The 144,179-nt window shown below is 43.8% G+C and overlaps 2 protein-coding genes across 5 annotated transcripts; both read left to right on the forward strand.

The window, feature by feature from the left end:
• Positions 1-14,895: 14,895 nt before the first annotated feature.
• On the forward strand, positions 14,896-48,382 carry LOC120044354 (homeobox protein PKNOX2-like). 4 transcript variants are annotated; one of them, XM_038988975.1, is made up of 10 exons: positions 14,896-14,976; positions 18,609-18,745; positions 36,090-36,261; positions 38,047-38,232; positions 38,618-38,753; positions 40,424-40,521; positions 45,090-45,209; positions 45,744-45,820; positions 46,158-46,333; positions 46,755-48,382. In XM_038988975.1, the coding sequence occupies exons 1-10, from the start codon at positions 14,896-14,898 to the stop codon at positions 47,006-47,008; spliced, it is 1,437 nt and encodes a 478-aa protein (XP_038844903.1). In that variant the 3' UTR covers positions 47,009-48,382. The 4 variants fall into 4 exon arrangements, with proteins under 4 accessions (XP_038844903.1, XP_038844904.1, XP_038844905.1 ...); XM_038988976.1 differs by having other exon boundaries at positions 38,630-38,753; XM_038988977.1 differs by lacking the exons at positions 38,618-38,753; positions 40,424-40,521.
• A 2,726-nt stretch (positions 48,383-51,108) lies between these two features.
• On the forward strand, positions 51,109-57,655 carry LOC120043872 (pannexin-3-like). The gene is made up of 5 exons (XM_038988476.1): positions 51,109-51,300; positions 53,179-53,313; positions 55,242-55,456; positions 56,294-57,042; positions 57,597-57,655. Exons 1-5 carry the CDS (start codon positions 51,109-51,111, stop codon positions 57,653-57,655), a joined length of 1,350 nt encoding a protein of 449 aa, XP_038844404.1.
• The last annotated feature ends 86,524 nt before the right edge of the window (positions 57,656-144,179 follow it).

Below are 144,179 nucleotides of genomic sequence, written 5' to 3' on the forward strand. Positions count from 1 at the left end.
GGGGCCTCAAACCCTCTCCACCAGGAATCTGCTGACAATCAAAGCTGCGCATCCCAACCATTCTACCTCCTCCACATCCCCCCACACACCTGATAACCCCCCCACTCATTAGCCCCCTGCCGCTCTCCTCAAATATTCCCCGTCACTTGTCCTTTGTAGGGGGAGGGATAGAGGGATGGAAGGAGGATAGAGAGATGGAATCCTCTGCATGCAGATGACTAGGTGCTCTTAATGTTCCCCTCCACATGCCTGCCAATACCTCTGCACAATGTGCCCTCACCCTCCGGTGGCACCAAGCAGGGCATGGCATGGCACTGGCTGTTCATTTAACTCATGTCAACCTTGCAAACTCTTGATTTAACCTCGTGTCAATGTTAGGTGTTGTATACCTAATATTCACTCTAAAAGCTGTTGTCTAAAGGTGTTTGAAGTTGAACTAAAGGCACCGGACACAGAGTCATGCTCCCCTTAAAGTAATGCTCCAGAGATTTTGTGTAATTTCCGCCAGGAGTTTTGAAAGTAATGCTCAAGGCAAAACGGGTCCCAGAAAATTGTGCACAATTGTGTACTACATCATCCATTTTGTACAATATGTTACTGCAAAAATATATATATTTTATGATAAGTTACAAATTCCAATTCGTACCGTACAATATGTTATGAATTTGTAAGTGCTTAAGATCCCGACTGATTTTTTTAAGCCAGTGGATAAGCCGGGGTGTTGGGAAAATAGCAATTTTTATCGTGAATAAAAAAGTTAAACAAGTGAAACATTAAAAAACCTAGGAGACCCCTTCCATAAACTTACACAGTAGTTATGACAACTTCCAGAGGACTTCCTCCAAACTATCAGAGCTCTTGCAGCTTGAACTGACACGTTGTCCACCCAATCAAAAGGTCAGAAAATTAATCTTGTACTGAAAGCATAAGCTACAGCTAGCACTGCAGTGCATAACATGTGGTGAGTAGTTGACAGAAAAACGAATTAAAGACAGAGAGAGATAACTATATTTCATAGCATATATATCTTTTACTTTCACTTTCACTTACTTAACTAACTAGTTTAGCCTACTCAAATACCCAGTTAAAACAGAGAGGGATGCTATCCAACGCTAGCTGTCTAATGCTATCCAACACTGGAACTCTTCCAAGTCAAGGTAAGCTTTTGGCTTTATTCATTTATTGCCACCGAGGCCCGCCGGTGTAACTGCTAAACTGCTTGCTGTATACTGTACTGCATGATTGTATCGGGTTTACTAGCGCGTTAGTTCTAGTAGCTACTATATGTTGACTATGACCTTAATATGGTGACAACGATGTAGGCTGTGGTTAGCGGTTATGGTATGAAAGTTTGGCTTGGAAAGTTTTTTTTGCCTGGTCACAGACAGCTGTTGTATTGTGCACTGAAGTCCACAAGTGAAGGGAAAAGGTGAGAGGAGGAGAGAGCGTAGATGCGAGAAGGAATTATATATACAATGAGCAAAGTGATTATGCGGTTTATATTTGGCTGCTAGTTCTGTGTTTGCGTGTGATCAGGAGTGTTTTGATTCTGTTGAAAAACGTTTCTTAAACAGAAGCAAACGGAACGAAACGGGGATAAACATACCTGCATTTGTCCAATAGAAACTTGTTTGCAACTGTTGGACTAATGATTACACCCTAGATCAGCTAGATTCAGGCCAGAGTGTACAAGGCGGTATTGAATGTGTCACTGTCTGTCACCTTAATTACTCTAATTTCTCTCGACCTGTGCACCTACGTTGTAAACTTTTATTTGTAGGCTAGATTGTAGCAACCTCATGATGGGTAAAGGGAACATTTGAGTATCATCTAGTGGGCTAAACCTATGGATGTTAATTTGAGCTGGGTGAATGGAATATGAATGACAGTCATCTAATATGATGTAATAGAAATAAGGCCCATATTTTTTTTTTTTTATATCTTAATAAATGACACCGACCGCCACTGATTGAATCACATTCAATGTTAAAAATGTATATGATGGATATTTTTTTAATTCAATTATTAAGCTTGAACAGCAGGACAGGCTTGTACATGATTCATCTGAGGTAGGGCCCACGTGTATTACACCATCCATGTCACTTAGTTACAGTATTTGTCATGTACCACAACCATCACCTAAAGTTGTGGCCTCGCTCACTCACACGTCCACCGATAAGGAGGTATCCATTTTAAAACGGCCTTGCAGATGCAATAGCAGATAAGCCACACAATGTTACAACCGACGTATCGCCTGTGAACATGAGAGTAGAAGAAGAAGAGAGAGAGGGCCATGGAAACGATTTGAAGACAGCAAACTTTTGAAGATTACGCTCCTCTCGCCGAGCTCAGGAGTTCCAATTTCAGGCAGAATTTTCAGCCTTAAATATTCCGATTTTTATCAGCTTAGGGAGGAAATGCGACTGCTGTGTGTCAACCGCGGGACACGCTGCCTGCTCGGCCCTGCATCGGGCTAATAACATCAAGATGCTGGTACATTCAGAGCCGGCTTAGCACAACTCACAGAATGAAAGCTATGTGGTGTGTAGGAGGATGCACTGAAGATCTCCAAATGGAAGTCCCTCAAAGTGTTGTTTGACTGGATTTGAAAGTCTATAAGGGAGGAAGGGAGAGAGGAAAAAACATGCCTAAATGTTTCAAAACAGAAAGGAACATATAGGTTGAATGTTTTCCAATTCACCTGGAAAATAATGTCAATACACAAAGAACACCATCTAGATGGTCTTTATTAGGCTGGCTAATGCATTAATGTATTTCGGTGCACAGTAAGTTTGATTGAAAATGGCAATCTACTCTGAAATAATCTGCCTATTTTGATTGGTGTCATCAACAGAGCTCTGGAATTAAATTACTCTTATACCGTAGTTCACCTGCTAGATATTCCAATATTATATTATATTTTCCCTATAAGCTTTGCCACTGAAGTAACAAATAGACCTTTGATCTACTGTATCTGTCAAATAACAGTGGCAAACCTTTTTAGGTTAACCCTGCAACCTACTGCTGGCTTGCCTCTGTAGTTAAGCAGAGTCGATCCTGGATGGGAGACCAGATGCTGCTGGAAGTGGTGTTCAAATAAAATAATCTAACTTTATTTGTCACATGCTCCGAATACAACAGGTGTAGACCTTACCGTGAAATGCTTACTTACAAGCCCTTAACCAACAGTGCAGTTCAAAAAAGAGTTCAGAAAATATTTACCAAAATAAACTAAAGTAAAAAAGAATAAAAAGTAACACAATAAAATTACAATAACAAGGCTATATACAGGGGGTACCGGTACCGAGTCAATGTGCGGTGGTACAGATTAGTCGATGTAATTTGTACATGTAGGTAGGGGTGAAGTGGCAATGCATAGATAATAAACAGTGAGAAGCAGCAGTGTACAAAACAAATAGATGGGGGGGGGGGTGTCAATGTAAATAGTCCGATGGCCATTTGATTAATTGTTCAGCAGTCTTATGGTTTGGGGGTAGAAGCTGTTAAGGAGCCTTTTGGTCCTAGACTTGGTGCTCCGGTATCGCTTGCCGTGCGGTAGCAGAGAAAACCGTCTATGACTTGGGTGACTGGAGTCTCTGACAATTTTTTGGTCTTTCCTCTGACACTGCCTAGTATATAGGTCCTGGATGACAGGAAGCTTGGCCCCAGTGATGTACTGGGCTGTACGAACTACCCTCTGTAGCGCCTTTCGGTCAGATGCTGAGCAGTTGCCATACCAGGCGGTGATGCAACCGGTCAGGATTCTCTCGATGGTGCAGCTGTAGAACTTTTTTGAGGATCTGGGGACCTATGGCAAATCTATTCAGTCTCCTTTGTCGTGCCCTCTTCACGACTGTCTTGGTGTGTTTAGACCATGATAGTTTGTTGGTGATGTGGACACCAAGGAACTTGAAACTCTTGACCCGCTCCACTACAGTCCCGTCGATGTTAATGGGGGCTTGTTCGGCCAGCCTTTTCCTGTAGTCCATGATCAGCTCCTTTGTCTTGCTCACATTGAGGGAGAGGTTGTTGTCCTGGCACCACACTGTCTCATCGTTGTTGGTGATCAGGCCTTCCACTGTTGTGTCGTCAGCAAACTTAATGATGGTGTTGGAGTCCTGTTTGGCCACGTAGTCGTGGGTGAACAGGGAGTACAGGAGGGAACTAAGTACACACCCCTGAGGGGCCCCAGTGTTGAGGATCAGCGTGGCAGACGTGTTGTTGCCAGTAGGGGGACCTCATCCCTCTGGTCTAAGGAGATCCCAATGCCCCAGGGCAGTGAAGGGGAAATTGCCCTGCATAGGGTGCCTTCTTTCGGATGGGATGTTAAATGGGTGTCCTGACTCTCTGTGGTCATACAAAATCCCATGGCACTTATTGTAAGAGTATGGGTGTTAACCCCGGTGTCATTGCTAAATTTCAAACCTGGCCCCATTCCATCATGGCCACCTAATCACCCCCTCATTCTTAATAAACATATATAACTCCACCATGATAGCTGGTGTGTGGTGAGCTTTTTGGCACAAAAAATGGCTGTCGTGCATCACCCAAGTGAGTGCTACATATTGGTGTTGGAAGAGGTGAGTGTTTCACCTCAGACTATGTAAAGCACTTTGAGCACCTACTGTAGGTGGAAAGGCGCTATATAAATCCGATAAATTATTATTATTAATGTTAGCTAACGTTCGTGAATTATTTCCCCTGTTGAACGCGCGTCTGCACTTTATCCAGATTTTATACAGTTTATACAGTTTTTAGGTTTTGCAATTTTCTGTGAAACATGTATATTCCTCTCTTTTTCATCCCAGGGTAACGTGTTCCCTATTTAGAAAAAAAACAACCTAATTATAATAAGAGCTTTTAGATATGCTAATAAGGTTATTTGCATGCGAACCATTCGCCTTTAGGGAATTACACAAATTTCACCACACTGTAGTAGTCTCATCAACATCCATAGTCAAATCTTTAATCTAATTTTAAAAAGCAGGACAGAATGCAATCACATCTGAATCTGTAATATCCAAACAATCATTTGCATAAATACAAAGAAAACAAGAATGGGAGTCAGATTGGGCGACTGATGCTGTTGTATATGGACGGAAAATACTCCTGGGAAATGGTAGGGTGTTTTTTATGTTTATGTGGCACATTTAAATGCATGAAGGACATTATCACAAAATCTACTAAAGAACTATGTCACTAGGAAGTAGCATTTATCATTCAAGGTCATTTTGTCTGGTTTGTATGAAAGGGTGGGAAGTGAACATTCAGAAACACTTTCTGTGAGTCACCTGACTTATAACTGCATTATATGCACTCATGCATTCATATAGGGTCTTATAAGGAACTATTGGTCTTTATAATTTATAATGCATTATGCTTTTTGTTTGATGCATGAATGAATCTATAGCCTTAATGCATTCATAAAAGGTGTTCAAATGAGCTGTGAGCTATTATGAATGCTTATAAGAAGCCTTCTATTGCACTATGTGGCATTATAAACAGGTGGTTCATAGATAGTGTTACCCAAAATTCAATGGACATTATTGCACTGTGCAAACTTGTCAGACATGAGTTAATTAACTTCTACAGTTCTTTGCTGGATTCATCGATACAATTTCACCATCGAGGGTGAAGACAAAACAAATCAATCTGCAACAAAGTCTCTCCCTCAGCAGTATCTGTGCAGTGACCTCTGCTGAACTTATGTCTTTAACAATGTCTATGATCGTCCTTCACCAAGCGACAGCATCAAAACCATCCACATTGGGCTTCTGAGGTATTACCCCCACATTTTGTGTGTGTGTGCGTGTGTATGAGTGTGTGCGTGTGTGTGAATGTCGATGTGTGTGTGTCTTTCGAATGGTAATAGGATGAATGCTAAGTAAGGAGACTGGGAGAGATTGAAGAAGGCTTGGCCCCGTGATGTGAGCCTCTTCCTAGCCCGGGGGCTATGAGGCCGGAGGACCGCTGTTGGGCCCACCCGCCTCGGGCTGTACGGTGTGGGGTATGTGTGTGTGGTGCCCACTTATATGTCATGACGTTGGTTATACCAAAGGGATGTGTGTTTGTGTGCGTGTGTGTGTGTGTGTGCAAAAGTGTGTGTGGTGCCCCCTTCCCCAACCTCATTACCTCCTGCCAAGCCCTTCTCTCTCACATGGTGAATACCCACCAAGGCCTCCTCTCCTCTTACCTTTTGCATTGCAAATCTACCTCTAAGAATGAGCAGTAATTGGATACCCATATTCATCTGTGTTATTGCTATGACTTAGGACATTAAGATGCATGATATTTGGGCTACGTGTCACCTCCGAAGCAAATGTTATTCATTGCATTTCCAGGTCATGTCCGTAACCAGGAAACTCGGTAACGGGATGGAGAAAATGGAAAGGGGGGGAAGGCAGCCCTTTGGCTCAAGCAAATGTTGTGGTTGTAGTCTCTCAGTGGTTTTCTCCTTCATGATCCTCAATGCGCAATTGAAATCAGAACTACAAAATCAATATTAAACTGCCACATTCCGACATGTTCTTAACATCGGACGCTGAGAAAACCAACGGCGGTCAGTCTCTAAGTCAGGCATTATGCAGCATGAAGCAATCATATGTGGCATCGATCTTGAAGTCAACCTGTGTTATGCTGTTGATAGTTTATCAGTATGTGTGTGATTAGAAAGGATCGTGCAACATCCTCCAACACATGGTTTCCTTACCCGATTTTTGTGTAAAGCCACTCGTGAGAGTATTTGGATGAAGTGTGTGTGCTGTAAACACTCATCTGACCACATTCCCTTGACTGCAGGCATCACCTGTTTGCTGGGAAACCTAGCAGAGCTGTGTTCGAGAGTGCCCAATCGCTGTGTGTCAGACATGTCACTGGAGAGGTCTTTGCACTTCAAAGATTCTGGCTAATTTCTTACTAACACTTCTTATTTAACTGTTTGTTTTTGGTGGGGGAGTTCATTGTTTAAATACCGTGGCTGACATTTGGTAGAAAGCTGACTCAGTCTTATCAAAAGAGGAACAGGAATGTGTGTGTGTATGTGTGTGTATTTTGTGTGTGGTGGTGTGTGTATGTGTGTGTACGTGTTTGGGCGCAAGTGTTCGAGAAAACGAGATAGCGAGAGAGTGACAATATTTTCTTTTTGCAGAAACTGAGAAATTCAGAGCCAGCCAGCTACATGAGCAGCTTTGACACTGTAATGCTTTCCCCCTCCCCAGCTAGCCTCATCAATAGCCTGGACCCAGGAGCTAACGATTGTTGTCCGAGGTCATGTCAAGAATTATCGATGACATCTTTTACCTTTCCTCAGCCAAGGCTCTCAAGGAGCAGTAGGCCTCCTGTTAAGGCTCATCGATCGAACGTAACGTTCGTGCCACACAGTTAGACATGGGCCCTGTTCGAATACCTCAGAAATGCACCCTTCTTTCGTTCCTTCCTACCTTCTTTTAAGTAATCACAGATCTGAACGGGTTGGATTGGAGAAGGTGTGGATGGTATACAGTAAGATGTGATGTGATTCAGTCAAGTGTGGATGGTATAGGACTTAATCACATCAAATGTGACCGGATATGGATTTTCTATCAATACTAAGGGTAATGGTGTCGAACTGTGGTTAGGCCACTGACAGGCTTTGTGTCAATATGATGTAGGCCAATTGTACGCTTTAGAATGGACATATTTGTGGTGTGCTCTTTGTTAAACACATAACATTTCCTACATTGGGTCCTCAAACAACTGGCACGTACTTAGTGGTTTATGGTGTAGCCATATTTCTCATAGTTGGTCCAGTGAGGGTCTTAAAGTGGAATTACTTACTGGTACTGACCAGTGGTGCTTTGGGAAAGGGGAAAATGTGTCCCTACCATTCTACAAGGAATGTTTTGTTGTCCATTTGGGTGTTATATTTGACCTGATAAAAATACAGGTCTTGTTAATTGGCCACTTGGTTGTCCCCCAGAGTGTGTGTGTTTGTGCGTACATGTACGTGTGTGTGTGTATTTACGGGTGCATGTAATGTGGTTGTGTTAGGTAGCCTACTGCATTCCTTGAGGAATGGGAGACTTGATAGACCACTTAAAAACCTGTGCAATAATTGGAATTGATTTATCTTTTAGTCTTTAAATGTTTTTTTATTTTTTTTATTTAAACCTTTATTTAACTAGGCAAGTCCGTTAAGAACAAATTATTATTTTACAATGACGGCCTACCGGGAAACAGTGGGTTAATTGCCTTGTTCAGGGAGAGAACGACAGATTTTTACCTTGTCAGCTTAGGGATTCGATCCAGCAACCTTTCGGTTACTGGCCCAATGCTCTAACCCAGGGGTCGGGAACCTTTTTGACTAAGAGAGCCATGAAAGCAAAAAATTTGGAAATGTATTTCAGTGAGAGCCATATAATATATTTTAAAAGTGAATTCAACTAAATGTCAGTATAATAAGCCTCTGAATTTATTCTTAAATAATGTTGTTATAATACTCACCATTAATGCGACTTCTGGTGCTGCATGGATTTGCTGATGTCTTTGTAGTCTGGTTGGTACTTGGTAAGGTTAAGCTTCATGCAAGCGTTGAGGCTTTCATCCGTTAAACGCGATCGTAGGTTGGACTTGATGTTTTTAAGATGTGAGAATGACTGCTCACATGCATACGTAGATCCAAACATGGTCAATACAGCAATACTCACACGCTGCAGTGTGTGGTATGTGACAGGAAGCGCGTTCCAAGTTTTGAGAATCAGCTGGTCTTCGGGTTGAAGTTTTTTCATTTCTGTCCACATGTGCTTGCTCGCCAACTCCGCTTTCTGTCGTGTGATTCTTTCCAAATCTTCATTCAGTGACTTGAACTTATTCACCCACATGTCTGAGGCCTTCAGGTCAGCCACTTCTGCTTCAAAATCTCTGACGGAGACACCAGGAATGTAACTCAGGTCGGCTGTGTTCAGTGAACACTCGTTTGGAAGGGTGATGAACTTAAAAAGACGAGTGTGCTCACAAAATTCTCCAAAGCGTGCTTTGAAGGACTGTAGGAGACTGGATGTGCAGCGAGCTAGCTGGTGGAGATCAAAGTTTTGAATAGGCTCACTTGCTGTGCATGCATCTTTAAATTGGCTCAGTTTTTCAAAATGTAGTAAACGACCTGTTTCAAGATCCATGATGAAAAGTTCTAGCTTGTTTTCAAAAGCAAACAGCTTGTTGAAGGGATAACACTGTATTTCCAATGCCTTGCATTTTCACGTTGAGCTGGTTCAGATGTTCAGTCATATCTACGAGATAGTAAAACTTGAGGAGCCACTCAGTTTCGGCTAGCTCAGGATGCTCGATGCCTTTCATTTCAAGGAAAGTCCGGATTTCTTTCAGGCAAGCCGCAAAACGGCTAAGCACCTTCCCTCTTGACAACCAACGCACATTGCTGTGCAAAAGCAGACCAGGATAGTTATTTCCAACTTCATCCAGCAGTGTTTTAAACTGGCGATCATTTAAGGCTCGAGCAACAATAAAGTTGATCACACGAATGACCAGCGACATCACTTCCCCAAACTGCCTGTCACACATCTGAGCACAAAGTGCCTCCTGGTGTAGAATGCAATGGAAACTTAGGATGGGTCTATTTTCATGTTCACGGAGAAGCGCCACAAATCCTTTTTTATTCCCCACCATACACGGAGCACCATCAGTACACACTGAGAGAAGTTTATCCATAGGTAGATTTTTTTCTTGAGCAAACTCCATGAAAGACTTAAATAAATCCTCACCTCTTGTGGACCCTTTTAATGGCAGAACTGCAAGACTTTCTTTGCGCAGTGTGTCACCAACAGCATATCTTGCAATCACGCTGAACTGCGACAAATGGCTCACGTCTGTTGACTCATCCAAAGCCAGGGAAAAGAACGGCGCTGCATTTATGTCCTTCACTTGCGTTTCCTCCACTTTGTTTGCCATCACGATGGTACGATCATGAACAGTTCTTGCCGACAGAGGCATGTCTTGTATCCGTTTAATTATCTTGTCTTTGTTCGGAAGATCATCAAAAAGTTCATTGGCTACATCCAGCATGAACGTTTTAGCATACTCGCCATCTGTGAATGGTTTTCCGTTCCTCACTATTGCTAAAGATCCAGCAAAGCTAGCGGAATTATAGTCACCTTGCCGGGTCCATACGCGGAGTTGCTGCTGGCTAGCTTGCACCCTGCTCAGTAGCTCTTGGCACGCTTTCTTTCTGCTGTCTCCCGCAGGGTATTTTGATGCAAAGGTAGCATGGTGCGTGTCGAAGTGCCGCTTTACATTCGACCGTTTCATCGATGTAATTTTGTCATTGCAAATTAGACACACCGCAGAACCTGCTCTCTCCACAAAGGCGAATTCTTCGGTCCATTCGTACTGAAATGTACGATACTCGTCATCTTTTTTTCTTTTCGCCATCTTCTTCGTCGAAGGGTTAGCTTTGAGCTAATGACCGAGCAGACTGATTCAAAAGGAGGCGTTTACCTGTTTTACCTAGCAATGGCCAACGTAGGCCAGTATCATTTAATTAAAATAATGGACAATTGCTCCTGCAGCCCTGAACAGGACATGAGCAGTGAAAAATCGATGGATGGATTAAAACAAGTGAGAATATTTTGTTTTATCTGCGAGCCAGATGCAATCATCAAAAGAGCCACACCTGGCTCGGGAGCCATAGGTTCCCGACCCCTGCTCTAACCACTAGGTAACCCTCATTATAATCCACATAATAATTCACATTTCCTGCTGCTGCGAGATTATGTTCCTACTGTGTCATTTTCCGTTTAATTACCAACCCTGCATTTGCAATTAAAATGAGGACCAATAAAAGGGGACATACCTTTCAGGTGACACCACTTGGAACGAGAACATAAGCCAGGAAGAGAAATCAGTATAATCACACTCACACACACCCATCATCCTCAATTTGTATGATTTGGACCAGAGCTCGTCAGATTAACTAAAATGTGCAATTTCAGAGCCAGGATCCATTCTGGGGGTGGTTGTACAAAAATGCCTTAGAAGATGTGAGGTGAGATGCGAACCATTTGGAGGACATAGGTGTCGATAGTGGGTTAATAATATCATTAGCAAGATGTTGTGTTGAGTTATGTGGGGGGCTGGCTGAGTTGACGGGTGGTTGTGTTTTAGAGCCTCCCGGGGCACTTTTCCACACACGTTGGTGCCAGGCCGGGTCCTAGGATAGGATGGGATGAGCTCACTGGTGGAGCACGCCCGTCATCTGTGTCTCCTTGTCTGTGTATGGGGGAGAGATGAGAAGCCGTTCGCACCACTTCCTCTCTTGTCTGGCTGTCTGGGTCCTTGTGCTGTCTTGTGCACTTGTGTCCCCTCAAACTCAAAGACACTGTTCCTATTCAGAGTAGAGCAGGGGAATTCTTTATGGAAATGGTGACTGGGTATAATATACAGATGTAGGATCTAAATTTGACCACCCTGTTGCAGAATATCTTTCCTGTAATGCAGGACATTTTAAACTTGTAGTGTATTTGAGGTTTAAAAATGCTTCTGAAGTTTGTAATTTATTTGATTTTCCCTTAGGAAACATGTATCAACCCCTACAAAAATGTCCATTAGGCGTAATTATAATCCACATAATAATTCACATTTCCTGCTGCTGCAAGATTATGTTCCTACTGTGGCAAACTGGCTCAAATTGAGATCCTACATCTGATATTTTACAATGTCTCAGTTATTTGCATGGAAGCATGGGTATTTGTGCCCTGTTTTTGCCCTTTCTGCCTGTAAAATAGAGTTGAAATGGTTCAGTCCAATGCGACTCCCTGTGTCTAGCCTTGTTTTGGTATGACTCACAATCTCAATCTGATTTAACTCCTAGACCTCTCTGGCTGTTAACAATTATACCTGCCAAGTTCAGACTTCTTAGTAAGCATGACAGATACTGTATCATCTATTCCACAGTACCGCTCCCAATCTTCCTGTAACCACACCAGCAATTAATGTGATTCATACCCTACCATCCAAAGGGACCTTCATGCTCATGACTATACATGCTGTTCCACTGATGCTGTGCCATACATGGGAATAGTTTCTGTGTGTGTGGTGTGTGTGTGTGTGTGTGTGTGTGTGTGTGTGTGTGTGTGTGTGTGTGTGTGTGTGTGTGTGTGTGTGTGTGTGTGTGTGTGTGTGTGTGTGTGTGTGTGTGTGTGTGTGTGCGCGTGTATGTGTTTTCTTGCATGTGCATGTGTGTGTGTTAACTCTAGAGACCCTATAACTCCACCAGGTACAGTACACAACCCTGCGGGACTCCTCCAGGTCTGGACAATAGCAATTAGTCCACTGACTGGAGCTTTAATTGGACACTGGTTGGCTTGGTTTCATAACTACAACCTACCATCCACTACATGAGGAAAACAAGGGCACTGATCCCTTATTGTGTGTTATCTTGTTAAGTGTTACTATAATGTCACCTATTTTGTAATGTTGCATCTGTTGTAGGTCCATTTTTGCATTGCTTTTGCACTTTGTGAGGTGCTTTGTAGTTTAGCATTTTACGAGAGAGAGAGAGAGAGAGAGAGAGAGAGAGAGAGAGAGAGAGAGAGAGAGAGAGAGAGAGAGAGAGAGATATCATAGCAGCACCTGGCGGTTGTCTGGTGCAGTAACAAACCAGACAACTGCTGCGCACTCATTCTCAACACAAGATGCATTTTACATACTGTACAGCAAGTTAATCATTTTCTGGATCAACTGTATGCGAAGGAGATGTGTCATGCTGCACGAGGCAAATGGTTGTCATACCAGATACTGGTTTTCTGATCCACGCACTCTCCCTCAACCTGATCAAGACAAAGGAGATGATTGTGGACTACAGGAAAAGGATGACTGAGCACGCCCCCATTCTCATCGACGGGGCCGTAGTGGAGCAGGTTGAGAGCTTCAAGTTCCTTGGTGTCCACATCACAAACAAACTAACATGGTCCAAGCACACCAAGACAGTCGTGAAGAGGGCACGACAAAACCTATTCCCCCTCAGGAGACTGAATAGATTTGCCATAGGTCCTCAGATCCTCAAAAGGTTCTACAGCTGCACCATTGAGATCATCCTGACTGGTTGTATCACTGCCTGGTATGGCAACTGCTCGGCCTCTGACCACAAAGCACTACAGAGGGTAGTGCGAATGGCCCAGTACATCACTGGGGCCAAGCTTCCTGCCATCCAGGACCTCTATACCAGGTGGTGTCAGAGGAAGGCCCTAAAAATTGTCAAGGACTCCAGCCACCCAAGTCATAGACTGTTCTCTCTGCTACCGCACGGCAAGTAGTACCGGAGTGCCAGTCTATGTCCAAGAGGCTTCTAAACAGCTTCTACCCCCAAGCCGTAAGACTCCAGAACATCTAATCAAATGGCTACCCAGACTATTTGCATTACCCCCCCCCCCCCCACCCCCTCTTTTACGCTGCTGCTACTCTCTGTTATTATCTATGCATAGTCACTTTAATAACTCTACCTACATGTACATATTACCTCAATTACCTCGACACCGGTGCCCCTGCACATTGACTCTGTACCGGTACCCCCTGTATATTGTTATTTTACTGCTGCTCTTTAATTACTTGTTCCTTTTATTTCTTATTCTTTTTCATATTTTTTAAACTACATTGTTGGTTAGGGGCTTGTAATTAAGTATTTCACTGTAAGGTATTGTTGTATTCGGCACATGTGACTAATAACATTTGATTTGATTTGATGGATTTTTAAAGTATCTGTGACCAACAGATGCATATCTGTATTCTCAGTCATGTGAAATCCATAGATTAGGGCCTAATTTATTTATTTCAATTGACTGATTTCCTTACATGAACTGTACCTCAGTAAAATCTTAGAAATTGTTGCATGTTGCATTTATATTTTTGTTCAGTGTACATAGAAACGCACCAAGCATGGTAAAAGTGAAAGTAGCACGGATAAACCACCCACTAAAGCTGATTAGGTAAATACCTGGGTGTTCATAACACTTCCCAGAGTAGGAGTGTTGATCTAGGATCATGTCCCCCCCTGTCAATGTAGTCTTATTCATCATGGTCTAAAAAGCACAACTGTAGCTCTCCTACTCTGAGATGCTTTATGAATACAGGGCCTGACCCTGGACCAGCAATTAGCCACTTCTTATATATATATATATTTGAACTAGGCAAGTCAGTTAAGAGCAAATTCTTATTTACAATGTCAGCCTACCCCAGCCAAACCCGGACGACACTGGGCCAATTGTGCGCCACCCTATGGGACTCCCAATCACAGCCGGATGTGATACAGCCTGGATTCAAACCAGGGACTGTAGTGACACCTCTTGCACTCAGAGTGCCTTAGACCGCTGCGCCACTCAGGAGACAAACACCTGATGTTTAAATGATAATGTACTCATTTATTTATTATACATTTATTTACCTCTTTCACCCCAATTTCATGGTATCCAATTGGTAGTTACAGTCTTGTCTCATCGATGAGGTCAAGAGCCATCTGTCCTCCGAAACACAACCCAACCAAGCCGCACTGCTTCTTGACACAGTGCCCACTTAACCCAGACGCCAGCCGCATCAATGTGTCGGAGGAAACACCGTACACCTGGCGACTGTATCAGCATGCACTGCGCCTGGCCCGCCACAGGAGTCACTAGCGTGCGATGGGACAAGGACATCCCTGCCGGCCAAACCCTCCCCTAACCCGGACGACGCTGGGCCAATTGTATGCCGCCCCATGGGTTTCCCGGTCGCGGCCAACTGCGACAGAGTCTGGACTCGAACCCTGAATCTTTAGTGGCACAGCCTTAGACCACTGCGCTACTCGTGAGGCGATAATGTACTCTTAACACTATGTGTGTTTGTGTCCCCCTGCAGGTCTCCATGTGAATCTGTCCCATGATGCAACATGTGTCCCCAGCACTAACAATGATGGCCACTCAGAGCGTTCCTCCACCATCGTACCAGGAGAGCCAACAGGTCAGTACACCACTAGTAGTCAGCTCAGGGTTGGGGTCAAAGCAGTTTTTATTTCAGCCAATTAAGGAAATGGATTAGAATGTAAATAATCAATTGAAAATTTCTTGCAGAAAACATTCTAGAGTATTTTATTTGTCTTTAGTCAAATGCACTTCCAAACAAACATTGTTATAAGAGCCTAACTCTTATAAACATTGTTATAAGAGTTAGACCAGACCTAACTGCAGATATAGGAGCAGTTTACCCTACCTCAATGTCAACCTGAGACCAACAGGGCAAATCCACCACTTTTCAACTTCATTGTCATTATCTCCAACACAATAACAGTGTGAAAACTCTGCTTTTTTGAGTTTTGTAGAAAAAATATGTAAAGTAAATAATTATACCTGTCACGTTCCTGACCTGTTTTTCCTTTGTTTAGCTTTGTTTAGTTGGTCAGGACGTGAGCTGGGTGGGCAGTCTATGTTATTTGTTTCTTGTTTAGGTTCATTGGTTAATTAGCCTTATATGGTTCTCAATCAGGGGCAGGTGTTTGACGTTTCCTCTGATTGAGAACCATATTAAGGTAGGCTGTTCACACCGTTTGTTTGTGGGTGATTGTCTTCCGTGTCTGTGTATGTACCACACGGGACTGTTTCGTTTGTTTAGTCTGTTCCTGTTCGTGCGTTCTTCGTGTTATGTAAGTTCTCATGTCCAGGTCGGTCTACGTCTTTTTTTGTTATTTTGTAATTTATCAAGTGTGCTTCGTGTTCGTCTTGTTTAAATAAATTCATCATGTATTCCACACAAGCTGCGTTTTGGTCCGATCCAGGCTCCTCCTCAGACGAGGAGGAGAACAATCGTTACAATACCCGATGACATCACCCGAAGTTAAAACATTTCAAAAACAAATGCTATGAGATTTTTGTATTTATTAGGGATCCCTTTTAGCTGCTGCCAAGGCATTTTTTAAAAACTTTTCCTTGTATCTTTTTAATCACAGTTCATAGCAACGCGCCATTTTCACATACACTACCGTTCAAAAGTTTGGGGTCACTTAGAAATGTCCTTGTTTTTGAAAGAAATGCAAAAAAAAAATGTCCATTAAAATAACATCACATTGATCAGAAATACAGTGTAGACATTGTTAATGTTGTAAATGACTATTGTAGCTGGAAACGGCAGAATTGTTATGGAATATCTACATTATCAGCAACCATCACTCCTGTATTCCAATGGCACGTTGTGTTAGCTAATCCAGGTTTATAATTTTAAAAGGCTAATTGATCATTAGAAAACCCTTTTGCAATTATGTTAGCACAGCTGACAACTGTTGTTATGATTAAAGAAGCAACAAAATGACCAGAAACAAATAACTTTCTTCTGAAACTCGTCAGTCTATTCTTGTTCTGAGAAATGAAGGCTATTCCATGCGAGAAATTGTCAAGTGTTATATAGTGTTATACCAGACACAGTGTTATACCAGATCTTCAGTTTCTTGGCAAGAACAAGAATAGACTGACACATTTCAGAATAAAGTTATTTTTTTCTGGCCATTTTGAGCCTGTAATCTAACCCACAAATGCTGATGCTCCAGATACTCAACTAGTCTAAAGAAGGCCAGTTTTATTGCTTCTTTAATCAGGACAACAGTTTAACTGTGCTAACATAATTGCAAAAGTGTTTTCTAATGATCAACTAGTCTTTTAATACAGACAGGTTCTACAGACTGTTGACATCTAGTGGAAGCCATAGGAAGTGCAAACTCATCCATATCTCGCTGTGATTTCAATAGGATCTTGGTTGAAAATCGACCAGCCTCAGAATTTCCACTTCCTGTTTGGATTTTTTCTCAGGTTTTTGTCTGCCATATGAGTTCTGTTATACTCACAGACATACTTAAAACAGTTTTGGAAACTTCAGAGTGTTTTCTATCCAATACTACTAATAATATGCATATATTAGCAACTATGACTGAGGAGCAGGCCGTTTACTCTGGGCACCTCTGTGCACCTTTCATCCAAGCTACTCAATACTGCCCCTGCAGCCATAAGAAGTTAAGCCATGTAGCTAGCTAGCTAGGTAAACAATGAACCATTATCCCAAATCATGACGTTACTACCCTGCATGAATCTGAAGGTAGCTAACCAACCAGGGTCAATGTTAGCTAGCTAACATTAGGCTATAACTAGCAACACAAATGTATCTGAGATATGAATAATAAGATCATACACGTAACGTTAGCTAGCGAGCCAGCCAGCTAACTTTAGCTAGCTAGCTAACAGTACACTTTAACTTGAAAGGAAAAAGGCTTTCTGTTAAATTAGAAATGTGTCATATCTGAAAATGTAGCTAGCTAGACATCAAGAATGGACGCTTCTCCCTGTCAGAGATGCCATGGTTGCCCTTAGTTTGAAGGTGTAATCCGGAGACAGATGTTTTCTCCATCTCCTTAGCTATTATCCTCTAATTCCACTGATTTCTAAACTTGATCCTCTAGAAAGTGGAGAGCAACACTTATGCAGTTCTACTACGTGATATATTTTCAAAATAGACGCATTAGGCAGGGATACCTAAACATACTGACCAGCTCAAATAGACAGAAGCGTGCTATATGGCTGACCAATCCGAATTGATCTCTCGGCATGTCCAGCCCACTTATTATCTCAGCCAATCATAGCTAGCTGGAAGGTTGCTCACTTTTTCTGTTGCTTAACAAATGGCATACAAGTTTGTTATTAAGGCACATGAAAGTTCACATGTTCTAGAGGGCATTTCTGCCAGAAAACACATTTTGATAATAATAAAAAGTTTACTTTCAAATGGCTTTCCTGTGAAGTAGTGACCCGCGACATACGCCTAGTTTCCTGACACGAGCCACATATGAGGTTGAAAAGTGGCAGAATTGCCCTTTAACCTTATCCTAGCTAAGCAGTATCCTAGAGAAGGAAGTAGAGTAGGTTCAATCAGAGCCTCACCATCCCCCTCCCTGTCTCCACTCTACCACTGTCTCCTTCCGCCCAGAGGATTAGTGACAGGGGAGAGCTCCCAAGCCACAGTCAGTGCAGGCAACAAAATGCAAATGAGAGCTAGTTAAGTGTGAAGAAGCTAATTTATTTCCCATTTGGAGCCGAGATTAAGATGCTTCCTCCCCAAACCAACACAGGGGGGATGGAGGACCCATTTCCTTCTCTCCAAAGACTGAGGGGGAAAAGGAGACGAGAGGAGGGGGTGGGAGAAAGAGAAAGAGGTGGAGGATCGACACGATTGAAGAGATGCATTGTACACATCCAGACCATCACATCAAAATAACACGCCCATCTTTCATAGGCCATGCGGAAAGATCAAGCTGGTTGTCTATCCACTCATGTAGTTCACAGAATCTGATAATGTGTGTGTGTGTGCCTGCTAGAGATGAGATAGTGGAACACAAAACCAGCCAGAAGAGGGCTAATGCACATACAGATCTGGGACCAGGCTACCGGTGTATGTAGTTGACTGTGGTTCTGAATGCATGAACAGATCTGGGACCAGGCTACCAGTCTATGCAGTTAACTGTGGTTCTGAGTTAGCTAATGCACAGACAGATCTGGGACCAGGGCTACCGTTCTATGTATTGAAGTTCACTGTGGTTCTGTTTGCTCTGCCCTCAGATGACGGGCACCACCCAACAGAACTCCAAGGCCCAACAGGTCCACATCTCAGCATCCTCGGAGGCTGGGAATAACCCCATCAGTGTGACCCTTGACCCCCAGGCCCAGCTGGAGTCAGATAAGCGGGCCGTTTACAGGTAAGACGTGGTCTCAAAGCATACATTTGTGCAATATACTGTACATTTTCTGTGCTATATACTGTAAATTCTCTCTGTTAGTTCATTCACACTAAGCACTCCAAAAAGTGGTAAGGCAAAACTCCCTTGAGGAGATTTTGAGAACCATCAGGCATTTAAAGGACACCTGTAAACAGACGCACGCACCCACTCCTGCATGGACGCACACACACACACACACACACACACACACACACACACACACACACACACACACACACACACACACACACACACACACACACACACACACACACACACACACACACACACACACACACACACACAAACAAACACACACACACACACACATTCAGTACACACTCCCAATGCTAAGGTAAGATTGAGCACGATGATGGTTGGTTTTCTCTATTTTCTCCAGGGTACTGGGTTTTGTGTAACCTATTGTGTGGTACATAACGTGTAAGGAATTATCTTTTCAAGTGCAGTATCACAATTAGGAAATCCTTGTAAGAGTAATTAAGTGAATAGACAGTTGAAAACTGAAAACTAAACATACATTTTGAAAAACATCCTCCTCTCCCAACTCATCACTTGAATATTAATGTACTTTCATAATGGGCTTTTATTATCTGTTAATGAAGAAAATGATTCACAGAACACAGAAATGTGTAATATGTTCAGCAATCTCCCAATGAGAAATCATGCTCCAGCAACAAACCGCTATTTTTGTGCTTCCAAGAAAAATACATCTTCTCCCCAATATCGTCTTCAGCAAACTCTATGATGACACTGCATGCTCTTTGTTCGGCTCACTGCACTGGCTCCTTGGCTCTCCCCTAGTGTGGTTATCCACTGCTCTTGTCTGAGTGTGCTCTTGGACCCATGGTTGGCTGGCTCAGGCCCCTTAGGCGAGTGCTGTGAAGGCCTCGCCAAGCCTGGGGCAGAATTTCTAAGCTCCTCTGAGATACAAGGCTTCTCTTTGATGGGAGCAGCCAGCCTGAGAGGGGCTGTGGGCGCTGGAAAAGACACTCAGCCCCAGGCCCACGCTGCCTGTTCACTCATTATCGTCCCTCCTGAAAACACACTCACAGGCGGGCTTGCAGCCATGCTCACACACACATGAACTCACACACAAATGAACACACACACACACACACAAACGTATGTACAGTATATTCATGCACACATACACACACAAGCACACAGACCGCTAACCCTACCACTTGAAGGGTATGAAACTGAAAGCAAAAAAGGGGCTTCAAAACGTTGCCTTTTCTTCCTCTTTGACACTTCCAAATGTCCTTAAAACATTCTAAACATCCACAGGCAGAGGAGACAGCTTCCTGTCTCCCACTTTATTGATCATCTCCTGTAGTGTGCTCACACCATGCAGCAGCACAACACACAACACATGCTGCTGCAATGCCAAAAGCTAACTCGACAGATATATTGTGGGTCAAATCAAATCAGAAATTAACATATTCTGTTTGTGCCAATTGATGAACACATTTTGGAAACCTTCTTGGATTAAAGACAGAATGCTTGTTTTTATATTTGGATGGCCTTGATGACAAAATGCTGTGTTATAATTAATAAAAGACTGATACGCAACTTTAAAGCATGCGTTCAATGAGTCAAATGTAGCCTCCAAAGCCATTGTCTCGACTCCCTCCCACTACTGTCAATGATGCAAGGGAAAGTTATACTGTACATTCTCAATCCCAAAAAAGCTGCTCCTCCCCTGTTCCGCACTGTTCCAATTCTCCGCCGCCATTTGGGGGTTGGAACGTTTTCAAAGTGATACCAGAGTTTGAATTAGCATCCCTGTAATTTATCCAGGAAGTTTGCAGCATCTCTCCCTTATTAATGTTTGTGCACACGTCAGTTCTTTCGCTAATGGCCTGGATAGTGAGTTTGTTGTGCACGGAGGACCTGTCTAGCTCCTCTATTCTCTTTGACGAGTCGTCACTTAATTATTACAGGCGGAATCAACTTGTGATAGCTGTAATTAGCCTAACGAGTTACGAAGCTCCCGATGAAGAAGCGCTAGATTGGGCTTGTCTTATTAGCGAGCTAGCAGGCGGTATGTTTTCCAGAGGTCGCTCCACTATGCCCAACTGATGGAGGCTGAACGAGAGATATTTATTTATTTATTGTGTACGTCTTTGTAAGTGAAATGTTGGTTGGGGAGATTTTAGCTACTTTGTTTTGATATGAAAAACAGTAGTAAAACTTAGATGAACTGTTTGTTTGCTTGTTTCACAAGGAAAACAGGAACACACAGTATCTCACAGAATCAATGTGCCAACTATTTCCGCCTTCATGGGTGGGTATATTGAGAAAAAGTTCTGTACATTAAGAAGTTAAAATACATGCAGTGAACTTGAAATCTACAGTGCTTTTCCACATTTTGTTGTGTTAGAGCCTGAATTTAAAATATATTTATGTTGCTTGCCTACACACAAGACCCCATAATGTCAAAGTGGAATTATGTTTTTAGAAAATCTTACAAATTAATAAAAAATGAAAAGCTGAAATTTCTTGAGTCAATAAGTATTATGGTGTTATGGCAAGTCTGAAAGTTCAGGAGTAATAATGTGCTTCACAAGTCATATAATAAGTTGCATGGACTTGCATGTGCAATAATAGTGTTTAACAAGATTTTTGACTGACTACCTCATCTCTGTACCCCACACATACAATTATCTTTAAGGTCCCTCAGTCGAGCAGTGAATTTCAAATACAGATTCAACCACAAAGACCAGGGAGGTTTTCCAATGCCTCGCAAAGAAGTCCACCTATTGATAGATGGGTAAAATTTTAAAAAAAGCAGACATTGAATATCCCTTTGAGCATGGTGAAGTTATTAATTACCCTTAAAATACACCCAGTCACTACAAAGATATGGGCGTCCTTCCTAACTCAGTTGTTGGAGAGGAAGGAAACTGCTCAGGGATTTCACCATGAGGCTGTCATGGAAATTCTTACACAGGGATACTCGAAGTCAATCTTAAATTAATCATCCTTTATTTGTCAGTGCGCTGGAGAGGTTCCAACCAACTCAATGCACCCCCTGGGAAGTACCAGCAGTTGTCTTATATATGCCTATACACAGACAAGTTATATTTGCATGATTTAGCATAATTAATTAATCATTACCATTTTGTTTCATTCATGTGACTGACCAATACTGGTTCATAACATGTCACAGACCAATACCTCACGAGGCTTCTTCTCTCTAATGCTGAGACCTTGAAACTGAGATATCTTTCATTCGTTCTCAAAACAAGGTCTGGGCGTACTTCCAAATTGTAGATACTGATAAGTGATGATTCGTTAAGTCAGTCACTTGCATGAACACAGAAATTGGTTATTAGAACAGCACACGGATAGAACACAGAAATTAGTTATAAGAAAAGCACAAACATTACAATTCCCATTACAAGACCAATGGTGACTTTAAAACAGTTACAGTTTAATGGCTGTGATAGGAAAAACTGAGGATGGATCAACAACATTGTAGCTACTCCACAATATTAACCTAAATGACAGAGTGAAAAGAAGGAAGCCTGTACAGAATAAAAACAGAGTGAAAAGAAGCAAGCCTGTACAAAATACCTGTTTGCAATAAGGCAATAAAGTAAAACTGCAAACAAATTGGCAAACAAATTAACTTTATGTCCTGAATACAAAGTGTTATGTTTGGGGCAAATCCAACACAACACATCAATGAGCACCACTCTCAATATTTTTATAAGGATGGTGGTGGCTGTTAATCAGTTAATGGATACGCTTGTCATCGGCAAGGACTATGGAGTTTTTTTTAGGATAAAAAGAAACAGAATAGAGCTAATCACAGGCAAAATCCTACAGGAAAACCTGGTTCAGTCTGCTTTCCAAAAGACATTGGGAGACAAATTAATATTTCAGCAGGAAGGTAATATATAACACAAGGCCAAATATACACCAGAATTGCTTACCAAGACGACAGACTTAAGTCAGCATGAAAATTGATGGCAAAACTTGAAAATGTCTGTATAGCAATGATCAACAATCATCTTGAAAGAGCTTGAAGAATTTAAAAAATAATAATGTGCAAATATTGTACAATCCAGGTGTACAAAGCTCTTAGAGACTTACCCCAAAGGTGATTCTAAGATGTATTGACTCAGGGGTGTGAATACTTATGTAAATAACATATTTCTGGATTTCATTTTCAATACATTTGCAAAAAGTTGTAAAAAAATATTTTCACTTTATCATTATGGGGTATTTGTTTGTAGATGGGTGACAAAAAAACAACATTTTAATCCATTTTAATTCAGGCTATAACACAACAAAATGTAGAATAAGTCAAGGGGGATGAATACTTTCTGAAGGCACAGTACAGAATGGTTGACAAAATGAACCACAACTCTGTTTCACACAAAAGTCCCATATTTGTCATACATCCTCAATCTCAAAATGGAAAGCAAACAGCGTTACATGCTATAACACTTTTATTTTCAACCTTTGACATTGGTGCCATCCTTTTTCTAATGGGCCCAAATTGCAGTCCAAAGCCCTGTATGTGGTGTGTCACTCTACACCGTAGTGGGTCTTGGCTGAAACCTTCTAATGCTGATCTGCCCGAGACATAGCCTCGTTATTGTTATTTATTGTGTTACTATTCTTCTATTTTTGTTTGTTCATTTTCTTAATTTTTAACTATGTGTTGTAGGGACAGGGCTAGTAAGTAAGCATTTCATGGCAAAGACTACACCATGTGACAAATGCAATTTGAAGTGTGTGTTTGCTGCCACTTATTGAACTCCAGTGGATGGACGGATTCACAGGGAAGCGAGGAATGAGAGAGTATGTGTGTGTGTGTGTGTGTTAGCGAGCACACACGTGTGTGCACCCATAGAGCAAAGAGGTGCAGCGGCGAGGCAAAGACATCCCGTATCATACACTATGGGAACACTTTTAATTTGACAGTGCCCTGGAATGGGGGGCGCCATGCAGGATGTCTGCTCACAGACTTCAGTAATGCACCATAAAGTCTGTTTACCTTCACCGCTGTGAAGCTCTCGCCGCTATTTTGTCTCCCATCTGACCGCTCCCACATTCCTTAACGACCAGCGCTGTTTGATGGCGCAAAGCTAGCCACCCGTGTTCCTTAAAAAAGGCTTCCCTTCGAGAGTTCAGCGGGCTGGCTGAAAGGTGTTTGTGTCAGAGCCCAATGGTTTATTGGCATGGTCAGTCTGATCTCTGGTTGGTTCCTCACCGTTTGACTTGACTGAGAAGGTTGAGAGAGGAAGGGCTGCAGGATATTCGTGGGAGAGTTTGTCAAGCGATTTTAACTTTGATATTGTTACGGATACAGAGAACTGGGTGCTTGTGGAAGTAAGCATCTTTCGATAATGTTAGTCACAGGAACATTAACAACCACAGCTGATATGACTGAATAGATTTAAACGGCCTGGACAGTTTGAATGGTGAATACAAACTATAACTTGAAATGAGTAACATGAAAAGATTACACTGGCTTAACTGGATCAATGAAAGTGTCACGCTCTGATGATAGGAAGGTGACACACCAGCCCATCTGCCTCCGTCTCCCATGGGCCCACTTGCGCTCTACAACTGGACTGTGACAGAGACAGAGAATACAAGCACGCAGGCAGATATGTGCACACGCACGCACACACACTTCAGATCTCACATACCGCAGACACTACACCCGGTGCCGGCTTTGCCCATCTATCCCGCATTGCAGGTGATGGAGGGAGGATGGACCAACAATGACTGTGTATATGAATGGATAAATCAAATCAAATCAAATTGGTCACATACAGATGGTTAGCAGATGTTATTGTGAAATGCTTATGCTTCTAGATCCGACAGTGCAGCAGTATCTAACAGGTCATATCTAACAATTCCACAACAAAACCTAATATCTAACAAATTCCACAGCAAAACCTAATATCTAACAAATTCCACAGCAAAACCTAATATCTAACAAATTCCACAGCAAAACCTAATATCTAACAAATTCCACAGAAAAACCTAATACACACTAGTAAAGGAATGGGATGAGAATATATAAGTATAAAATATATGTGTGAGCAGTGACAGAGCGGCTAAGATAAAATAAATATTAAAGAATAGATAGGGAAGGATACAGTACACATTATATACATATGAGATGAGTAATGCGTGATATGTAAACATTCTTAAAGTGGCATTATTAAAGTGACTAGTGTTCCATTTATTAAAGTGGCCAACGATATCAAGTCTGTAGGTAGGCAGCCACCTCTCTGTGCTAGTGGTGGCTATTTAACAATCTGATGGCCTTGAGATAGAAGCTGTTTTTTAATCTCTCTGTCCCAGCTTTGATGCACCTGTACTGACCTCGCCTTCTGTATGGAAGCGGGTTGAACAGGCAGTGGCTCGGGTGGTTATTGTCCTTGATTATCTTTTTTACCTTCCTGTGACATCGGGTGTTGTAGGTGGCCTGGAGGGCAGGTAGTTTGCCCGCGGTGATGCGTTGTGCAGACCGCTCCACACTCTGAAGAGCCTTGCGGTTGTGGGCGGTGCAGTTGCCTTACCAGGCGGTGATACAGCCCGACACGATGCTCTCAATTGTGCACCTGTAAAAGTTAGTGAGTGTTTTCGGTGACAAACCAAATTTTTTCAGCCTTCTGAGGTTTTTCAGCCTTCACCACACTGTCTGTGTGCATGAACCATTTCAGTTTGTCGGTGATATGTACACCAAGGAACTTAAAACGTCCCACCTTCTCCACTGCTGTCCCGTCGATGTGGATAGGGGGGTGCTCCCTTTGCTGTTTCCTGAAGTCCACGATCATCTCTTTTGTTTTGCTGACATTAAGTGAGAGGTTATTTTCCTGACACCACACTCCCAGGGCCCTCACCTCCTCCCTGTAGGCTGTCTCATCGTTGTTGGTAATCAAGCCTTCCACTGTTGTGTCGTCTGCAAACTTGATGGTTGAGTTGGAGGCGTGCATGGCCACGCAGTCGCGGGTGAACAGGGAGTACAGGAGGGGGCTGAGAACGCACCCTTGTGGGGCCCCAGTGTTGAGGATCAGCGGAGTGGAGATATTGTTTCCTACCTCCACCACCTGGGGGCGGCGCGTCAGGAAGTCCAGGACCCAGTTGCACAGGGCGGGGTCGAGACCCAGGGTCTCAAGCTTAATGATGAGTTTGGAGGGTACTATGGTGTTGAATGCTGAGCTGTAGTTAATGAACAGCATTCTTACATAGGTATTCCTCTTGTCCACATGGGATAGGGCAGTGTGATAGCGATTGTATCGTCTGTGGACCTATTGGGGAGGTAAGCAAATTGAAGTGGGTCTAGGGTGACAGGTAGGGTGGAGGTGATATGATCCTTGACTAGTCTCTCAAAGCACTTCATGATGACAGAAATGAGTGCTACGGGGCGATAGTAATTTGTTCAGTTACCTTAGCTTTCTTGGGAACAGAAACAATGGTGGCCATCTTGAAGCATGTGGGGACAGCAGACTGGGATAGGGATTGATTGAATATGTCCGTAAACACACCTGCCAGCTGGTCTGCGCATGCTCTGAGGACGCGGCTATGGATGCCGTCTGGGCCGGCAGCCTTGTGAGGGTTAACACGTGTAAAATGTTTTACTCACGTCGGCCACGGAGAAGGAGAGCCCACAGTCTTTGGTACCGGGCAGCGTCAGTGGCACTGTATTGTCCTCAAAGCGCGCAAAGAAGTTGTTTAATTTGTCTGGAAGCAAGATGTCGATGTCCTTCGACAGGGCTGGTTTTCTTTTTGTAATTCGTGATTGTCTGTAGACCCTGCCACATACGTCTCGTGTTTGAGCCTTTGAATTGCGACTCCACTTTGTCTCTATACTGACACTTTGCTTGTTTGATTGCCTTACATGATTAAATACTGTGGTACGTGCTTTCAGTTTTGCTCTAATTGTAACGGCTTTCGTCTGGTGAAGGAGAAGACGACCAAGGTGCAGCGTGGTAAGTATTCATTTTAATATAAAAAATAAACTGAACACTGAAATGACAAAAATAATAAAGAGCGAGAACAAAAACGAAACAGTTCTGTAAGGAATACGCACAAAACAGAAAACAATCACCCACCACCAAAATGGGGAAAACAGCTTACCTAAGTATGATTCTCAATCAGAGACAACGATCGACAGCTGCCTCTGATTGTGAACCATACCAGGCCAAACACAGAAATGGAAAACATAGAAAAACAACATAGAATGCAAACCCCAACTCACGCCCTGACCAAACCAAAATAAAGACATAAAAAAGGAACTAAGGTCAGAATGTGAGACGAATACTGCCATCAATCCATGGTTTCTGGTTAGGCAGGTTTTTAATGGTCACAGTGGGTACAACATCTCCTATACACTTCCTTATAAACTTGCTCACCGAGTCAGCATATACGTCAATATTATTATCTGAGGCTACCCGGAACATATCCCAGTCCACGTGATCGAAGCAATCTTGAAGCGTGGGATCCAATTGGTCAGACCAGCGTTGGATAGACCTAAGCCCGGGCGCTTCCTTTTTAGTTTCTGCCTATATGAGGGGAGCAACAAGATGGAGTCATTGTCAGATTTTCTAAAAGGAGGGCAGGGGAGGGCCTTGTAGGATTGTGGAAGTTAGAGTCGCAATGGTCAAGCGTGTTACTCGCTTGTGTACAGCAATCGATATTCTGATAGAATTTAGGTAGCCTTGTTCTCAAATTATCTTTGTTAAAATCCCCAGCTACATTAACTGCAGCCTCAAGATATATGGTTTCCAGTTTGCATAAAGTCCAGTGAAGTTCCTTGATGGCTGTCTTGGTATCCGCTTGCGGGGGGATATACACGGCTGTGACCGAGGAGAGTTCTCTTGGGAGATAATTTGGTTGGTATTTGATTGTGAGGCATTCTAGGTCAGGTGAACAAAAGGAGTTGAGTTCCTGTATGTTGTTACAATTACACCATGAGTCGTTAATGTCAGGGTTTGTGTGCAGAGATGTAGCGGAGTCAAGTGCAGGACACAGGTGTTGAGCAAAACAACGGCGTTTACTCAAAATACAAGCAAAAATTCCTCATAGGGAATATAACAAACACACATGCACCAACAACAACCACTAACGAAAACAAACAATCACGGACAGAACAGAAATGTATGCCAGAGGGTTAAATAGGGAACATGATAGGGGAATTGAAACCAGGTGTGTGTAATACAGACTAAACAAAACGAAACTGAAAAATGGATCGGTGGTGACTAGAAAGCTGGTGACGTCGACCGCCGAACACCACCCGAACAAGGAGAAGGGCCGACTTCGGCGGAAGTCGTTACAGTTAATCATGAAACGTACACCCCCGCCCTTCTTCTTACCGGAGAGATGTTTATTCCTGTCGGCGCGATGCACTGAAAATCCCGTTGGCTGTATGGACTCCGACAGCATGTCCCCAGCTAGCCATGTTTCTGTGAAACAGAGCATGTTACAATCCTGGATATCTCTTTGGAATGCAACTCTTGCCCTGATTTCGTCGACTTTGTTAAATAGGGACTGGACTTTAGCGAGTAATATACTCGGAAGCGGTGGGTGGTGTACGCGCATCCGAAGCCTCACTAGAAGACCGCTCTGGCACCTTCTCCTCCAGTGGTGTTTTGGGTCGGCCTCTGGAATCAGTTCAAATGTCCTGGGAGGCGCAGACAAAGGATCCGCTTTGGGACAGTCATATTCCTGATCGTAGTGCTGGTTGTGCTGGTAAGTTGACGTCTCTCTGATATCCAATAGTTCTTCTCGGTTGTATGTAATAACACTTAAATAACACATCGATCACGTGACACCATTCATTCTTATGTGAAGACTCAATAGGACATTGAAGCCAAATGAAGTTGGTTTTAAGAAGGCGTCTCATGGAGACATAACATGTGTAGTTGGGGCTACTCCAGGAAGTGACGTTACAGGCTAGCTCAGTGCTGCTCCCTCTCATTGAGTATCTCAAGTTGAAGGTCAACCGGGATACTGCAGGCTGCCATTAGCAACTAAATTATCCTTATATCCTCTGTGTGCGATCTGAAAATAATCAGTTATAGAACATGCATCGGTGTATTTGAAGCAATTATTGGTACCATGATTGTCTTTGAATTTTTTATTTATTTACACAAAGGTTAACCACGAAGATCGACATTTTTCCATTCACTATGGAAAATTAGGAGATCCTGTTTTCTGCTAACAATGCCTGCAGTACCGCGGCCGGCCTTGAACTTCCAGTCGTTCTCCCCTGGGATGGACAAGGGAAGAAAGAGAGCGAAAGAGAGAATAGGAGAGACCGAGAAATAAATAGGGGGAAGAAATACAGAAGGGAGGTGGGAGGACAAGACAGAAGGAAGGAAGTAAAAGAGAAAAAGGAGGAGGCAGAGAGATGGGCTGCCGTTAAACTCACTGTGTGTGTGTGTGCATGCTTGCGTGTGTGTGCGTTTCCTTGTGCGTGTGCATGCTCGCTTGCGTACATGTATGTGCATGTGTGTGTGTGTGTGCACGTGTATGTGTGCCCCCTGCACAGGGTGTGCTTCAGACATGTAGCCTGGGGGAGAGGGCCTTGTCGAGAGCACACACAGCGTGGTTCCTGCCACAAACTGGGTCCTAATAAAGCGCCCGGCATATGGCAGGACTGATTAGAATGGCAAACACGGTGAACACACAGATAGAGCCCCCCCCACCCCCCCTCCCCCTCCTCTAACGTTCTTCACCCCCTGGGTGGGTTGCCAAAAGCTTCCCAACAAAAACAGTGGCAGAGAAAAAATTGGAATAGCAAAACATGGTTGCTCTTGAGGTTCGGCACCTTTTGTCCAATTACGGAAATACTTACATTTTACATGTTTTTTCTGAACAAGTGTTTTTTTTCTACCACAGGTACTACAGGTATTTATGCTTACAGATTTACTCCCATTGTATATGGAGAAAGAACTGAAAAATGACCTTATGAATAAATAAGTCCCCACAATTATAGGTACAGATCGATAAGCCAAGGTATATAAACTCAGAATGCACACACCCTTGCTAGTGATAGCAAGGCCACAAACCTGTACGCAATTAGTATCACATCATGGTTGCGTTCGATACGGCACCCTATTTCCTATGTGCACCACTTTGGACCAAAACATAGTGAATAGGGTGCCAATATAGTCAATTGAGTGCCATTTCAGATGCACCCCATGCCTTTGATTCACGTATGATACTGCAGAAAAAGGGTAGGTTTTTCATAACCATTCCCCAACCTTAATGTTTAAGTGAACACGTATCGTGCGAGTGTGATTCATGGAGGACCGTTTCGGTGGGGTGTTTTGTCGTGGCTCAGTTGGTGCAGGAGGAGAGACTTTGTGCTGACTGACTCCACGCTCACTCCCTCCGTCCTGTAAATGGCTCTTTTATGGCCCGGGTAACGATCCCCCCGTCGGTCGTCTCCATTCCGTCGCACTGCAGATAGAGACTGGCTGTTTTTTTGGTGCCCGATGTGGGGCTAAATGGTGTCCATATTAGGACAGCCTTAGTATCAGAAAGACTTATACAGGTAAGGTGTGCATTCACCTCAGTCTGATCCACTCCCTGATCTACCACTGTCTGTTCCCTAAGCATGAAACCGTGTAGCCTCCATTCAAGCTATGAGTATAAGAAATAAAATGCTCACAATTTGCACAGCTTGGGTTAAGGCATACAGCAGTACCAAGATAGTGACCATTAAATCAAGGGAAACAAAATGTGACACATTATTCAATAGAACTGAGAAAATACTTTCATGTTTATTACTTGGTAGGCCTACATTTATTTGCACCGACCTGAGCAGCTGATTGAACGTAGAACCATGTAAATGTCCAAAACCAGGAAAAATATCCTAAACCAGGCAAAGGTCCATGAATGTTATGTGCCTGGAGCCTTACCGTTTAATAAATACATATAAAATAAGGATTACATTGTGTAATTACTGCTATTGTTTATTTGCCTGACAACTCACCTTGAATTTAATTCCGCTGCTCTATCAATCACTACATACATTCAGTCTGAAACTGCCATCCTAGAAGTCGTTTGTGTGACTTCAAAATGAGGGGTGTCTTACAAAACAAATTAATCAGCGATTGGATCGTCTCTAACAAGTCTAACCAATCAGAGTATCAAAGTTGATCATGTAGGCCAGCTCTGGCCCAACCCATCAGATTCTGGGACCAATCAGAATGGTCAGAATATGTTCGCATTCTATGGATTGTCGGCAAGGGATGCAAATCCAGACTCATTGTGGAGAAGAAACGTTTTTCTCTTACTGTGGTGTTGTAGGTGTGGGCCAGTTGGCCAATAAAACCTATTGTGTACCCATAATGCCCCGGGGTTATGAGAAGAAGCCCCGCGGCATCATATCTCCATTTCATCAGTTGTGTGTGTGTGCGTGTGCGTGTGCGCCTGTCTGTGTGTTTACAGAAAGCACTACTGAGGAAGGGGGAACAAACATTTCACTCCAGAGCTGGAAACCATCACCAGTGAGAATGGCTATTGGAATCAATAACATGATAAATTCCTATATTTATCTGGGTTTTCATTTGAGATTAGTTCAATACGTGGACCTATTTTTACTCTCATAAGACAATAACTGTCTATAACACTTAGATATCTTAGCCCTAGTTCACCGCTCCATCGCCTCACCGAACTAAAAAATACGTCACTTTCTCTTTGGAATAGCGTGGATAGAGTGCTGTCTGAAACCATGCAGGGGTAGTTCGCCTCGTCAGACCTTTGACAATAGTTCGGCAGGCTCTGCCGCTCTTTGGGCGTGGTATGGGTTAAGCACGCCTCTGTTTCATACAGCGCGCCAGAGCAGTTCTTCCAGTGTCGGTTGAAATGGTAATGCATATTAATATATGTTAATTGCATGCAAATAAAGGTTGCTTCGCTACAACACCCACAACGGAAGCACAATCATGGCCTCGGATTGGGACAAACTCTTTTCACTCTGTGGGCGGTGGTATACATTACAGTGGCCGTGGTTTTTAAAGTGCAAGGACTGTCCGATGCACATGCACTTTCAACTGGAAACCCTCCGCCTGGGACCTCATTCATAACTTAAACTATGGTGGGTTACTACGTATAGTTTACAATTGCACTTTCATATTAGTACATACTTTTGCTTAATTTCCTCTTCATCTATTGGTTAATATTATCCACTCCCCTTTCATTTCTGGTCATTCATTTCACCTGTCACTGCTGTGCACCCTGAAGAAGGCCTGTGAGCCGCACTGTGTTGGTGTATTTTCTTTACATTTTTACTATTCAATAGCCACTAAAATAAAGGCTTTTAACTTTTCCACAAGAGTGCCTTGGTTTTTTGAAGTAGGATGTTTTTACCCAGCTACAACTTACTTTGGTCACTATAAATTATACCCCATTCTCCGATTACATGTTTTATTTAACTAGGCAAGTCAGAACAAATTCTTATTTACAATGACAGCCTACCCCGGCTCAACCTGGACTATGCTGGGCCAATTGTGCGCCACCCTATGGGACTCCCAATCCAAATCGGATGTGATACAGCCTGGATTCAAACCAAGGACTGAAATGACACCTCTTGCACTGAGATGCAGTGCCTTAGACTGCTGCACCACTCTGAATCACCTCTCTTTCTATCTTCATTTGATGCCAAAACAGCGGTCCCTATTTTTTTGCATTTTTCATTGCCAAAATGAAAGATGTGTAATGAAAAGCTTTGATTGCTAGCCAACAAACAATGTCAATCTACTAAATTTACCTGAATGAAATATCAGAAACTGATCGCACGTGTGTGTGTGGCTATAAAAGACAGATAGTAACAATGTAGGTGAGATTTAATCAAATTTCACTGCGATTGGTTAGTCAACATGCAATAATACCTGTCAATCGCTGAGATGAATTATTTGTATTGCTGGCTTCATTAAAAACTGTTAATCGGATGGATTTTTTTTTGTCTTATTTATTTTTTGGGGTCCTATACATGAGACCAACTTTACCATGCTATCCTGGAGGCATACTTACCCAACCAGTCTCGTTACTTTGCGTGAATGATATCTCTCAATTTCAAACAATGCGAAATTTGAAAACAAATTCATTTGTTTAGCTTCTTTCTGTTCTGTGACTGCATGAAATAGCAAACATAATGTGAATTCAGCGATTTACATTTGTTTACTTCATCTTTGGGGCTCCCTGATGAAACTGTAACATCCATTACTGTAGTTAAGTTTAGCCAAACTGTACTTTATGGCTTAGCAGTGCGTTAAAAAGATTCCACGATCCGAACATGAGCGAATTATTGGCTTGTTCTCGATACTGTGTGGATTCCACTGAAATCTACACCCACCGTTATGTATAGCACCGCCCACCGACCAGAAGGGCGTGAAAAGAGTATCCCCCCTTCGATTCACATGTGGACGCGTTAGAACAGACCCAGGGTCTGTTTCTGTGGCGGCAGAAATGCTAAAAGGCTTATTCATGGTTAGTATAGTTTTTGGTGCTCTTTGAACCAGCAATAAAAACATGACTTCTCAACACAGAGGTTGAAGCATTCATAACGGATGGACACTACATCAACATATGAATTACTTTGCCATCTCGGGAGAAAATAGAACGTGTACGCTGCACAGTAATATCGCTATCGCTAACATACCTCATGGTTTATTTTAGGGAGGAGAAGACGCTTTGTGATTCCTTAGTTAAAGGGAGTTATGAAATCTGAAGACACGTTACGTTAACCGAGACACAGTAAACCGATCATATTCACTGTTTCAAACATTAACTTCTGTGCTGCACAGAAATGTGATTGGTCTTTGCCTTTTTAGTGCAATAAACTTTGTAGTTTCTTTAGCACAGAAGAGGTCGCTCTTATGCCTGAATTCGACCCGAAACCAACTGTAGTGTTGAGATCGGTTGTATGAAACCAATCAGTATGTCATGAAAAGCTCTCAACCGTGCCAGCCCGCTCTTCATTTCTATTCACTTCCACTCACCAAAAGTTCGGCATCTGAACTGTGCGTTAGATCACCAGCAAGTTAAATAATTGAACACCTGCCATAGCATAGGACCTGAAAAACAAGCCATGATGAACATATTACTCCTTTGCAGTCAGCCCCTCTCCCTTGCCCCCCCCTCCACTCCTATCCTCTATCTTCTCTTTCGTTCATCCCCTTCCTCTGTGTGCGGTTTCAGAGGGAGGAAGTAGTTGGCACTTATAGTGAACCCCTCTCTCTCTCTCTCTCTCTCTCTCTCTCTCTCTCTCTCTCTCTCGCACGCCCCGTGAATGAGGCCGGGAGGACTGCAGCTCAGCGCTCTGCGCATGGCCGCCTGTTTAGTATTCGTCTCACGTCTGGCCGAGGGAGCCGCATTAAATTGGGATCAGGCAGATTAGAGTCTAATATAGTGGGCTATTAAAGGCTGCGAGCCATGGGTTAGAGCCAGAGCAGGGGCCCACTCTCCCAGCATCCTAGAGTAGCCCTGTGTGCTACATGCCCACTTCCCCCCTACCTACCTACTCTCTCACGCCACATATACACACACACACGCGTGCACGTTCGCAGATGGATGTATGCTTACACGTAGGCACAGACCAACGCACACACACACACAAACACACACACACCACTTTAGTACAGAGACGGATGCAGGGAGGTCATGTTTTTGGGGGAGATTTTAATTAATTGTCATGTTGTTTCATGTTATGAGGTGCCTCTGCTATTTTGGGTTTTACAACATGAAATACGCAAAGCTATAAAGGTTATTGGTACTATAGTGTGCTTGATGAAGTGTTCTTAGTGTTTGAATAGTTTTGTGATACATGCACATTCAAAGGCTTTTTCCTGGCATTTGTATGATTATTAAGGAGTGATTAAGATGTTTTTATCTTCTATTCGATTTGATTTGCTATTGTTTTCTGTTTTAGTCTTGTCCAGTTAATTCTACACAAGTATCCATAAACTTTGTCCAACTCTGTGAATTCTGCCAAAACATTGATACTCATTGATATACTGTATATTCTCTCCTTAACATTGAACAGGCATTATTGCCTGAGTTGCAGAAGTTGGAACTACTATATTAAACAGAGGGGGATTTGCAGATGGATCATTGGACCATATTACTGAGTGGTCTGACCTTTGTGACATTGGCCATAAAAGACAGATGGTAACAATGTAGGTGACATTCACTGTTATCGCAATGGACCATATCTTCACTACTTAACGTCATCTTCATATTGATTCATACCAGAACTAAATGTCCTAGGGAATATGAGAAAACTATCCAAACTAGGGTTGTGAAATTCCAAGAACTCTCCCAAAAGCCCCAGGTTTTCAGAATTCATGGTTTGAGGATTTACAGAATCAGAAGGGATTAAGCAAGAATTTTTGGACTTTTGCAACACTAATCCAAACTATTGATAACACAGTGATATGAGGTTGCGTCAAACAGTTTGTTCATTGTTTTGTTTTGCTTGTCAGGAGGTGAAAAAGGAGTTTGCGTGCACTTCAATCAGACGCTATTTCAGATGCTATTTCAGACGCTATTTCAGATGCTATTTCAGATGCTATTTCAGACGCTATTTCAGACGCTATTTCAGACGCTATTTCAGACGCTATTTCAGACGCTATTTCAGACGCTATTTCAGACGCTATTTCAGATGCTATTTCAGCGTTTTAATTGCATCTGATTGAAGTGTGTGGAGGCTCCTTTTTCACTCAATCATATGCATTTCCCACTTGGCACCGACATCAATTCAACATTTATTCCACGTCATTTCATTGACAACGTTTATTCAACCAGTGTGTGCCCAGTGGATTACTCCTGCACCTTTACTGAGCTTGGCGACTGGGTGTGCAGTAGATCATCTCAGTGCCTACTGTTCGCTTTGTCTGTTGCATTTGTCAGTGGAGTTAACAATCAAGTTGACTTGCTTATGCGGTTCCTGGGTGTAAGACATAGAGCATTGTTGCAGTACAACAATACTGTATCAAGAACACAATGCACAACAAAACCTCAAACTTCAGTCTTCCCGTTTAATGGTCATTTCGGATTGAGCCTTTACTGTGAATGTGGTTTCAGAGAACGCAGGAACATTGCATTTAAAAGGAGCATTGTCGACCTCAGACTGTAAACATGATACACATACCACAAATACCGATACAGCGAGAGCAGTATCCATAACAAACAACATTTCCTCTTCTCAAACAGAGTTTAAAAAAACTTTGCACCTGGAACTACTTCTTATATGGCAATCAAGATACAGCTAGAGCAGTTATAAAGTCTAACTACTTCCTTTTTTCTCCTATCCTTCCAGACATCCCCTATTCCCACTGCTGGCCCTGCTGTTTGAGAAGTGTGAGCAGGCCACCCAGGGCTCTGAGTGCATCACCTCTGCCAGCTTCGATGTGGACATCGAGAACTTTGTGCACCAGCAGGAGCAGGACCACAAGCCATTCTTCAGCGAGGACCCCGACCTGGACAACCTGGTTAGTACCCTGCCTGGGGGGCATCTCAATAGTCTAGCGTGACTTCTTCATTAAGGAGGCATCTCAATAGTCTTAACGGCTTCCTCATGTTGAGGAAGTATCTCAATAGTCTAACGTAGCTTACTAATGTTGAGGATGATTTGCTTCCTCTACTGGTGGAGGCAGTCATTACATATCCCTTTCACATACGTCCCGTTTTATTTCCCACTCATATCAATTTGTCTTATTTCCTCTCTCACCCTTTCTCATGTACATGGTTCTCTCTTCTAGACTATCAATTAGCTCTCTCTCTCTCTCTCTCTCTCTCTCTCTCTCTCTCTCTCTCTCTCTCTCTCTCTCTCTCTCTCTCTCTCTCTCTCTCTCTCTCTCTCTCTCTCTCTCTCTCTCTCTCTCTCTCTCTCTCTCTCTCTCTCTCTCTCACATGCAGACACGTCTACCCCTTTCCCTTCCATCTCCTTTGTCTCTCTAAATATTTATTTATATTCACCCTTTCTCTCTCTCTTCCCCTTTCCCACTCTCCCCCCTCATGATCTTTCCCTCCCACCCTTCCATGACAGCTAGCAGTAATTAGAAATTAGGAGAAATAGGGAAGGTGGCTGGGGAGAGAGAGAGATGGAAGGTCGGCTCTCATCATTATGGGGGTACTCGGCCGACAAGTGGTGCGGCAGTCAATTAACCCCGCATCTGTGTGCTTTACGAGGTGCCGGCCGCGGACTGGCCCTGGCACACACTAACTCTTCCACAGGACAGTAATGCTGAAGCTGACTGGCCGAGATGGCACTTGGCTCCCGATTAAACAAGCGGCAGTAATTGGCAGATTTATCTCCTCCTTGGCCAAGCACTTTTCCGCCCCATTCTGGTGCCCTTGAGTGCTGACTTTGAGGGAGTGAGCACTGGGAGGAGAAGCCTGGTTGGAAAAAGGACACAGTTTGGATCATGGTGAAGGATTTTGAGAGGGCTCATGGATTAGCAGGTGTTATGTCAAGGGCTATCTTAGAACGTTCAGAGACTGACTAGGGCTAGCACATCATTTGTAAGGCACATGAGGGGGCTGTCCAGAAACAACCCCTAGCCCCTGGGCACATCATTGCCAATATTATTATTTACCTTTGGTTCAAACTGGAGAAGGCAACCATGGAGCTAGCCAATGTTGAGCGAGCATAGCATTCAGGCTAGCATGTAGCCTACTTCCCTAGTCATTGAGCCTGCTGGCTTTGCCTCTCTCTTCTCAGATGGTGAAGGCCGTCCAGGTGATCAGGTTCAGCCCTGGGTTCAAATACTATTTCAAATATCTCAATTACTTTCACATACAATTGAAATAAGTGTTCAGATATATTTTTATTTGAAAAGACAAGAAGTAAAAATGTTTATGTATTTGGAAATACACTTGGAATGTATTTGAACAATTCAAATACACTGCCTCAAATACACTCCCATGCATTTATCCAGATATTTGAAAATAGTATTTGAAGTATCTGAAAATCCTCTTAAATACAATTGATCAAATAACCATTCAAATACTAAAATAAAAGTACATGTTTTTGGCTGTGTATTTGTAAATACTCAAATACACACCAATTCTTTTTTTTTTTTTACCAGATACTCAAATACAAATGCATTTGAACACAGGTCTGCTAAGGTTACACCATTCTAAAACTGGAGAAATCAACAATAGAGCTAGCTAAAGTTGAGCCAATCTAGACTAGCATTCAGGCTAGCATGTAGCGTCCTTCCTTCCCCAATCATTGAGCTTGCATATAGTCCTCTCTCTCTCTCCCTCCCAAGATGGTGAAGGCCATCCAGGTGCTGAGGATCCACCTTCTGGAGCTGGAGAAGGTTAACGAGCTCTGCAAGGACTTCTGCAACCGCTACATCACCTGCCTCAAGACCAAGATGCACAGCGACAACCTGCTTCGCAATGACCTGGGCGGGCCCTACTCGCCCTCGCACACCTCGCTCAGCCTGCAGCAGGTAAGGCGGACACTTACACATATGTTGCATGCACATACGTACAAACTCTAAACATAGTGTATCTGGTATGCACTTTCAAGGAGCCAACTACGTTAATGTTTTCGTGTTTTTCTGAAGGACCATTATACTTGTGTCCAAACATCTGAGCCGTATTCATTAGTCTAATACATTGTGTAACGTTTGGATAGAACGTTTTGAAGAACAGATATGTCTCCTACATGTAGCACTAAGGAATCATCAGCTCTGTTCATGGCATTTTTATCCGCAACATTCTGTACTTTCATGTTTCAAGTTTCAAATTGTATTAGTCGTATGTACATCCTGAACGGCCCTTCTCAACCCCCTTACTGGTTCCTTCTCTTCCTATGACCTCTGACCTCACCAGGACCTCCTCCAGACATCCTCTCCGTCCATGACATCAGTCTCCAGCTCCGTCAACTCCTCGGGCATCATGGTGCACACCGGGACCCTGCAACAGGGTAACATTGCCATGACTACCATCAACTCCCAGGTGGTGTCAGGCCTTTCCACCTTCCTCAACCCAGTTCTATGGGTACCTCACCTTCCCTGATATTACATCATACAACAAGTGTCCCTTATACCTCTACATTGTAGTGACATGGGCAGAAACAGTGTATGTACAAATTGTACAAAGTGTTCTACTCTGCATGCACAACATTTAAAATTAAAACAACATTAGAGTGAGAGAAGGTTTAGCCACAATGTTTTGCATTAAGTATTTATCAATTATTATTTCAGCAACTGCTTGCTGGTAGGTCACATCATATCCTACGTCAAATGGAGGCTGTTGACATATAATTATGAAAATACATTTTGTGTTAATGGTGTTCTACACTATATACACAAAAGTATGTGGACACCCCTTCAAATTTGCCACACCCGTTGCTGACAAGTTTTTAAAATCGAGCACATAGCCATGCAATCTCCATAGACAAACATTGGCAGTAGAATGGCACGTACTGAAGAGCTCAGTGACTTTTAACGTGGCACCGTCATTAGATGACAACTTTCCAACAAGTCAGTTCATAAATTTCTCCTCTGCTAGAGCTGCCCCGGTAAGTGCTGTTATTGTGAAGTGGAAACTTCTAGGAGCAACAATGGCTCAGCCGTGAAGTGGTAGGCAACACAAGCTCACAGAACGGGACTGCCGAGTGCTGAAGCGCATAAAAATTCTCTGTCCTGGGTTGCAACACTCGCTACTGTGTTCCAAACTTCCTGTGGAAGCAAAGTCAGCACAAGAACTGTTCGTTGGAAGCTTCATGAAACGGATTTCCATGGCCTAGCAGCTGCACACAAGCCTAAGATCACTATGCACAATGCCAAGCCTCGGCTGGTGTGGTGTAAAGATCACCGCCATTGGACTCGCATTGGACTCGGAAATGCGTTGGAGCAGTGGAAACACGTTCTATGGAGTGATGAATCGAGCACAAAGCGAGGTACATACAGAAATGGTTTGTCGAGATCGGTGTGGAAGAACTTGACTGGCCTGCACAGAGCCCTGACCTCAACCCCATCAAACACCTTTGGGATGATTTGGAACGCCGACTGCGAGCCAGGCCTAATTACCCAACATCAGTGCCCAACCTCACTAATGCTCTTGTGGATGAATGGAAGCAAATCCCAGCAGAAATGTTCCAACATCTAGTGGAAATCCTTCCCAGAAGAGTGGAGCCTGTCATAGCAGCAAAGGGGGACCAACTCCATATTAATGCCCATGATTTTGGAACGAGATGTTCGACGAGCAGGTGTCCACATACATTTGGTAATGTAGTGTATATCACTCAAAAGTGTGGCTGGGTTTCTTGTTATTATGCACAGAAAAAAGTTACCCCTGCCCTCCGGAAATCCCTTTCAACTTAGAATGATAATCTCATTCCATCTTTCTCTTTGATCGCAAGACATTCAAAGCTCAAATTAATACCCGTGATTAGAGAATCTAAATTAGTGCTAATTAGTAGCAAAAGAACAACTCATGAAAGAATACAGCTTTTTTTTTCGTGCTTCATTCGCACCGACGTGCTTTTGCCTTCCTTGTTTACATGTTGTTGTTGTTGTTATTGTTTTGGTAGGGTTAGATAATAGAGCTCTCGAGCCGAAATGGTGCAAGGCCGACTGCTTTTCACAGAAGAAGAAGCCACTCGACTCTTATGACCGCAAATTATCCCCTCAGGTGGCACCTTGTATCAGCCGGTTGCCATGGTGACATCGCAAGGGCAGGTGTTAACCCAGGGACTCCCCCAGGGGACCATCCAGATCCAGAATTCACAGGTGAGGCCGTCAGCTGCTCTTCTAGCATATACCTGCCTCTCCTGCCATAAGATGTAGAGATGGATAATGTCTAACAACTCCAAATAATCTCACTGTCATGCATACCATTGTTTTTGCTTGCCATTAGCTGTCATCAAGTGGTGGGCCTCTCTGTTATGAACATGATACGACAGTGTGAAATGAATATTAGAGTAATAGTGTAATAGCTAACGTGTCATTGGTAAACTTATGACATTTCAGCACACTGTTTTTGCAAGGTATCACTTGTTTATTATGCTAATGTTTCAGCCTTTAGCCTATGTGCTAACGTTTCCTCCTTGACAAAATGTTAGTACAATAAACAAGTGACTTGTTTATTTTAATTTGAAGTCCAACACACCTGCAAAGAAAGCTCTAAATGTCAGAGTTTGCGAGTGCATGTCCCTTTAAACTCCTGCAATCCCCATGGCCTGAAGAACCTCACATAGGTGGTCAATATTTGAGTCAGACTGTCAGACCAACCGTATGCTCGCCTACGGAGCAGACTGTGGGGTGCTCTGCTCTGCAGGCGTATTAGAAAGCCACAGTGTCAGCCAGGCAGGTAATTCTGTGTTTGACAGACAGCGGCGGCCTCAGTGAATACCCAGGACCCAGCCGAGGCGGCACTCTACACGTGGTCTGGGAATAGAGTGCAGCCCCGTAGCTACATCACCGACAAGCTCCCGGTAATGATACCCCGGCTTGGTGCCGCCAATTAATTCAACCCCGCTTTTCCGGAACACAAATTCCCAGTGCCGAGGGGGATAGGGGGAGGGATTTCCACGTGACACCCCAGCTGCACCTGTAATAAGGCTTATTTTATGCTGTGTGTGTGTGTGTGTGTGTGTGTGTGTGTGTGTGTGTGTGTGTGTGTGTGTGTGTGTGTGTGTGTGTGTGTGTGTGTGTGTGTGTGTGTGTGTTTGTGTTTCATATATTTACAGTGCCTTTATAAAGTATTCACACCCCTTGACTTTTTCAAAATGTTGTTGTGTTACAGACAGAATTTTAAATTAATGACATTTTTTTGAAGTGTCACTGGCCTACATACAATACCCCATAATGTCAAAGTGGAATTATGTTTTTATAATTTTTTACAAATTAATTAAAAATGAATACCTGAAATGTCATGAGTCCATAAGTATTCAACCCCTTTATTATGGCAAGCCTAAATAAGTTCAGGAGTAAACATGTGCTTAACAAGTCACATAAAATGCATGGACTATCTGTGTGCAATAATAGTGGTTAACATGACTACATCATCTCTGTACCCCACATATACATTTATCTGTAAGGTCCTTCAGTTGAGCAGTGAATTTCAAACAAAGATTCAACCACAAAGACCAGGGAGGTCCTCCAATGCCTCACAAAGAATGGCACCTATTGGTAGATGGGTAAAAAAAGAAGCAGACATTGAATATCCCTATGAGCATGGTGAATTTATTCATTACGCTTTGAATGGTGTAACAATACACCCAGTCACTACAGGCGTCCTTCTTAACTCAGTTGCCGGAGAGGAAGGAAACCGCTCAGAGATTTCACCATAAGGCCAATGGTGACTTTAAAACAGTTACTGAGTTTAATATCTGTGATATGAGAAAACTTTGGATGGATCAACAATATTGTAGTTAGTCCACAATAATAACCTAAATGACAGAGTGAAAAGAAGGAAGCCTGTACAGAATACAAATATAATAAAGTCACATAATTAGTTAAATAAAGTCCACCTGTGTGCAATCTAAGTGTCACATGATCTGTCACATCATATCAGTATATATACTCCTGTTCTGAAAGGCCCCAGAGTCTGCAACACCACTAAGCAAGGGGCACCACCAAGTAAGTGGCACCATGAAGACCAAGGAGCTCTCCAAACAGGTCAGGGACAACGTTGTGGAGAAGTACAAATCAGGGTTGGGTTATAAAAAAATATCTGAAACTTTGAACATCCCACGGAGCACCATTAAATCCGTTATTAAAACACAAACCTGCCAAGAGAAGGCTGCCCACCAAAACTCACGGACCAGGCAAGGAGGGCATTAATCAGAGAGGCAACAAAGAGACCAAAGATAACCCTGAAGGAGCTGCAAAGCTCCACAGTGGAGATTGGAGTATCTGTCCATAGGACCACTTTAAGCCGTACACTCCACAGAGCTGGGCTTTACGGAAGAATGGACAGAAAAAAAGCCATTGCTTAAAGAAAAAATAAGCAAACATGTTTGGTGTTCTCCAAAAGGCATGTCAGAGAATACCCAAACATATGTAAGAAGGTACTCTGGTCAGATGATACTAAAACTTAGCTTTTTGGCCATCAAGGAAAACGCTATGTCTGGCACAAACCCAACACCTCTCATCACCCTGAGAACACCGTGTTTTTCATCGGCAGGGACTGGGAAACTGGTCAGAATTGAAGGAATGATGGATGACGCTAAATACGGGGAATTTTTTGAGGGAAACCTGTTTCAGTCTTCCAGAGATTTGAGACTGGGACGGAGGTTCACCTTCCAGCAGGACAATGACCCTAAGCATACTGCTAAAGCAACACTCAAGTGGTTTAAAGGGAAACATTTAAATGTCTTGGAATGGCCTAGTCAAAACCCAGACCTCAATCCAATTGAGAATCTGTGGTATGACTTAGGATTGCTGTACACCAGCGGAACCCATCCAACTTGAAGGAGCTGTAGCAGTTTTGCCTTTAAGAATGGGCAAAAATCCCAGTGGCTAGATGTGCCAAGCTTATAGAGACATATCTTAAGAGACTTGCAGCTGTAATTGCTGCAATAGGTGGCTCTACAAAGTATTGACTTTGGGGGGTTGAATAGTTATGCACGCTCAAGTTTTCTGTTCTTTTGTCTTATTTCTTGTTTGTTTCACAATAAAAAATATTTTGCATCTTCAAAGTGGTAGGCATGTTGTGTAAATCAAATGATACAAACCCCCCAAAAATACATTTTAATTCCACTAAGTAAAACTGCAAAAAATGTGGCAAAGAAATGGTTGCATCATGTTATGGGTTTCTTTGTCATTGGCAAGGGAGTTTTTTATGATAAAAATAATCTGATTAGAGCTAAACACAATCCTAGAGGAAAACCTGGTTCAGTCTGCTTTCCAAAAGACACAGGGAGAAAATTCACCTTTCAACAGGACAATAACCTAAAACGCAAGGCCAGATATACACTGGAATTGCTTACGAAGACGACATTTAATGTTCCCGAGTGGCCTAGTTACAGTTAGACTAAAATCAGCTCGAAATTTTATCACAATATTTAATGTCTGTCTAACAATGATCAACAACTAAGTTGACAGATCTTGAAGAATTTTGTAAAGAATAATGTGCAAAATATTGTACAATCCAGGTGTGCAAAGCTCTTAAAGACTTACCCAGAAAGAGTCACAGGTGATTCTAACATGTTTTGACTCAGGGGATTGAATACTTATCTAATCAAAATACTGTATATTTGTGTTTTATATTTCATGTTTTCTTTTACAAAAAACTTTTTCTTCCACCATCAAATTAGAGTATTTTGTGTAGATCATTGACAAAAAATGACGATTAAATCCATTTTTATCCTTTTTATACCTTCTGAAGGCACTGTATATCAGAATCAGTTGGGAGCCATTCCATTTTCATGACTTTCCAATGCCTGCATGAAATTATTAAGAATATTTTTTAGCTGAGTATATTTATTGATCTATTCAGACATTTGTACTGCCAATTTATGCGTGGTGCAGAAGAAATCTTCATATTTTTGCCTCAAAAGTGTTTTAGCCATTGCAAATGTGTTGTTAAATATGAATGAAGGATCCTCACTTTGATACTGTTTTCGCCAATGCCATAGGAAATATTTATTTTGTGTGTGGACCAGAGGTGAATTTTTTTAGATTAAAGACATTTTGGAATTCATGCATAGTGATCTCATGCCACTGTATATGCCTTTTTAAAAATTTTGTATGCCATTTAGCAGACGCATTGCAAGTGCCATCCTCTACTAACTGAGCTATAGAGGACCATTGGACTCTGTGTGTGTGTGTGTGTGTGTGTGCGTGCGTGCGCGCACATGCATGTGTTTTCTTGACACCAGTGTGAGCATGGACATGGTTTAAACTAGTTAATTGCCACTGAGTACTCCCCACCCAACTATACTGTAAAATAGAAATCGGAGATTTCTTGAATAAGTGCTTTTTCATAATTTTCTCAACCACCCACGGAGTTGGAACAAACCTCTTATCAAAGCCAAAGTTTTAGTTACAAGCTATCTACTTGTACTGTCTTGTTTTTGCACAATTTGCCAGGTTTTTTAGGCACATTTCTCATCGTAGTTCTTTCAGCTAGATCAGACCGGCCTCCTAGATTTCTCTGAGTCAAGGGTGTTGTGAATCGACGTTCCTTTCTCGCCTTTTTATTTTAAGTATCATTACTCAAATTGGGTTGCTATGGCGATGGTGAAGAGGGCGGTTCTGCCCTTGCCAAAGAGACGGATAATTGGCACTGTCTCTTTGTTACCGTGGCAACAATAACACCCCATCCCTCTCTCCATCCCTCTCTTCCATCCAAGGTAAACCTGGACTTGGCTTCACTCTTGGACAGTGATGACAAGAAGCACAAGAACAAGAGAGGGGTCCTGCCCAAGCACGCCACCAACATCATGCGCTCCTGGCTCTTCCAGCATCTCATGGTGAGCTAGCAACATTAGTGTTCACATCAATGTTAATATGTTGGAGTTACAGTAGCCACAGAGCTAATATTCATCCCTATTCCTTTGGTTAAGCTATAGAGGAAGTTATTGAGAAGAGTCAAGCTATGGAGGAAAATCAGGGTGAAGGGTTTAGAGCTAATGATGTCAGGGTTGTAGCTGTGTATGACTGAAGGCCTCATCCAGAAACAACCCACATAGCTTCTACCTAGTAGGCACTTGTAGTGATCTGAAATAATGAATTGAATATCTCCATGAATTTATTGAATAGGTATAAGCAATATGGTAGTTCCACTCCCTCAGATAGGCTATGAAGAATTAGATTTAGGGGCTAAGGATTGTTTCTGGCCAAGGCCTGAGAATACAAGGTGTTGGGGCATGGGTCAAAGGTTTAGGGAAGTTGAGAGTTTAGGGGTGAGGGGAGGGTTTGAACTATTCATTCACAAAACTACTAATTGAAATTGATTAAACTTTACTGATGGCATCCTAAATATCTTAAATCTGTCCCTTTTGTAGCATCCCTACCCAACAGAGGACGAGAAAAGACAGATTGCAGGACAAACAAATCTGACCTTATTACAGGTCAACAACTGGTAAGATTGTAATACTACTACTGCAAATGCACTAGGAGATGAAAATCAGCTGGCTAAAAGTATGGATGAAATCAATAGAAATGTTGAATGTTCAGAGTGAATGTTGATGAGTTCAAACTTCAGTGCTATGCTTTATCACCTGATGGTGATTCACAACATAGTGGCGCCATCTACTGGTCTACAAATGTTCTCAGTATCATAGAGTACGACATTCTTACAGAGAAAAAAGGTCTGTCTCTATGTTTCTCTCACACGGGTCTTTTTCCCTTTACCTCTCCAATTCCCTCTCTCCCTCTCCCCCTGCATCTCTCTCTCCCCCCCCTCTCTCTCTCTCTAGGTTTATCAACGCTCGCAGGCGCATCCTCCAGCCCATGCTGGATGCCAGTAACCCAGACCCAGCTCCCAAGGCTAAGAAGATGAAGTCCCAACACCGTCCAACCCAGCGCTTCTGGCCAGACTCCATTGTTGCTGGCGTCTTGCAGACACATGGACCTCACTCTAACAACGCTGACAGTACGTCACTAAACCATTCAAACGCTCTGTCAATGTCTATTTGTCTGTTTCAAAACTCTGGCTAAAGATTGGTTGAGTCATCATGATTCTCTTGATATTTCAACATAGTTTCCTTGTTATTTCAACCTACTTTATAAGGGTAATCATTTTGCATCAATGTGCATAGATAGTGTGCACTTGCACACTCATCCTCATGGATTTAAAAGCAATGGATCAGTGAATACAATACATTGAATATTGGCATGGGCTATAGTGATCCCACCACATTACACCAGTTCATTCTTTTTAATCTCAGTAGGGGGGGGTGAATGAGTGCACACTTTGATGAGAAGGATATAGAATCGGAGGCAGGTATAATGTCATGTTTGTGTTTCTTAGTGTGTAAACCCTGCGTTGCCTGCTTCTCCTTCTTCTCATACAGACCCCCTAGGCTTGGACAGCCTCCAGCCCCTGTCCTCTGACTCAGCCACCCTGGCCATGCAGCAAGCAATGCTGGGTGGAACCGACGACTCCATGGATGGCACAGAGGAAGAGGAGGAGGAGGAGGAGGAAGAGGAAGTTATGGAGGAGGACGAGGAAGATGAGGAGGAGGAAGAGAGCGAGGGAGGGAGACGTATATCCGGCGGCGGAGGAAGGAGAGATCTGGGCATGGAGCATAGAGAGGGGCTAGAGTAATGAGATGTGTTAAAGGACAACGTGACCTTTTGACACCTGGGTTGTGTTCAGTAGTCACCAAAACAGAAGAAAACAGACTGAGACAGAAAGGGACTACCTGGATTTCTCCACTAAGAAATTTGTTTTGTTATGGGTGCCCTAATGAACACAATTCAGACCATACTTTCCCTCCACAAACCACACCTCCATTCAATCTTAACCCCTGCCCAGCCCCTAGATTCAGGCAACAGTCACACCTTGAATGGGCCTTTTGTTTTTTCTACCATGGATTTCTGTCTAGAAACTACAGATCCGTCCCATCAGAACTCTTAAGAAGGAAGATCCTATATGAGGATTAGGGGTCTGAAGGTGTCCTAAAATGGTCACCATAAATTGTGTGTCCTAGAATGGACACCATACTCTGTGGACTAGTGGGTCACCACAAACCTCTTATGTTTTATTACTGACAAAACAATGACAACTATGAGTTGCTGTATGTGAGTTGATTGTGAACTTGTACTGTAGGTCTATACCTGGCCGTCACGTTGGGTTCCATGCTTTGGAATCATCCAAGCCTTAGTCCGTTTCAGATTGACTCCATGAACACGATGTTGTCATTATGTTTTCCGCACACATTTTCATAATGTTGATGACGAGCGATTTTTCACTGCAACAAAATTGATGTTTTCGGGCATGATTAAAAAAACGTTTCATTCTTTGAGGCCAAGAGCAAAAACTGCACAAAGTATGTATATTAGATGTTTTGACGTTTGCGTTACATTGCTGAAGGCTTGCATATTTATAAACAATTTTCTTCGAGCTTTCAGAAGACGGTTCAAATGGCACCTTTGTAGAAGGCACAAAGTAACTGTTGTGATGTTCTGGAGGTCTTGCAATTGAGAAAACGCTTGAGTGAATCTGAGTTATCGAAGTTACTGATGGCCAATCAAGGTGACAAAATCTCAAGACTGGAAAGAAATACTCTATGTCACATTGAGGATTCACATTACAAACAAAACACTGCCTTGGTAACAGTGTCTCAATGAGTTAAAGAAAAACATACCGACATGAAGAGAAATGGAATTGAATCCTCACATCTTTAAGTGAAAACCTTTGCAAGAAAAAGACAATTTAAAGGGAAAGCCTGCATATTTAAAGGGAAGAGTTAAATTCCTGAAACGATTCTCTATGTTTCACGTTAAGGATTTGAAGAAACTGTGAAAACTAAGTTCAACCCTCTTTTTGTGCTAAATGAAATCCACAAAATTAAGCCACCCGTTTTCTAATGTGATGTCTAGAAAAGAAAAACCTGTTCTTGAATGTTCATTGAGATTGGTCTTTGTGAATTATGTTCTTCATTATAAACTGGGTGGTTCGAGCCCTGAATGCTGATTTGCTGACAACCGTGGTATACCACGGGTATGACAAAGCATTTCTTTTTACTGCTCTAATTACGTTGTTAACCAGTTTATAATAGCAATAAGGCACCTCGGGGGTTTGTGGTATATGGCCAATATACCACGGCTAAGGGCTGTGTCTAGGCACCTGAGAACAGCACTTAGCCGTGGTATATTTGCCATATACCACACACCCTCGTGCCTTATTGCTTAATTATACATTTTCTTGATTGCTTATTTTTTTTTAATGGTTCTTCCAGAGCAAGTGACTAGGGATTTCATTTTTTGGGTTTGTGCACATTGTTGTCATAATCTATTGTTTCAATAGACAATTTTTATAATTAAAATAGATAAAGCTTCTAGTTTGAGTATCCTTTCTGAGGCAGGAAGGTGTGTGCATATGACAGTTGTCACACACAGTGTGTATATTAGGGCAGCCTCAGTCAGCTTACTATAGACACTTTTGTGAGTATCGTGACAGGCCTACCTCTCCTCCCTGTGGCCAGATTGGGTATTACAATCAAAATAGTACAAATTACATCAAAAACAACTGCTAAAGATACCCCACATAAATTGTCATGAATCTGTGTTTAATCTTACGCCATTGCTCCTGTCAGAAAAGTTCACCCAAGCCACACTACCTGTTGCATGCTGACAGTAACCCAACACTGGGCCTCTGCTTTTCAAACAAGAAAGACCACTTCTGTATTAGACAATAACCACAGTTCTCCACAAATTACAGATGAAGCTCAGACTAAACGGCCTCAATGTAGAGCAACCTCCCACATTTCCTTGTCATGTCTTTTATATCCCACCCTCTGGTTGTTAATCAAACCTGTGATTTGGTCTTGCTGGAGTACCACCCCCATGTCTTCCCACCTTTAAATTTGGGTGACCCATGTACTGTAAGTAGAGAGTATCAAAAAACATTTGCTGAATATGATACAAGTCTGGGATCTTCTGTAGATGGCCATTATACATTGATTTCAGACATTCACACACGCACACATATATACACACTTGTATCCTTGACCTACTTCATTGTAGATGGCCACCACACTCACACACACACACACACGTAATAAAATACCCCAAATTCCTAAAATCATTGTATCTGTATTTGGACTACATATGACCAAGCATTCCATGATTGCCATTAGGGTAGTTGTGGTATGGCAAGTTGTTCTACATTGCACTAGTTACCAGTCATTCAGTTCCTCTGAAGTTATCCATCCTAGCAGCAGCACATAAATAGCTGTAGCAGACAGGGCCTAACTCTAACTACCATTCTCAATACTGTATGCTAGCAGCAGCAGCAGTTCTGGAGCCAACCTTAGGTATAAATAAGAGGGGAAATTAGAGAGACAGGAAAAGCCACTGGTGCTTGGGTCTTGTTTGAAGTGGGCTGCTGCCATGGCAGTCGAGCATGGTTGGGACCTCAGTGAAGAGGCTGGGCAGTGGGTCATATGAACACACACAAGCGTGAACACACACACGTAAGTACAGACACACACACACACAGTCGCCACTCCCTCCTCCCACCCCAGACACACCTCACCACACAGCAGCCAGGACTGTAGGTCTGTGGAGTTGCGGAGACACCACTGCCATCTGGGCACTAACATAGAGCAGCAGTAATTAGATCCATAGACCCAGGACCCAGGCCCAGTCCAGCCCAGTCCCAGCCTGTCATATAGCAGGGCCCTCACGGACAACTTAAGGGCCTCGCCAACACAGCTCTGGTCTTCAGAGAGGCGTTTGGTTCAGTTGTCTCACTGCATTTCCTTACTGGATTTCCATCCTGCAGTCACTGGTCACTGGAAAGAGCAAGCGGATTGAAGGTAACATGGAAGCTGTTTATCATTGTATTGTAGAAGATGTGTAATGGAAATGATTGAAAGGCTGTTGACATTTAGGGAGATAGAGATGTGTAGAATAAGTGGTACTTATACCAAGGGTTTAAAGTACTTTGATGCATGTTTGGTATTTACGGTATTGTCAATTGAAGAAAAATATCTGAGAAACTATTTTCTCTTCTCATCCTTTGCCATAGTTTTGCATACTGTTTTGATGGTTACTTCACACATTGAATACCAGTTTTATTTGGGGCTCCCGAGTGGCGCAGCGGTCTAAGGCACTACATCTCAGCGCTAGAGGCGTCACTACAGACACCCTGGTTTGAATCCAGGCTGTCTCACAACCGACTGTGATTGGGAGTCCCATAGGGCGGCGCACAATTGGCCCAGCGTCGTCCGGGTTTGGCCGGTGTAGGCCGACATTGTAAATAAGAATTTGTTCTTAACTGGCTTACCTAGTTAAATTTAAACAGTTTATTTCTCAGATTGGATATCAAGACTATAATACTAGTGGTTTAATACGATGACATAGTAAATCTGAAATCTGTATCAATAGAAAAAAGAAACAACTGAATACAAAGTACATTCTAATACTCTACAGGGTAGGACAAATGTATTTCCCCTAGCTAACCCAGAAACTCCTGGTTGCCAGTTGGGACGGGACTCCGCCCCAGGCTAAAATCCTTCATGCTCTACTAGGGCTCAGTGCTATAAAGTCTCAGTGGACTCCGCTTGCCAGTTTGGATTTAATCTGGTCCGTGCAACAACGAAAAACTTTCTCTACTAGTGTAAACTCAGTTCTCCCAGGTCTCAGTGGGCTCAGTTGGGAGTAAATCCAACATTTCCCTGTACATCTCTAGGTGTCAAGATGTCCATCGCTAATGCAGCCGCGCAGGCCATGCTGTCGGACGCCTTGCTCCGGGACGGCGCCGGGGGCAACCATATCGGTCACCTGGAGCTGGAGCTGCCGCTCGACAGGGTCATCAAGTTTGTGTCCGTGGGGCTGCCCTTGCTGCTGGTGTCCATGGCCTTCGCTCGCGAAATCTCCATCGGTCAGTCTGTCTCTCTCTGTCTGTCTCTGTCTGTCTCTGTCTGTCTCTCCGTCTCTCTCGCTCTCTTTTAGTTCTTGTTTAGCTACAAATCACATTTGTTACATTCTCTGATATTATTTCCTTTCCTCTCTTTTTGCCTCTCTTTCCCTTTTCTGTGTTTATTTTTGCAATTTTCTCATGCCTCTTTTGTCCGCTGTATCATTGGGTCAATATTCCTCCATTTTCTTTTTCTGTCTCACATTTCTCTCTCTAGTCTCTTCTCATTTGCCTTTTTCCCTTTACTGTACGGGAGTGAGAATCTGTGTTTAGGCAAGGGAGTTAGTGATTCAGATTCAGTCACAAACCATTGTTTGCACAGCACTTTTGTGGAGGGTACATGGGGGCACTGGATGTTATAACGGTCCTGGTTGTAGTTTAAGGGTTAAGGAGACAATTCTATCAGCTATTCAAAAGGTTAATTGTAACGTTTTCATGAATTATAAGGTCTCTTTCAATTTATTCATATAATTTCCATTTGTTTTCTGACTTGAGTTGACATGTACTGGACCCCAACCGTGGTCAACTGCAACAATAACACTAACACAACCATGTGTGTGATAGTGGCACACAGAACAGGGTACATACAGGCAAGTTTATTTCCTTGTTTCATTGACATTGAGCTAACGATCGTCTTCCCGTCGAGCTGGACTATAATCAGCCGTTACAGATGTTAATTGGCAGGAGGATGACTGAGAGCAGTGTTCGCAGGTGCCGTGTTGCTTGATAATTACTGGCAACCTACTCCTTTTGCAGTTCTCTATCGAAGTCAAATTAAATTATATGCTAATTAACTGGGAGATGTTGCAAAATGAGGGACAGTCTAGGAACGGTTGATGGCTCTTGGTCCTCCTTATCTAGCTTGGTTTGTTGTCTGCTTCCTCTTTTGTCTGGTTGGTGGTGTCTCCGTTGTCTCTGTTGCGTGCACCTGCTGCAGCAGCCAATAATTCTGCCCACAGCTACAAATAGCTGGGTGAGAAGGATCCCTTGTTGTACAATGGGTAACAAGCAAGATAGGGATGGCAATAGGGGTTCTTTGTCAAACTGTCGCCCAGTGGTAGAAGGAACATGCTTTGTTGCTGTCTGTGTTCCCTTGTAACCTGACGGTCTTGTAGTACATAGTCCATTTTGGATACAGCATGTCCCCAGCTATCTCAATGTCACGTACACACACACACACACAAACGCACGCACGCACATCATGTAACATGTAACCCATCCATGTACAGTTATCTGTAATACCATAACACTGGTGGTGCGGCTTAAACCTACTGCATGCCCAGTCAGCAACTGGATGGTTGGGTGTACTTATTTTAGGAGACTCTCACAGATGTGGAGATTTGGAGTCTGTGTATAAAAATAGGGTGTCCTGTGTTATTCTCAGAGTTCTCTCTGAAGTGGCCCTTTGCCTGTCGCCCTGCCCTGCTCTCCCAGCACTGCTGTAGAGGAGATGGGCTGAACGGAAGGGTGTGGACCCTTGGCTCTGTGGTTAAGCCATCTGTATGGTGGAACGGGCAGGGCTTGTTCTGAAAAGGACCCACACATTAGGAGGTTAACACCACCCTGTTTAAAAACGCAAGTTTCCATTTAGAAGCATATGATTTAGATTTGTTAGGGCTAACCTTTCTGCTTCTGGAAAAGGGAACCTTCTGAAAAGCTTTAAGGCACATTATGGAAACTCTCTCTCTCTCTCTCTCTCTGTGGTGTGTGTTTATGTCTATGCATGCAAGTATGTTGAGTGTGTGCACATGCATCTTTATGTCACTGTAATACTTTTACAAACTGGACCAGTGCAATTGTTGAGCTCAAAATAGTTCAAATCTATATTTGTTTTTCCTCTAGGCCCACAGATCAGCTGTTTCCCACCTAACAACTTCACAGCCAGGCAGGCAGCCTATGTTGACACGTACTGCTGGGACTCCCTTATGCACCATGAGTTTGACACAGATGGAAACTTCGAGGAGCGATCCCTCTGGGTGCACAAGGTATGGCCTGCTGTGTTCTGTCATGCTGGAACGAGAGACAATTGCACACACCTTAATGTGGCACAGGAATTGGACAAAAAAGGTCATAAAACTACTGTAAATAGTTGCTCTTTGTCAGGTGATAAATGACATCAGTGTAAAATAAGTGGGTGAAGAGTCAATGGTATACTGGAGGCATTTTGTGGGCTATACCTGTATTTGGCAATGTTGTTGGAAGATTCCCAATTCAAAAATATGCACTGACAATACATTCTTAAGAGAGAAACCGAATGTCTTTTTAAAGGGGACATTTAAAGATTTCTCCAGACATAACACTGTTAAACTTTGACAAGACATTAACAACCTGAGGTTTCTGTTACTGAGGCCATTAACAACTCGTTTGAAAGCTCAGACATGCACTTTTAGATGGGCTTTCAAAATATGTATTAAGCAGTTCTATCAGTACTGGGCTGTCCAAGTAAGACATGGACCTCATGCTCATGGGTATAATGATGGAGTTAGCCATGTGCTGTGTCCATTGGTATATTTTGATGTGTATTTTGGTGGGCAGTCTGTTCAGAAGCGGCTGATGAGGAGCTGTGTCACAAGCTTGTGAGGGTGTGTGTGTGTGTGTGTGTGTGTTTCTGATGTAGCACAGTACACAGTTTTAGGTGTTCATTGTGGGAAATTGTAGTGTAATGGAAATTCCCATGCAACTGGATGGGTCACCATTTGTAACGGGTGTGGAAATGATCCAACCAATATGTAGAAATGATGCTGAATATAATAAGAAACTACATTCATCAATCTGACTCCAATATTATGTGAATAAAGGCAACAGGTACGTTTCTGGAGGACTCTAGTCAAGGTAGCAAGTTTTACATCACCTCTCAGTATGACTACAATGAACATGGTTCTAACTTGCACCGTTATATCATTTTTAAGAGATTAGATACAAACAGCTAATCCTGGCAACCAATGTTCTAGCATTAATTTATTGAGGCAAGCAGATCAGAGATGTCAAGGCGGTACCCAATCATGTGTAGTGTATAGTGTAAATAACAACTACCAATAGATGTACTAAATTATAAGTGTATAGTCAATCAAATAATTACTCCTTAAAACGAGGAATGCATTTACTCAATTCAACTAATCCTAATAGGATTAATAGGACATGTACAATTACAGTGTACATGAAATAAATTATACATTTATTAAGTGATACACACAGGAGCTTGGTAGCAAGTTCTCAGATATGAGAAAATTCACTGCCCTTTCAACCAAATTCAAGCAGAGACGCATGCCCAACCTGAATTAGCATTTCTTTGCACTTTGCTAGTAAAAACAAGAGACAGGAACAAACCCAGATTAGAATTTTACCAACTCCATTTAAATGATAGGAGCGCTCCTCTTAAAACTATCTGCCATCCGATGAACAAAATAACACAGCTTGCTTCCCTGTAACAATAAATCCATAGCACTTACAGTACAATGAAACATATCAAAATGTGTAGTTCTTTATGAACTCTTGAAACAATCCAAACATGACAATGGAGCCTGGAAGTCACCAGTCGCGAGTATCACCTTCTCTCATTCTTCCACTACAAAATTAAGCTAGGTTGTGAGTAGATATGGAGAGAGATAGGGAGCACCATTACTTTGTACACTAACCATCATTACTTTTTAATGGAAAGTGCCTCTTGCTTCCTTAATGTCACATTAAAGAGCATCCATTAAAAGTAATTAATCTTTCTCATTAAACATTTAAAATGTAGTCTGTAAATTACTTTTCTTCTCTCCCTCCTGCTCTTTCCCTTTCTCCTTCTCTTCTCTTCATCTCACTCTCTCTCACTCTTTATCCTTTCTCTGTCATCATCTCTTACCCTCTACCTCTCCGATCCCCTCCCTTTCTCTTCGTTTCTTTCTCACCTTCCCTCCCTCCCTCTCAGATTTTCCCGTACTCTCTGTTGGCTATGACCATGATGATGTACCTGCCTGCCCTCATCTGGCGTTTCCTCGTGATGCCATCGCTGGGCTCTGACCTGCTCTTCATCATTGATGAGCTGGACAAGTCCTACAACCGCTCCATACGATTGGCTCAGAGCATCCTGGAGATGCGCCAGAACACCCAGAACCCCCTCACCTTCCAAGCCGAGCTTGAGAGGTGAGAGTGGGTGTGGGAGAGATTTGTTGAGGCAGGTAGAGGGAGGATTTTGGACTGGGGAAGAGCGGAAGTCAACAGGCTTAAGGTGTTAGCATGCTTCAGTTTGGCTGGCACCCAACGTGTGTGCTTGCATTCTCCGTTAAAATATATTTTCTTGAAAAATGAGAAAAAAGCAGTAAACGTACTATTTGTCCATTTTGAGAAGCCGTTGCCAGTATACACTTCCTGAAAATAGTCAGAATTAATGTAAGATAACTCAAGAAGTCTGTCATAAATGTTGCTGTTTTTGCCAAGGAGATCTTAGTCGCACAATTTTACATCTAACTAAGATGTTTGGTCCAGTATTTATCAATGATAAAATGTGAATCAAAAAAGAGTTCTCGCTGAATGACAATAAAGATTTTATTGAAGAATCCCTACTGTTGACCAATCACTGACAAAGGGGCATAGACTTTGTCTCTGGCTTCGCCTCCAGAACAGATTTTGTGAGCCCGAACAGCCGAAAAAACCCAAAACGAACAAAAACGTCACAAAATGTGGTCATAATATATCCACAATCTTTACCTGCTGGGAAGCACACCTTTAGATTGATGTCTACAATGATTCTGAAGACGTTTGAGTAGCAATCACGTTCCCGGGTGTTTGTAATTCCCATGGAAACTGAAAACAAGACACTAGTTTAGCTTCAACTACAGTCATGTGACTGACTAAATCTTGAATACTATAAATGCCTTAGATGCTCATACAACCTCCATTATCATACAACAGAGCCAATAACATGAAAGCGTGCTTGAGCCATCTGTCCTCTAACCCGATCTCCTTCATGGTCTCTTTCAGGGCCAAGAGGAAGCGCTACTTCGAGTACCCCCTGCTGGAGAGGTACATGCAGAGCAAGCAAAGCTCCTACTTCCTGGTCAGCATGCTCTTTCTTCGCGGCTTCCTCTTGCTCACCTTCATGTCGGCCGCCTGCCTCTACCTCGTCTATTTCCACATGTCCGCCTTCCTCCAGGACGAGTTCAGCTGCTTCGTCCGCACGGGCCTGCTGCGTGACCAAAACTGGGTTCCCGAGCTGGTCCAGTGCAAGATGACCGGCCAACTGGTCTTCCAGGTGATTAGCGTGGCTAACGGCGCTATCTATGTCCTGCTGGTGCCTATCGTGCTGTTCAGCTTGGTCCGCCTCTTCTGCTGGGATACGACTCTATTGTCGGTGTATGAGGTTCTCCCCGCATTGGGCCTCAACAGTGGTCGCAAGCTGGGCTGCCCACTCAACGACCTCAACGTTCTTTTACTGTTTCTGCGCGCTAACGTGGTGCACCTGCAGTCTTATGGCAGGCTGAGGGCTATATGCTCGCTGGCGCCCCCGCAGATCGGTAAGGGGAATGGCATGAAGGGTGTGAGGATGCTGACGGCGGAGGAGATCGAGGAGAGGGCCGAGATGGCGCAGGAGTTGGAGGAGGACGTGGAGGAGCTGCGGGAGGAAGGGAAGCTCAACCTGGTGGACATCATGACCATCTTAGGAGCAGCCCGGGGAAACGCTGTCAACTGCACCGAGTCCAGGCCACTGGTGGAGGAGAATATGAGTCTGGGTACCATAACTCTTATCTACACTCTCAAACGTATTCTGTTTGTGGTCTTGTTCGTCTATATCGTTTTGCAAGTTGAGAAAATTATAAAGTGAGGAATCGCTGCAAGACTGCAGATGAAGCTGAAATTAAATAGTCTGCTCCAGTACTTTGACTGAGTACCGGCTGGTGGTGTAAGCAGTTTTCATTGAATAGCCACTATACTCTTATTGAATATTAAATGAGGCAAAAGTAATAATGGACTTGAATTGAGATAGCAGGTTTGATATAAACTTTTCCATCCACACTTAGGGAACATTAGAATATACCATATGTTCTCAGTAGCTTTGATACAGAAATGCTTTGCACAAATATTAATTGTACACAAATGGTTTATTTTAATTGTCAAACTACTATGCCAGTAGGCCTAATATAAATAACTATTATGTGTTAGAGTTTTTCCCATGACCGGACAGCCTATTACTTCTAAAAGAGGCTTTTATTAGGAAATACTGCAAGAGATCAGGTACAATTTGTGTTTTTTTCCACTCCTAACTCCCCTCTCTGTCTCCTTACAGAGCCAAACCACCAGGGGTACCATGAGTTGAAGGAGACTGCATCATGTAAAAATGACTAAATCACCAATGGACTGGACCATCAATGTGACACCAATCAATGTGGATGAAGGAAAAATATACTGAACAAAAATATAAACGCAACATGCAACAATTTCAATGATTTTACTGAGTTACAGTTCATATAAGGAAATCAGTCAATTTAAATACATTTTTAGGCCCTAATCTATGTATTTCAAATGCCTGGGCAGGTGTGCAGCCATGGGTAAGCCAGGCCCAGCTAATCAGAATTCGTTTTCCCCCCAAAAAAGGGCTTTATTACTGACAGAAAAACTCCTCAGTTTCATCAGCTGTCTGGGTGGCTGGTCTCAGACAATTCCGCAGGTGAAGAAGCCGGATGTGGAGGTCCTGGGCTGGAGTGGTTACACGTGATCTGCAGTTGTAAGGCCGGTTGGAATTACTGCCAAATTCTCTAAAACAATGTTGGAGGCGGCTTATGGTAGAGAAAATAGCATTTAATTCTCTGGCAACAGCTCTGGTGGACATTCCTGCAGTCAGCATGCCAATTACATGCTCCTTCAAAACTTGAGACATCTGTGACGTGTTGTGTGACGAAATTGCATTTTAGAGTGGCTTTCTTTGTGTAATAATCATGCTGTTTAATCAGCATGATTATTGCCACACCTGTCAGGTGGATGGATTATCTAGGCAAAGTAGAAATGCTCACTAACAGGAATGTGCACATCATTTGAGAGAAATAAGCTTGTTTGTGACTCTGAAACATTTCTGGGATATTTTATTTTAGCTCATAAAACATGGGAACTACACTTTACATGTTGCATTTATATTTTTGTTCAGTATGTCGCGATGTCATTTTGTATGACTGAGCTTTGGGGTCGTTGGGACTCAACTTAATTTCAACCTCAGATTTCCTATTTGTCTTTTATGGATATGCTATGTACTGTACTTGTTAGATTTTGTGATTTGTCAAAAGGTAAAGTTCTATCTGTTAAATGTCTACAGGTAACATTTGATATGCTCTATGTCAGATACAATTGTAATGAATAAAGTTATTTTTATGACTGTTGTGTTAAACAGCTCGTGTGAGAGTGAAACATTTCTTGACCAACTGCTGTAGCACATTCTGATGTTCGGTGGATCACTAATGAGGTGGAAACCTTTCCTTACCACTAGTGAATCATATTGTAAATTAATTGCCTCATATATAGAAAAACTGTGAGTAGTTACAGAAGTAGGATCTTAATTTGTGGCAGTTTGCTCAAGCAGGAAAAGAAACAGGAAATGTGAATTATTATGTGGATTATAAGGAACGATTATAATGAATGGACATTTTTGTAGGGTTTGATAGGGAAACTTAAACATCAAATTCACTAGATTTTGCATTGCAGGAAAGTTCTCCTGCAACAGGGTGTTCAAATGAAGATCCTACATCTGTAATTAAATGTGCTCACTCTCCAAAAAATGCTTGACTTAGTCGCAAAAGCAAAGGTGCAAATGTAAACAATTTGTGCAGAAATATTTGCTGCACCTGAGCACCTTTTGTAATTAAAAGTAGAAACATTTGTCGAGCTCGTCTTCCCTGACGTTTTGAATGCTTAAACTTTTGAACTCTATACTTGATTTTTCTCCTCTTACACACCACACATATATTTATTGTAATACAATTATATTCAATTAATGTTATCTTCCTATACCCAATCCTGACTGTGATTCAAAACCAAAATTCGCACATTCCACATTCACTCATTTATAGGCAGTGGGGTTAAGAATTGATAAATACCAGGGTTGGGAACCCAGGATTGATATTTTAGGGGTTGAATAAAGTATCATATTGTCACTGCCCAATGTGGTTTGGAGGGAGGAGTGCTGCGATGGCATTTTGCGCTGCAATGTCAGATGTCCTGCAGAGACTCTGTCATATGTTGTGTCACAAATGGCACCCCATTCCCTATATAGCGCATTACTTTTGACCAGGCCCCACAGGGTCAGTTGGGACTCAGCCAATATGTCAATATGTTAGTTGTGCAGCCATAGCCACAGGAGTATGATCCCTAAAGATCCTTATTGCCTTTTGGTACTGACACTTTGTGACTGTCACACCATGGACCACACAGTAAAAACCCCTGCATAATAAACATCCTTATCATTTATGCACGTTAACAATCCCTTTACACTATACACATTACATTTACATTTAAGTCATTTAGCAGACGCTCTTATCCAGAGCGACTTACAAGTACATACATTCATACTTTTTTTTTGTACACATGGTGATACACTCGACTAGAATAGCTTGCTGGACGTTAGACTATTCGAAGAGGGACGCAAGCTCTTTTTTAGCTGAATGTTAAATACAGCAGCCCAATAGAACTCACGTCTAGTTTGAAAGAAGAGCGAACGTGCGATGGCGGTAGGCTAGCAGTTATATATTTAGACTCATAACCATTCAATCTTGGTGAAGAAAAGAAGTGAAAGCCTTCTGCATATAATTATAGTCCTATTTTATTCAAGGATGTCATTAGAATGACAGACAACTAAACGTATTTTATTTTATTAAACTAAATGTATTTTATTTATTTATGCTAGGAAGGAATGAAGCAACAATACCTAAGGTCCCACAGTTGACAGTGCTTGTCAGAGCAAAAGCCAAGCAATGAGGTCGAAGAAATTGACCGTAGAGCTCCGAGACAGGATTGTGGCAAGGCACAGATCTGGGGAAGGGTACCAAAACATTTCTGCAGCATTGAATGTCCCCAAGAACACAGTGGCCTCCATCATTCTTAAATTGAAGAAGTTTGGAACCACCAAGACTATTCCTAGAGCTGGCCGCCTGGCCAAACTGAGCAATCGGGAGAGAAGGGCCTTGGTCAGGGAGGTAACCAAGAACCCGATGGTCACTCTGACAGAGTTCCAGAGTTCCTCTGTGGCAATGGGACCATGAGAAACAAGATTCTCTGTTCTGATGAAACCAAGATTGAACTCTTTGGCCTGAATGCCAAGCGTCATGTCTGGAGGAAACCTGGCACCATCCCTACGGTGAAGCATGGTGGTGGAAGCATCATGCTGTGGGGATGTTTTTCAGCGGCAGGGACTCGCAGACTTGTCAGGATCGAGGGAAAGATGAACGGAGAAAAGTACAGAGAGATCCTTGATGAAAACCTGCCTCAGACTGGGGCGAAGGTTCACCTTCCAATAAGAAAATGACCCTAAGCATACAGCCAAGACAATGCAGGAAGCTGCTGGACAATTCTCAGAATGTCCTTGAGTGGCCAGGCCAGAGCCCAGACTTGAACCCGATCAAGCATCTCTGGACAGACCTGAAAATAGCTGTGCAGCGACGCTCCCCATCCAGCCTGGCAGAGCTTGAGAGGATCTGCAGAGAATAATGGGCGAAACTCCCCGAGCATAGGTGTGTCAAGCTTGTAGCGTCATACCCAAGAAGACTTGTGGCTGTAATCGCTGCAAAAGGATCTTCAACAAAGTATTGAGTAAAGGGTCTGAATACTTATGTAAATGTGATTGAATATTTTTTGTATTCATTTGCAAAAATGTTTAAAAAAATAATAAATAATCTTCGTGATTATGTGCCCCATAATATGGGGTATTGTGTGTAGACTGATGAGGGGGAAAAACGAATCAATTTTAGAATAAGGCTGTAACTTAACAAAATGTGGAAAAAGTCAAGGGATCTGAATATTTTCTGAATGCTGTACACTCTGCTATCTTTACCATTATGCACTTAGGTACATGTAAGAGATAATCAACGAGGGGCTATGTGTTCAATAGAAAACAATGAAAGACGTGGAAGATGTGTTCCACGAAGCGCTAGCGGAGTTGCATTATTTTCCAGAGAATGCGTAGAGCCCGGAGTTGATTTTCCCTTTTATACCATGGCTATAATTTAGCACATTTGCCGCTAGAAACATCCACTGAAGTAGCTAGCAAGTTTATTCACACAACACCATGCCCACACCGCCGTCCCTTATTTGGTGGTGAGAAAGTTGGCAACCCTACTAGCAACCCTAGATTTGTGTCGGGACTATATCTTGTGGAAGGATAAAATAGTATGAATAAATTCATCAAACTAACATTTTTAATGAAAATATGTCAATCATTATTTTGAATATGTTGGTAACCCGTTGTATAAAAGTGACAATGCCCTCGAAGCCGGTGTTTGGAGGATATATTTGCACGGTTTGCAGGCCCTCGACGAACAACAACCGTGCCACAAGCTACAGAAGGAATGATGGTTTAGTAAGCTCAACTAGCAAGTCCGTTTGTTTGGTTACCACGGCAACTACTGTAGCTATATATAAACAGTGTTCATATTCCTATTCAATTGGAAAGGCAAAACATTTGTATATTCAATTTAGTCTATGGCTTTACTAAAACTGTATCCTTATGTGAATAAACCTCAAAATAAATGATCAAAGAAATCACAATTTGGACCTTTACAGCTAAAGAAAAATACATAAGAGGAAAAGAGGGGCATGAGTCACTCACCAAGTCTACTTATTTTTTGCTGCTCTTGACTGATTCAAGCAGTCCTTTGTCCTTTTGCATAGCCAGAGAGAAGTCATTACATGACAAATCACAGTTCACAGATATTTGAAGTTCATTTTTGATCAGCTCCGTGCTGCATCTGTTTCTTGAGTCTGACCATTTAATGGTCATCAGAGAGAAAATCCTCTCTACAAAGGCATTTGAGCCAGGCACACTGAGGACAAATGAGACAATCCTGAACATGTTGATCAAGTTGGCTTTCCCTAGGTTTTGAAAAACTGCCACCCACTTCTCACTGGTGGATTTTCTGGTATCCTGTCTGGCTTTCTATATTTCCTCCCTGCTAGCACAAAACTCTTCATAGAGTTGGTCCATATTGACTGTCTCTGTCATTTTGAGGGCAACCCCCACCTGCTCCAGGTCAGTGAAGGAGAGCTCCTCATAGAAGCCGATCGGTTTCAGTTTCACCATTACATTTTTTGGTGAGAAATCAAACCACTTGTCAATGTATGTAACGACAGTGTCATAGAACTTCACAAAGTCCTGTTGCTGCTTGGACCTTTGTGCTGACAATTGTTTGTCCCATCAGCTGCTTGGTCTGGTATTCAAAAAAGCTGTCCTGTTTCCGCTGAAGCATCTTCCTTTTGGACTTTTGGACTTCCTCGTAAACATCTGTGATGCAGAGCGTTGTTTCCTCCAGCTTTTTACGAGTTGGTCAAAAACACTCCCCACGTTGTGGAAAAGGCACAGATAAATCTCAGCAGCTTCCGTTTTTTCTTCATACTCAAAAATACTCTTCAGTGCCACAGGACAGGTCTCCCCAAGGGACCTGAAGTATGAAGTAAGAGCTGGCCAGCTTTTCAGGAGACGATCGACAGCTGGATGAAGAGAGAGCCATCATGTACAAACATGTTGCAGAATTTCACGCCACTCAATGTCAACAAAGGCAAAAAAATGCACTCAGTTCCTCTCTTCGGGAAGCAGATACTGATACATGGCTGTAGATCTTTAAAACAATTGTCTCCATATCCACTGACAGCTGATCGCAGGCGTGCTTACAGTCTTTATGAACTATGTGAGTTGGGCAATTAACTTTCAGAATGTGATTGTTGGCACTGCTCAATAACTGGTATACAGAGTGGTGTTTTCCAATTTTGTCAGTTTCCGCAGTAGACGTCACGAAGAATGCACCGATATTGCTTGCACCTTTAGCTAGCGTGGCCTTCTTGTGCATTTCTGTGGATGCTCCCTGAGTTAGGTCATTCTCCCCTACATGGCCAATTGAGAATTCCCGACGGCATAAAGTACAGAAAGCTTTCGTCGAGTCACCACTGATGGGCTTACCCATGTCTTTTTTGCTTCACATTGTTTGTTGTAGCTGCACAGTCTTTTATTTTTTAGAGGTTTATCCATATTTCCTTGATATGCCAAACTGACTGAACAACAACATAAATTACTTTGCAGGAAATGGCGCGTTTACGCTATACTGTGATTGGGTGTATATACGGGACAAGGGAGGTCCCATATGGGACAAACCAATTTAGCGCAATATAAGGGACATCAGGGCTAATACGGGACAGTTGGCAACCCTAGGCTAGAGACACTTTTTGTTCTGAATCTATGGATGTGACCCAGTCGTTCAGTTTTTTTGTTCTGTATCTATAGAGGCGACCCAGTCGTTAGTTCTAAATGTTTCATTGCCGTACTGGCTGGCAACGTTCTTATCCCTTGCTTGCTAGCTAGCCAACTACGGCTAACTTACAGTCACATCAAAAGGTGCAGCCAGAATAACAGCAAAGTAGCTGCATTTGCATTTGTTTAAGCTGTTTTCTGGTTCGATGCATTTGGATACATCCATAACAATGAGCTTATGATGCACAACTTTGCCTGGCAGAGAAAATGTGCTCTCTTTTCAGGACACTGTTCAGACAAAGAAAGACAATCCATGACATTCATATGAGCTGATTTTAGTAAATGAAACCGTACATTCACTCTGTTATCCACCACAGCTGACATAGCTTTAGGTACTTATTGTATGTCACATTTATCTGTACATTCCCCTGGAATTCCATTGGTCTGAAATATCCGATACACTCTCCTCTCCTTGGGTGGAGATAAAATGCAACGGTGTTCTCCGGGCATTTCGATAGATATTTCTCCAGTGATGCCACCGGGCATAGTGGGTACCCTGGCTGCTCGAAACATGAACCCCCTCTTGGTCTCCCTGCCCCTCTCCCTTGGGTCTAGATGATTCTTTGTGGCCTCGTTATATGCGAGAGTGGCGTATCTGAGAGAGAGAATGCGTTGTTATAATATTGTTTTCCAGTAGCCTAATTACGAGTGCAACTTAGAAATAATACAAACTGGCTATGAACAACATACCGTAGACCGTTCTCGTCTGTTTTTACGAGGAATGAGTTTGGCTTTAGTTGTCTGTTCCCCTCTTTTCTTCTTCGACCCAGATGTAACTGGAGGTCGAACCACACTTTCTGGACCAGACCACTTGGTGTACCGGGATTCAGAGATTGGGAGTATTGGAGCTGGGCCATGTCCTTATCGGTGATGGGAGGGTGGCTGTTTGTGATATCTTTTCATTGCCGCCTTAGCTGTGGTAGTGGTAAATTCAGTGTCCTTCATAAGGCACCAGCTGCGACCAATGGGTGGGTCATTTAGAAACCGGTTGAGCCCACTCCGGAGTGCCAGGTAGCTACTTATGCTGTACTGCTCCCCCTTCCCATGTCGTTCATTTCCATAAAACTATCGGAGAAGGATGTTAAACTTAGTGACAGTTTTGAAGTCAACAACTTCTTTATTCTCTGCTAGCCAGCCCTCGAAGCACCACACAGCCCAGTTTGCATTCTTAATTGTCTTTTTTGTTGTTGTGGGTTTTCTCTAGGTCATTCAATTCAGTATACCCCAAATCTGCATGCCTGGGTATTATTGCCATCTCTTTTCCCCATTCATCCATAGTCATGTTCCACTCATCCATTTTAGTTTTCGCAACAAAGTATCAATTCAGCCAGTCAACTGAAAAAAGATGTGTATGTTGCTATGACAACCAGCTCAATTTGATGTCTGTCTCGTTCAGACAGCAAGGTTAATACATATCTCTGCTGTTGAAAACCAAATGCTAGTGTAAAAGAAATGGAAGATAATGTCTGTATGCTTTTTATAGTGAAGATCAAGTTTATACATTTCCTGGCAGGGTTGATGAGACAGTGGATTGCACAGTGAGATGGAACAGAGTAAATAGGTATTTCAACGTCATAAATGTAACCAGTGGTAACTTGTGAAATAGACACCGGCTGGAATGCGGTTTTAATGAATCAGCATTCAGGATGAGATCCACCTGTTGTATGAAGGAAAATAATGAAAATAAAACTAGACACTCTAATGTACATGTCCTCTTGTTCAGTTGTGCACCGGGGCCTCCCACTCCTCTTTCTATTCTGGTTAGAGACAGTTTGTGCTGTTCTGTGAAGGGAGTAGTACACAGCGTTGTTTGAGATCTTCAGTTTCTTGCCAATTTCTCGCATGAAATAACCTTAATTTCTCAGAACAAGAATAGACTGATGAGTTTCAGAAGAAAGTTCTTTGTTTCTGGCCCTTTTGAGCCTGTAACCAAACCCACAAATGCTGGTGGTCTAGATACTCAACTAGTCTAAAAAATGCCAGTTTTATTGCTTCTTTAATGAGCACAACAGTTTTCAGCTGTGCTAACATAATTTCAAAAGGGTTTTCTAATGATCAATTAGCCTTTTAAAATGATTAACTTGGATTAGCTAACACAATGTGGCATTGGAACACAGGAGTGATGGTTGCTGATAATGGGCCTCTGTACGCCTATGTAGATATTCCATAAAACATCTGCCGTTTCCAGCTACAATAGTCATTTACAATATTAACAATGTATTTTCTTTAAAAAACAAGGACATTTCTAAGTGACCCCAAACTTTTGAACGGTAGTGTATATATAGTGTATATATATATATGGCAGATCTAAGTAAAAGATCTAATGTGGCCAACATGTGAAAAGTCAAATAATGTAATAGTTATCAGTCTAACAATAAAATCAAAGCACACAGTCTATTGAAAGTGAGGTGGACAAAAATATGGTCACACTTTATTTGGATCGTCCCATATACAGTAGATTATTTAAAGATGGTCATACTATCTGTTGATAACAACTGCTTGCTAAGGTTACAGTTAGGGTTAGGTTTAGAAAAAGCATCAGGGTAATTGTAAGGGTTAGGGCTAGGGGTTAAGTTTAGGGTTAGGATAAGGGTTAAAGTCAGTATTTAGTTGAAATGTAGTTGACAGTTATTGAACATCTTGTCACATTCCTGACCTGTTTTCTGTTATTTTGTATGTGTTAGTCGGTCAGGGCGTGAGTTTGGGTGGGCAGTCTATGTTATGTGTTTCTATGTTGGTAAAGGGTGACCTGATATGGTTCTCAATTAGAGGCAGGTGGTTTTCATTTCCTCTGATTGAGAGCCATATTAAGGTAGGTGTTTTCACATTGTTTGTTGTGGGTGGTTGTCTCCTGTGTCAGTGTCTGTTATGCCACACGGGACTGTTTCGGTTTGTTTGTTCGTTCGTTCGATTTATGTAGTCTGTTCCTGTTTCATGCGTTCTTCGTGTCATGTAAGTTCTTATGTTCAGGTGCGTCTACGTCGTTTGTTGTTTTGTAGTTTGTTAAAGTGTTTTCGTGTTTTTTCGTCTTTACTTTAATAAATCATGTCATATCACGACGCTGCATTTTGGTTCAATCCCTGCTCCTCCTCATCGGATGAAGAGGAGGAGGAACGCCGTTACAGAACCACCCACCGAACCAGAACCAAGCAGCGTGAGTTCGAGCAGTGGCCTACGAAACAGGAATCCTGGACATGGGAGGAAGTATTGGAGGGAAAAGGACACTGGGCTCATATTGGGGAATATCGCCGCGCTCGTGAGGAGATGGAAGCAGCGAGAGCCCAGGAGCGGTGGTATGAGGAGGCAGCAAGGAGACGTGGCTGGAAGCCCGCGAAGAAACCCCAAAAATGTCTTGGGGGGGGGGGGCTAAGAGGTAGTGGGCCAAGGGCAGGTAGGAGACCTGCGCCCACTTCCCAGGCTAACCATGGAGAGCGGGAGTACGGGCAGACACCGTGTTACGCAGTAGAGCGCACGGTGTCTCCTGTACGTGTTCATAGCCCGGTGCGGGTTATTCCACCTCCCCGCACTGGTAGGGCTAGATTGAGCGTTGAGCCGGATGTCATGAAGCCGGCCCTACATATCTGGCCACCAGTACGTCTCCTCGGGCCGGCTTACATGGCACCAGCCTTACGCATGGTGTCCCCGGTTCGCCTACATAGCCCGGTGCGGGTTATTCCACCTCCCCGCACTGGTCGGGCGACGGGGAGCATTCAACCAGGTAAGGTTGGGCAGGCTCAATGCTCAAGGGAGCCAGTACGCCTGCACGGTCCGGTATTTCCGGCGCCACCTCCCCGCCCCAGCCCAGTACCACCAGTGCCTACTCCACACACCAGGCTTCCAGTGCGTTTCCAGAGCCCTGTTCCTCCTCCACGCACTCTTCCTATGGTGCGTGTCTCCAGCCCAGTGCCTCCAGTTCCGGCACCACGCACTAAGCCACCTGTGCGTCTCCAGAGCCCTGTACACACTGTTCCTTCTCCCCGTACTCGTCCTGATGTGCGTGCCCTCAGCCCGGTGCCACCAGTGCCGGTACCACGCATCAGGTCCATAGTACGTTTTGAGAGTCCAGTGTGCCCTGTCCCTGCTCCCCGCACTAGCCTGAAGGTGCGTGTCCTTAGCCCGGTGCCTCCAGTTCCGGCACCACGCACCAGGCCTACAGTGCGCCTCATCCGGCCAGAGCCATCCGTCTGCCCAGTGCCATCTGAGCCATCCGTCTCCCCAGCGCCATCTGAGCCATCCGTCTCCCCAGCGCCATCTGAGCCATCCGTCTCCCCAGCGCCATCTGAGCCATCCGTCTCCCCAGCGCCATCTGAGCCATCCGTCTCCCCAGCGCCATCTGAGCCATCCGTCTGCCCAGTGCCGTCTGAGCCATCCGTCTGCCCCGAGCCATTAGAGCCGCCCGTCTGTCCCGAGCCGTCAGAGCCGTTAGTCAGTCAGAAGCCGCTAGAGCCATTCGTCAGTCAGGATCTGCCAGAGCCGCCAACCAGACAGGATCTGCCAGAGCCGCCAACCAGACAGGATCTGCCAGAGCCGCCAACCAGACAGGATCTGCCAGAGCCGCCAACCAGACAGGATCTGCCAGAGCCGCCAACCAGACAGGATCTGCCAGAGCCGCCAACCAGACAGGATCTGCCAGAGCCGTCAGCGAGCCATGAGCGTCCAGAGCCGTCAGCGAGCCATGAGCGTCCAGAGCCGCCAGCGAGCCATGAGCGTCCAGAGCCGTCAGCTAGCCATGAGCGTCCAGAGCCGTCAGCGAGCCATGAGCGTCCAGAGCCGTCAGCCAGCCATGAGCGTCCAGAGCCGTCAGCGAGCCATGAGCGTCCAGAGCCGTCAGCCAGCCATGAGCGTCCAGAGCCGTCAGCCAGCCATGAGCGTCCAGAGCCGTCAGCCAGCCATGAGCGTCCAGAGCCGTCAGCCAGCCATGAGCGTCCAGAGCCGTCAGCCAGCCATGAGCGTCCAGAGCCGTCAGCTAGCCATGAGCGTCCAGATCCGTCAGCCAGTCATGAGCTGCTATTTATCCAGAACTGCCCCTCAGTCCAGAGCTGTCTCTCTGTCCGGAGCTGCCCTTCAGTCCGGAGTTGCCCCTCTATCCTGAGCTACCTCTCTATCCTGACCTACCTCTCTGTCCTGAGCTATCTCTCTGTCCTGAGCTACCTTATCCCGGTGCTGCCCCTTATCTCGACGGTACCCTTTAAATTAAGTGGGTGGAATAGGAGGGTGGTCATTCAGAGGGGAATACGGAAGCTATGGTGGGGTGGGGACCTCGCCCAGAGCCTGAGCCACCACCGTGGTCAGATGCCCACCCAGACCCTCCCCTAGACTTTTGGTGGTGCGTCCGGAGTACGCACCTTGAGGGGGGGGTTATGTCACGTTCCTGACCTGTTTTCTGTTATTTTGTATGTGTTAGTCGGTCAGGGCGTGAGTTTGGGTGGGCAGTCTATGTTATGTGTTTCTATGTTGGTAAAGGGTGACCTGATATGGTTCTCAATTAGAGGCAGGTGGTTTTCATTTCCTCTGATTGAGAGCCATATTAAGGTAGGTGTTTTCACATTGTTTGTTGTGGGTGGTTGTCTCCTGTGTCAGTGTCTGTTACGCCACAAGGGACTGTTTCGGTTTGTTTGTTCGTTCGTTCGGTTTATGTAGTCTGTTCCTGTTTCATGCGTTCTTCGTGTCATGTAAGTTCTTATGTTCAGGTGCGTCTACGTCGTTTGTTGTTTTGTAGTTTGTTAAAGTGTTTTCGTTAAAGTGTTTTCGTTTTTTCGTCTTTACTTTAATAAATCATGTCATATCACGACGCTGCATTTTGGTTCAATCCCTGCTCCTCCTCTTCGGATGAAGAGGAGGAGGAACGCCGTTACACATCTACAAACCATCTACTTGGGACTACAGTGAAATCATTCCCTTTTCTGGGCAACACATGTAACAACCTTACAAATGGTGACAGGTTAAGGCAAGGGTGTCAAACTAATTCTGCCCCGGGGGCTGCATTCGGTCTTCAACAAGGTCAGAAGGGCCGCAATAAAAATTGGTTATATTTCCTTGCCGTCAAAATTTGCAAAAAATTGTATTCTATCCACCTTTATGGAATTTTCGATGACTGTCTCCCTGACTGTCTAGTGATTATTTGCGAGCTGGACAGTCAAGAAACTGTATGAACATTAGTCCATTAGTGTCTTTATTAATTTTAGAATATATTGGGTTATTTTTCTTTTCTTTACTCAAACCACTCACGGGACCAGATTGGACGTCCCTTTTTTAGGAGAGATATCTGTCTGAAGAGGACTTTTGCCCTAGGTCTGGGATTTCTAAGACTAGAGGGAAAGAGGAATTAACTATAACCTTTGCATTCAAAATGCTGCTTTAATCGAAGTGACTTTTGATCCCATGTTGTCAACCAAATTTAACACATTCACCCCACCACACTCCTTCAAAAACATATTAACTGAGCATGTTATCTGATCAATCTACCTGCTGATCATTAAATCTGCTGTGTTGCTTTGGACTTCTCTGCTCTAACCCACTGTGAATATTTCTCATTGTTGTATATTTGATGAATTTGTACCTTTCCTCCGTAGGCCTACATAGTGTATTTTATTTCATTTTTTTGTGTAATTTTGTTTTGTCCTATTCACTTTTGCAAAGTTATGCCTCTTGGCCAGGTTGTTATTGAAAATGAGAATTGGTTCTCAATTGACTTGTCTGGTTAAAAAAGGTTAAATCAAATTCTTCTACCGATATATCTACACAGATCATATGTGCAAATATGTATTATTGTGTATTCTCCTTCTTTCTAGGACTGAATATAATCTGAGCTATAAGAAAAAAGTATAAGTTATCCTTCCTTTCTCAAACACACACTGTCCCTCCCCTTCTCACAGGGAGGTTAGAGTCAATAAAAAACAACAACAAAGAAAGGTCATGTCTAAAACGTTCTTGACAGTCGCGGGGTTTGCTGGTTTTTGCTCTAGACATCTAAATAAACGACTGATATGGACTTTGGAAACCAGGTTTGGGCACTCTCTGGTCCAACAGTTGCACTAATTGATCAATTAAGTGTCAGGAAGGAACAAAACCATGCAGAAGTACAACCCCTGAAAGACTGACATTGTGCACTGCTGAGATAGATCGAGCAAAAGAGAGAGAGCGAGAGCAAAGATAGAAATTCATGACATTTTCGTCTTCCATTCCAACTGGGTCTGTGGACCATGGATCGCAATACACAACGCTGAAGACGGCAAAGCAAGCTGAGCTCATCCAGATGCCAGTCACAGCATTGGATGCCAGTCACACAGCTATGAAGGAACACATATCAGGGCGGCACAGCAAATAACATCATTCGTTTCATGGAAGACAAAAAGTGAAACAGGTTGCCTGGAGGCTTTTTGACATAATGGGTCTTTTTATATTCACCCACTTAACTTTTGGAGTTAAGTGGGTGAATAACTAATGCAACATCAACCGTGGACAAGTGCACCTGTGAAAGTCCAATTATAAAAGATGGATCATTAGGAGTGTCTTCTCCGAAACACCAGGTGGGGAGTCTCAGTGCGCTACAGGAGAGGAGGAGATAGAAGACTGCTTGATGTTTCCTGGGATTATAAAATGGCTTCTTTTCATTCATCCAAATGGACAAAGATATGGTCATTATGGGTATTTCTGTTTTGTATTACTTACGGCATCAGCTGTTTGACACCATTCCAATGGGGGGCACAGTTGAGTGTAATAGGGAGGATGATGCAAGTTGGTTTCTAAGGCTCCAGGATTGCAACTTGCATCACGGATAAGCTTGTTTTGATATTTATCCAAACAAAATAAGTATAACTTGTGAGGAACAACATGCAATGTGTCATGTTATTGTGTGTGTGTGTGTGTGTGTGTGTGTGTGTGTGTGTGTGTGTGTGTGTGTGTGTGTGTGTGTGTGTGTGTGTGTGTGTGTGTGTGTGTGTGTGTGTGTGTGTGTGTGTGTGTAAATGTAATACATTTACAAGCATTATTATTATAGAGCCAGATCCCACTGAGCACAAACATAAATTATCATTCAGTTGATTATTTTCTGACGATGTAGCGGCACATACTCTATTACAGCTTGCAGTATACCAGCGCAACCACATTGTACCAAACACTTGCTTGAAACACATTTGATTGAATGTGTGCCATTAGACAATTAATGTTAGGCCAAATCTCTCTGGCCTACCCTTCCTCCCTCAACACAGAGCAAGCGATCCATCGACGCTGAGAGGGGATAATGCTGGCCAATTATTTTCTCTCATCGTCTGTTTGTTGCTTTTGTGTGTGGCAATGATCTATGGTTTATGGGGGCGAGCGTCGCAAGCGGTCACGCTAATATCCAATTAAGATTGATGTTTTAGGTCGGCAGTGAGAGCGGGATAATAACGAGCATATGGGAATGATGGATGCTGCCTTCATGTTGAATGAGGATTCCAATGGCGAATGCACTCGGTCACTGTTTTCTGTTGCTACAGCTAGATCGCTGTAATGGTCCCTTAATCCGCTATTATAACAGTTGGGGTGTGGAAGGGAAAGAGGATGGGGGAACCGGAGTGACCTCCAGCTCCAGCTCCTGACCAAATCGTTACAGCTCACCTTGTTCCCAGGAAACTGCTGAATTAAGACAGATCCCCAAGTTAAAGGAGTAATCGGGGTACTCACAAAACACACTCAGACACACAACATTTCATGATAACTCAGCACTACAGTAGTTAGTGAGTACAGAAAACTGTTGTTTGTTAACCCTTCAATGTATCAGAGAGGAGTTTGTTGTACATATGCCAACAACTCAGTAGCACTAAGGGGCAAAGTAAAAATTCCCCTCTAAATGTCTAATCTTAAGGCCTATACTACCCCCAATCTCACCTCACTTGCCAGAACACCTGACACTTTGTGACTCAAGCATTAGCGTACGGCAGCTGAAGTACGTTCAAGTGTCAAAGCAAAGCACGTCAGTTATTGGTTAGTGTGTAAGAAAATAATCTGACCTTGCAGTCAGTCAACAGTTGACAACCGTGACTCAAATACCACAAGCTGTTTAGCACGACTCTGAAAGGTGAGAATGTTTCCCTCTCCCTTCTTTCGGCGTTCGCCTGACCCCCATTGATTGATAACAGAACAGGAGCTCTAAAGGAAATTAAGCAGGTGCCATGTAAGGCCAAGGACCCGGTTAAGGTCATGTCAAAAAACCTGGGTTTGACAAGTTCGACATGTAACAAACAGAGTTGGTTTATTAGGAAACACTGGTGTATTCATGAGCCCGACTCCTGTTTCATATTATGCCTTTATCAGTGTTTAGAGGCAAAAAGGTGTGAGAAATTGGAATTGTGACATCAATCACTTCTTACATTTACATTTACATTTAAGTCATTTAGCAGACGCTCTTATCCAGAGCGACTTACAAATTGGTGCATTCACCTTATGATATCCAGTGGAACAGCCACTTTACAATAGTGCATCTAAATCTTTTAGGGGGGGGGGGGGTAGAAGGATTACTTTATCCTATCCTAGGTATTCCTTAAAGAGGTGGGGTTTCAGGTGTCTCCGGAAGGTGGTGATTGACTCCGCTGACCTGGCGTCGTGAGGGAGTTTGTTCCACCATTGGGGTGCCAGAGCAGCGAACAGTTTTGACTGGGCTGAGCGGGAACTGTACTTCCTCAGAGGTAGGGAGGCGAGCAGGCCAGAGGTGGATGAACGCAGTGCCCTTGTTTGGGTGTAGGGCCTGATCAGAGCCTGAAGGTACGGAGGTGCCGTTCCCCTCACAGCTCCGTAGGCAAGCACCATGGTCTTGTAGCGGATGCGAGCTTCAACTGGAAGCCAGTGGAGAGAGCGGAGGAGCGGGGTGACGTGAGAGAACTTGGGAAGGTTGAACACCAGACGGGCTGCGGCGTTCTGGATGAGTTGTAGGGGTTTAATGGCACAGGCAGGGAGCCCAGCCAACAGCGAGTTGCAGTAATCCAGACGGGAGATGACAAGTGCCTGGATTAGGACCTGCGCCGCTTCCTGTGTGAGGCAGGGTCGTACTCTGCGAATGTTGTAGAGCATGAACCTACAGGAACGGGCCACCGCCTTGATGTTAGTTGAGAACGACAGGGTGTTGTCCAGGATCACGCCAAGGTTCTTAGCGCTCTGGGAGGAGGACACAATGGAGTTGTCAACCGTGATGGCGAGATCATGGAACGGGCAGTCCTTCCCCGGGAGGAAGAGCAGCTCCGTCTTCTTGATGAAAGTATAACACATGTATAACAATCAGTCACAATGGAATCTACTTTATATGTGGTTTGGACACTTGTTTTCTGTGAGCTCCGGTAAGACGAGGGGGGGCGGTCTGTGCATATTTGTAAACAACAGCTGGATCACGAAATCTAAGGAAGTCTCTGGATTTTGCTCGCCTGAAGTAGAGTATCTTGTGATAAAACGCAGACCACACTATTTTCCTAGAGGGTTTTCAGCTATACTTTTCGTGGCTGTTTATTTACCACCACAAACAGATGCTGGTACTAAGACCGCACTCAGTCAGCTGTATAAGGAAATAAACAAACAGGAAACCGCTCACCCAGAGGCAGCGCTCCTAGTGGTCAGAGACTTTAATGCAGGGAAACTTAAATAATTTCCACCTAATTTCTAACAACATGTTAAATGAGCAACCAGAGGGAAAAAAATTCAAGATCACCTGTACTCCACACACAGTGTCACGTTCGTCATTATGAATGGACCAAGGTGCAGCGTGGTAGGCGTACATTTTCCTTTAATAAATGAACACCGAACAAAAACAACAAACTACCAAACGAAACGTGAAGCTAATAATAGTGCTGACATGCAACTATCCATAGACAAGATCCCACAAAGCACAAAGGGGAAATGGCTGCCTAAATATGATCCCCAATCAGAGACAACGATAAACAGCTGCCTCTGATTGGGAACCATAACAGGCCAACATAGACACACAAACACCTAGATGACCCACCCTAGTCACACCCAGACCCAACAAACATAGAGAATAAAAAGCTCTCTATGGTCAGGGCGTGACACACAGAGATACGTACAAAGCTCTCTCTCACCCTCCATTTGGTATATCCAACCACAATTATGTCCTCCTGATTCCTAATTACAAGCAAAAATTAAAGCAGGAAGCACCAGTGACTCGGTCTATAAAAAAGTGGTCAGATGCAGCAGATGATAAACTACAAGACTGTTTTGCAATCACAGACTGGAACATGTTCCGGGATTCTTCCGATGGCATTGAGGAGCACAACACATCAGTCACTGGCTTTATCAATAAGTGCATCGAGGACGTCGTCCCCACAGTGACTGTACGCACATACCCCAACCAGAAGCCATGGATTACAGGCAACATTCGCACTGAGCTAAATGGGTAGAGCTGCCACTTTGCTATGCCCTCCGACAAACCATCAAACAGGCAAAGCGTCAATACAGGGCTAAGATGGAATCGTACTACACCGGCTCCGACGCTCATCTTATGTGGCAGGGCTTGCAAACTATTGCATACTATAAAGGGAAGCACAGCCGCGAGCTGCCAAGTGACACAAGCCTACCAGAAGAGCTAAATCACTTCTATGCTCGCTTCGAGGCAAGCAACACTGAGGCAAGCAATCCCTCAACGTAACCAAGACTAAGGAGATGATTGTGGACTACAGGAAAGGAGGACCGAGCATGCACCCATTCTCATCGACAGGGCTGTAGTGGAGCTGGTTGAGAGCTTCTAGTTCCTTGGTGTCCACATCACCAATAAACTAGAATGGTCCAAACACACCAAGACAGTCATGAAGAGGGCTTGACAAAGCCTATTCCCCCTCAGGACACTAAAAAGATTTGGCATTGGTCCTCAGATCCTCAAAAGGTTCTACAGCTGCAACATCGAGAGCGTCCTGACTGGTTGCATCACTGCCTGGTACGGCAATTGTTCGGCCTCCAACCACAAGGCACTACAGAGGGTAATGTGTATGTCCCAGTACATCACTGGGGCTAAGCTGCCTGCCATCCAGGACCTCTACACCAGGCGGTGTCAGAGGAAGGCCCTAAAAATTGTAAAAGACCCCAGCTACCCCAGTCATAGACTGTTCTCTCTACTACCGCATGGCAAGCGGTACCGGAGTGCCAAGTCTAGGACAAAAAGGCTTCTCAACAGTGTTTACCCCCAAGCCATAAGACAAATGGCTACCCGGACTATTTGCATTGTGTGCCCCCCCAACCCCTCTTTTACGCTGCTGCTACTCTCTGTTTATCATATATGCATAGTCACTTTAACTATACATTCATGTACATACTACCTCAATTAGCCCGACCAACCGGTGCCCCCGCACATTTTCTACCCGGGCTATCTGCATTGTGTCCCGCCAACCCCACTTTTACGCTACTGCTACTCTCTGTTTATGTCACGTCCTGACCTTAGTTCCTTTTTTATGTCTCTATTTTGGTTTGGTCAGGGCGTGAGTTGGGGTGGGCATTCTATGTTTTTCATTCTATGTTTTGTATTTCTATGTGTTTGGCCTGGTATGGTTCCCAATCAGAGGCAGCTGTCTATCGTTGTCTCTGATTGAGAACCATACTTAGGTAACCTTTTCCCACCTGGTGTTTGTGGGTAGTTGTTTCCTGTTTTGTGTTGTGTTCACCTTTCAGGACTGTTTCACTTTTGTTATTTTGTATTTAGTGTTCAGTTCTAATAAATTATCATGGACACTTACCACGCTGTGTTTTGGTCCGATCTATCCTGTTCATCAGATGAAGAAGATCGTGACAGTTTATCATAAATGCATAGTCACTTTAACCATACCTACATGTATATACTTCCTCAATCAGCCCGACTAACCGGTGCCTGTATGTAGCCTCGCTACTGTTATTTTTCACAGTTTTTTACTGTTGTTTTTATTACTTTACTTACCTATTGTTCACCTAATACCTTTAAAAAATATATATATATTCAACTTAGAAATTGCACGGTTGGTAAGTAAGAATTTCACGGTATTTCAACTTTTGTATTCGGCACACGTGACAAATAAACTTTGATTTGATTTGATTTGATAACTCATGTAAAACAATCAGTCATAATGGAATCTACTTTATATGTGGTTTGGACACTTTTTTCGGTGCGCTCTAGGGCAACCCTTTTCAGACCTCTCCTCAGAGACCCCCAAAATGTGAGAGGAGAGGTTTGAAAAGACTGCTCTAAGGTATTCCAATGCAGTAGGCCTATAGAGTAGAAATACACTGAGTGTACAAAACATTAGGAACCTTCCTAATATTGAGTTGCACCCCCTATTGCCCTCAGAACAGCCTCAATTTGTCGGGGAATGGACTCTACAAGGTGTCGAAAGCATTCCACCCACAGGGATTCTGGCCCATGTTGACTCCAATGCTTCCCACTGTTGTGTCAAGTTGGCTGGATGTCCTTTGGTTGGTGGACCATTCTTGAAAGACATGGGAAACTGTTGAGCAGTTCTTGACACACTCAATTGGCACCTACTACCATACCCCGTTCAAAGGCACTTCAATCTTTTGCCTTGTCACCATCCAGTGGTGTAAAGTATTTAAGTAAAACTACTTTAAAGTACTACTTAAGTAGTTTTTGGGGATATGTGTACTTTATTCATATTTTTGACTACTTCACTACATTCCTTAAGAAAATATTGTACTTTTTACTCCATACATTTTCATTGACACCAAAAAGTACTTTTTGAATAGTCAGCAGGACAGGAAAATAGTCAAATTCACACACTTATCAACCAAACATCCCTGGTCATCCCTACTGCCTCTGATCTGGCGGACTCACTAAACACAAATTCTTTGTTTGTAAATGATGTCTTGGAGTATGCCCCTGGCTTTCCGTGAATAAAAAAAAACAAGAAAATTGTGTCATCTGGTTTGCTTATTAGAAGGAATTTGAAATTACTTATACTTTTACTTTTGATACTCAAGTATATTTTAAAACAAATATTTTTTTATTTTTACCCAAGTAGAATTTTACTGGGTGACTTTTACTTGAGTCATTTTCTATTAAGGTATCTTTACTTTTACTCAAGTATGACAGTTGGATACTTTTTCCACCACTGGCAATACTTATTTTACATAAGTATTCACACCCCTGAGTGTAACGGCTGTCTAATGCCTCCTCCTCGGATGAGGAGGAGGAGTAAGGGTCGGACCAAAACGCAGCGTTGTAGGCAGACATAATGGATATTTATTAAAGACAAGACGAACCACGAAAACTCTTACACAAACTACAAAACAATAAACGACGTAGACAGACCTGAACTTGAGAACTTACATATACACGAAGAACGCACGAACAGGTACAGACTACACAAACGAACGAAAACACGAAACAGTCCCGTGTGGTGCATACAGACACAGGAACAATCACCCACAAACAAACAGTGAGAACAGCCAATTATTCTTTTTTAAATTCTTCAAGCTCTGCCACATTGATTGATTTTCATTGCTAGACAGCCATTTTCAAGTCTTGCCATAGATTTTCAAGCCGGTTTAAGTCAAAACTAACTAGGCCGCTCAGGAACATTCACTGTCTTCTTGGTAAGCAACTCCAATGAAGATTTAGCCTTGGGTTTTAGGTTATTGTCCTCCAGAAAAGTGAATTCATATCCCAGTGTCACATTGGTATAAAGGGATCGGGAGTCAGGCACAGGAATGCGTAATACGGGTTTTTATGGACCCAAATTATAGCCTGCCATGTAAACGAAGACCAAACAAATACTATACAAAACACAGGGTTTATATCAAGGCACAAGGCGAGACCCAGATGCAGACACAGGAGACAGATGGTTGGAGTCTTACAATGTTTATTCATCTAAAAAGGGGTAGGGAAGAGAATGTTCGTGTACAGGCAAAAGGTCAAAACCAGTTCAGAGTCCAATAGGTAACGAAGGGCAGGCAGATTCAAGGTCAGTGCAGGCAGGATGATCAGGCAGGCAGAAAAGTAATCCAGAGTCAGGCAGTGGTCAAAACCGGGAAGACTGGCAAAAGGGAACAGAAAAGGAGTACGGGGAAACCACGCCTGTTGACTTGACTAAACATACAAGACAAACTGGCACAGAGAGACAGGAAACACAGGGATAAATACACTGGGGAAAATAAGCGACACCTGGAGGGGGTGGAGACAATCATAGGGAAAGGTGAAACAGATCAGGGCGTGACAGTTGAAACCCAAACAAAAGAGCGAGGAGTACCTTGAATAAATAACACAAGCGAATACAGAATAATGAATTACACACGGGACGAGACCCGTAATCATCTGCGCAATCCACAATGGCACGAAAGTCAAAACACACAGCACAGATACTCACACGCACCAATGGGCATTGTCACAATAGGACACTGGTAAACCAAGGGCACACTTATACAATTACTAATCAGTGGGAATAGGGGCCAGGTGTGCATAATGAAAGTTACGGATGGATCCATGACACCCAGTGTCTGGTGGAAAGCAGACTGAACCAGGTTTTCCTCTAGGATTTTGCCTGTGCTTAGCTCCATTACATACATTCTTTATCCAAAAAAACTGCCCAGTCCTTGTCGATGACAAGCTTACCCATAACATGATGCAGCCACCATTATGCTTGAAAACATGGAGAGTGGTACTCAGTAATGTGTTGTATTGGATTGGCCCCAAACATATCACTTTGTATTCAGGACAAAGTTAATTGCTTTGCTATATTTTTTTGCAGTATTACAGTACTTTAGTGACATTTTGTAAAAAGGATGCATGTTTTGGAATAGTTTTATTCTGTATAGGCTTCCTTCTTTTCACTCGGTCAATTAGGTTAGTATTGTGAAGTAACTACAATGTTATTGATCCATCCTCAGTTTTTTCCTGTCACAACCATTAAACTCTGTAACTGTTTTAAAGTCACCATTGTCCTTATGGTAAAATCCCCGAGCGGTATCCTTTCTCTCCGGCAACTGATTTAGGAAGAATGCCTGTCTCTTTGTAGTGACTGGGTGTATTGATACACCATCTAAAGTGTAATTAATAACTTCACCATGCTCAAAGGGCTTTTTTTATATATACATCTACGATTAAGAGCCCTTTGTGAGGCATTGGAACACCTCCCTGGTCTTTGTAGTTGGAACAGTGTTTGAAATTCACTGCACAACTGAGGGACCTAAAGATAATTGTATGTGTGGGGTACAGAAATGAGGTAGTCATTCAAAAATCATGTTATTCAAAAATCACACTATTATTGCACACAGTCCATGCAACTTATGTGACTTGTCATGCAAATTTTTACTCTTGAACTTTAAGCTTGCCTGTCACGCCCTGGCCTTAGTTATCTTTGTTTTCTTTATTATTTTAGTTAGGTCAGGATGTGACATGGGGAATGTATGTGTTTTTGTAGTGTCTAGGGGTGTTGTATGTGTATGGGGCAGTGTCTAGTGTAGTTGTCTAGGTAAGTCTATGGTTGCCTGAAGGGTTCTCAATCAGAGACAGCTGTCATTCATTGTCTCTGATTGGGAGCCATATTTAAGGCAGCCATAGGCATTAGGTTAATGTGGGTAATTGTCTATGTTGTACGTTTGATGCTTGTGTATGCACTTACGTCATTAGCTTCACGGTTGTTTGTTGTTTTGTTTAGTTTGTAAGTGTTTAGTTCGTGGTTTATCTTCGTCTCATAAAAGAAGATGTATTTTTCTCACGCTGCGCCTTGGTCCACTCTCTCACCTCAAGACGACCGTGACAGAATTACCCACCAGAATCGGACCAAGCAGCGAGAATCAAGGCAGCAACAGCGAACACAGGACTATAGGAATTTGGAGGAAATTCTGGACCACGAAGTACCAGGAGAATATAACCGCTCCAAAGCTGAGCTGGAGGCAGCGAAAGCAGAGAGGCGGCGTTTTGAGGAGCTAGCACGGAAGCAGGAGAAGGATCTGGGCTATAATACCTGGGAGGAGATCGACAGATGGGCGATCGACCCAAGGAGAGTACCGGAGCCCGCCTGGGATTCGATGGAGCAATGTGCGGAGGGATACCGGCGAATGGAGGCAGCACGACGACGCGGTAGGAAGCCTGTGAGTCAAGGCCAAACATTTCTTGGGGGGGGGGGGCTAAAGGGTAGTGTGGCGAAGTCAGGTAGGAGACCTGCGCCAACTTCCCGATCTTACCGTGGAGAGCGAGAGTACGGGCAGACACCGTGTTACGCAGTAGAGCGCATGGTGTCTCCTGTACGTGTGCATAGCCCGGTGCGGTACATACCAGCTCCTCGTATCTGCCGGGCTAGATTGAGTATTGAGCCGGATGTCATGAAGCCGGCCCAACGCATCTGGCCACCAGTGCGTCTCCTCGGGCCGGCATACATGGCACCAGCCTTACGCATGGTGTCCCCGGTTCGCCTACATAGCCCAGTGCGGGTTATTCCACCTCCCCGCACTGGTCGGTCTACGGGGAGAATACAACCAGGTAAGGTTGGGCAGGCTCAGTGCTCAAGGGAGCCAGTACGCCTGCACGGTCCGGTATTTCCGGCGCCACCTCCCCGCCCCAGCCCAGTACCACCAGTGCCTACACCACGCACCAGGCTTCCTGTGCGTCTCCAGAGCCCTGTTCCTCCTCCACGCACTCTCCCTGTGGTGCGTGTCTCCAGCCCATTACCACCAGTACCGGCAACACGCACCAAGCCTCCTGTGCGTCTCCAGAGCCCTGTTCCTCCTCCACGTACTAGCCCTATGGTGCGTGTCTCCAGCCCATTACCACCAGTGCCTACACCACGCACCAAGCCTCCTGTGCGCCTCCAGAGTCCTGTGCGTCCTGTTGCTGCTCCCCGCACTAGCCTGAAGGTGCGTGTCCTTAGCCCGGTACCTCCAGTTCCGGCACCACGCACCAGGCCTACAGTGCGTCTCAGCCGGCCAGAGTCTGCCGTCTGCCCAGCGGCGCCTGAACTGCCCGTCTGCCCAGCGGCGCCTGAACTGCCCGTCTGCCCAGCGGCGCCTGAACTGCCCGTCTGCCCAGCGGCGCCTGAACTGCCCGTCTGCCCAGCGGCGCCTGAACTGCCCGTCTGCCCAGCGGCGCCTGAACTGCCCGTCTGCCCAACGCCGTCTGAACTGCCCGTCTGTACTGAGCCTTCAAAGCCGCCCGTCTGTACTGAGCCTGCAAAGCCGCCCGCCAGCCATGACCAGCCAGAGCCGTCAGCCAGCCATGACCAGCCAGAGCCGTCAGCCAGCCATGACCAGCCAGAGCCGTCAGCCAGCCATGACCAGCCAGAGCCGTCAGCCAGCCATGACCAGCCAGAGCCGTCAGCCAGCCATGACCAGCCAGAGCCGCCATCCAGCCAGGATCCGCCAGAGCCGCCATCCAGCCAGGATCCGCCAGAGCCGCCATCCAGCCAGGATCCGCCAGAGCCGTCATCCAGCCAGGATCCGCCAGAGCCGTCATCCAGCCAGGATCCGCCAGAGCCGTCATCCAGCCAGGATCCGCCAGAGCCGTCAGCCAGCCAGGATCCGCCAGAGCCAGCCAGCCAGGATCCGCCAGAGCCAGCCAGCCAGGATCCGCCAGAGCCAATCAGGATCCGCCCCTCAGTCCGGAGCTGCCCCTCAGTCCGGAGCTGCCCCTCAGTCCGGTGCTGCCCCTCTTAATTTGGAGGGTGGCCATTTGGAGGAGGCTACCAAAGCGGGTATTGACAATGGTGGAGTGGGGGCCACGTCCCGCACCCGAGCCGCCGCCATGATGGGGCCCACCCCGGACCCTCCCCTTTCTGTGTCAGGTTTTGCGGCCGGAGTCCGCATCTTTGGGGGGGGGGGGGGTACTGTCACGCCCTGGCCTTAGTTATCTTTGTTTTCTTTATTATTTTAGTTAGGTCAGGGCGTGACATGGGGAATGTATGTGTTTTTGTAGTGTCTAGGGGTGTTGTATGGGGCAGTGTCTAGTGTAGTTGTCTAGGTAAGTCTATGGTTGCCTGAAGGGTTCTCAATCAGAGACAGCTGTCATTCATTGTCTCTGATTGGGAGCCATATTTAAGGCAGCCATAGGCATTAGGTTAATGTGGGTAATTGTCTATGTTGTACGTTTGATGCTTGTGTATGCACTTACGTCATTAGCTTCACGGTTGTTTGTTGTTTTGTTTAGTTTGTAAGTGTTTAGTTCGTGGTTTATCTTCGTCTAATAAAAGAAGATGTATTTTTTCTCACGCTGCGCCTTGGTCCACTCTCTCACCTCAAGACGACCGTGACATTGCCATAACAAAGGGGTTGAAAACTTATTGACTCAAGACATTTCAGCTTTTCATTTTTAATGAATTTGTTTAATAAAATGAAAAATATCATTCCACATTAATATTCTGGGGTATTGTGTGTAGACTAGTGAAAAAAACGAATCTAAACGTAATCCATTTTAAATTCAGGCTGTAACAACAAAATGTGGGGAAATTAAGGTGTGTGAATACTTTTTTTTTGTATAGTCAGGCAGTTTCTTGACTTTCCAGTTCGCTAATAATCCCTGTGCACAGTCAATGGATCTGCATTCATACTGTTTCTTGACTGTCCAGCTCGCTAAAAATCACTCAACGGTCAGGGAGCATCGAATATTCCATAAAGAATGGATAGAGAACTATTTTTTGCCAATTTTGATGGCAAGGAAATATAACCAATTATCAGTGCGGCCCTCCGGACCATGTTGAAGACCGAATGCGGTCAGAAATATGCAAAATGTTCCCATTGACTGCAATGTATTGGCGTAAGCATTAACCCTGTGACACTCATATTTTACCATTGAATCCAATGTATTAACATAAGCATCAATTGGTTGTGCCAGGCTATGATCAGAGACGCCAGGGACTGTCCTCTTCAAGCTAAATTACATTGATTCAACAAAAAACATATTTGTCCTAAAATGATTTCGCCTCTGTCCAACGGTAATGCTTTCTTGAAAAATATTCTACATTGATAGGGGCTTTGCAAAGTATGCCTGTAATGGTTGTGATATTGTCCTCAGAGGCATGATCGCATTCGGTCATTCTAGCCTGACAGGATTCATTTTAAAGGTTGCCATTATTGGGCTTTTCAACCATTTCAAATACTCCCCATTGCTATCTATCAGACATTCATACATTTTATTGTGAGTTTTGGGACAGAACTTAATCCCTGTGTAAAGCAAGCTCTCGGTAAAGCACATATTAAAGAGGGTCAACAGGTGACATTTTCAAGCTGATAAAGGGAGACAGACACGTTGGCTAACACTTTGCCTCTCTCACTGTTGCTGCAAGTCTTTCTGATGCGTGTGAACGTCAAAGTTGAGTGTTTCCAATGTACAATAAGGCTTTATTGAAGTCATTGCGTAAAGCCATAATAATTTAGTATCCAATTTAATCAGGAACTCTTCCTCTTTTATTTACAGCAATAGGCATTTCATGACCTCATTATGGGACTGAATTCTAACTTGAAATGTGCATGCAGAATTTTGATATTTGCATAAATCCTGCATTGGTGTCAATGGAAAATTTGGGCACCAATCTCAAGTTAGGATACAGACATGTCTTACAAACAGTTTGACTTTTTTGTTATAATATTGACTCACTCACACACTCTCTCTCCAACAACTATGGGACATATCACCCAGCGCTTTATGATAAATGCATTTCTCCTCCTCACCACCAGAGAGGGGTGTTCCACATGGAAAAAGGTCACTTCTGCACACACTGCCATACTACCACGCCACCATTGACTAAGGACCTGCCACCCTAACGGGACCTTGGCCATACACTGACTTTGATGTGCTGAGACTAAGGCTTTACAGTGCCTTGCAAAAGTATTCATCCCCATTGGTGTTTTTCCTATTTTGTTGCATTACAACCTGTCATTTAAATTGATTTTTATTTGGATTTCATATAATGGACATAGTCCAAATTGGTGATGTGAAATGAAAAAAATTACTTGTTTCAAAAAATTCTAAAAAAAAAAACCCTGAAAAGTGGTGCGTGTATATGTATTCATCCCCTTTGCTATGAAGCCCCTAAATAAGATCTGGTGCAACCAATTACCTTCAGAAGTCACATAATTAGTTAAATAAAGTCCACATGTGTGCAATCTAAGTGTCAGATGATCTCAGTATATATACACCTGTTCTGAGGCTGCAACACCACTAAGCAAGGGGCTCCACCAAGCAAGCGGCACCACGAAGACCAAGGAGCTCGCCAAACAGGTCAGGGACAAAGTTGTGGAGAAGTACAGATCAGGGTTGAGTTCTAAAAAATATTAGAAACTTTGAACATCCCACAGAGCACCATTAAATACATGGTGAATACATGATACATGAAAATGGAAAGACTATGGCATGACAACAGACCTGCCAAGAGAGGGCCGCCAACCAAAACTCATGGACCAGGCAAAGAGGGCATTAATCAGAGAGGCAACAAAGAGACCAAAGATAATCCTGAAGGAGCTGCAAAGCTCCACAGCGGAGATTGGAGTATCTGTCCATAGGACCACTTTAAGCCGTACACTCCACAGAGCTGGGATTTACAGAAGAGTGTCCAGAAAAAAAACATTGCTTAAAGAAAAAAATAAGCAAACACGTTTGGTGTTTGCCAAAAGGCATGTGGGAGACTCCCCAAACACATGGAAGAAGGTACTCTGGTCAGATGAGACTAAAATTGAGCTTTTTGACCATTAAGGAAAACGCTATGTCTGACGCAAACCCAACACCTCTCATCACCCCGAGAACACCCACAGCATCATGCTGTGGGGATGTTTTTCATCGGCAGGGACTGGGAAACTGGTCAGAATTTAAGGAATGATGGATGTCGCTAAATACAGGGAAATTCTTGAGGGAAACCTGTTTGTCTTCCAGAGATTTGAGACTGGGACGGATGTTCACCTTCCAGCAAGGCAATGACCCTAAGCATACTGCTAAAGCAACACTCAAGTGGTTTAAATGTCTTTAAACCTAGTCTAAGCCCAGACCGCAATCCAACTGAGAATCTGTGGTATGACTTAAAGAATGCTGTACACCAGCGAAACCTATCCAACTTGAAGGAGCTGGAGCAGTTTTGCCTTGAACATTGGGCAAAAATCCCAGTTGCTAGATGTGCCAAGCTTATAGAGACATACCCCAAGAGACTTGCAGCTGTAATTGCTGCAAAAGGTGGCTCTACAAAGTATTGACTTTGGGGGGGGTGAATAGTTATGCACGCTGAAGTTTTCTGTTTTTTTGTCTAATTTCTTGTTTGTTTCACAATAAAAAATATTTTGCATCTTCAAAGTGGTAGGGATGTTGTGTAAATCAAATGATACAAACCCCCTAAAAATCTATTTTAATTCTAGGTTGTAAGGCAACAAAATAGGAAAAATGCCACAGGGGGTGAATACTTTCACAAGTCACTGTACCTCACACATTGCAAATGGTGGATTTTCTGCACTGTGCTTCCAGAAGTGTGTTTGATTTGCACATCTGCATGTCCTTGAGGAAGGGAAGTTATATCCCACTGTTAACACAAATCAACGTTGTTTGAACATCATTTATCAACCTATTGTGAGGTAAAATCTATGTTGAAAACACATTTGGATTTACAAACTGTCATCAACCAGTACTGTCTTCATTTCATTTTAACCAGCGTTGCAAATATCGAAATTAGGGTAAAACTTTAACTTAAAATCAAATCAAATTTCAAATCAGATCTAATTTATTTATGAAGCGCTTTTTACATCAGCAGATGTCACCAAGTGCTTATACAGAAACCCAGCCTAAAACCTCAAATAGCAAGCAATGACAACCTTGGTAACAGGTTGTTACATCAATTGAAATTCAACAGTCATCAGAACTATGTATACATTGACATTGCAAAGTAAAATAACATTTTTTAAATCTTATATTGCTTTTTCCATCACATAGACTGACCAGGTGGATTCAGATGAAAGCTATGATCCCTTATTGATGTAACCTGTTAAATCCGCTTCAGTTAGGGTCAAAGAAAGATTTAAAAGCTTTAACACAATTTACACATGGACTGTGTATTTGTGCCATTCAGAGGGTAAAGCAAGACAAAATATTTAAGTGCCTGTGAATGGGGTATGGTAGTAGGTGCCAAGTGCACCGGTTTGAGTGTGTCAAGAACTACAATGCTGGGTTCTTCACGCTCAACAGTTTCCCATGTGTATCAAGAATGGTCCACCATCCAAAGGACATCCAGCCAACTTGACACAAGTGGGGAGCACTGGAGTCAACATGGGCCAGTATCCCTGTGGAATGCTTTCGACACCTTGTAGAGTCCATGGCCTGACGAATTGAAGCTGTTCTGAAGGCTAAAGGGAATACAACTCAATGTTACCTTTACAAAAATGTACCATGGTACTACCATAGTATGAATCATGGAAATGTACCATGGTTTTAGCTTTGAAGTTTGATGATACTACCATGGTACTGCCATTGCACCTAAATATTACCATGGTATTGTATCATTCACACCATGGTATAAATCTGAATCTTGGAAATGTACCATGGTTTTAGTTTTGAAGTACGCGGGTACTTGTCACGGTTTTCTAACGTAGAACCCAGAAGCAGACCAGGACAAGGAGAGTAAGACGAAGGTGAGTATTTATTTACAAGTTTAAGTGTAGAGATAGAAAGATCCAGGTAGCGGAGTGGGCAGCGGAGTTGAGTTGATGGGATTGAATTGGCAGATCCAAGGGAGTAACAGAAGCCACCGACGACCAGGTAGGGATGGAATGAGTGTTCCGGGGAAATGACTGTAGACAGAGAGAACGGAGGTAAGTTCAAGGCAAGCAAGACGTACAAAACAAACTCTATCAAAATGGAGGCTGATACGCTGGCACGACATACTGTTCATGGCTAACGATCCGGCAGGGAATGGATGTCAGGTCAGTGCTTATGAAGTGGAGGGGTGATGATCAGGACCAGGTGTGCAGATAGCGGATTGGAAACAGGTGCGGTAAATCAGAGATCTCCCAACCAGCTACGTCGCCCGGCAACCAGACAGGGTGCGTTCCAGGACACCGGAAAAAACACTCCAGGACAGAACACAGGCAAAAACAGACTCAGGAAGTGGGATTCGTGACAGTACCCCCCCTCCGACGAACGCCAACGCCGGCGTACTACCCGGAGCGCCAGGGTGGAGGCGGTAGAAGTCACGAAGCAGGTCAGCATCAAGGATCTGACGCCGAGGAATCCAACTCCTCTCCTCTGGACCATATCCTTCCCAATCCACGAGATACTGGAACCCTCTACCCCGCCGTCTGGAGTCCATGATGCGGCGCACCGTGTAGACAGGACCACCTCCGATCATCCGAGGAGGAGGAGGACGAGGAGGAGGGGGCAACAGAGGACTGAGGAGAACCGGCTTGAGGCAGGAGACATGAAAGGTGGGGTGTACTCTAAGCGTTGCAGGCAACTTGAGTCGAACCACAACAGGATTAATGATTCTCTCCACCACAAACGGACCAATGAACTTCTGTGACAGTTTCCTCGACTCAGTCCGTAGAGGAAGATCCCGTGTAGCCAACCAAACCTTATCTCCGACGGTATAAGCGGGGGCAGGAATACGGCGACGATTCGCCTGGATCTGATACCGGTCAGAAACTCTAAGGAGGGCCTTCCTGGCCCGATGCCAGGTCCGGTGGCAACGACGAATGTGGGCCTGGACAGAGGGAACCGAGAGATCCCTCTCCTGAGAAGGAAACAAGGGAGGTTGGTAACCATACAGGCACTGGAAGGGAGACATCCCAGTGGCAGATGAAGGGAGAGTATTATGGGCATACTCGACCCAGGGTAACTGAGAGGCCCAAGAGGTGGGATCAGAGGAGACAAGACAGCGCAGCGTGGACTCCATCTTCTGGTTGGCTCTCTCCGCCTGACCATTAGATTGGGGGTGAAAACCCGATGTGAGACTGACTGTAGCTCCAATGGCCAAACAGAAGGATCTCCAGACAGCAGAGGTAAACTGAGGACCACGGTCAGAAACAATGTCACTGGGCAATCCGTGGACCCTGAAAACCTCCCTAACAAGGATCTCGGACGTCTCAGTGGCAGATGGAAGCTTGGAGATGGGGACAAAGTGAGCGAACTTGCTGAATCTGTCCACAATGGTCAGAATGACCGTGTTCCCACCAGAAGAGGGCAACCCCGTGACAAAGTCCAGGGCCAGATGCGACCAAGGTCGCCGGGGAATAGGTAGGGGGTGAAGAAGCCCAGAGCTGGGCCGATTGGTACTCTTATTCTGCGCACAAACAGGACAAGCGGCAACAAACCTCCGGGTATCTTCTCCCATGGCAGGCCACCAAAAACGTCTGCGCAGTAGCGCCATAGTCCGGGCAACGCCAGGGTGACAAGCTATCTTGCTGGCGTGGGACCACTGAAGGACATCAGAACGGACCGACTCAGGCACGAACAACCGACCGGGTGGACCGTTACCGGGGCCGGGCTGCGTCCGAAGGGCCGCCATCACATCCTCCTCAATCCTCGATGTAACGGCTCCCACGACAAGGTTCTGGGGAAGAATCGTCTCAGTCTTGGCCCCACTCTCCTCCGTCTTGGAGAACATCCGGGACAAGGCGTCCGCCTTGCCGTTCTTCGACCCAGGTCGGAACGTCAGGGAAAAATTGAAACGTCCAAAAAACAAAGCCCACCTGGCCTGACGGGAGTTGAGACGTTTAGCCGATTGCACGTAAGCCAGATTCTTGTGGTCAGTCCAGACCACAAACGGTTGCTCCGCTCCCTCCAACCAGTGACGCCACTCCTCCAAGGCAAGCTTCACAGCGAGAAGCTCCCGGTTACCCACATCGTAGTTTCTCTCAGCTGGTGAAAGACGACAAGAGTAGAAGGCGCAGGGATGGAGTTTACCGTCAGTGGAGCTACGCTGGGACAGGATGGCGCCCACCCCCACATCAGATGCGTCCACCTCAACAACAAACTGACGGGAAGTGTCAGGTTGAGAGAGAATCGGGGCGTTGGTGAATCGGCTCTTCAAGTTCAGAAATGCTCGGTCTGCCTCAGGAGTCCAACAGAAAGTTCTGGTGCAAGACGTCAGGGCAGTTAAAGGGGCGGCCACCCGGCTGTAATCACGGATAAACCTCCGATAGAAGTTCGCAAATCCCAGGAATCTCTGGAGCTGCAATCTCGTACCGGGCTGGGCCCAATCCCGAACCGCCCGAACCTTCTCTTGGTCCATCTTGATCTCACCCCTGGAGATGATGTACCCGAGGAAGGATGTAGTGTGGGCGTGAAAATCACACTTCTCTGCCTTCACAAACAGACGGTTCTCCAATAACCGCTGCAGGACCTGCTTAACATGCTGGATGTGGCTGGAAAGCTCCTTGGAGAAAATAAGGATGTCATCCAGGTAAACGAACACAAACAGACCGATCATATCCCCCAGCACGTCATTCACCAAACTTTGGAACACTGCTGGAGCGTTGGAAAGTCCAAACGGCATCACCTGGTACTCGAAATGTCCCATAGGTGTATTGAACCCAGTCAACCACTCGTCCCCCTCTTTGATCCGAACCAGATGATACGCATTGCGTAGATCAAGCTTCGTAAACACAGTAGCACCCTGTAAAGAGTCGAAAGCTGAGCTCATCAAGGGCAGGGGGTACTTGTTCTTGACCGTAATATCATTCAACCCCCGATAATCAATACACGGTCGAAGAGAGCCATCCTTCTTACTCACAAAAAAAAATCCAGCTCCCAGGGGTGATGACGAGGGACGAATGAGACCTGCAGCAAGAGACTCCTTTATGTAGGTCTCCAGGGCTTCCCGCTCAGGTCGAGAGATACTGTATAACCGTCCCTTGGGAAAGGCAGCTCCAGGGAACAGATTAATCGCACAATCATAAGGTCGGTGGGGAGGAAGTGACTGAGCCTTCTGCTTACTGAACACCTCACCCAACTCGTGATATGTTTCAGGAACCAGGGACAAATCAGGAGGAGCAGACTCACTGACCCGACTGGGGACAGCATGAGAACAGGCAGTCCTGAGGCAGTTAGCATGGCACTCAATGCTCCAACTAGTTACCTTTCCAGTCACCCAATCGAACGAGGGATTGTGTTCTCTTAGCCAGGGGTATCCAAGAACCAGAGGAACATGGGGGGAAGGCAAAATGAAAAAAGAAATAACCTCTGAATGATTCCCCGACAACAACATCTTAACCGGTTCAGTCCTCATAGTGATCCGTGCCAGACTACTGCCGTTCAGAGTGGTTGCTTCAATGGCTTCCGGTAATTGCTCCTTGGAAAGCCCCAGCTGTTCCACTAAGTCGGCATCAATGAAGCTGTCATCGGCACCTGAATCGATGAAAGCGTTAATCGCTAAACTCTGATTCTTATTTATGAGGGTAGCAGGAAAACGAGGTCTGACAGGGCTCTTGAGAGGTTGAAACTGGCTCGCTAACAAACCTCCCAAACTTAACGAGCCGAGCAGTTTAACGGGCGCTGAGGACAAACGGAGATGTAATGTCCCGAGCTACCACAGTAGAGGCAGCTGTTGGTCTCACGTCTACGTTGGCGCTCGTCCTTAGTTAACCCGTGCCGCCCCACTTGCATAGGTTCAGGATCTGGTGGCAGGACTCCTCCACTAATCCCGTGTGGGGAAACATGATTAACACCTTCTGGTCCACCTCCTGACCCGAATGGTAACCGAGTAGCTGATTGATTGGACGGGACCCACTGCTTCTCCCTCCTTCTCTCTCGAACTCTGTTATCCACCCTAATAGCTAATGCGACCTAACTGTCCAGGTCACAAGGCTCCGGATAGGAGATCAGCTCATCCTTGAGTTGCTCCGACAACCCCTGGTAAAAAGCCGCTTGTAGTGCCTCCTCATTCCACCCACTCTCCACAGCCAATGTCCGGAACTCAATCACAAAGTCTGCCACGTAGCGAGCTCCTTGGCGAAGAGAGAACAAACGCTTAGCTGCGTCCTTACCTCGGACTGGATGGTCAAAAAGCTTTCTCATCTCTGCCGTGAACTCCTGGTATGACGCCATGCAGGTGTCCTGTTGTTCCCAAACAGCTGAAGCCCATTCCAAAGCTCTACCACGCAGCAGTTCAATAACAAAAGCTATCCTAGCCTTGTCTGTGGCGTAAGAGTGGGGCTGCAGATCAAACACTAAACCACACTGCATAAGAAATGAACGGCATCTTCCCAAATCCCCTTCGTACTTATCAGGCGTCGGTACCTTGGGCTCACGGAAGGGAACCGCTCCAGAAGCGGCAGGTGAGAGGGGTGAAACAGGTGGTGGAGGATCCGTCGGCAAACTGAGCTGATCCTGGATACTCGTCAAGCTAGCAGAGAAATTCCGGACTGAAATCGCTTTCTCCTGTAGCGTCGTGCTGTGTTGTCCCAATATCTTCTCCTGATGGGTAATGGCATGGCGAACGGATTCCAGGTCCGCTGGGTTCATTCCTGGCCGGATCGTTCTGTCACGGTTTTCTAACGTAGAACCCAGAAGCAGACCAGGACAAGGAGAGTAAGACGAAGGTGAGTATTTATTTACAAGTTTAAGTGTAGAGATAGAAAGATCCAGGTAGCGGAGCGGGCAGCGGAGTTGAGTTGATGGGATTGAATTGGCAGACCCAAGGGAGTAACAGAAGCCACCGACGACCAGGTAGGGATGGAATGAGTGTTCCGGGGAAATGACTGTAGACAGAGAGAACGGAGGTAAGTTCAAGGCAAGCAAGACGTACAAAACAACAAAACAAACTCTATCAAAATGGAGGCTGATACGCTGGCACGACATACTGTTCATGGCTAACGATCCGGCAGGGAATGGATGTCAGGTCAGTGCTTATGAAGTGGAGGGGTGATGATCAGGACCAGGTGTGCAGATAGCGGATTGGAAACAGGTGCGGTAAATCAGAGATCTCCCAACCAGCTACGTCGCCCGGCAACCAGACAGGGTGCGTTCCAGGACACCGGAAAAAACACTCCAGGACAGAACACAGGCAAAAACAGACTCAGGAAGCGGGATTCGTGACAGTACTGCTATGCACCTAAATAATACTATGGTATTGCATAATTTATACCATGGTAGATGTGGATCATGGAAATACCATGGTTTTAACCTGCATTATACATTCTACCATGGTAACGCACAATTATGTTAAATGGTACCAATAATTATCATATGATACCATATTCATTAATTGTGCGTTACCATAGTATAATGGCAGTATAATGCATTAAATAAATAAACCCCCCCATGGTCAAAAGAGGTTGGTTGACAATGACACTACACCGACCGACAACAACACATCAACAACCAAAGACACTGTGAGCAATGGGTCAACATGCAGCACCCCTGGTTACAGAACAGGTATCTGGGTTGATGGGGGTTACTGATGTAGCAACACTGTTTCCCCGGAGAGAATTTAACATATAGGTTAATTGGGCTCAAACAGAGTGTACAGTTCACATCACAGCAGAGTGGTGATGAGTTTGACTATGACAAGCTGGTACAGGGTGTGTTCCTTCACACACTTTACCTAGGGCTCAGTGAAAAATATACTAAAATCAGAGATGACCTCAAGAAATATACCTCTGATTGTAGTGTGACTGACGACTTAATCCTCGAGCAGATAACACAATCAGCCAGTGAGGAAGCAGATAGACAGAAACGTCTAGGGCGCAGTGCTAGACACAGACCAGTATATGTCAACTCAGCACAGCAACAAGGGGACAGTGAACATTGTGACCAGTCTTCCCCCACTCAGGTTGATGGTGACGTGAAGGCCAATCGCACAGCCATCCAGGAGCTGACCGCAACAGTGTATGCACTGGCTTAAAACCTGGAGAAAAATATTAAACCTGCTGCAGGTGAGACCCAGGGGTACACACATCCCCCACCCTCCGGAGGTCAGACAAGAGGTGAGGCCCAGGGGTACACACATCCCCCACCCTCCGGAGGTCAGACAAGAGGTGAGGCCCAGGGGTACACACATCCCCCACCGTCCGGAGGTCAGACAAGAAGTGAGGCCCAGGGATATGCCCATCACCTATCCTCCAGAGCACCGACAAGAGAGGCACCGAGATATGCCTCTTTACCACCATCCAGAGCAACGACGACAGCCAGGGCCCACACTAAGGGTAAATGTCAAGACTGTGTCCAGCAGGGAATTGAAAGCTGCCCTCACTGCTTACGTTGTGGACAAGAAGGACATAGAGCTGTCGGCTGCCTAACGAGACAGACGTTGGGAAACGGGTCCAGGTCGCTGGCGAGGGACTGACAGTGACCGCTGCAAACAAAACATCCCTACTCCAAATCAACTGTGTGAAGACAAAGAAACCAGCTACACGTCCACACACAGGAACATCAACACACACTCAACAGGTTAACACTGTAGTGAGGGCCTGGGTAGAGAATGCGTTGCCAAGTGTTGAGATCCAACCCCTTGAGAGTTTGTTAACTGAAGGCCAGCTCCACATGACTGTAGCAAACGGCACTACTGTCCCCTTTGAAAGATGGATCGAAGTGTCCCTGGAGCTTCTGAGTAGTAAAGATGGGAACATGGCCATACAAGTGGCTATGCTAGTTAGTCAGAGCTGTGTAGATTGTCCACTACTAGCCTTGAATGTCTTAGAGGAACTCATCAGAGAAAACAGTGAACAGACTGATGGTGTCAATCTCAGTGCGCTGCTGAGTGATGAAATGACTGTAAAAGAAAAAGCTGTCGAAACCATGGTCTCTGCCATTAAAGTGATGACCCATGAAGAAATGTCACTGAGCTGTACAGGGCACGATGCAACAGGATACTCACAATTTTTCCTCCTGTATGGCAGAGCCGCACGCCTTCCTATCGACCTACTTTTCAACCTCGAACCAGAAACAGTGACAAGAACCCAACAAACATTCGCAGAGAAGTGGGCAACAAAGTTGCAAGATGTTGTGCTAGTACAGCAGCAAGAGGTCAATGGAAAGGAAGACTTACCTGTGAGAAGGTCCACGTGCACTGGAAGGCCCAGAGAAATGTTTAGCAATAAGAGTCTGGGACAACCGTCATACCAGGAGACAAGGAGCAAATGCAGTTGTGCTTAATTCTTACATGATGCCTGGAAACATGATGACTTATCTAATGTTACAAGGAGGTTACTGGCACGAAGGAACACCACTTGTCTGGACATGCTAGACACTGACTAGAAATTGACTTGACTATAGACAGACAAACAAATAGATGCCAGGAGTCATCAAAAAGAGGAGGGGAGAGTGTTGAAAACAAAGTCACTAAAAACAGACACCCCTTTATAATTATGTTTTTTTTAAACCAATTTGTTTATGTATTTATCTTAATGAAACTAAAATCGCATAATCTACATGCTTTAGCATTAGTAGTCCATCAGACCAATAGATTGTGGTGTTAGGAGAAACAGCAAATTCTGGCCAAGCGCATCCAGCAGAATAAAGAAAGCGCCAGAACTTTGCAGACGTAAACTTGTGTCCGTTCTTTTTACTATTACTGTAACAAAACTTTCAATAACATTCTATTTAGCAACTTTGTCAAGGTTTTATCACATTAGGAAAGGTTTTGTGTTATTTTTGTGTCGAACTGAGTGAGAGAAGAATGTGATTTACAATGAGTGAGAGTATATGCTCGCTTGATGCTAGCTGAGGTAAAAAAAAACGATTTACAAGTCACAGAGACTATGTTTACTGAGTAGCTTACTTGTACTGAATTTTGTCTTGGAGATTTTATAAAGAATCCAGTTGTTAGGGATTTCTGAGTTTGTTTTTCAAGTCACAGAGACTATGTTTACTGAGTAGCTAACTTTTGTGTCAAATTGTGCTCATGAGCTGGTAAACTGGCTGAGCATTTTCAGTCTGGAGCGTGGACTTTGAGTGCAGACAGTGCGGGTGCATGAGAGAGAGACAATTTTATGGAGGTGCTACTATCTCGAAGCTGAATATATTGTTGTCAGTTTTCTATATTGGTAGCCGTATATAGAAACACATTCAGTTGTTTTTGTCTTCATATATGTGTTTCTATTGTATGAATGTGAAATACATTGTGGTTTTCATGTGAAATCATCCAGTAAGACACGGTTATTTGTGAAACATTTTTGAATTACGCTTTAGTTAAAGTGCATTTATGTTGTGTAATTTAAAATGTGCACTTGTTTGATGTGAATGTTAAAAAAGTGGGAACAAGAAAATAGACAATTGAACAAGAGAAAAAAAATACATTCTTCAGAATAAAGAAAGCAGCAGAACTTTGCAGACGTAAACTTGTGTCTGTTCTTTTTACTATTATAGGCCAGACTGAGGCCGGTAAGAGATGCATTGCGATTGTATGTTTCAGGACCTGTGGAGAGGTATTCACCATGTGGTGAATGAACACACATGGACACTGTGACATTGTGAACATGACTGCCTGGGGGACAACTACACCAAGGAATTAATAAAAAATGTCTCAGGCTCTCACACACATCATCCTCAACACACGGTGGCTGAAGGATCTTCATAAATACCTTAACTTCAGGTGGGTTACATACTTTCTCAAGAATCCTTCCCCCTATTTAGGAATCCATTATCCATTACTGCAGTACTGTCCTCGGGGACCACCAGAACATGTATAAAAATATTGGTCTATTGGTCACAGAGGAGATGGTTGGTAAACCCTGCATTAGGGTGATGTTTGACATGCACACAGCCAAAGGAAGATTGAAATCAACTAAATTGTATGGCGCATTCATTATGACTTGTTTGTGTTCTTTTTTTAATTTTATTTTTTACAGATCAACAGCTGATCTTGAGTGCTACCAGAGCCATATTCTGCTGTACGCCAGCAAGTGTTTTTCCTTTTCACCACCAGTCTGAGGCCAGAACACTGCTGGCAGCACTTGATTACAACTTTCACAGGGACAGACCAGCCAGGCAGAACGCAGATGGAACCAAGATGTAAGTCCCCACTCTATTTGAAGTCGAAAGGTTAGAGAAGGAAGTTTAGAACAACATAACTTTTCAAGTCTGCCCCACGCACCTGTTCGCACTCACACATCGGCCAAACACAGAGTCTTTCTAAATGAATATTTCCTGAATTGCTTACAACCTCTCTCCTTGCCTCCTTTGAAAAACCTATTGGAGAAGAGGGTCCGATGGGAGTGACCCTGGACCTTCTTCTACCATACGATTGAGAAGTAGACAAGGACATGGGATGCTATAAAAATGTAGTTATTGAATATAAAACTTTATTAAAAAAAATTGCATAACGTTGGAGTGTCTACTCACTAAAGACTAAGAAGACATTTGGATACATTCCGGACCTCCAATGCAAGATTTTGAGGAAGCGGCTGGGATCTGGTGGCGAGATGCCAAGGAGAAGAACCCTAAGGGCTGAAGACCGTAAAAGACTTGGACACCTACCCCTTATTCTTCGACCAACCACTGAGGGACTTGTGCAATCACAAGTGAGAAGAGGCCTAGGTAAGTAAAAAACTGAAGGCAGGAACATCAGGTAGATATCAGACCTCAGAGTGAGTTAGAACAAAGCCTGTATGAGATGATACCTATGCAGTCAATGAATAGTTGTCTTTTTATAATTTTACAGTATCGGTATAATAAACATTCACATTCCTCATTCTTTCCCAACCCCCTAGCGTTGGGTGAACTTTGAGACTATCCAGGAGCTCCAGAAACCTCCTCCAGCTCAGCAACCCTGTGAGAAAGCCAGGTAACGACCCACAGACATACCGTTATACACCAAGCACATTACAATTACAGAATTTGAAAGAGGTTTCATTTAGTTTTTGCACAACAGGATTCTTTGCCCCTCATAGTAAGAATTACATTTTTTCTGACTTATCTGTTGGAATACATCTCTAGATTAACAGTAAAGCCCCCAATGGACCAAGACCCCTGCTGCTGGACCTCTAAAGACCCCTCTGAAGCCTCCACTATCAACCAACTAGAGGGAGACCTCCCTGGCTGCTCTGTAAACATGGCCTTACTTTTGAGAGTACATTACTTAATTAAAGCCCCACCATCATCACATGATTGCCCCATCCAATTTGCCAAGCAGCTTCTCCTAAAAGGCTCTTCACAAAAAGTGACATCACACATCTCAACTTGCCAACAAATCATTGGGTTAGAAGACAAAATAAGAGAGTGGCAACCTGATTCTAGCCTATTGAAACAACACAGAGCATACCATCCCCCTCCTCAAACCCCTTGCTTGAAACCTGTACCTTATTTTGATTTAGATTGTGATCAGTGGTGTACATGTGAGGTTATTTGAATGGGGGTGATCATGTGAAGGCAGTGGGCATTTAAACAGTTCAGATTAAATCTATAGAGGTCTTTACACAGCTAGATCCATTGATCCACCTATGCTGCTACATCTTACCCGGACCACCTGTCAGCCATAGTTCTATTAAAATATATTGTTGGCCTCATCCCTGTGTTCATGGGGCTCTACCTGCCTCTAGGGGTGTATATTATGTCTGGGCTGACACACACATCTTTTATTTCTTGTTAGGTGATAAGTGACAAGGTTCTCGATCATAAATGTTTTTGATCTGGTTATATTCTGAGTTTCTGTTTTAGCCATTTCTCAGTTCACCATTTTTCTTGGTAGCTAAGGTTTAACTTGCATTTGATCATGTTCACATTGCATCTTAACTCCTCAGGCTGGAATCAGCAAGTCGTCTGCGACCCCCAACACTTACCTGTTTTTCTCTTTTCGGGTCGAGTTGATCCAGATCCAATACTAATGATGATGATGCTTGTTCAGTAGAACGTTTGTAAAAAAACTTGTCCCTGCTACCGCAACTGTTCATCTACAAATAGCTAGCAGCTGACTACTCTGCTGTTTACAGTCTAGCTCTCTGACGCACGCTCCCTCATGCCCAAGCGCTCTCTCTTGTCCCTGATTCTCCAAACACAGGACCTGGGGATGACAACTCTGTTTCCTGCACCAAGGGCAACATGCGAGGGTGACAACGCTGTTTCCTGCAACAAGAGCACCATCCGGGGGTGATAACTCTGTTTTCCTGCAACAAGAGCACCATCCGGGGGTGATAACTCTGTTTCCTGCAACAAGAGCACCATCCGGGGGTGATAACTCTGTTTCCTGCAACAAGAGCACCATCCGGGGGTGATAACTCTGTTTTCCTGCAACAAGAGCACCATCCGGGGGTGATAACTCTGTTTCCTGCAACAAGAGCACCATCCGGGGGTGATAACTCTGTTTTCCTGCACCAAGGGCACCATGCTGCCTCATCACAGACTCACACCACTGCCAACACGTCAACCCTATATTGCATGTGCAAATGTAAATATCCATTGTCTAAGCAGTAATGGGCAAAATGTGACAGCTGGCTTACACAGAGGTTTGGTCCCTGACCGCAACACTTCCTCTCTCTGTCTGAAGGTATCTCCCTGCAGTTGCCACAGGTGCACTAAGTTGCATGTGCGAGTGGTGGTTCACCATTCCGTCACCGGTAAATATCTAGGACATCAAAAAACAACGTCAGCCTCACCTCCTCCCTGGTGTCTGCATCATCCAGCTCCCTGATGAGGAATTTGTGAATGAACAGATGCACACATAGCCTATTACCAGTAAGGCAGAATGTGATATTTCTCATATGTATGGTCAAGGTATACGATTAATTCAAAGCCAATTCAAACACTACTTTTTATTGCAAATTGGATGAAACTAGACCATGTTTCTGTTGCTAGCTGTAGCTGCAATTGTGTCAAACTAGCTTTGGTTTTTGAAACGTTACCAAGGCTAGCAAGGGAACCGACAGAACACATCATGGACACTTGACAAATTGCACAACGTTGCCATATGGTATTACAATACAAATACTTTTGTGAGTTTAACGTTATATTTCACCTCATCACTCGACATTATATGTGTCCAGTGGTTAGCTAGTAGACTGCTGCTGTAGCTGTATGAAATGGCTATGCCTATTTAAACAAATCCACACGTTTTAGAATGAAAGGGAGAGAGCATGCAAAGGGGAGTGACTTTAGGCTTGTTGAGAAAGGGGGCGGGGGTGGGAAGGGGGGAGAGTTGTTTGAAAATAGCCTAATAACACAGAACCCAAACCGGCTGCGTGCGTGCGCCATCGTGCATAAATGTATTTTGTCCCCCTACACCAAAAGCGATCACGACACGCAGGTTAAAATATCAAAACAAACTCTGAACCAATTACATTAATTTGGGAACAGGTCGAAAAGCATTAAACATTTATGGCAATTTAGCTAGTTAGCTTGCACTTACTAGCTAATGTGTCCTATTTAGCTAGCTTGCTGTTGCTAGCTAATTTGTCCTGGGATATAAACATTGAGTTGTTATTTTACCTGAAATGCACAAGGTCCTCTACTCCGACAATTAATCCATACACAAAACGGTCAACCGAATAATTTCTAGTCATCTTTCCTCCTTCAAGTCTTTTTCATCTTTGAACTTATATGGTGATTGGCATCTAAACTTTCATAGTATTACTACACCGACCGACATCACAGTTCGTCTTTCAATCACCCACGTGGGGATAACCAATGAGGAGATGGCACGTGGGTACCTGCTTCTATAAACCAATGAGGAGATGGGAGAGGCAGGACTTGCAGCGGGAGCTGCGGCAGAAATAGAAAGGGGTTATATTTTAGCCCTTGGCAACGCAGATGCTCGTTAATGCATGCGAGCAGTGTGGGTGCAATAATTGAATAACATAGATTTCTACATTTATTTTGCAACTCACGCGCACGCGATGCGAGCGGTGTGGTCAGCCTATAACTGTTGTTGTAATACCCCGAGCTTCCGCGACGTGGGAGAAAAATAAGGATATCTCCTTTAAAAAACAAGTCGTTAGGTGTAGGCAGGGCCATAAGCAAATAGGTAAACTGGGATATGACTAAAGAGTTAATCAGGGAGATTTTTCCACAAATAGACAAAAATTTTGCTTTCCATGGTAGTGTAATGGGAATTTTTATGTTTGTGCTTTTCTTATAACTACAGTGGCAAGAATAATTATGTGAACCCTTTGGAATTACTTAGATTTCTGCATACATTTGACATAAATTTGATCTGTTCTAAGTCACAACAATAGACAAACACAGTGTGCTTAAACTAATAACACACAAATTATTGTATTTTTCTTGTCTATATTGAATACATCATTTAAACATTCACAGTATAGGTTGGAAAACGTATGTGAACCCCTAGGCTAATGACTTCTCCAAAAGCTGATTGGAGTCAGGAGTCAACTAACTGGAGTCGAATCAATGAGACGAGATTGGAGATTTTGGTTAGAGCTGCCCTGCCCCATAAAAAACACTCACAAAATGTGTTATTCACAAGAAGCATTGCCTGATGGGAACCATGCCTCGAACAAAAGAAGATCTAATATTAAGAATTGTTGCCTTGCATGAAGCTGGAAAGGGTTACAAAAGTATCTCTAAAAGACAGTTCACGGTAAGACAAATTGTCTATAAATGTAGAGATCTCAGCACTGTTGCTACTCTCCCTTCCTGCAAAGATGACTGGAAGAGCGCAGCGCAGAATGCTCAAAGAGGTTAAGAAGAATCCTAGAGTGTCAGCTAAAGACTTACAGAAATCTCTGGAAGATGCTAACATCTCTGTTGACGAGTCTACAATACGTAAAACACTAAACAAGAATGGTGTTCATGTGAGGACACCATGGAAGAAGCAACTGCTGTTCAAAAAAAAACATTGCTGTCACGACTTCCGCCGAAGTCGGTTCCTCTCCTTGTTCGGGCGGCGTTCGGCGGTCGACGTCACCGGTCTTCTAGTCATCGCTGATCCACCTTTCATTTTCCATTTGTTTTGTCTTATTTTCCCACACACCTGGTTTACATTCCCTTATTACTTGTCGTGTATTTACCCTCTGTTCCCCCCCATGTCTGTGTGTGAAATTATTTGTTGTAAAGTGTTTGTGCACTCTCACTCGTTCGCGACGGGTTATTTAGTACCCATATTTTGTTGTTCTGGGTGCTGTTGGTTTTTCCATATTAAACTGCTCCGGTTATTACCCAGTTTCTGCTCTCCTGCGCCTGACTTCCCTGCAGCCAGTCACGCACCCCTTACAAAATTTCACACCCGAATCTGGAGTCAGCAGGAGCAGGTGCCCCTGGTATAGGGGTCGAGGAGCGCGTCCGGGAGCACGCGGCGATGCTCCACCATCTTGGCGCCGCCATGGACCGTGTCGTCCAAAACATGGACCGCTGGGAGAGACAGGGAGTTCCTCCAGCTCCTCCAGCAGCACAACCGGGGTCTCCACTACTCGCCCCCCTTGCACCTGGTCCCAGTGGGATTCGTCTCGCCCTTCCCCGGGAGTACGATGGGACGGCTGCACGCTGCCAGGATTTCCTGTTGCAGCTGGATCTCTACCTGGCAACCGTCCACTCGGCCGTGAGAAGGTGTCCGCCCTCATCTCGTGCCTCTCGGGGAAAGCCCTGGAGTGGGCCAACGCCGTGTGGGGAGAAGGAGATGCGGCGCTGGACCATTTCGAGAATGTCTCTTCCATCTGAGGCAGGGGACGAGGAGCGCCCAGGAGTTTGCGATGGACTTTCGGACTCTGGCCGCCGGCACGGGATGGAACGACAGGGCCCTGATTGACCACTATCGCTGCAGTTTGCGTGAGGACGTCCATCGAGAGTTGGCCTGCAGGGACACCATCATCACCTTCGACCAGCTGGTCGATAACCTGCTGGCTACCCGCAGACGTCCAGAGCGGGGTCGGTCGGTTCCATCCCCCAGCACCACTGCTCCGATGCCCATGGAGCTGTGAGGTGCTGAGCTCAGGGAGACCGGAAGAGATCCGTCTCATGCACCATCTGTGGCCACCGAGGTCACACTGCCGGTCGGTGCCTGTTTGGTTCCTCTGGGGATCGAGGCAGCAGGCAGGGCACTCTGGCGTCACCCCAGGTGAGCCGGCACCATTCTCACCCAGAGCCCTCTGTTGCACACATGTTTTTGTTTGTTACTTTTCCTGAGTTTTCCCCGCATAAGGCGCTCGTCGATTCAGGTGCGGCTGGGAATTTTATAGACAGATCATTCGTCCATAGTTTAGGGATCCCCATTGTTCCAGTGGCTATAACCTTCCCAGTTCACGCCTTAGAAAGTCGACCATTAGGATCAGGGTTGATTAGGGAGGCCACCGCTCCTCTGGGCATGGTGACGCAGAGGGTTCACAAGGAGAGAATCAGTCTCTTCCTCATTGACTCTCCTGCGTTTCCCATGGTGCTAGGCCTACTCTGGTTAGCTTGTCATGACCCCACTGTTTCATGGCAACGGAGGGCTCTCACGGGGTGGTCGCGAGATTGCTCGGGGAGGTGTTTAGGGGTTTCCGTTGGTACTACTAGGGTGGAAAGTCCTGACCAGGTCTCCACCGTGCGCATTCCCCCTGAATATTCCGACTTGGCTCTCGCCTTCTCCAAAAAGAGGGTGACTCAATTACCACCTCATCGTCGGGGGGATTGTGCGATAAATATCCTGGTAGACGCCGCACTTCTCAGGAGTCACATGTATCCCCTGTCACAGGCGGAGACGGTGGCTATGGAAACATATGTCTCCAAATCCCTGCGTCAGGGGTTAATTCGGTCCTATACCTAACCTGCCTCCTCAAGGTAATTTTTTGTGAAGAAGAAGGAGGGAGGTCTGCGCCCATGTATTGACTAACGAGGCCTAAACCAGATCACTGTGAGGTACAGTTACCCACTACCGCTCATAGCCACAGCGATTGAGTCAATGCACAGGGCGCGCTTCTTCACCAAACTAGATCTCAGGAGTGCTTACAACCTGGTGCGTATCCGGGAGGGAGACGAGTGGAAGACGGCGTTCAGTACTACCTCAGGGCACTATGAGTACCTCGTCAAGCCGTACGGGTTGATGAATGCTCCATCAGTCTTTCCAGCCTTTGTAGACGAGATTTTCAGGGACTTGCACGGGCAGGGTGTAGTGGTGTATATTGATGCCATTCTGATATACTCCGCTGCACACGCCGAGCATGTGTCCCTGGTGCGCAGGGTGCGCAGGGTGCTTGGTCAACTGTTGGAGCATGACCTGTACGTCAAGGCTGAGAAATGCCTGTTCTTCCAGCAGCCCGTCTCCTTCCTAGGGTACCGCATTTCCACCTCAGGTGTGGAGATGGAGAGTGACTGCATTTCAGCCGTGCGTAATTGGCCGACTCCCACCACGGTAAAGGAGGTGCAGTGGTTTCTAGGGTTTGCCAATTACTACCGGAGGTTTATCCAGGGTTTTGGTCAGGTAGCGGCTCCCATTACCTCACTGCTGAAGGAACATCATAGTTCCTCTATGCAGGAGAGCTTTTTTAGTAATATGCAGATGGATACAATTTCTGTGGATTACCTTGCCGTTGGGACAGGACAGCCCCCACACCTAATTCTGAAGAGTCCACCTCCACCACAAAGGGCAGCATAGGATTTAAATGTTTAAGCAATGGGGCGGAAGTGAAACAACGCTTCAGCAGGTGGACGGCTTTGTCAGCTGAATAATTCCATCCCAATTTCCGGGGACCACCCTTGAGAAGAGAAGTGAGAGAAGAGGCAATCGAGCTAAAATTCTCAATGAATTGGCGCTAGAAGTTGGCAAATCCCAAAAAACGTTGTAACCTCTATATGGTGGTTGGGACTGGCCATGACCTGACAGCATCCATCTTCCTCTCATCTATCGTGACTCCTTGCGGGCCGATCTGGTAACCCAAAAAGGAGACCTCATCCTGATGGAATTGGCATTTCTCCGCCTTGACGTAAAGGTGGTTGGCCAGGAGGCGTTCCAGGAATAGTCGGACGTGAGCAATGTGCTCCTCAAGGTAGCCGAGTAAACCAAGATGTCATCGATATACACGACCACCTGGCGTCCAAGAATGTTCCAGAACACCTCGTTGACGAATGCTTGGAACACTGACGGATCATTGAGACTCGAAATTGAGCTCAGGTGCATCCTGTTTCCATTGATCATCCTCGAGATGTTGATTTGGAGTCCACCTGCGGTAAATTCAATTGATTAGACATGATTTCGAAAGGGGCACACGTGTCTATTTTAGGTCCCACAGTTGACAATGCATGTCAGAGCAAAAACCAAGCCATGAGGTCGAAGCAATTGTCCGTAGAGCTCAGAGACAGGATTGTGTTGAAGGCACAGATCTGGGGAAGGACATCAAAACATTTCTGCAGCATTGAAGGTCCCCAAGAACACAGTGGCCTCCATCATTCTTAAATGGAAGAAGTTTGGAACCACCAAGACTCTTCCTAGATCTGGCCGCCCGGCCAAACTGAGCAATCGGGGGAGGAGGGCCTTGCTCAGGGAGGTGACCAAGAACCCGATGGTCACTCTGACAGAGCTCTAGATTTACTCTGTGGAGATGGGAGAAACTTCCAGAAGGACAACCATCTTGCAGCACTCCACCAATCAGGCCTTTATTGTAGTGGCCAGACGGAAGCCACTCCTCGGTAAAAGGCACATTACAGCCCCCTTGGAGTTTACTAAAAGGCACCGCAAGACTCTCAGACCATGAGAAACAAGATTCTCTGGTCCGATGAAACCAAATTGATCTCGTTGGCCTGAATGCCAAGCGTCACGTCTGGATGAAACCTGGCACCATCCCTACAGTGAAGCATGGTGGTAGCAGCATCATGCCGACGGGATGTTTTTCATCGGCAGGGACTGGGAGACTAGTCAGGATCGAGGGAAACATAAACAGAGCAAAGTACAGAGAGATCCTTGATAAAAACCTGCTCCAGAGTGCTCAGGACCTCAGACTGGGGCGAAGGTTCACCTTCCAACAGGAGAATGACCCTGAGCACACAGCCAAGTCTCTGAATGTCCTCCAGCCAGAACCCGGACTTGAACCCGATTGAACGTCTCTGGAGAGACCTGAAAATAGTTGTGTAACAACGTTCCCCATCCAACCTGACAGAGCTTGAGATGATCTACAGAGAAGAATGAGAGAAACTCCCCAAATACAGGTGTGCCAAGCTTGTAGCGCCATACCCAAGAAGACTCGAGGCTGTAATCGCTGCCAAAGGTGCTTCAACAAAGTACTGAGTAAAGGGTCTGAATACTTATGTAAATGTGATATTTCAGTCTTGTATTTTTAATCAATTTGCAAAAAAAATTAAAAACCTGTTTTTAAGGGGGGGGGGTCTGAATACTTTCCGAATGCACTTCAGCTAGCTAGGTAGTTGTCCATATGTCAAGCTATGTCTCAGCTAGCTAGTTGCTAGAAATGGTAGAGAAGTAATTAGGTAAATCCACCTCCACATTCAAATAGCCCAGTCAGATCTTGAGCACTCCAGTTTTTGTTGTGCATAGCTAGCCATGCTATCAAGTCAGCCAAATATCCCTGTTGTTTGAAATATTCTTAGCCAAGTATAGACATAATACAGATATCCCTGGGTGCTCCTGGAGTTAAGCAATCATCTTGTTGCCATGTAAAAATATGTTTTAAAATAAATGTGGAGTTAGCTGTCCAGCCAGCTCCCACTAGCCAGTCAATTTGATTGTGATGTATTATAGCTAAGCGTCCGCATATATAGGTTCAGTTTGCTCCTAGCAGACCTCGGTTAGGCAAAGTGAACATCTGCGCTCGCATACTTCCTAAAGACCTTCACTTGAAAAACTAGAAAAAAGTGGCAATATTACTGTTGTTTGTCCCTCTTGAGCCACCGTAGCAACACTTCCTCAAATTAGATCAAGAAACATGTCATTAATTTTTGCCAAGGAGGTCTTAGTCACGCAAATTTACATCTAAGATGTTTGGAGTATTTCTCGAGTGAAGAAAATTGCATGAAATCTAGTTGTCTCTCATTGAACGACTACAAACACTTCATTGAAGAATCCCGTCCATAGTTCCGACTGAGGGGATTCCGATTAATCTGGACTGGGTGCCTGAGTAGGTGTGTTTTGCACCTCGTGAAAGTTGATTGCATTCCTTTTGAACCGGGCTGCCCGCCCCGTTCAAAGCCCAGGGCAAAGTCAGCTCAAAACAAAATTGACGTAATTAAGCACTTGGAGTAATGAGTAGGATTCTGTGTTTTCACATGCAAAAGTGATTTGCTTTTAATAAAAACACTTTATCTGCCTTCCCTATGAATACCAGTTTGAAAGTTCAAACATATTTTATGGAAAATATATGTTGTATGTTTCTGGACGATGCTGCCATGTTGAAAACATGACCGAGCGGCGTAGATTGCTATTCCATTTGCCCATTGACGTCACGGGCCATAGACCGGTGTCTGGCCGCTCAGCATAATCGAATCCACCCATTCCTGCTAGGAATAGTACTGTTGACCAATCACCGACGAAGGCACGTAGACTTGCCTCAACAAAAAGATTTGTGTGCACGAAGAGCCAAAGACCAAAATAAACTACATTTTGTCATAATATATGTGCAGAGTGTTTTGACTGGGAAGTATATGCTAAGCTTTAGGGAATCAAAATTGTACTAATTGGTCACAGCAACTCAATATTGTATATACTACCTGATCTGAAATCCCTTGTCAAGTTAAATAAGTTTGACAGAAGGCTAGATATATAGGCTGGGTGGAGTTGCCACCATATTGCCTGTCCTTCATCATATTGTTTTTGAGTTGAAGGAAACCAGTATTTTGACTTGTTTCCGGTTCACTCTATCAGTCTGCTCTTGGTGACACAACTCAGTTGTTCTACCGCAGGCATTAGCAACCAAATACTGCTTTATCTCGATGGGTAAGATTCCAAAAGCCATTTGCAGAAGTAATTAATATGTTTAATTATTCCTTCTTATTATGCTTTGTTTACATAATCTCCTCCTGGTACTATTAGTTCTGGAAACTTTGGCACAGCACAAAGTCTCACAATATTTGTGGGGCCTTCCATTTCTTGTAAAGCACATCGTTGAGGACTTCCAATGAGAAGGAAATGGAAAATAACAATAAAGTAAATTAACATATTTGACTAGAAGAACTGAGTTGAAATGTCAACACTAAGTGGTTTGTTAGTGAATAAAATATGAGCGAACGGCAGCCCCTCAGTATTTGCTCTAAGAACAGAGGCCATTGTTCCACGTGAGTTATCAAAGCCAAGAGAAGGGGAAATTAGCATGGTTGCTAATAAAAGGCACCAATAATTTATTTAAATCACACTGATAGACTATTGATTTAGATTAATGTCCGGGCTTTTGGGAGTAAGCCATAAAGCAATAACCTATTACATGGGGTAATTGATCATTTGAGAAATAGATTGCATTTCTTTCCCTTGGCCAGAATGAATGACTCTGTAATATTTAGCAGAACTCTCTAGACCATTATTTATTAATTGGCAAAGTAGTTGAAGTTCTTCCAGGGCAAAAAGGAAAGTTAGAAGTACGTGGAGAAAAGTGGTCATTAGTTTTTCCAAGACATCCCCTCCCACTCTGCACTTCTAGTCCTCCACATTAATTTTGGATGAGCACAATCAACAAGAAATAACACCCTGAAGAAATGCCTACTAACCGTAGTTTCAAGTCAGCCCCCATATAGTACATGCATATAGCCAGGTTCATCAACAGAGAGAGGTTAAGTAAGGCTGAATTCAATACATACCGCTGAGGACCTGTGCTACGGCATGACAGAAATGTAAAGTCAATGTTCCTGCATTCTCAGGGACTGCATTTACAGTAAACATCAATCGGAAATTTCAATTGCTCTACAGAGCAGATCATCAACGCTACGGATTAAATTGAGGCATGCTAGCGAGTTGTTAGGATTAGGGTATAGGTTTAGTCGAGGCCTGCTAGCGAATGGTTAGGGTTGCGATATAGGATAAGTTTAGGCATGCTAGCGATTAGGGTTTGGTTTGTTAAGTAAACTCAACTCTGTCCATATATACAGTACAGTGCCTTCAGAGAGTATTCACACCGCCTTGACTTCCCTAACTTTGTTGTGTTACAGCCTGAAAATGTATTACATTTTGATTTTTTTTGTCACTGGCCGACACACCCCATAATGGCAAAGTGGAATAATATTATTCGATTATGTTTTACAAATTAATTAAAAATTAAAGCTGAAATGTCTTGAGTCAATAAGTATTCAACCCCTTTGTTATGGCAAGCATAAATAAGTTCCAGAGTAAAAATGTGCTTAACTCACATAATAAGTTGCATGGACTCACACTGTGTTCAATAATAGTGTTTAACATGTTTTGGAATTGTATGTGACCCCACACATACAATTATCTGTAAGGTCCCTCAGTCGAGCAGTGAATTTCAAATACAGACCACAAAGACCATGGAGGAATTCCAAGGCCTCGCAAAGAAGGCCACCTATTGGTAGATGGGTACAAATAAAGAAAAGCAGACAATAAATATCCCTTTGAGTATGGTGAAGTTATTAAATACGCTTTGGATGGTGTATCAATACACCCAGTCACTATAAAAACACAGACGTCCTTCCTAACTCAATTGCCGGACAGGAATTAAACCGCTCAGGGATTTCACCATGAGGCCGATGGTGACTTTGGAAGGATCAACAACATTGTACAGAATAAAAATATGCCAAAACATGCATCCTGTTTGCAATAAGGTACTAAAGTAAAAAAATCTGGCAAAGAAATTAACATTATGCCCTGAATAAAAAGCGTTATGTTTGGGGCAAATCCAACACAACACATCCCTGAAAACCACTCTTCATATTTTCAAGAATGGTGGTGGCTGCATCATGATATGAGTATGCGAATCATTGGCAAGGACTAGGGAGTTTATTATTATAAAAATATATGGAATAGAGCTAAGCACAGGCAAAGTCCTAGAGGAAAACCTGGTTCAGTCTTCTTTCCAACAGACACTGGGATATTAATTAACCTTTTAGCAGGACAATAACCTAAAACACAAGGCCAAATATACACTGGAGTTGCTTACCAAGGTGGCCTAGCTGCAGTTTTGAGTTAAATCGGCTTGAAAATATATGGCAAGAATTGAAAATGGCAGTCTAGCAACAATTAACACCCAACTTGACAGAGCTTTAAGAAATTCAGCAAGATTAATGTGCAAATATTGTACAATCCAAGTGTGCAGAGCTCTTACAGATTTACCCAGAAAGACTCACAGCTGTGATTGCTGCCAAAGGTGATTCTAACATGTATTGACTCAGGGTGTTGAATACTAATTGTATTGAATCTAATCAAGATATATTAGTGTTCTATTTTTCATAATTATTTCCACTTTCACATGACAGAGTATTTTGTGTAGATCGTTGACAAAAAATTACAATTAAATCCATTTTAATCCCACTTTGTAACACAACAAAATGTGGAAAAAGTAAAGGGGTGTAAATACTTTCTGATGGCACTGTTCATCCCTACTGAGATGCGAGGATTGTCGGCAAAGTGTACCACAGACTACATTGAGTCACTATCAATCGATTAATTATTAATTATGGTGCTTTCAAGACAACTGGGAACTCAAAAAAAACAAGAACAAATTATGATGTCAGTGATCTTCAGGTCAGAAAGTTATAGCTCTAGAAAGATGCCTGAGTTTCCGACTTGAAATTCCGAGTTGGATGACCTTTCAAATGATTTTTCCTAGTCAAGCTCGTTTTTTTTCAGAGTTCCCAGTTGTCTTGAACACACTGAAGTCGAAAGTCAGAGATTTCCGATTTTGCAGTTCCCTGCTGTTCTGAACCTGGATGTCACACCTTGATCTGTTTCACATGTCTTTGTGATTGTCTCCACCCCCCTCAAGGTGTCACCCATGTTTCCCATTATCCCCTGTGTATTTATACCTGTGTTCTCTGCTACCAGTTCGTCTTGTTTGTCAAGTCAGCCAGCGTTTTTGTTTCCCAGTCTCTCTTTTTCTCTCCCTCCTGGTTTTGACCCTTGCCTGTCCTGACTCTGAGCCCGCCTGCCTGACCACTCTGCCTGCCCCTGAGCTTGCCTGCCGACCTGTACCTTTGCCCCACCTCTGGATTATTGATCTCTGCCTTCCCTGACCCTGAGCCTGCTTGCTGTCCAGTACCATTGCCCCACCTCTGGTTTACTGACCCCTGCCTGCCTTGACCTGTCTATTGCCAGCACCTGTTAGATTATTAAACCATTGTTAATTCAACGTTGTCTGCATCTGGGTCTTACCTTCAAACCTGATACTGGCATTATTAACGCCTACCTTGTACCTATGTTTACCCTGTGTAACTGGAAGCTTTTCTTTGGGTGCTGAAATCTATGTTGGGCTATATAGATTGTTTATTTGCAGTGGCGATGTTAGCATGTAAATCTTGGTGGGGCAAAGATTTTTTTGTTGTTTTTATTGCATGCCAGCAAAGCCACTACACAACACTAAACAATACATGCATTACACTATAACAGTGGCAAACAGTGCCCACAAACTGTTAGTGTCACGCCCTGACCTTAGTTCCTTGTTTATGTCTCTATTTTGGTTTGGTCAGGGCGTGAGTTGGGGTGGGCATTCTATGTTTTGTTCTATGTTTTGTATTTCTATGTGTTTGGCCTGGTATGGTTCCCAACCAGAGGCAGCTGTCAATCGTTGTCTCTGATTGAGAATCATACTTAGGTAGCCTGTTCCCACCTGTGTTTGTGGGTAGTTGTTTTCGGTTTAGTGTTTTTCACCTTTCAGGACTGTTTCGGTTATTCCCTTTTGTTATTTTTGTATTTAGTGTTCAGTGTCAATAAACAAACATGAACACGTACCACGCCGCGCTTTGGTCCTCACCTTCTTCCACCAACAGCCGTTACAGAACTACCCACCACAAACGGACCAAGCAGCGGGGTAACAGGGAGCAGCGTGGAATGGACTCCTGGACATGGGAGGAAATATTGGACGGCAAGGGACCCTGGGCACAGCCAGGAGAGTATTGCCGTCTGAAAGAGGAGCTGGAGGCAGCTAGAGCGGAGCGGCGACACTATGAGGAATTGGCTCGAGATAACGTGCACGAGAGCCAGCCCCAGAATTTTTTTGGGGGGGAGGGCCACGGGGAGATTGGCGGAGTCAGGTAGGAGACCTGAGCCAACTCCCTGTGCTTACCGTGGCGAGAGAGTGACCGGGCAGGCACCGTGTTATGCGGTGAAGCGCACGGTGTCCTCAGTGCGCACGCATAGCCCAGTGCGCTACATCGCAGCTCCTCGCATCGGCCGGGCTAGAGTGGGCATCGAGCAAGGAGGGATGATGCCGGCTCAGCGCATCTGGTCTCCAGTGCGTCTCCTCGGCCCGGGGTATACTGCACCAGCCCTACGCACGGTGTCCCCGGTTCGTCAGCACAGCACAGCCCAGTGCGGCCTGTTCCAACTCCCCGGGCTACAGGGGGTATCCAGCCAGGACGAGTTGTGCAGGCTCGTTGCTCGAGACCTCCAGTGCGCCTCCACGGCCCAGTGCATCCGGTGCCTCGGCCAAGAACAAGGCCTCCTGCATGTCTCCCCAGCCTGGTGAGTTCTGTGCCTGTGCTAAGCCCTAACCCTCCTGCATGTCTCCCTAGCCTGGTGAGTCCTGTGCCTTCTCCCGAGCCAGGCCTCCTGTGTGTCTCTCTACTCCAGTGATGATCCATGGCAAGAAGCCTCCAGTGATGATCCATGGCACGAAGCATCCAGTGGTGATCCATGGCACGAAGCCTCCAGTGATGATCCTGGGGCCGATGAGAGTCTTATGGACGTTACCCTGGCGTCGAGCTGGCCATCCCCACTCAATCTCTTTCCATTCCCATGGATGTTAGAGCGCTGGACGGGCGCTCTATAGGCCTGGTCACCCACCATATCACCCCCATCAAGCTACGAGTGTCAGGGAACCACAGCGAGGCGATCCAATTCCTGCGAAATGAGTCTCAGCAGGTTCCTGTGGTATTGGGATTCTCTTGGCTCCAGCGACACAATCCCTCAATTGACTGGTCTACTGGTGCCATCGTGGGCTGGAGCCTGTTCTGCCACACTCATTGCCTTTAGTCAGCTTTGCCTGCCCTGGGACATCTTCCTGGGGCCTGGAAATTGCCCCGGACCTCTCCGCCAGCCCCGCGGATTACCAGGACCTCCGGGAGGGATTCACTAAGGCCCGGGCCACTTCGCTTCCGCAGCACCGAAAGGTATCCAAGAAGGTCAAGCCAGATGCGCTGGCATGCTGCTATAGCCCCATGGCTACACCCCTGAAGCTGAGACCTTTCCCACCCGCTCCAAGATCATTAGCCCCTCTGCTGTTCGTCCTCTGTTGCCCCGTACCCTCTGTATACTTCCTACCTTTCCTGTGTCTAGAATTAAAACCATATCTCACAGCCCTTTGTCTCCTGTTTCCAATTCACTGTATTACAATTCCAGTGGGTCAGAAGTTTATATACACTAAGTTGACTGTGCATTTAAACAGCTTGGAAAATTCCAGAAAATTATGTCATGGCTTTAGAAGCTTCTGATAGGCTAATGGACATAATTTGAGTCAATTGGAGGTGTACCTGTGGATGTAGTATTTCAAGGCCTACCTTCAAACTCAGTGCCTCTTTGCTTGACATCATGGGAAATCAAAAGAAATCAGCCAAGACCTCAGAATTTTTTTTTTGACCTCCACAAGTCTGGTTCATCCTTGGGAGCAATTTCCGAATGCCTGAAGGTACCACGTTCATCTGTACAAACAATAGTACACAAGTATAAACACCATGGGACCACACAGCCATCTTACCGCTCAGGAAGGAGACACATTCTGTCTCCTAGAGATGAACGTACTTTGGTGCGAAAAGTGCAAATCAATCCCAGAACAACAGCAAAGGACCTTGTGAAGATGCTGGAGGAAACAGGTACAAAAGTATCTATATCCACAATAAAACGAGTCCTATATCGACATAACCTGAAAGGCCGCTCAGCAAGGAAGAAACCACTGCTCCAAACCCACCATAAAAAAACCAGACTACGGTTTGCAACTGCACATGAGGACAAAGATCATACTTTTTGGAGAAATGTCCTCTGGTCTGATGAGACAAAAATAGAACTGTTTGGCCATAATGACCATCGTTATGTTTGGAGGAAAAAGGGGGAAGCTTGCAAGCCGAAGAACACCATCCCAACCGTGAAGCATGGGGTGGCAGCATCATGTTGTGGGGGTGGTTTGCTGCAGGAGGGACTGGTGCACTTCACAAAATAGATGGCATCATGAGGTGGCAAAATGATGCGGATATATTGAAGCAACATCTCAAGACATCAGTCAGGAAGTTAAAGCTTGGTCGCAAATGGGTCTTCCAAACGGACAATGACCCCAAGCATACTTCCAAAGTTGTGGCAAAATGGATTAAGGACAACAAAGTCAAGGTATTGGAGTGGCCATCACAAAGCCCTGACCTCAATCCTATAGAACATTTGTGGGCAGAACTGAAAAAGTGTGTGCAAGCAAGGAGGCCTACAAACCTGACTCAGTTACACCAGTTCTGTCAGGAGGAATGGGCCAAAGTTCACCCAATTTATTGTGGGAAGCTTGTGGAAGGCTACCCGAAACGTTTGACCCAAGTTAAACAATTTAAAGGCAATGCTACCAAATACTAATTGAGTGTATGTAAACTTCTGACCCACTGGGAATGTGATGAAATAAATCAAATTAAATAAATAATTCTCTCTACTAATATTCCAACATTTCACATTCTTAAAATAAAGTTTTGATCCTAACTGACCCAAGACATGGATTTTTTACTCGGATTAAACGTTAGGAATTGTGAAAAACTGAGTTTAAATGTATTTGGCTAAGGTGTATGTAAACTTCTGACTTCAACTGTATACCTGTGTTTTCTGTCTGTCTGTACCAGTTTGTTTTATTAGTTTTAACCTACCAGCGGTTTCCCTTGCTCCTGTCTTTACTTTAGTCCTTGTTTTATAATTTCCCGGTTTTGACCATTCCTGCCTGCCCTTACCCTGAGCCTGTCTGCACCTTTACCTCCACTCTGGATTACCGACCTCTGCCTGACCTGACTCTGAGCCCTCCTGCTGTTCCGGTGCCATACACCCTGTCTGGATTATTGACCCCTGCCTGCCTTGACCTGTCCTTTGCCTGCCGCTGTTTCAAGAATAAACTTCTGTTTCTTCAACACTGTCAGCACCTCGGTCATAAAATGTGATACGGCTTCATAGACATGAAAGACTCTTTACATTTACGTGTCCTAGAGATGACATTTTTAAGCTTCCTTTTTGACCCATTACCCTATTCATTCAACCGTGTGCAGGTTTTCTATCATTTACCTTTTAGTGCCCCACACAGGTGCAAAAATTCCTGTGTCATTTTAACAAATTATGTAACCAGGCAAGGTCAGGCCTCTGATGCAACATTAACATAATCTTGGGTCACCGTGGCCATGTTTTGCCCTGCAGTGATGAGGCATTTATATGATGCACTGCCCTAAAATGTCACTGGCTGAAATGAATCTCCTCACAATTATAGTAGAACTAATGGTTTTGATGTATAGCACTTTTCCAGGTGCTTAAAGCATTTGCACTGCATTTGCACTGCATTTGCACTGCATTTGCACTGCAAGCACTGCATTGCAGTGATTAATTTAGTTGGCCAGATTAACAGTATAATTGGACTGGAGAGTCCGAACCAGTTTCACATACAGATTATCCAGGGGTGAATATTACTTAGGGGTAAACCAAGCTAACGCTTAATTATTCCATGTGAATAGATTAATGGAATGTTGTGTGGCCAATCAGGGATCGGGCCAATTAGCACAACTCAGAGATTATACTGAATTATCTGATAGTTTACATAGAAAATATACAGAGAACTAAAATTATTAATTTAAAATGCAGGTAGCCTAGTGGTCAGAGTATTAAACCAGTAAACAAAAGGTTGCTGGATCAAATATTAGAGCTGACAAGGTAAAGATCTGTCGTTCTGCCCCTGAGCAAGGCAGTTAACCTACCGTTTCACGGGCGCTGAAGACGTGGATGTCAATTAAGGCAGCCCCCCGCACCTCTCTGATTCAGAGGGGTTGGGTTAAATGTGGAAGACACATTTCAGTTGAAGGCATTCAGTTGTACAACTAACTAGGTATCTCCTGTTCATTTATGACTCTATTTTGACCCACCGCAAACATCTTGTTGTCAAGGTGACCACATTTAGACACCCAGACATTATTCTAGTTATGATGAGAATTACTTAGGTAAAACCCATTATTGCTCCATGCACATCAAATAACAGTTAAAATATTTAAATGAGCACCAGTGTTGTATATTTCAACAATCACCTATAGTTTATTGCTCCTCTCTCTTTCTATCTCTCCCTCCAAATCTCTTTCTGTGACTTTTTGTACTTTTTCACATGAAATGAGGCACAGCTGAGATGAAACCTTCAGAAAGCTGATTGGGTTTAATGTATTATCAGAGCACCAGTGTTCTTTCTGTCCAGCACCAGTGTTCTTTCTGATATGGCGAACATGTGAGCATCCATCATTCCGGTCCGGATGGCACTCCAAGTCCGCAGACAAATCCCTTTTGACAGATGTGTATCGAAGGAACCAGATTCAAACATACCATTTTACTACATTGAAACAAGGTTAAATATGTGTAATCAAATATGAAATTCAACATACATTTTATATTGGGTGGTTGAAATGTCACATGCACAAGTACAGTGAAATGCCTTTCTTGCCAGCTCTAAATCCATCAATGCAGTAATCAATACATATGTAATACCTGACTCGCTGGCACGAAAATAGGCATGAATGATCAGTTCCCGAATGAAATTGCAGAACGGCGCAAAGCTCTGCACCGACTCTTCAAAGTGAATAGACTAAAAGGGAAACGTGTAGCTCTCCTGGCTGATAAAATGTACATTGATAACCAACTGTTCCGAGACACCAAGACTACGCCACGGATATTCTAAATAATACAAAGTTCCCATAGAGAAGTCAAATAATGGAACACCCAATACTATCCATAGTAGGGAATGTAATACAAAACAGGAAAACTATAAAATACAAGAATTGATGAAGAAATTAACTTTATATACACTACACCATTCAAGATAGTATTTAACATTTTCTATTTATAGTACTTATATATAGATAAGAGAGCTTTAGAAGAAAGGACAATTATTGAAATGATATATTTTCCAATATAAGGAACAGGAACACAAAAGTACTCAAAAGCCCGAAATTAGGTAGAAATCAACATGGTAGAGATAAAAACAAAGAAAACAGAGAACATAGAAGGCACAGTATGTATGTATGAGCGGGTGAATATGTCGGGGGTGTGTGATTTTCTGATTGGAATAGTGTGGTGAGTTAATGGTTGCTAATGCCAGAGCCCATGTGTGTCTGTGAGCAGGGGTTGTGACAGAGTTTTCAACTTGGTGCAGATATGGGAAATACATTTGAAAATGCATTACAAATCGAGTCTATTTATTTATTGTCCTATCATGATGGAACGGTCCCCAACCCTATACCCTAGACACACACCTGAGCGACCCACACACTAAAGGCCTACTGCAACTAGCCTATTTTTCAGCCAAGACAGAAAGAAAAACATGGTCAGAGACCCACTAAAGCAGCACCGCCCCCTCAAGAGTCTGACAATGCCTGGCAGAGTTGGTCACCCCGGGTGGGTGAGCATAATATACAAGGAATTTCTGAAAGCTGCTAATGAGAACCTTGACGACCTTGTACGTAGCCTGTGGGAATTCCGGTATAGACCTCCACCCAGGTAATGGCAGTGCTGGCAACACTAGCTGCAGTAACGCATGGGGAGGTGGTCACACACGGCCAATCAGAGAAGGGGGCAAATTATTGTGGCCCTGGCGGGAAAAAAATTATAAAAAATATGACTGTCCAGAGATGCTTGGGAAAATGGTCACAACGGGGGACCAGCGTGTGTGTGTTTCAGGGGAAGGGGGTGTATCTGAGCTCCATCAGCTAGGACTTGACATTGGTTAAGCAGATCTCCCCATTCTTGCTCAATTTTGCATGCCTTCTCAAACAGCTACAACTGTATACGCATTCGCACATGATAGGTCGCCGGTTCGGGTCCCCGTCTTTGACTTGGTGGGAGATCTGTTGGGCGGGGCGCTTGACCCTGGTTGCTCCTGCAGGTTGCTCTGGATGGGGGTCTGTTAGATGATTGAATGTAATGTAAATGTTGAGCGGATTCACTGCAGATAGATTGTATGTTTTAGTATTTATTTTATTTATATACATTTTAATACAAATTATTTTTAAGTGCCTACATTATTATGCATATTATTCGCTAATTGTGGAAATAAATTAAGATATATAAATGTTAAAAGATTTTGCATATTTATTTAAATAACAGTATACAATACAATCGAGGTGAGGGCGTTGGAAATGCTTTTAGATGTTAATCTGCTTGTGTTCTTTAGGTGGCACTGTGTGCTCTTTTTAAAGGACTGGTCCCAATATCTCAAAGGCTCTAGGATCCAGGTTGACAAGGGTTGTCTGTCAGTCACTGGGACGACAACCCAACTTGGGATGGGGGGATGTTTTAGCGGGTAGAATAGTGGAGAACAATTAAAGGTTTACTCAGTAGCAGTGCAAATATCATGGTACAGCTATATGGACACTCAATCATCATGGTACTTTTTAATGGTATAAATAATGATAAATAGAATTGAAACTTGTATCTCATTATGGTAAATTGTGAAATAAGTATAGCCAGTTATAATTGTAATGGCTTAGCAGATAAGAAAAGACAATCAGTATTTACCTGGCTAAAAGAGAAGGAATATAATATCTATCGTTTACAGGAAACTCATTCAACAATTTTAGATGAAGTTGTGTGGAAAAAGGACTGGGGTGAAATATATTTCTCCCATGGGCGAAGAAACTAAAAAGGGGTGATGATATTAATTAACAATGATTTTGATCCAAATGTGCAAATTGTCCAAACAGATCCGCAAGGTAGATGGATTCTTTTAAATACTGTTCATTATTGGACCATAAACATATTTGGCTTATTAATCTATAAAGTCCAAATAATGATGATCCACGCTTCTTTGAAAATATCCACTACCGTTCAAAAGTTTGGGGTCACTTCGAAAAAATGTCCTTGTTTTTGAAAGAAAAGCAATTTTTTTGTGCGTTAACATAAAATTGATCAGAAATACAGTGTTGTAAATGTTGGAAATGACTTGTAGCTGGAAATGGCAGATTTTCTATGGAATATCTACATAGGCGTACAGAGGCCCATCAGCAACCATCACTCCTGTGTTCCAATGGCATGTTGTGTTAGCTAATCCAAGTTTATCATCTAAAAGGCTAATTGATCATTAGAAAACCCTTTTGCAATTATGTTAGCACAGCTGAAAACTGTTGTGCTGATTAACACTATTGTTCCCTCCAAGTTCGACACCAAGCTCAGAGCCTTGCATCTGGACACCACCCTCTCTCTGCAACTGGGTCCTGGACTTCCTGACAGGCAGAACATAGGCTGTGAGGGTTGGCAATAACACATCCTCCACACTGACTCTTAAAAAATCTATATATATTTAACCTTTATTCATACAGGTGTTTCTCATTGAGATGACATCTCTTTTCCAAGGGAGACCTGGTCCAATAGCAGCAGAGGGAACAACGTTTCAGACAAAACAACTTGCATACACTAACACAACATTAAACAAAACTATAAACCCACACAGTACAACAATTACATATTACGTTAAAAAAGTAAGTCTTGACTAAAAAACAGCTGTCCTGAAGACAATTACACTCTTCTATGATATATACATCGATCAACTGTTTAAACTTCACCAACGAAACTAGATCATCAAATTTTAAAATGTTCTGGAGAGAATTCCAGGACCACGGAGGTAAGTAACTATTTCTACCATGACCTGTTCTAATTTTTGGTACTGTTAGAAGCAAATGAGAATGGGACCGTAATTGATATTTATTTACCGACCTGATTAAAAAAGAACAGAGATAAAATGGCATTTTACCCAATATGGTCTTATAAATCAGTGTATATGAGTGTTTAAGCCTATGCAAGGTCAATGACGACCAGCCAACAGCACTGTAGAGATCACAATGATGTGTTAGACGTTTTTGATTTGCAATGAACCTGAGGGCTGCATGATACACTGAATTAAGTACTCCCAGGGTAGTGGTTGAGGCCTGCATATATATAACATCACTAAAATGTAAAACTGCCGGTAATGTACATCGTAGCAGCTCCTTCCTGGCCTCCAAAGAAAAACAAGCCTTATGCTGGTAACAAAAACCTATTCTCAGCTTGAGCTTCCTTATCAAGTTCTCTACATGCACAGTGAAGCTCAGCTTATCATCAACCAACACACCCAAATATTTGTACACTTTGACTTGCTCTATAGTATGTCCAGCCAATGTAGCAATGACATGATTGGTAACATGTCTGGCATTTGAAAATACCATGCATTTTGTTTTATCTGAATTTAGAACCAGCTTAAATCATACAGATTCTGTTGTATGATGTTAAATGCTCTTTGGAAATTTTCAAAAGCTAAAGATAAACTACTACCACTTGAATAAAGAACAGTATCATCTGCATAAAAATGAACATCCGCTGTTTCAATAAGATCCCCAATGTTGTTGACATACAAAATTAACAACAGTGGGCCCAAAATAGAACCTTGCGGAACACCTGAGCACACCTCTATGGACTCATATTTACAACCATCCGCCATGACACATTGTGTACGATTTGATAGGTAATTTATAAACCAATCTAGAGCATGACCAGTAATTCCACAACATTTTAACCTTTGCACGAACACAGCATGGTCCACGGTGTCAAATGCCTTCGACAAATCAATAAAGACAGAAACACAATGTATCTTATCAAGAGCACAGCGGATGTCATTTAAAACCTTAAATGTTGCTTAAACAATGCTGTGGCCAGACCTAAAACCTGATTGCATTCCATTTAAGATGTTGTTTTCTTGGAAGTAGGCCTTTAGCTGCTGACTAACTAAGGACTCCAGTACCTTTGACAGTACAGACAATTTTGATATGGGTCGATAGTTGTAGCGAAGGATCTCCACCTTTCAGGAGAGGCAGTACAAAAGCAGATTTCCATAACTTGGGGATTTCCTTAACATCAAGCGTGAGGTTAGAAATACATGTTAAGGGGGGAGCAATGATGTCTGCAGCTAGGTGTAGGAAGCGGGGGTCTAGTTCATCAGGGCCAGGGGATTTTTTCCCATCAATTTCTTTCAGGGCTTTACACACTTCTGAAACAGAGAAGGATGAAAAGGAGAACCTGGTGAAGGAGTGCACAGGGGTGTCAGGTAAATTCATAGGGGGCTCAATCATACCTTTGACCTTTTCAAATAAATTGCCTGCATCTAAAAAATGCTGATTCAAGGCTTTCAGAATGGATGTTCTCTCAGTTACAATCTGTGTATCGACCAACAATTGTTTGGGAAGCGGTGTATTTTTTTTTGCACTCCAAACCTTTCACTACTTGCCAAAATTTGGATGGATTATTTAAATTTTGTGAAGTAGATTTTAGGTAGTGGTCTGCTTTCAATTTACAAATCATAGCCACACCCATATTTCAAAGACGTTTAAAAGCCATCCAATCATCTGCCCAACCTGTCCCTCTTTCTTTAGCCCACATAACATTTTGTTTCCTTATGATTTTAGTAAGTTCCTTAGTAAACCAAGGGTTCTCTCTGCCCTTAATCCTGATTTTTTTTAAAGGGGCATGCCTATTGCATACATCCTGGAATGCATTGTGGGAGTAAGAAAAGGCTAGTTCAACATCAGGGATTAATTCCCTTCTATTCCATTCAATGCTAGATACATAATGTAAAAACCTTGAATATCAAACCGCTTCCAGTTTCTTTTCGTAATAACACGTGGAGATTTCTTAGGAATTTTACCATCTCTCACACAGTGATCACTTATGTCATTTGCAAAAATACCAGAAGCATTAAAATGATGAGGAGTATTGGTTAAGATCAAATCAATCAAAGAGGGTTTCAGAGGATATTTTACATTAAACCTAGTTACACTGTTGACAATCTGAGTGAGATTAAAGGTATTGCATAGAATTTAGAGTTGATCAGAGCTAGATACCAGTTCTGATTCAGATCACCCATCAGGACAAACTCAGAATTGACATTCTGTGATAACAATTCGAAAATACAATCCAAAGAGCCAACAGTAGCAGGTGGAGGTCTATAACAACAAGATACAACAATATTTAAAAATGAGCCAAGGTTTAGGTTCAGAGACAGATATTCAAATTGCTGAGGTTTAGTAACAGAAGTCAGAACGATCACCGAGAACTTGTCTTTTACGTATACAGAAACACCACCACCCTTAGATTTACGATGTGTACGAAAAACATTTGAACCATTTATGTCAATATTTTTGTCTGTAATAGATTTTTTGAGCCAGGTTTCAGAAAACATAAATAAATCAGGGTCGGCAGTTTTTATCCTCAAAAACAGAAACGTCCCTTTTTCAGGACCCTGTCTTTCAAAGATAATTCATAAAAATCCAAATAACTTTACAAGTCTTCATTGTAAAGGGTTTAAACACTGTTTCCCATGCTTGTTCGTATGAAACATAAACAATTAATGAACATGCACCCGTAGAACGGTCATTAAGACACTAACTTACAGACGGTAGGCAATTAAGGTCACAGTTATGAAAACTTAGGACACTAAAGAGGCCTTTCTACTGACTCTGAAAAACACCAAAAGAAAGATGTCCAGGGTCCCTGCTCATCTGCGTGAGCGTTCCTTAGGCATGCTCCAAGGAGGCATGAGGACTACAGATGTGGCCAGGCCAATGAATTGCAATGTAGGGACTGTGAGACGCCTAAGACAGTGCTACAGGGAGACAGGATGGACAGCTAATCGTCCTCACAGTGGCAGACCACGTGTAACAACACCTGCACAGGATTGGTACATCCGAACATCACACCTGCGGGACAGGTACAGGATGGCAACAACAACTGCCCGAGTTACACCAGGAACGCACAATCCCTCCATCAGTGCTCAGACTGTCCGCAATAGGCTGAGAGAGGCTGGACTGAGAGCTTGTAGGCCTTGGTGGCCACACCAGACACTGACTGTTAGAGGCTGGACAGGCCTACAAGCTCTCAGTCTGCCTCTCTCAGCCTATTGCGGACAGGGTCCTGACAAAGGGACGTTTATTTTTTTGCTGAGTTTATATACTGTATTTTAAAGGTTAAATAAATATATTTTTTTATACCATCTATTGCATCTTACCTATGTCGCTCGGTCATTGCTCATCCAAATGTTTATATGTATATATTTTTATTCCATTGTTTTACTTAGATTTGTGTGTATTAGGTAGTTGTGGTATTGCATTTCAAGTGTGTTACCCCCCTGCCCACTTTAGATACGTGTTTAAACGTTAGACTACATATAATTCAATTGAAGAAAACATAGAGAGAGAGAGAGAGCAAGAGAGAGAGAGAGAGCGAGAGAGCGAGACTGACAGTTCCTGAATGTTTTGGCTGTAGCCATTGGCTACATTAAGGAACTGTCGGTCTCTCTCTCTCCCTCTTTCTGTTATATGAATTCAATATACAACCTGTGTTTGTCAAAGAACAATGTTGGGACTAGTGTATGTGGATGTGGATAGATTTCCAGCATTGTGCTTCGTTTGAGAGTGTTGTGCACATGTGCTCACGTATGCGTATATTTCTGCCAAGATGTAAAGTGCCTTTTAGCCAGTAAAATAAGCAGGAGATAGGCAGGACTTTCCAGCCTTCAGTGCAGTGGCTATGTAATGTAATCTGACACCAGAGTCACTTGTTTCTACAGCTCAAACTCACTGCCTGGGCTGAAGAGATAGATTCAGAAGCGAATAAATATTGATAAAATACTTAAAATAGACAGACAGTCCCCGAATTGACCTTAATTGTAATACATGGTGTTGGCTAAAGACAATTGTGAAACAATCTGTTGAAAATATGATAATAGAAAGGTTTAGAACTTTTGTGAAACATCACAGCACAGTGGAAAAATATATGGCTAGAAATCAAAACTGGATGGTCTTCAGAGATAGATGGGAGGGGTTGAGGGGAGCTGAAGGATGGGACTAAAAGCAAACAAAAAGAGAACTAATGTAAAATATACTGTGTCCGTAAAATGTATAAAGTATGTATAAGCTGGAAGTACGGTCAGGGGAAAATAATATGGGGGATTGGAAATGATGCAGACAATTACACTGGTAGAAGCCACAATCTATCTGCAATAATAAAGCGGATCTACCCCCTAATAATAATAATTTAAAAAATAATCATAATAAAATGTTATTAGTCACATACACATGGTTAGCAGACAATGCGAGTGTAGCGAAATGCTTGTGCTTCTGGGTTCCGACAGTGCACTAATATCTAACAAGTAATCTAACAATTCCCCAAGAACTACTTAATACACACAAATCTAAAGGGGTGAATGAGAATATGTACATATAATTATATGGATGAGCGATGGCCGAGCGGCAAAAGCAAAGTGCAATAGATGGTATAAAATACAGTATATACATATGATATGAGTAATGTAAGATATGTAAACATTATTAAAGTGGCATTATTTAAAGTGGCATTGTTTAAAGGGACTAGTGATCCATTTATTAAAGTGGCCAGTGATTGGGTCTCAATGTAGGCAGCAGCCTCTCTGAGTTAGTGATTGGTGTTTAGCAGTCTGATGGCCTTGAGATATAAGCTGTTTTTCAGTCTCTCGGTCCCAGCTTTGACACACCTGTATTGACCTGCCTTCTGGATGGTAGTGGGGTGAACAGGCAGTGGCTCATGTGGTTGTTGTCCTTGATGATCTTTTTGGCCTTCCTGTGACATCGGGTGCTGTAGGTGTCCTGGAGGGCAGGTAGTTTGCCCCTAGTGATGCGTTGTGCAGATCGCACCAGCCTCTGGAGAGCCTTGCAGTTGACTTGTGATGACAAGTCTAGTAGATGGCTATTGCCTTAACTATGTGTTATAAAAGCCAGTCTAACGACTTGCTAAATTGTAAGTAGCCTAGTGTCTAAATGTTCCCCCTTCCATAATTATACAACATACAGACAAAATATTAGGCCTAACAGGCAGTAGTAGGCTACATGATCTGTGTCAGTGTGCAGGCATGTCTTTCTCTGTTTTCTTCCTACAGTACCTTGACTGCACCACAGCAGATGATCTGTCATTTCTCACAGACACAGCACTCGGAGCAGCCGAACCAGAACTTTTAGCAAATAAATTGGTTAATTTCAAACATTTAGTAGTGACGACCTTAAGGGCCTTTTTTGGTCTCTCTAACTTATTCGGCAACAACCTAATGTTTTTTTGTTTTGAGTGTCTGACAGAGTCAGAGCGGGTCTAACTCTTTGATGATGTGCGTTTGACTTTTAATGTGAATTTGTGCCACCTCAGCTCAGCCAATCAGAAAACCGGGGGCCAGCCGTTGACCCATGGTCAGCCTAATGCTCATGAGTTGCCTGCCGGCTGTGCCCAGTGGAAAGTGCATTCGGAAAGTATTCAGATGCCTTTACTTTTTCCACATTTTGTTAAAAAATCGTTTTTCCTCATTAGTATACTCACAATACCCCATAATGACAAAGCGAAAACAGGTTTTTAGAAATGTTTCCAAAAATAAGTATTCAGACCCTTTGCTATGAGACTTGAAATTGAGCTCAGGTGCATCCTGTTTCCATTGATCATCCTTGAGATGTTTCTACAACTTGGAGTTGTCACGATCGTCGTATGGTGGAAGAGAGGAGGACCAAGGCGCAGCGTGAAGTGAATGCATTCTTCTCTATTTATTATCACGAAAACGAAGAACACTTTACAAACTAAACAAAACAATAAACGACAAACGTGAAGCTATAAATGACAAGTGCAGACACAGGCAACTTACATATAGACATAGACAATAACCCACAACCCACATTACAAAACAGGATACCTAAATATGGCTCCCAATCAGAGACAACGCAAAACACCTGCCTCTGATTGAGAACCATATCAGGCCAAACACAGAAATAGACAAACCAGACATATAACATAGAATGCCCACACAGATCACACCCTGACCAACCAAAACATAAAACATACAAAGCAAACTATGGTCAGGGTGTGACAGTACCCCCCCCCCCACCCCCAAGGTGCGGACTCCGGCCGCAAAACTTGAACCTATAGGGGAGGGTCTGGGTGGGCATCTGTCCGCGGTGGCGGCTCTGGCGCTGGACGTGGATCCCACTCCACCATTATCAATCCCCGCTTCCGTGGCCTCCTAGGAACGGCGACCCTCCTAAATGACCCCACTCCACTAATGGGCGCCTCTGGACTGAGGGGCAGCTCCGGACTGAGGGGCGGCTCCGGACTGAGGGGCGGCTCCGGACTGAGGGGCGGCTCCGGACTGAGGGGCGGCTCCGGACTGAGGGGCGGCTCATGACTGAGGGGCGGCTCATGACTGAGGGGCGGCTCATGACTGAAGGGCGGCTCATGACTGAAGGGCGGCTCTGGCGGCTCCTGACTGGCGGGCGGCTCTGGCGGCTCCTGACTGGCGGACGGCTCTAGCGGCTCTGGACAGACGGGCGGCTCTAGCGGCTCTGGACAGACGGGCGGCTCTAGCGGCTCTGGACAGACGGGCAGCTCAGGCGGCGCTGGGCAGACGGGCAGCTCAGACGGCGCTGGGCAGACGGGCAGCTCAGGCTTGCCGAGGCGCACTGTTAGCCTGGTGCGTGGTGCCGGAACTGGTGGTACCAGGCTGGGGACACGCACCTCAAGCCTAGTGCGGGGAGCAGGAACAGGGCATACTGGACCCTGGAGGCGTACAGTAGGCCTGGTGCGTGGTGCCAGAACTGGTGGTACCGGGCTGGAGACACACACCTCAAGGCTAGTGCGGGGAGGAGGAACGGGGCGTACTGGACTCTAGAGATGCACAGGAGGCTTGGTGCGTGGTGCCGGAACTGGTGGTACCGGACTGGGAACACGCACCACTGGGCGAGTGCGAGGAGGAGGAACAGGGCGTACAGGGCTCTGGAGACGCACAGGAGGCTTGGTGCGTGGTGTTGGCACTGGTGGTACTGGGCTGGTGCGAGGGGCTGTCACCGGAGGGCTGGTATGTGGAGGTGGCACCGGATAGACCGGACCGTGAAGCCGTACTGGAGCTCTTGAGCACCGAGCCTGCCCAACCCTACCTGGCTGAATGCTCCCCGTAGCCAGGCCAGTGCGGCGAGGTGGAATAGCCCGCACTGGGCTGTGCTGGCGAACCGGGGACACCATGCGTAGGGCTGGTGCCATGTACACCGGCCCGAGGAGACGCACTGGAGACCAGATGCGTTGAGCCGGCTTCATGGCACCTGGCTTGATGCCCACTCTAGCCCTGCCGATACGAGGAGCTGGGATGTACCGCACTGGGCTATGCACACGTACAGGAGACACCGTGCGCTATTCCGCATAACACGGTGTCTGCCCGTACTCTCGCTCTCCACGGTAAGCACGGGAAGTTGGAGCAAGTCTCCTACCTGACTTCGCCACACACCCTGTGTGCCCCCCCCCAAGAAATGTTTGGGGCTGCCTCTCGGGCATCCTACGGCACCGCCGTGCTCGTTTCGCCAACTCCATTCTCCTGTATCCCTTCTCGCACTGCTCCAGCGAATCCCAGGCGGGCTCCGGCACTCTCCCTGGGTCGACCGCCCATCTGTCGATCTCTTCCCAAGTATTATAGTCCAAATCGCGCTCCCATGTCCAGAAATCCACAACGCGCTGTTCCTCTCTTTCACGCTGCTTGGTCCGATTTTGGTGGGTTATTCTGTCACGATCGTCGTATGGTGGAAGAGAGGAGGACCAAGGCACAGCGTGAAGTGAATTAATTCTTCTCTATTTATTATCACGAAAACGAAGAACACTTTACAAACTAAACAAAACAATAAACGACGAGCGTGAAGCTATAAATGACAAGTGCAGACACAGGCAACTTACATATAGACATAGACAATAACCCACAAGCCACAATACAAAACAGGCTACCTAAATATGGTTCCCAATCAGAGACAACGTAAAACACCTGCCTCTGATTGAGAACCATATCAGGCCAAACACAGAAATAGACAAACCAGACATACAACATAGAATGCCCACACAGATCACACCCTGACCAACCAAAACATAAAACATACAAAGCAAACTATGGTCAGGGTGTGACAGGAGTCCACTTATGGTAAATTCAATTGATTGGATATGATTTGGAAAGGCACACACCTGGCAGTATAAGGTCCCACAGTTGACAGTATATGTCAGAGCAAAAACCAAGGCATGAGGTCGAAGGAATTGTCAGTAAGGCTCCGAGACAGAACTGTGTCAAGGCACAGATCTGGGGAAGGGTACCAAAAAATGTATTCAGTGTTGAAGGTCCCCAAGAACACAGTGGCCTCCATCATTCTTACGTGGAAGAAGTTTGGAAACTACCAAGACTCTTCCTAGAGCTGGCTCCCCGGTCAAACTGAGCAATAGTGGGAGAAGGGCCTTGCTCATAGAGGTGACCAAGAACCTGATGATCACTCTGACAGAGCTCCAGGGTTCCTCTGTGGAGATGGCAGAACCTTCCCGAAGGACAACCATCTCTGCAGCACTCCACCAATCAGGCCTTTATGGTAGAGTGGCCAGAGGGAAGCCAGTCCTCAGTAAAATGCACATGACAGCCCGTTTGGAGTTTGCCAAAGGTACCTAAAGAACTCAGACCAGTGAAACATGGTGGTGGCAGCATCATACTGTGGGGATGTTTTTCAGTGGCAGGGGCCGGGAGACTAGTCAGGATCAAGGCAAAGATGAACGGAGCAAAGTACAGAGAGATCATTGATGAAAACCTGATCCAGAGCACTCAGGACCTCAAACTGAGGTGAACATTCCCCTTCCAACAGGACAACGACCCTAAGCACACAGCAAAGACAATGCAGGAGTGGCTTCGGGACAAGTCTCTGAATGTCCTTGAGTGGCCCAGTCAGAGCCCGGACATGAACCCAATCAAACATCTCTGGATAGACCTGGAAATATCTGTGCAGCAACACTCCCCATCCAACCTGACAGAGCTTGAGAGGATTTGCAGAGAAGAATGTGAGAAACTCCCCAAATACAGGTGTGTCAATCATGTAGCGTCATACCAAAGAAGAGTTGAGGCTGTAATCACTGCCAAAGGTGCTGCAACAAAATACTGAGTAAATGGTCTGAATACTTATGTAAATTTGATATTTCAGTAGTTTTTTTTATACATATGCAAAAAAAATCTTAACTGTTTTTGCTTAGTCATTATGGGGTATTGGGTGTAGATTGATGAAGAAAATGTTTTATTTCATCAAGTTTAGAATAAGGCCATAACGTAACAAAATGTGGAAGTTAAGGGGTCTGAATTATTTCCGAATGCGCTGTATATTTTTATATACACAGAACAAAAATATAAACTCAACATGCAACAATTTCAAAGATTTCACTGAGTTACAGTTCATATAAGGAAATCAGTCAATTTAAATAAATAAATTAGTCTTTGGATTTCACATGACTGGGAATACAGATATAAATATGTTTGTCACAGATACCTAAAAAAAAGTTAGGGGTGTGGATCATAAATCCAGTCTGGTGTGACCACCATTTGCCTCATGCAGCACGTCACATCTCATTCGCATAGAGTTGATCATGCTGTTGATTGTGGCCTGTAGAATGTTGTCCCACTCCTCTTCAATGGCTGTGCGAAGCTGTTGGATATTGGCGGGAATTGAAATACGCTGTCGTACACTTAGATCCAGAGCATCCCAAACATGCTCAATGGGTGATATGTCTTGTGAGTATGCAGGCCATGGAAGAATTGGGACATTTTCAGCTGCCAGATCCTTACGACATGAGGCCGTGCATTATCATGCTGAAACATGAAGTGATGGCGGAGGATGAATTGTACGAGAATGGGCCTCAGGATTGTCACGCTATCTCTGTGCATTCAAATTGCCATCGATAAAATGCAATTATGCTCGTTGTCCTGCCGGCGTGAAATTCACTCAACATTTCTCTTTACTATGGGAATTGTGATCGAATCAACGCAATGTAAGCCAGTTTCAATGCAACATACCGAAACAAAACGAACTATGCAAGACTTAATATGCAAAACTAACTACGCAAGAGATTTTGTTGGAGGCAGACGCATTGGAGTATGATTCTATTGCATTGACAAATGACTCAGCCCTTACTCTATACAGACCGGTGCGGCATAACCAATCAGAGCTGCAGTAGGCCTACAGTATATGCAAATAGACCATTGCCATATGGATCTGTGCCATTCACTTTGAACTGTACTCTGTTTACAGCATGAGCAGTGGTGAGTAGATGCGCTTGTTTTGAGATCAAAGTGAGAGCTGCATGTAGCCACATGTACACATTTGTTCATATCCTTTGCTAGTTAGTGAGTTATTAGCCCAGTTATATATAATTTGTAATCAGCAATGGGGGAGTGGTTTCTTCCTACTAGAGCACAAAAAGTGTACATTTTGAAAAGCAAGTCAGGTAACAAGCTTTTTTTTGTCTAAAAGGGGCAGTGTTGTATTTTGAGACAGGCTCGATTAAGCGAAGTAGCCAATAGGCAGAGGATAGCATAATTTGTCTGATTCTCTGTAACAATGGTATTGGAATAATAATGCATTTTATTTTGTTAAGTGGTTTCTTGCATCAAACAACACAATATTTTCAACATTTTGTCTGAAGGTCAAGTGGATCAAGAGGTTAATGTCAAACCCTGCATGTTTTTTTTTTTTGTTTTTTTTTTGTCTCATGGAATGAAGGCCTACATTGGACACCACACATTGTCTGCTACTGTAGGCTGAATGATAGAACAGCTGTTTCCATATTAAAATGTTATTGGATATATTTTCTCCATTGTTTTTGATGGTAGGTCACTCTGGTATGATCAAATAGCCACAGTAGCCTACTTGACCAATGTCTGAGTGTTCACAGTGTTCACAATGTTCAAGTTTGTGCTCAGCAGACACAAATTAGAGAGAAAATTTTTGCTTGACGCTAGCTTAAATAGGCTGGTTCTCGGTAGAAAAGACGAGGCAATAAACACAGATTGCATTGAAATGACAATGATGTGATATTCACCCTATCTCCCTTGTGTATCCTTACACACAATGTTAGTGTCAAGTGTCAAATTAACTGTGGCTGCAAATTAACAAGCAGGAACTGTGTGTTTGTGTGTGGGAAATAAAGAGAAAGAGCGAGAGTGAGAGAACAAGCATGAAGTGTGTGTGTGTGTGTGTGTGAGTGAGTGAGTGAGTGAGTGAGTGAGTGAGTGAGTGAGTGAGTGAGTGAGTGAGTGAGTGAGTGAGTGAGTGAGTGAGTGAGTGAGTGAGTGAGTGAGTGAGTGCAAAAGTGACAGCATCTGACACACTGGCATACTGTAAATGTTTATTGCACTTGTTGGTAGTGATTAGTACATCGCTTCGTGCTGTGTTCAGATGGGGTTTCTGGAGCAGCCATGTGCCAGGGCTCTGCCAGGACTAAATGGTGCACCTCTGCCCATTATTTGTCTGGATTATAAATGGCTGTGGTCGCTGATTTAAGCATCTGGGGCCCATGCTCTGCCTTTACAATGGAAACCTCTCTTCAATCTAACAGGGATTCAGGTGGACTCAGGTCCAGTCTACAACCAATTGGCAAGCTGGCTAGCTTTAGTGCTACACACTCAATTATTAGCTATAGCTCTGTAAAGAGACATGTGTCAACTTTTTAAGGCGGCAGGTAGCCTAGTGGTTAGAGCATTGGGCCAGTAACTGAAAGGTTGCTGGATCGAATCCCTGAGCTGACAAGGTAAGAATCTGTCGTTCTGCCCCTGTTCCCCGGTAGGCCGTCTTTGTAAATAAGAATTTGTTCTTAAATGACTTGCCTAGTTGAAAAAAGGTTAAATAAAACCTTTCCATTAAGGTAGCTGTACCGGTAGACTTACAGTCATTGTGCTAGCACTAGTTAGCATTGACTCATGAAACTTCCTTTGAACTGCATGCAGAGACATCCATGAGTTCATCTGACTCAGGTAAGAAAAACTTGCCAGAATTTCTCATTATTCCATTACATGCGAGTGGGTTCATTTCCTGGGTTAGTATTAGGGTTGGGGATAGTTAAAACAACTATTAAAAGTGATGGAAACAAGGGCCTCCCGAGTGGCGCAGTGTTGCGGCGTCACTACATCCCAGGCTGTGTCATTACCGGCCGTGACCGTGAGTCCCATAGGGCGACCCACAATTGGCCCATCGTCGTTTGGGGAGGGTTTGGCTGGGGGGGGCTTTTCTTGGCTCATCACGCTCTAGCAACTCCTTGTGGCGGGCCGGACACCTGCAGACTGACTTCAGTCGTCAGTTGAAAAGTGTTTCCTCCGACACATTGGTTAAGCGAGCAGGTGTTAAGAAGTGCTGTTTTGCCAGATAATGTTTCGGAGGATGCATGACTCGACATTCTACCGAGCCCATTGGGGAGTTGCAGCAAGGAGACAAGATCGTAATCACGAAATTGGGGAGAAAAGGGGGTAAAGAAATAATTATATTGATGGTAAGAGAAACGCTAACCCAAGAACTTAATTCGCCCCAATGGGAACGCAAACCTGGAAGTTTTCGCTTTGCAGACCTGTGGTTAACAACCATCTCCCACCCCACCTACAAACCGGCTTGTGTATTTTTTGTTATCTACTTTCCAAACATTCAATATCACATGTAATACAATATCACCCTACAGAATTGCGTAATACAGTATCACCCTACTACAAAATCGCATTCATCGGCATAATTTCCCCATGTAACTGGGCTGCATTGCTACAATACTTGCAAAACACACCCCGTTAAGCTGTTATATGTACTGTTACTGAGAATTATGTGTAACACTACTTGACACCCAGCGTCATAACACGTTATGACACGGTCATAAGCATGTCATAATATTTCATAACAACTGAAATAATTGTCATAACCTGTTCTAATAGGGTCATAGCACTGTCATGACAGTGTTGTGGCAGGACAACAACCTCTCCCTCAATGTGATCAAGACAAAGGAGATGATCATGGACTACAGTAAAAGGAGGGCCGAGCACACCCCCATTCACATCAACGGGGCTGTAGTTGAGCAGGTTGAGAGCTTCAAGTTCCTTGCTGTCTACATCACCAACAAGTTGTGAAGAGGGCACAACAATGCCTATTCGCCCTCAGGAGACATGAGGCATGGGTCCTCAGATCTTCAAACAGTTCTACAGCTGCACCATCGAGAGCATCCTGACTGGTTGCATCACCACCTGGTATGGCAACTGCTCGGCATTCAACCGCAAGGCACTGCAGAGGGTAGTGCGTATGGCGGCCCAGTACATCACTGGGTCCAAACTTCCTGCTCCCAGGACTTCTGTACCAGGCGGTGTCAGAGGAAGGCCCTAAAAATATAAAATACTCCAGACACCCTAGTCATAGACTGTTCTCTCTGTTACAGAAAGTGATACTGGAGCGCCAAGTCTCGTTCCAAAAGGCTCCTTAACAGCTTCTATCCCCAAGCTATAAGACTGCTGAACAGTTAATCAAATGTCTACCCAGAATATTTGCATTGACCCTCCTCTATTTTTACGCTGCTGCTACTCACTGTTTATTATCTATGCATAGTCACTTTACCCCTACCTACATGTACCCTACATATTACCTCAATTACTTTGACTAACCTATACCCCCCGCACATTGACTTGGTACCAGTACCCCCTGTATATTTTTTTACTTCTGTTTATTTAGTAAATATTTTCTTAACTCTTATTTTTCTTTAAACTGCAGTGTTGGTTAAGGGCTTGTAAGTACGCATGTCACAGTAAGGTCAACACCTGTTGTTGTCACGTCCTGACCATAGTGCTTATGTGTTTTGCTTGTTTTAGTGTTGGTCAGGACGTGAGCTGGGTGGGCATTCTATGTTGTGTGTCTAGTTTGTCTGTTTCTGTGTTCAGCCTAATATGGTTCTCAATCAGAGGCAGCTGTCAATCGTTGTCCCTGATTGAGAATCATATATAGGTGGCTTGTTTTGTGTTGGGGGTTGTGGGTGGTTGTCTTCTATCTTTGTGTTCTGCACCAGATAGGACTGTCTCGGTTTTCACATTTGTTATTTTGTATTTTGTATAGTGTTCACGTTATTGTCTCTTCTTTATTAAACCATGTGGAACACTAGCCGTGCTGCATTTTGGTCCTCTCCTTCATCCCAGGAAGAAAGCCGTTACAGTTGTATTCGGCTCATGTGACAAATGCACTTTGATTTGATGACCTATTTAGACCTGTTTTGACATATATTGCTTTATTTTATGGCTGGTTATGACACCTACATAAGAGTGTATAAACCACAAACCCTACCATGGTAGTTATTTTATGGCTGGTTATGACACCTACATAAGAGTGTATAAACCACAAACCCTACCATGGTAGTTATTTTATGGCTGGTTATGACACCTAAATAAGAGTGTATAAACCACAAACCCTACCATGGTAGTTATTTTATGGCTGGTTATTACACCTAAATAAGAGTGTATAAACCACAAACCCTACCATGGTAGTTATTTTATGGCTGGTTATGACGCCTAAATAAGAGTGTTTAAACCACAAACCCTACCATGGTAGTTATTTTATGGCTGGTTATGACGCCTAAATAAGAGTGTATAAACCACAAACCCTACCATGGTAGTTATTTTATGGCTGGTTATGACACCTAAATAAGAGTGTATAAACCACAAACCCTACCATGGTAGTTATTTTATGGCTGGTTATGACACCTAAATAAGAGTGTATAAACCACAAACCCTACCATGGTAGTTATTTTATGGCTGGTTATGACACCTAAATAAGAGTGTATAAACCACAAACCCTACCATGGTAGTTATTTTATGGCTGGTTATGACGCCTACATAAAAGTGTATAAACCACAAACCCTACCATGGTATTTATTTTATTGCTGGTTATGACATCTACGAAAGTGTCAAAACCCACAAAACCTACCACCGTAGTCATTTTATGACTGGTTATTACACTTGCAAAAATGTAAAAACCCATAAAACCTACCACATAAGGCAAAACATTACACCATAACCTACGTGTCAACAGTATGTTTATGTTACAGTAATTTTTTTTTATTTAAATTGACCATGTAGAATTATCACTGTAATTGCGAACATATTGATGTCAGACATGCACTTCCCACAATGCTCTGCTACAGATGACTGGGATGAAAGCAGAAGCAGATTTCAGGAGCAGGAAAAGGCACCCTTTATTTTTAAAATGTCATTTAACCTTTATTTAACTAGGCAAGTCAGTTAAGAACAAATTATTATTTACAATGAAGGCCTACCCCGGCCAAACCCTAACCCGGACGACGCTGGGCCATTTGTGCGCCACCCTATGGGACTCCCAATCACGGCCGGTTGTGATACAGCCTTGAATCGAACCAGGGTCTGTAATGCAGTGCCTTAGACTGCTGCGCCACTCGGGAGCCCCCAGTTAAGACTGATATAAGGGCATGTACGTGATAGGCCTATCTGGCATTATGATGGTCATAATGCTTCTTGACATTGTCATAAAGTGTATTTTCTTAGTCCAAGTAAAGTGGCACAGGGTCGTCATAATGCTTCATGACAGTCATAAAGTGTATTTTCTTAGTCCAAGTAAAGTGGCACAGGGTCGTCATAATGCTTCATGACAGTGTCATAAAGTGTATTTTCTACAAGTTGATGAAAAAAAGCTTGACTGTAAAGAATTGATTACAACGACAAAGGATTTGTTTCTTTACAGTCTTTACAGTCATGCTTTTTTTATCTACCAACATAGACAGGGCTCTAACTCCTCTAGCTCGACAATGAAATACGGTGCAGGCCAGGCAGCAGGTTGTTAGCCAGCCTGCCAGCTTAGTGGAGTCTGCCACTAGCATAGTCAGTGTAGTCAGCTCAGCTATCCCCATTGAGACCTTGTCTGTGCCTCGACCTAGGTTGGGCAAAACTAAACATGGCGGTGTTCGCCTTAGCAATCTCACTAGGATAAAGACCTCCTCCATTCCTGCCATTATTGAAAGAGATCGTGATACCTCACATCTCAAAATAGGGCTACTTAATGTTAGATCCCTCACTTCAAAGGCAGTTATAGTCAATGAACTAATCACTGATCATAATCTTGATGTGATTGGCCTGACTGAAACATGGCTTAAGCCTGATGAATTTACTGTGTTAAATGAGGCCTCACCTCCTGGTTACACTAGTGACCATATCCCCCGTGCATCCCGCAAAGGCGGAGGTGTTGCTAACATTTACGATAGCAAATTTCAATTTACAAAAAAAAAAAGACGTTTTCATCTTTTGAGCTTCTAGTCATGAAATCTATGCAGCCTACTCAATCACTTTTTATAGCTACTGTTTACAGGCCTCCTGGGCCAAATACAGTGTTCCCCACTGAGTTCCCTGAATTCCTATCGGACCTTGTAGTCGTAGCAGATAATATTCTAATTTTTGGTGATTTTAATATTCACATGGAAAAGTCCACAGACCCACTCCAAAAGGCTTTCGGAGCCATCATCGACTCAGTGGGTTTTGTCCAACATGTCTCTGGACCTACTCACTGCCACAGTCATACTCTGGACCTAGTTTTGTCCCATGGAATAAATGTTGTAGATCTTAATGTTTTTCCTCATAATGCTGGACTATCGGACCACCATTTTATTACGTTTGCAATCGCAACAAATAATCTGCTCAGACCCCAACCAAGGAGCATCAAAAGTCGTGCTATAAATTCTCAGACAACACAAAGATTCCTTGATGCCCTTCCAGACTCCTTCTGCCTACCCAAGGACGTCAGAGGACAAAAATCAGTTAACCACCTAACTGAGGAACTCAATTTAACCTTGCGCAATACCCTAGATGCAGTTGCACACCTAAAAACTAAAAACATTTGTCATAAGAAACTAGCTCCCTGGTATACAGAAAATACCCGAGCTCTGAAGCAAGCTTCCAGAAAATTGGAACGGAAATGGCGCCACTGTAACGCTCGTCGTTGGAATGAGAAGAGATGTCGGACCAATACGCAGCGTGGAAAGTGTCCATATTCGGTTTATTAACTGAACACTAAGAAATACCAAAATAACAACGTGAAATACAAAACGAAAATGAAACAGTCCCGTATGGTGATAACACAGACACAGGAAACAGGCTACCTAAATGTGGCTCCCAATCAGAGACAACGACTGACACCTGCCTCTGATTGGGAACCATACTCGGCCAAACACATAGAAATAAGACAACCTAGACATACAACATAGAATGCCCACCCACATCACACCCTGACCAAACAAAACATACAAACATACAAAGCAATCTATGGTCAGGGCGTGACAGCCACACCAAACTGGAAGTCTTCCGACTAGCTTGGAAAGACAGTACCGTGCAGTATCGAAGAGCCCTCACTGCTGCTCGATCATCCAATTTTTCCAAATTAATTGAGGAAAATAAGAACAATCCAAAATTTATTTTTGATACTGTCGCAAAGCTAACTAAAAACCAGCATTCCCCAAGTGAGAATGGCTTTCACTTCAGCAGTAATAAATTCATGAACTTCTTTGAGGAAAAGATCATGATCATTAGAAAGCAAATTACAGACTCCTCTTTAAATCTGCGTATTCCTCCAAAGCTCAGCTGTCCTGAGTCTGCATAACTCTGCCAGGACCTAGGATCAAGAGAGACACTTAAGTGTTTTAGTACTATATCTCTTGACACAATAATGAAAATAATCATGGCCTCTTAACCTTCAAGCTGCATACTGGACCCTATTCCAACTAAACTACTTAAAGAGCTGCTTCATGTGCTTGGCCCTCCTATGTTGAACATAATAAACGCCTCTCTATCCACCGGATGTGTACCAAACTCACTAAAAGTGGCAGTAATAAAGCCTCTCTTGAAAAAGTCAAACCTTGACCCAGAAAATATAAAAAACTATCGGCCTATAACGAATCTTCCATTCCTCTCAAAAAAAATTGAAAAAGCTGTTGCGCAGCAACTCACTGCCTTCCTGAAGACAAACAATGTATACAAAATGCTTCAGTCTGGTTTTAGACCCTATCATAGCACTGAGACTACACTTGTGAAGGTGGTAAATTACCTTTTAATGGCGTCAGACCGAGGCTCTGCATCTGTCCTCGTGCTACTAGACCTTAGTGCTGCCTTTGATACCATCGATCACCACATTCTTTTGGAGAGATTGGAAACCCAAATTGGTCTACACGGACAAGTTCTGGCCTGGTTTAGATCTTATCTGTCGGAAAGATATCAGTTTGTCTCTGTGAATGGTTTGTCCTCTGACAAATCAACTGTACATTTCAGTGTTCCTCAAGGTTCCGTTTTAGGACCACTATTGTTTTCACTATATATTTTACCTCTTGGGGATGTAATTCGAAAACATAATGTTAACTTTCACTGCTATGCGGATGACACACAGCTGTACATTTCAATGAAACATGGTGAAGCCCCAAAATTGCCCTCGCTAGAAGCCTGTGTTTCAGACATAAGGAAGTGGATGGCTGAAAACGTTCTACTTTTAAACTCGGACAAAACAGAGATGCTTGTTCTAGGTCCCAAGAAACAAAGAGATCTTCTGTTAAATCTGACAATTAATCTTGATGGTTGTAAAGTCGTCTCAAATAAAACTGCGAAGGACCTCGGCGTTACTCTGAACCCTGATCTCTCTTTTGACGAACATATCAAGACTGTTTCAAGGACAGCTTTTTTCCATCTACGTAACATTGCAAAAATCAGAAACTTTCTGTCCAAAGATGATGCAGAAAAGTTAATCCATGCTTTTGTTGCTTCTAGGTTGGACTACTGCAATGCTCTACTTTCCGGCTACCCGGATAAAGCACTAAATAAACGTCAGTTAGTGCTAAATACGGCTGCTAGAATCCTGACTAGAACCAAAAAATTTGATCATATTACTCCAGTGCTAGCCTCCCTACACTGGCTTCCTGTTAAGGCAAGGGCTGATTTCAAGGTTTTACTGTTAACCTACAAAGCGTTACATGGGCTTGCTCCTACCTATCTTTCCGAGTTGGTCCTGCCGTACATACCTACACGTACGCTACGGTCACAAGGAGCAGGCCTCCTAATTGTCCCTAGAATTTCTAAGCTAACAGCTGGAGGCAGGGCTTTCTCCTATAGATCTCCATTTTTATGGAATGGTCTGCCTACCCATGTGAGAGACGCAGACTCGGTCTCAACTTTTCAGTCTTTACTGAAGACTCATCTCTTCAATGGGTCATATGATTAAGTGTAGTCTGGCCCAGGAGTGTGAAGGTGAACGGAAAGGCTCTGGAGCAACGAACCGCCCTTGCTGTCTCTGCCTGGCCGGTTCCCCTCTCTCCACTGGGATTCTCTGCCTCTAACCCTACAGGGGCCGAGTCACTGCCTTACTGGTGCTCTTTCATGCCGTCCCTAGGAGGGGTGCGTCACTTGAGTGGGTTGAGTCACTGACGTGATCTTTCTGTCTGGGTTGGCGCCCCCCCTTGGGTTGTGCCGTGGCGGAGATCTTTGTGGGCTATACTCGGCCTTGTCTCAGGATGGTAAGTTGGTGGTTGAAGATATCCCTCTAGTGGTGTGGGGGCTGTGCCTTGGCAAAGTGGGTGGGGTTATATCCTTCCTGTTTGGCCCTGTCCGGGGGTATCATCGGATGGGGCCACAGTGTCTCCTGACCCCTCCTGTCTCAGCCTCCAGTATTTATGCTGCATTAGTTTATGTGTTGGGGGGCTAGGGTCAGTTTGTTATATCTGGAGTACTTCTGTCTTATCCGGTGTCCTGTGTGAATTTAAGTATGCTCTCTCTAATTCTCTCTCTCTCTCGGAGGACCTGAGCCCTAGGACCATGCCTCAGGACGACCTGACATGATGACTCCTTGCTGTCCCCAGTCCACCTGGCCGTGCTGCTGCTCCAGTTTCAACTTTTCTGCCTGCGGCTATGGAACCCTGACCTGTTCACCGGACGTGCTACCTGTCCCAGACCTGCTGTTTTCAACTCTCTAGAGACCGCAGGAGAGGTAGAGATACTCTTAATGATCGGCTATGAAAAGCCAACTGACATTTACTCCTGAGGTGCTGCACCCTCGACAACTACTGTGATTATTATTATTTGACCATGCTGGTCATTTATGAACATTTGAACATCTTGGCCATGTTCTGTTATAATCTCCACCCGGCACAGCCAGAAGAGGACTGGCCACCCCTCATAGCCTGGTTCCTCTCTAGGTTTCTTCCTAGGTTTTGGCCTTTCTAGGGAGTTTTTCCTAGCCACCGTGCTTCTACACCTGCATTGCTTGCCGTTTGGGGTTTTAGGCTGGGTTTCTGTACAGCACTTTGAGATATCAGCTGATGTACGAAGGGCTATATAAATAAATTTGATTTGATTTAAGAAACAAACTTTCAAACTAAAGGAAACTTCTTGACAGTTTGAATAAATGTGGGTTTTGACACTCTTATATAGGTTTCATAACCAGTCCTAAAATAATGTAATATATGTCACAACAGGGATAAATATGGGTCATGAGAGTGGTTTGACCATATTATGACAAGTTATGTCAGTTATTATATATTATGTCATGGTTATGACCGTTTCAAGTAAAGTGTTACCGAATTATGCATATTGACCCAAGTAGTTAGCTTACTCTAAATTATACAGCAGGAAATATATCCCCCCATCAGATCGCACTCTGTTTCCACCTGGCCAATGTGATGAAAGCCTTGTAAACAGCCCACCCAATTGACCTACCTCATCCCCTTACTGTTTTTATTTATTTACTTTTCTGCTCTTTTGCACACCAGTATCTCTACTTGCACATGATCATCTGATGATTTATCACTCCAGTGTTAATCTGCTAAATTGTAATTATTCGCTCCTATGGCCTATTTATTGCCTACCTCCTCATGCCTTTTGCACACAATGTATATAGACTCATTTATTTATTTTTCCTACTGTGTTATTGACTTGTTTATTGTTTACTCCATGTGTAACTCTGTGTTGTTGTCTGTTCACACTGCTATGCTTTATCTTGGCCAGGTCGCAGTTGTAAATGAGAACTTGTTCTCAACTAGCCTACCTGGTTAAATAAAGGTGAAATAAAAATAAAAATAAATAAAATAAATTAGATGTTGCCAAATGAGTAAGTGGAAAATTCCATTACGACTGAGGGAGGAGGCCCTTATTTGAATTTGCCTTTCCTCCAAATGAAACGTTCGGCTCTCTGTAATAAGCTCCAAATGTAGTTGTTAAGCAAAGGGTTGTAATGGTATCATCAACACATGTAATATTAATGACATAAACTCTATCCAGACATGATGGCATGTCCATTTTCCTGAGTCTGTAGTGAATTGACAAGGTCTGGGACTATGTTTGCTTGTGGCTGTCGACTGAAGTAATTCTGTAAGTGTGCAGGAGACCATCCATCAATACTTATAATACAGACATCAAATAATAATAACTAAGCAGGTCAAAAAACACCCCTGAAGCAATTTCTTTCACAAAACATGCCCCAGGTGTTTTAACAACAAATACATGGAATTTAGCTAGGAATGCAATTAGAAACCTTTTGAGAATGTTTGTAGAAAATACCAGATAATGGCGAAAAAAATTACCTTTCCTCAGACATAAAAATCTATTGCTGAGTCCTGTGTCACACATGGTGGTCTAAGCAATTATCACTTTGAAATCGAAATATAAAACTTTAGTGATTAAGAATGTCCTCATTATACTAATTTACAGATCAAATGCACCCAGCTATTACGTTGCCTAAAAGTCAAGGTTTTCTGTTTTGTTCTATAACATTAACATATTGGTATCACTTTCTTTCAGCCATCTTCTGAATAAGTCAATAAGAAGTCAATCATACTGTACAGCTGATACAAACCCGCACAAAGTAGTTGTTTGACATATAGTATGTTGGCAGCGTTGGGATCTTGTCACAAGACAACATGCTAAACACTATGTCAGCTCAATTGGAAATGACCTTTTACATTTCAAATCATGCCACACGCCGGATTAAATCTATCCCTATATCTTTGATAAAGTAATAGGTTAGCAAAAGGGCTAACCATGTGCCCTTTTGTGAAATCAGTGGTGAAAAAAGTACCCAATTGTCCTACTTGAGTAACAGTAAAGATACCTTAATAAAAAATGACTTAGGTGAAAGTCACCCAGTAAAATACTACGTGAGTAAAAGTCTAAAAGTATTTGGTTTTAAAGATACTTAAGTATGAAAAGTAAATGTAATTGCTGAAATATACTTAAGTATGAAAAGTAAAAGTACAAGTATAAATCATTTCAAATTCCTTATACTGTATTAAGCAAAGCAGACAGACACATTTTCTAGTTTTTATTTTATTTAGAGATAGCCAGGGGCTCAATCCAACACTCAGACATCATTTACAAACTAAGCATGTGTTTAGTGAGTTCGCCAGATCAGAGGTATTAGGGATGACCATGGATGTTCTCTTGATAAATGTGTGAATTAGAACATTTTCCTGTACTGCTAAGCATTCAAAATGTAACGAGTACTTTTGGGTGTCAGGGAAAATGTTTGGAGTAAAAAGTACATATTCTTCCTTAGGAATGTAGTGAAGTAAAAGTAAAAGTTGTAAAAATATAAATAGTGAAATAAAGTACAGATACTACAAAAAAACGACTTAAGTAGTACTTTTTACATAAGTACTTTACACCACTGCGTGAAATTATATGGGACAACAGAACAGATTGGACATGTGCCAGAACAGCGAGCAATCTCCATGTTTGTGAAAATGTATCAATTTGGCCATGTTTTCTTGGCAACAGATTAAGCAGCCATATTGTTCTCTGATTTGGATGAATCGGTATGAACCTGAAAGGAGGAAGAAACATACAGTGCATTTGTTTAGACACCTTGTGTTATGATGAATTCTCAGAGTGATATATTTATTTCAATTAAACCCTTGGCAACGACTAATAGGTCTATATGAAATCAATCAAAAAAGGGCTGGTTGATTTAATATGTAATGAGTCAATTGTGAGTTACAGTGGAATCTACCTTTTGCTAAATATGTGTATGTGACCAATAAAATTGGATTTGACACATGGAACAGGTCAGCAGTTGATGGAAAGCTTTCACTACTCAGTTAGCAAAGACTACTGTGCATGTCCCAATAAAGTACACCTCTATGAAAACGATATTAAGGAAAACAACCTTTTTTCTACAATGATGTTAGCCGTTGCGTTCACATCGCCATATCCAATACGTGAGAACAGCTCTTGCCTCCCAGAGCAAATCCCTAGGTTTAGCCAAATACACTGTCTGGGCTGACAACCTAGATTAAATGCCCAGTGGGTTAATCAAACAGGCAACAAAAAAAAAACTTGCTAGCTCCATAAACAAATAATAATAATGTTTGGTGGTTATACTCTGTTTACCTTGTAATTTACCCTCCAAATGGTGACAAAGTGTAAGCGATGTGACACAGATTTTCTCCTCAATGTCCTTGTACGTGCTGTTGATTTCAGGACGGATCATTTGATCCCACCACTGCATCCCTGTTTTGATATTTAATCTGTTAACACTTTAAATTAACTTTAAGGAATGCACAATCGATAAATTACAGCATTGCATTTTTACCATATGTAAGCATTTATACACCTACATAAAGTACAATAATTCATCTCCCACGAGCGAACACTAGGTCCTCTGAACAAATTACCGACTCCTCATTTGTACATTTTGTTATATTACCTAAAATTAAATCAATCAAATGTATTTATAAAGCCCTTTTTAAATCAGCAGATGTCAGAAAGTGCTTATACAGAAACCCAGGCTAACACCTCAATGAGCAAGCAATGCAGATATTGCATCCATGCAATGTAAGCATACTTACAGTTGAAGTCGGAAGTTTACATACACCTCAGCCAAATACATTTAAACTCCGTTTTTCACAATTCCAGATATTTAATCTGAGTAAAAATTCCCTGTCTTAGGTCAATTAGGATCACCACCTTATTTTAAGAATGTGAAATGTCAGAATAATAGAAGAGAGAATTACTTATTTCAGCTTTTATTTCTTTCATCACATTCCCAGTGGGTCAGAAGTTTACATACACTCAATTAGTATTTGGTAGCATTGCCTTTAAATGGTTTAACTTGGGTCAAAAAGCCTTCCACAAGCTTCGCACAATAAGTTAGGGTGAACTTTGGCCCATTCCTCCTGACAGAGCTGGTGTAACTGAGTCAGGTTTGTAGGCCTCCTTTCTCGCACAGGCTTTTTCAGTTCTGCCCACAAATGTTCTATAGGATTGAGGTCAGGGCTTTGTGATGGCCACTCAATATGATGGCTTCAATATATCCACATAATTTTCCTGCCTCATGATGCCATCTATTTTGTGAAGTGCACCAGTCCGTCCTGCAGCAAAGCACCCCCACAACATGATGCTGCCACCCCCGTGCTTCAC

Source organism: Salvelinus namaycush, chromosome 3 (genome assembly GCF_016432855.1).
Source record: "Salvelinus namaycush isolate Seneca chromosome 3, SaNama_1.0, whole genome shotgun sequence".
Lineage (NCBI taxonomy): Eukaryota > Metazoa > Chordata > Actinopteri > Salmoniformes > Salmonidae > Salvelinus > Salvelinus namaycush.

Bases quoted from the DNA above. Each gene is read 5' to 3' on its own strand.
- LOC120044354 (XM_038988975.1), top strand. From the start codon at position 14,896: ATGATGCAACATGTGTCCCCAGCACTAACAATGATGGCCACTCAGAGC. The intron at 14,977-18,608 runs GTCAGTACACCA...CTCTGCCCTCAG, and splicing joins CGTACCAGGAGAGCCAACAG to ATGACGGGCACCACCCAACA. The intron at 18,746-36,089 runs GTAAGACGTGGT...CTATCCTTCCAG, and splicing joins GATAAGCGGGCCGTTTACAG to ACATCCCCTATTCCCACTGC.
- LOC120043872 (XM_038988476.1), top strand. From the start codon at position 51,109: ATGTCCATCGCTAATGCAGCCGCGCAGGCCATGCTGTCGGACGCCTTG. The intron at 51,301-53,178 runs GTCTCTCTCTGT...CTAGGCCCACAG, and splicing joins AAATCTCCATCGGTCAGTCT to ATCAGCTGTTTCCCACCTAA. The intron at 55,457-56,293 runs GTGAGAGTGGGT...GGTCTCTTTCAG, and splicing joins TTCCAAGCCGAGCTTGAGAG to GGCCAAGAGGAAGCGCTACT.